The sequence below is a fragment of the Sparus aurata genome, chromosome 12, assembly GCF_900880675.1.
Source record: "Sparus aurata chromosome 12, fSpaAur1.1, whole genome shotgun sequence".
Classification (NCBI taxonomy): domain Eukaryota; kingdom Metazoa; phylum Chordata; class Actinopteri; order Spariformes; family Sparidae; genus Sparus; species Sparus aurata.
In genome coordinates, this window is record NC_044198.1 from 5,327,478 (window position 1) to 5,449,373 (window position 121,896).

At 41.6% G+C, this 121,896-nt stretch overlaps 2 protein-coding genes across 5 annotated transcripts; one reads left to right on the forward strand and one right to left on the reverse strand.

Annotated features, from left to right (window-relative positions):
* Nucleotides 1-10,886: 10,886 nt before the first annotated feature.
* LOC115593208 (cingulin-like protein 1) lies at nt 10,887-51,338 on the forward strand. Of its 3 annotated transcripts, XM_030436655.1 has the most exons (24): nt 10,887-10,954; nt 14,133-14,246; nt 16,889-17,019; nt 27,471-27,588; nt 28,277-28,467; nt 28,675-28,744; nt 37,549-38,052; nt 39,104-39,361; nt 39,902-39,943; nt 40,617-40,715; nt 42,174-42,332; nt 42,431-42,532; nt 42,780-42,838; nt 43,788-43,935; nt 44,023-44,127; nt 44,297-44,449; nt 44,567-44,734; nt 44,982-45,155; nt 46,326-46,415; nt 46,732-46,815; nt 47,426-47,544; nt 47,861-47,969; nt 48,066-48,229; nt 48,622-51,338. In XM_030436655.1, the coding sequence occupies exons 1-24, from the start codon at nt 10,925-10,927 to the stop codon at nt 48,740-48,742; spliced, it is 3,312 nt and encodes a 1,103-aa protein (XP_030292515.1). In that variant the 5' UTR covers nt 10,887-10,924; the 3' UTR covers nt 48,743-51,338. The 3 variants fall into 3 exon arrangements, with proteins under 3 accessions (XP_030292515.1, XP_030292516.1, XP_030292517.1); XM_030436656.1 differs by lacking the exon at nt 39,902-39,943; XM_030436657.1 differs by lacking the exon at nt 37,549-38,052.
* Nucleotides 51,339-54,747: 3,409 nt separating this feature from the next.
* rab27b (RAB27B, member RAS oncogene family) lies at nt 54,748-119,858 on the reverse strand. Of its 2 annotated transcripts, none has more exons than XM_030436053.1 (6): nt 119,545-119,858; nt 67,344-67,515; nt 62,696-62,784; nt 60,373-60,476; nt 60,064-60,187; nt 54,748-58,697 (listed from the first exon to the last, which is right to left on the reverse strand). In XM_030436053.1, the coding sequence occupies exons 2-6, from the start codon at nt 67,494-67,496 to the stop codon at nt 58,511-58,513; spliced, it is 657 nt and encodes a 218-aa protein (XP_030291913.1). In that variant the 5' UTR covers nt 67,497-67,515; nt 119,545-119,858; the 3' UTR covers nt 54,748-58,510. The 2 variants fall into 2 exon arrangements, with proteins under 2 accessions (XP_030291913.1, XP_030291914.1); XM_030436054.1 differs by lacking the exon at nt 119,545-119,858 and adding an exon at nt 88,738-89,504.
* Between the last annotated feature and the right edge of the window lie 2,038 nt (nt 119,859-121,896).

The following is a 121,896-nucleotide window of genomic DNA, read 5'->3' on the forward strand; positions in this document are numbered from 1 at the left end:
GCATTTTCCCTACATGGTGTCTTAAAAGCAGCAGTTCACCCATGGATATATGAAGGAAAACTGGGTACAGTTCAAAGCCAGTGAACACTTTTCATAACACAACTCATACAAAATTAAAATTCTTAGACAGAAAGTAAAGAGTTAATAATCCCAGTTTGCCATGGCTCTATAATTGACACTTTTGATAAATGATGTCATTGTTTTCTGGAAGCTTCTCTGTATGTGTGTGTGTGTGTGTGTGTGTGTGTCTTTGTGTGTGTGTGTGTTTGTTCCCATCCACCGAAACTTCCATTACCTTAGCATTTAGCTATGTCATAAAAGTAGAGTGATGATCTCAGGCTTGGCTTTAACAAACACGCATACTTTAGATGTTTGATGTCAGAAATGTGAACGGTTGTGACTTGCCCCGTCACCTCACTGATGTACTACATATACAGCCAGACGTACACATACGTCAACAAATGCACACTTCTACTTCAGTGGCATCTTGGGAACGAGGCTGATCACGTTTTTTTTTCTCTGAACACTGAAGATGCTCAAAAACCTCAAACATCCCATAAAATATGCAATATATCTATATAATGTAGCACTTTGGATACTAATACATTCAGTGTCATTCCTTTATTGTTGAGTAAAGAAATGTTAATAAAAACTTGACAGTAACCATTTTTCAGATATGTTCAATTGAATATTTAAACTAAACCGTGACCCAGAGAGAGGAGCAGTTTTCACTTCAAGGGATCACAATCATGCACAGGTCACTGACATGTTCTCACTATGACACAAAAACAAGTGTGTGTTGTCACATGAAGCGTTTTTGTACAGGGTGTTGTCTGTCTGTATGTCTGTCAGCTGTCCGGATGGCTTGAAAGGAGAGAAATATGTGCGTGTCTGTTTGCCTTCATTCTCTTCTCTCTGTTCCTGTCATGTTTGCAGAAGAGATCACAGACATACAGTAGATACCAGTACTGTGAAAACAATTAGACCTGCTCTCCGTGGAGCTCGGAAATGAATGATGATAATGATAATAATTGCATGTGAAATCTTAAAAAAATAATCAGCAGTACAATTGTTATTTTCTTGAAGAAACTGAAGTCCTAAGTTTTAAGTTTAGGTTTTAAGCATCTGTTCAAAGGTGATTTTGCTCTTATGGCAACAATGCTGAATGGTCATTAGTGATCTAAATCTTTAATTGGTAAAATAATAGCAATGTAAGTTACAGCCGCCTTATCTTAATGTAAGTGTGTTCCAGTGATGGATCCAGCGGTCGGTAGTGTCTGAAATGACATGAGGTGTATGATGGTAACAGATCATTCCTGTTTGCTACAGACCAAAAACCAGTAGGGTGTCAGTGGTCCCTGAGGATATGGCTGTTTTGACACTGTTCACTCCCTCTGCCCACTTGTAGGTCTCAGTTTGAAGGAACTAAAGCAGGAACACGATCTTGGCTCTATAAAGTGGTATAAGTATTTAGCTTGTGTTGCCCCAAAGTTTTACTGAACAAAGCCGTCTATTGTGTGCCGCATTCATTTCTATTATGATACAAATGTCAAGTCGTCTGGTATGAGGAACACCCCGAGGTGGCATCTGGCACCCATCAATCATTAACCCAATGGAATTCATGTATAGCAGTAGAAAGTTCCCATAAACCTCTAAAAAAAAAAGCATCTCTGTATGGTTCATTAGTCACTGCGCTCCATGGTACAACCCTGACATCAAGCTGCTGTTTCTGTATTCTAAAGGGACATTTGTCAAAATCAGTTTGAGATTTATTTTCTGATGATTATCAGCAGAAACGAAATGTTTAACTGAATACTTTGGTACTAATGACTGTAAACAAATACCTACTACTAATGGTTTTCTACAAATTTGTGTAGAAAATGTAATCAATATTACAATATTAGTGTAAATCTTAAGCAACACAGTTGCTTAAAGTGTTTGCGTGGAGCTTGCTTTTACACTATATGACAAAGATATAGCATTTAAAGCTTTTTATTAGCTTGGACGCTAAATTGTTAGCATGGAGCTTGCTACTGTATATATAAATCAACATAGTAAAGACTAAAGGGTTAGCAAGCTTTCTGTCGCAATATAATGAATGAAATTGTTAGTTGGAGCTCAGTATAACTCGAAACAGCAAATGGTAAAGCGTTAGCATTGAGCTTGCTGTAAATCTACAGAGGCCTAGGTAACCGTGCTTTCATTTGTTTTGAGTAAAGTATGACCTTTAGTTTTTTCATGATAACGGGTTGATTTACTCATAATTTCACGATAACAAAGCTGGTTTTCACGACATGACCACACGTGATCTCGAGATTACGGAATTCAAATAATATCTGGAAGCATGGCTTTGGTTCCCAGCTTCCATATGAAGTTCACACAACAAGTGCTACAGTTTTAGCACGTATGAATGCTGACTCGATTTGCTGAAGCGTCCTGGCGCTTAACACACTTCAAATAGTTACGGAGCTTCTAAAACCTGAGATGCAGGGTGCTAAGTTGTTAGCATGACACTCTGGGTTCAGCGCACTGATAGCGTTGGTATTTGTTCTTTCCACTTTAGAACAGCTATTTCATTTCACAGATAGGATGTTACTGCACACACTGTCTCTGGTATCACTCAACAGCCTGAACGGTATAGTGTTTACATGAAGACTTCAATCAGTCATCGCAGTAGACTCTAGCGGTACCATGAGGCCCACTGTGACTCATCAGAAAGGTCGGGTGGGTCACATGATGTGTGGACGGTTTTCTTTTCTCCGCCTGTGGATAAACTTGGTAAAGAACATCCTGAAAACATGGTCTGTCGCAGCCAGCATTGCACATGGCGATTTCATTCAGACATGTAGCAGAAGCACACACAATTCTGACTGAGTGTGCCGGAATGCTGCAAACAATGAATCACGGGTAGAAAGGTGGCAGGTATTTTAGCAATGAGGGTGTGAGCCTGGAATGGTAGGTAACACACACGCAAAACTGTTTGGAATGGTAACATCGCATACTTAAACATTTCCATTTGTGTGTGTCTGTCTGTCTGTGTGTGATGACAACGGTTGACTAACCCTCCTGTGAAGGACTTCTTGTTAACTGTGTGGTGTTTGTTGTGACCATATCATTGGGCTGTTGTGTATTTCAATTATCAGTTTTTAATACAGGCAGGGGAAGGGAGGTTGTTGGTATGTCCTTATCTAATCTGATTAACAGTTCTGGCAGAAATTCACCTTTCACTGATATTCCTCGTGCAGGGATTTCACTGCGATGCACGTGTAAAGTGTGTGGACTGCCTAGAAGTAGTAGTTCTTTGTTGAGACATATTCAGCCTTTAATGAAATCTCCCATAAAGGCATAGACATGACTTTGTTCACAATAGTTAATAACAGCATTCTCAGTTCACTGATTGACACACTATGTTAGACGAGCTCGTGTGAGTACAATAAAACCACAGTCTGTGAAGAGTATATTAATGTTGAGGCTTATCAGATTGGGTGATAAAGTAAAGACAGGTTGACGACTTGCATCATCCATTTGTTCTTCTCTCATGCTGAGAAAACACAATGTCTTACTTAATTCAAATGCCATCAGAGCTGTAAATAAGCTGGCTGTGCACGTGTCTCACAGTGTGGTCCAGAACCACAGGTTCCAGCGAGTATTTCTTAAGATTGCCAGCTTTTATTGATTGTACAGCGCATTCTCCTTTATACTTTGGGACCAATCACCAGATAAGGTAATGTTTGGAACCAACCACAAGTGGGTAGTGAGGATGACCGGTGATAGCCACTACAGTTGACCCATGTGATATCTGGCAGTGTTGGCAACAAAAGTGAAGAAATTATAACAGAAGACTACTTTAAGACAGATTGGAGGTCAAAAGTGGTCTTCATCGGTCTTAGATTCGAGGACTTTGTGGATCTACGCAGATTCTCTGTCAGCTTTGATCATTTAGTCCGCCATAATCATCGCAGGAGAAAATGTGTTCCCGGGGAAGACGATGAGTGTGAGCAAAAAATTTAAGCATGGCCCCTAATTCATTTCAAGTGAGAAATGGGTGTCGAGAGGAAGTCTCACGAGGACCCTGTTTCTGAATAAAACACAGTGTAGACAAAGTTTGTAAAAACCCTTTTAGATAAGATCTTTAATGGCCGGAAAGAACAGAAATGTTTTAAAACGCTTCATTGATATGAAGCTGAAGGGAAAAGAAATCCATAAAAGGACACAACCCTCACAAAAAGCTATTGGTAATGTACAACATGGCCTTTTCTAAATCAGAAGCAGGAGCGTGTCGACATGAAACAACTCCTGGAATGCATTGAACTTTACAGATTTATGGTACTTTATACAACACTTACAGGTCATCTGACTTTATATATTCAGACTATAAGGTCGCACATCCAAGAATACCCACGATTCACTGTCTTATCCAAGAGACCCTACAAACTCAGTTCTCTTCTGAATAGTCATGAGATTCAGAGAGGTCTCCCACAAGACCAACACAGCATAGTCTAATTGTTTGTGGGGTTGTCCCTGGTTTTAAATGAGGTGCTGTCAATACTAAATAAGTTATTACTCTTTGGAGGTTTCAATTGTCGTAACATCTGTTCCCAGATTTACAGATTTACACACAAACACAAATGTGTTTTTGTTTTCAGCTCATACTAACAAGATTGTGGTATGCATTTTTGAGTTATGGAGAACAGAAATAAGCCTTATCACCTGACTGAATGTCATCAAAGTACATTTTTGCAAACCACACCTTACGTTTCGTTAGCTTCAGTTTTCGGTTTTATAATGTGAAACTGCTGCGCTCATGCTCCGGCTAGGTTTGGCATACAAAAAAACCCCACTTTGTTAGGTTAGGAGAACATCATGTTTTGGTTCAAAATACCTGCTTTTGCCTTAATAAACAGAGCTGAGATGCCCTGTTTTCCTGTGACAAATATATATATTTTTTTAGTGCCACAAACACTGGAAATTGTCCCGAGGTTGGCTATAAATAAATTACCAGTGCGAATGTGACATGTATTTTAGAAATATCAATATGTTGAGGATCCAGTGACATGCACCAATGTGTAGGTATCAGAGGTTTGCAGAAAGGTTAACTATATAAAAAACATACAGTACTCAGAACAGTCATACATGCAGTGTGATGCAGGGGAAACTTGAACGTGTATACATTTGATTTACTTGTGTCTCATTTTGCATGGCATTTATGACGGCATCCATGTTTAGTCTTATTTTACAGCCTTTGAATTCTCCTTTCCAAAACACACACACACTTATTCCTGTTTTCGACTGCAAACGGATGCATTATCTCTCTGAACTCATCAGAAAGCTTCTCAATACATTTCTGCTCTGAAAGCCTAGTTTTTTTTGTTTTTTTTTTCCTTTCATCCCATTTCATCAGCCTTTCGAACGCTCACATTCCCCGCCTTACCATAATGTTCGGGCCAAACGGTTTAGATTTTAGGGTCATGAGTGTGTTTTGGAGCCCATTTTCTGCATCTTGTAATTTCTCCTGCTAATGGACGCCTGAGAGTCCTAATTATTCATCTCAGTCATTTGAAAACTGCCACCGAGCTACTCCTGAAATGCATCTTAGTGCATTTTTGCATTTTATAGCTCCTTGTTTTTTTTTTCCTCCAAGTTTTAATGAGTGTTGTTTTGCATTATGCAGTACCTCCAGGCTTCAATTTGGCATCTGGGAAAGTTGGCTTGACTCCAAGACTGTGGTCACCCAGTGCTTATTACTCATTAAGCCTCGTCGGAGGGCCGAGTGGGTGAAGGCTGGGTGGGTGCTGGGCGGGAGCTGCAGTGCTTGGAGAGTGGGTGTTGTTGTTGTTTTTGTCGATGTTCTAGTTGTGGAAGTAAATGAAGAGACGAGAAAGTGAAAGACTTTGAAAGTTTTCACGATTCGCACACCTTTCTACTCCACTGTCTCTTTGTCTGTCTGTCTGTCTGTCTGTCTGTCTGCATGCTCGCGTCAGGTTTCTGTAAACCATAATGCTTGAGAGGTATTGACATTTTTATTCAAGGTGCTTGTTGTTTTAGTTTCTACCTAATTCCAGAGCAGATGGATCTATTGATTTTGAAGTGTCACTGCAGTTTTGTCAGATTCATGTTTTTAAACCATGCAAGCGTTCACACCATTGGACAACTCACATGAAGGTTGACAGTACTGTTCATGGTTATTATAGCACTGTATTATTTAAATTTGGATTTTGTAATTTTTTTTTTTCTTTTTAGATCTAAACATTTAGAAAGATCTGTGTTCACCAGTCTTAATTGCAAATTGGATATTGACATGAAGGCCATTTACAATTTTGAAACTGGTAATGACGATCACATGATCTGTTGTAGAATCCCAGACTCTAGAGATCCATTGTTGTCAGACTCAAACGACATAATGGATGGGCTGTCATTGCTTTCTAAAGTGGCCCATTTGTAATATCAGAAAATGAATTGGCCTGCCACTGCTCTTGACAGAGTTTGGCTGAGTTTTGACAATTAAAGCTTCTTTTTCCAACACGGATAAACTTTATCGATTGAGGAACCTTTGCAGCGACTTTGGTCGTCTCCAGCTCCCTGTGACCTTGGTCCTCACGAGAGAAATATTTCCTACCTGCTCCTCGTTTCAAAGTTACGAAACCTATTCGCCTATTGCAGGCGCAATTCCTAAACCCGTGGCTGCGTCTTACCCTATCTCAGACCTTTGTGTCTTAAGAAAACAGAGCTGTTAACTTTACTCTAAAAATCAGCACTTGTCCCGTCACGCCTGCATCTGTGTTTACGACGTACACCAGACTGCCTGTATCCGTGACAACAGCCGTCTCACTCCACTTGTCACTGGCGAGATGGCTTCCTGTAAGATACAAAGGAAGTTGGCTTTTCCAGTGGTAACTTCTATGAGTCAGAGGAATTCATCTTGTCATTGGAGAAAAAGATATACTCTGTATACATTAATATCTGGCCTGGGAAACTGGGATATCGGTGAATGCCAAAACACAAGTATAAACAACTGTGCGCTCAGTAACGTGCTTGGCTGTTTCAGCTGTAGTCATGCAACTCTACAGCATGCGACCCATATACCTGTCTGCTCGATTGTCTGTCTTTCCACTGCACTACACATCCACCTGATCTGTCTGTGTGCTCATCTACCTGTCTCTCTTCCCGTCGGTCTGAAAAAATGACAGCTCAGACACATTCTGTCTTTTGTTGTCGGTGAGTGTCGCATAGGAGCTTATTGTAAGCAGGTTGTAAAGTCAGCCCGGCACACCTGTGTGTGCACGCGTGTGTGTGTGTGTGTGTGTGCGTGTGTGTGTGTTGGGATGTGGCTGGGCGGTGTTGAGAGCCATGTTGTGCCATCCTAAAATAACCTGCGGTAATTCCTGTATGCAGTGAAAACATGCCATTAATCAGTCGAGTGTACACGGCACATCAGGGACATGGAAATTATCAGTGAAAATTTAAAATCTTGAGAATTTCCCAGTACCTTTGGCTGGTATCTGCATTTACTGCCATTTTTTTTTCTTTTACTTTATCTTGCCACTCAAATTCCCCCTTCAGAAAGTAACTGAGGATATACGGGCATGGCGCAGAGAATCCGACACATTCCCAGTGTGAGTGCCTCTCACAGAGGCTGCAGAAACTGGCTGCTTTGTCCTGTTTTACACACATAATGATAGTGGGGTTAGATATGTGATCTCAAACTGGTTCGGCTCTGCTTCAATTAACAGGGGAGGAGCGCAGAGCGAGAAAGCAAATACAGGAGAGGTGATATGTTGCGTATTCACGGCACCATTAGGGACAGGCAAACTGGTTCTGCTTTTTCCATACAGTCGATGTGTTTATAGAAAGATAGTTCCACGCCGCTGTGCAACCTGCTGCACGGTCCAGTTTGGATTAGGGCCTAGGATTAACAAGCAGAACAAACCTACCACGTTCTTATAATGCAGTGAGGAACAGTACATGTATTGTTCATTTCTGTGAACAGTATTTTGTTTCAACAGCAATGACACATTGATATTTCAGACAGTGGTGTGGCAACAATTTTAGTTTGACCCTGTCCTGTTTCAACTAGCCATAAATACTTACAAGTACTGATGTGTTATGTCCCTCAAGTACATGTTATAATAATACATGTAGTTATTTTTTTAGAGCATGATCTCCTCCAGTGGTTCTGGCGCCTTGAGCGAAAAGTTTAAGTACCTAAACTTAACCAAGTAGTTTTGGTACCTAAACCTGACCAAGGAGTTTTGGCGCCTAACAAAAGTCTGTTGGACAACGTTAATAACAGTCCAAAAGTCATAATATGTTATAATATGTGGTGTGTTTATCAGTAAGCTTTATTCTGAAGGTCCAACCAGACATTGTGTATTATGTATTATTGCTTACTTTCCCATGTAGTCGCTGTGATAGTTTGAAGCTTAAGGCCACTGACAAGCTGCCGGATTTGACGAGCTGGTAGTGAGAATGTGTTGCTTTCGTTATGACAATGCCAACATGTGAAAAGTCCGACCCTATAATGAAGTATAGAAGACCTTGATGGTGCCAGCACAGAGCCCTGACCTCCACCCCACTGAGCACCTGTGCCAGGCCTTATCGCCCAAACTTGGCCAGCCTCACGAGTCCTCTTTTGTATGAATGGGAACTTTGGAATGGGTGACGCTTGGATTTACAGCGTCACTGAAGTCAGAGATGCAGTTAAAACGTGTTTCCGTCGTGATGAAACATTCCCGGTCAGCGAGTGAGCCTGCAGGGCGTCTCCTGCTGTCCACTCCCCGTTTAAAGCTCCTGCTGGTTCAAAGTGCACCAGCACGAGAGGTGACATACCAGAGCTGTGAGTCATGAGCAGGGTATGCTGGGTGGGAACGTTCAGTGTTCATCTCCACACATACTATATATTTGTTTGCTGAGTAATAATGACAGTGCAGGTACACACACTTATAAGTATGGATCTTTAATCGGCTCAAATGTCTCAGATGATAAGACTGTAGCATACCAAGCTCTCATGTGTTTAGACATGGGAAAACACACCTATGCATATACCCTATACATGTATAAATACATGTCTATAGAAAAGTGAACTCTTAATTGCTGGGTGGGCAATACAACATCCGCTCAGGTAGTACAGAGTGTAAAGACAGACTATGTATATGACAAAGATGATGTGTGAAAGTGATTCATCACTTCCTGCAGGTGGGGAAGCAGCATTACCTGACTGCATAATAGTATTTGTTCGGAAAAGGGAGAGTCGGCAGTGTCTCATCTGAAAAGAATGGGACGCCTCTCTGAGCTGCTGTCAAGTCCTTCATGGAGGGACAGTAACTCTCTTATCGGCATGATCAAGTAGATCTTTGATTAGATGCTATAGGAGTTTATTCAAGCTCCTCACGCATGAAGACTTAACAGTTGTATGGTAAAGGGAACTTTTATAGAGCAGCATTGTATTGCCGATTGGTTGCTTGTGTTTTTCTGAAAGTATTTACAGTCGGGACTTCGATAGGCTTCACTTTCACTCTGATCACGTGGAACTAACTATAACTAACGTTATGTATTAAAAAGAGCTGGCAGTGCTTTTCCCTAATGCTGCACTAAAAACATGTAAATCTCACATGTTTGGCTCCACGTACGGTGAGGCTCTAAGAATAGCTTAAACAGTATGATGTCTGTTCTGTCCAACACTTTCGCATTTTGGAGTGCAATGACTGCTGGAAGCTCCTGGCAGGGTTTAAATCTTGTTATATAAAATCTTTCTGTGTGTGTGTGTGTGTGTAAGTGCGTAAACGCGTGCAAGAAAAAAGGTCAACAAAAAGCTAGAGAGCGCTGCAGACATGCGAGGAGGCCTGGCCCTCCTCATACCTGCCTGCTTATCAAGGCGTGTCTGACTTGGCGTCCTGCCACAGTCATCAGGCCTCACCCAGACACACCCTGGATTGGGAATGAGGACTCATCAGACTTGGGTGGGGGGGGCGGTTGAGGACTGTGATCCAACTCAACCTCAAGGTTGGTTCACGGTTTATTATTTTTATTCTAGCACTGACTTGACTGGTCTTGCCGACTGAGGTCATGGTCCGTTGCGGTTACATTTTATGTTAGTTTGTTTATGTTGAATATTGGCGCTGTGATAGATCTTTTTGAAGCACTAATATCAAATGATTAGTTGTTGATGATTTCATAAATGTGCCGTTGTGTATCTAATCAATGTAGAGACTTTGCTGTGTCCATACTTCTATACAAATACTTATTACAAATGGTAGCCTATGAAATATATTCTGTCATAATTGTAGTTGGAGGAAATGATGCAATAAATTCACAGACAGATCACGCTCTCTATGATTTCCCGAGATGTCAGGGCTCACCACCATCTACAGTTAAGTTACAAAGGTAGCTTAAACTGTTTACTGTAAATGTATATTTCATTTCATCATTTTTTCCTTATTGAACAAATAATTAAAGCTCAAGACCTGCCAAGATTTTGAATGTAATTGAGAAACATTCTTCATCTGCATGTTTAGTTCATGTTGTTTTCTTTAATTTGGTGGTTACTTTGTTTGGTTTGGGCCAGTTAGCTATCTCTCTCTCTCTCTCTCTTTGTATGTGTGTGAGAGAGAGAGAGAGAGAGAAGGAGAGAGAGAGAGGGAGTGACATGGGAGAGTGAGTAAACTGATCAAGCACAGAAACCCTGACAAACTCTGGCCGGATATTAACTAACAACCTCACGTTCTCTCTCCCTCTCCCTCTGCTTGTCCATTCTGGTCAGTGGGGAGGTTGTAGTTAGGGTCATCTCCATGTACACAGAAGTGCAGCCCACCCACTAACACACACACACACCAAACAAACACACACACACACACCCACACACACACACACACGAACCCCCTGTGGTCTGAGCTCAGTCAGGAAATTAGTTTTGAGTCTGTCTTTCATCATGAACACTTCTCTCTCTCCAAATCCAACAGTGAGTATTTCAGGAACATTTCGCAGCTCAGAAGCTGTTTTTCTACTGAAACTGGCCGAGTTTAACGGTATTTGAACTCTTAGCTAAAGTTATCTTCAAGCAGTTCCTTTTTTTAAGTGTCAGTGTTGAAACAGTTTGCTCAACTCGGTCTATTTGAGACTTCAGTGTTGAAGAGTCAGAGCTAATTTTTGTTGTACTCAGTACTGAGAGAATTGGCTGTGCTAGCCTACAGTCTTCTTTGAAGCCATAGCCTAATGATGAGATTTAGCTAGCCTAGTTATTCTTCTACAGTCCTGGTGCTGGGATATTTTGTTAAATGTACTTGTCTGAAATGGTAAGGGAAAAATCTAGCTATAGTTGATCTTTCCAAAACTTTTGTTAGAGAGCTGGCTAAAGTCTTGGCCTTTTTGTTTAAGAGTCGCTGTTTGAACATTTAGATATGTTGGTCTAGCTATATAAAAACCTTTGACACCTATCTACAATTAGCCTTTTTGATAACAAAGTATTTTGGACGTGTGGAAGCCAAGTTGGTCTTTTTACAGCATTAGTAGCAAATTGACACCAAGTTAAATTTGGTATTCGCAAAGTCCTCTGTAGCCAACTGAGAGCGTTAGCTTAAGTTAAGCGTTTTTGCCTTAGCGTTCTAAGAAGCTAGCTGCATTTTAATTCGTGTCAGTAAAAGTGTCAGTGGCTAACTATTTGGAGAATTAGCTAGTGTTGGTCTTGGTTAACGACTCATGTATCAACACATCTCTAATTAAAAGCCTGAGACATGTAGCTGCAGTTGACCTTTTCAATACAAAAGTATAGGGCGCCAACATCAGGACATCTTGTCCAGGCTAGCCTCTGCTCCAGCTTTTGTAACTCAGTGTAATCTCTCCGGATAACGTGTTCCTGGGGTTGAGGTCATTTTCCATATTACAAGACGTATTGGCATCCACAACAACATTTTAACAAGGCTCGTTTAACAACGACTGCTTTGCGAGCACAACAAAAACTACAGCTCTCATGATTTGATTTGATTTGATTTGATTTGATTCATTTAGCAGCCTAGCAATTCAGGCACATCAGCATCATTTTGTTTAATGCACATGCATACATTTCACCGAAGCTTCCCTCTATGTCATCTTCTTACCGTGGTTACCAACATTTAGAGGATTATAAAAAATCAGTGATGCAATTAACAGCATTTATTGTGTAAAGGAATGTTTTAATTTTAATGTCATTTCAAATCTTAGACACTGGCATGTCATGTTAGGCCATGTTATTCTGACAGTACAAACCTGTCTCCTAGAAATTAAGTTTATATCAATTTGTCGCTGGGAAATGTAATTAGGAAAACAAATTAGCAGTATATGAACATGATTTAAAGTCAACGGGTTTGGACAGTAACTTGAAGTGAATTATAACATCCCACGTATACCAGGCACAATTTCACTTTATAATGAGACTGACTGAGAAGTATTGACTTTGTTGGGTCACACTCTAGTTAAATAATGTACGTTGAGACTTTTTTTATTTTCTTTCTCCCATCATCACTTAACAACTAGAAAATTCCTCCCTGCTCCCTCAAGCTCCTGTCAATGCATGTAATCTCCCTCGGAAGGGATTAAAACACAATGGACTTGTTTTGATTGCATTTAATCAGACAACACAGTCTCACTGTGTCATGAACACCCAGCCCACTCACGTTGTGAATGCATCAACTCGTATGGAGAGTAAGGGAATTAATTGCCTGCTGTCCATCTGTAGTTTTTGTATGAGCATGGATTTGCTCCTTTAAGATAAAAACATATATTGGAGCCACCTGCGTTAGCGACTTCACAGAGACGCACAATGGCTCTCTGTAGTGGGTTTCAAACAATGGTGGGTGGGAAGCCTCTACCATTGTTCGGTAGTCAGACGATTTGTAACCTTCATTGTCAATACAAGATACAAAACGTAGGTTTTGTAGTTTTTGGTTTTACTTTCTCTTTTTTTTGTGACGTCAGCGCAGTCACCGGTGTTGTCCGCTTGTCTTACAACCTCATTTTGCCGGCACTCATTCTGCTTCATGTTTAAGCAATGGCCCAGAGTGAGGTATTGTATCACTGTAAACAATGGCAAGCATGATAATTTAACATGAACGCTGTCACTCACCTTCCACAGTGACAAGGAGAAACTTTCAGGACAAAAACCCTTCTGACATGTCAGCTGTCAAACTGCACAGCCTGCTAGTTAGGACTTGTAAGGCAGGGCAGTCAGTGCTTGTCTAATGAAACAATGGCAAACAAAAACACATGTTATCTGTTGATTGTTTCCAACACATGTCAACAACTAGTCAATGCTACAGCCTGCTCAGTGGCCTTAAGGTTCTAAATGTCACACTTAACCCGACCCTCTAGTGTCAGTTGTGGATGTTATGAGCTGTGTGGCTTATTTAGCAGTAATAAACAATACTTGATCCAGTTTTGGCTCCAATACATCATGACTAGGTTCAGGAAAAGGTCGTACTTTCAGTTAAATAACTATGTTGTTGACATAACTCCTGTCTCATCATATAATACAATGTTGTTATAACTAGTGCTGAAATACTTATTTGAGTTAATTCCGCGCTTAAATGGCTAAATCCCTGCAAAAGAAAATGTAAAAGCTGCTAGCTTGTTCCAGTTTGCACCATTAGTGACCAGGTCAGTGTCAGGATAACTTGTTTTCATGACAACAGTGCACTCAGTCATACAGATAAACCTTATTCTAGCACAGCTGTGTGCCGGTATTTGTGGGGCATCCTCTTATGATTCTGTCAGGAGGGCAGGATTCAGTCCACCTCGGCTTCTCTCTCCCTTTATTCTTGTTTCTCTCCATTCCACACTAATGGAAAATATTGTTGAAGAATCGGAGGACGTTCCGCCAGTTGGGTGTTGCCTTGATTCCAGCTGACGTTGGCATCTTAGACACTCAGGCACAACAGTTTGCAGAATGTGAAAAACATTGAGCGTCCCAATTTAGAACAGAGATAGAGATACAGTTCATATTTGAAAAGATGTTTTGACTACATCAGCCGTCAACAGGATCAGAATCCCAGTGGTTGCTAGCCAAAGCTGCTGGTTTGTGAAACACAGGGCAGATTTCCCGTTCGAGGGTTACTGTGATGAAAGTTGATAACATTTGTGAAAGCAGTCTCTCTCTTCCTTCACAGTGTCCAGAGTTCCAGAGAAACAGAGAGGACTTCCCTGCTTCGCTGGACAAACTACGGCAGCTGATAGAAGCCAAAGTTCACAGCCTACAGTCGCCCGTCACCGAGGAGCACCAGGTAAATGACAGGAAATGTAGGATTAATTGAAGTGTATGTAAACCCTTCCTTGAAAAATCCAGTCACTACAGTGTATTTTAATAGAGTATAGCGTTAAATAGAGTATGATAGAAAGGGCCAGATATATATAAGTAGAATAAAAAAAAGAATAAGAAACATTCATTCTTATTTAATTGTGAATTTGACTTAAAAGTAACATTTTACAGTTGGGTGGACTTGAACAGTGTAATCCAATCAGTATTTATATCTCTGCAGATTTAACTGAAAGAGGTGAAGATGAGTGTCAGAGCAGCTTCACTGGAATCTGAAACATGACGCCTCTAGTAATAACTGTTAGATGTTTATCGCCAGCAGAGGCATCCACGTCTCTGTGTCTTTGCTGACGCTTCGTTTTTTGTTTTTTAACCTGATGTTTTCAAACCGCCGAACTTTGCTAGAGGGCACAGGGCTAATTGCTCGACATTGCTTAACTGCATTCCTAACAATCTATAGAGGGATTTGTTTGTGCGGCGCTCTCTCTATGCAGCTCACTTAATGTTTTCTCCTCCCTTGTGCCCGTGGGAATCTGTCTCTGGCTGTCTTTTCCCTTTTCCCTTCCCTCTGGTCGATCTCTCCCGAAGCCTTGTTTAGAAAAAGTTCCAGTATGTGGCATCCATTGGCAGAAAATAGAACACGATATTTAAAGTTATGTTTTCATTTGTGTATAATCGTCTGAAACTAAGAATCGTTGTGTTTTAGTTTCTTTAGAAGATTTTTTTTTCCGCTGAGTTCTCTATGTTGCTCCAACATGTTTCTACAGAAGCCCAGAACGGACAAACCAAACACTGACTCTAGAGAGGGCCTTTGTGGTTTTTAATTGCGTTTTTTAGCAGCCACTGTAGGGTAAGGTGAGACGGGCGGTTATTCACGTGGTTGCAAGTTGCCACCAAATCCCACTCGATGAATTACAAGAAATTAAACTATAGAGGTACGCTTTTAAAATAACGTGACAAATCTTATGTTTGTCTTCCGGGGAGAAAATGATTTGTAAGAATCCCTGTATCCTTCTACGTGTCTCTACCATCGCTGTCTGTAAACACAAGCATTACTCAGCCACTTGTAAGTTTCGATGTGGACAGTGAGGACTAAAGATCGCGCTTGAAAGGCAAATCAGAATTGGCTCCTCGGTGAACACGGAGCCAGTTTGTTTCTCAGACTGAGTCACATGGCCAAAGACAGACAGACAGACAGATAGACAGACAAGACAGGCAGACGCAAGGGAGGATGAGGGTGATCGTCATGTTGTGCCAGAATGACTCATTCGATCTGTTGTCTTTCAGCCCACAGCCGCTCACTGAAGGACTCTGTCACCTTGACGAGTTCAGACCCACAAACAAATTGAAATGTCCCCTACTCCAACTTTATTCACTCACGCCATGTCTTCCAGCGTCTCCTTTGGTTTCTCCCCTCGTCTGTCTGTCTGTCTCTCTTCACCTCCTCTTGTCTGTCTGTTGATCTAACTCCAATAAGTCTGTCCCCCCCCCACTCTCTCCTCCTTCAGCTGGTGATTCATCCGTCTTTACTCAACGTGCTGCTATGTCTGACAAAACGGAGACGGCAGACTTCTTGGAGCTGTGACATGAATACATTCTCACATCAGATACCCTCCAGACTAAATATTATACGATGACTTATAGATCATTTGTCTGTTTTGTTTTTTAACTGCCAGTACAAAGTTTTTTTTCCCCCGTTGCGTGTGTCATTCAGAGACAGAGCTATGACTTGAAATCCAGCCTGAGGATATGGCACCGTCTTATTTTCCAGCAATGAAAGTGGTCAGATCTCAGCAGCTTTATTAGATTGTCTCCCTGAATTTAGCCAATGTCAGTTTCTTGACTTCTTTTCTGCGTACAGCCTGTCCAGTGTGTGCTACCAGCATCTTGCCCTTCAGCTTAGTAAAGGTGATGAAATGGTAACTCAGTGTTCAGCGTACTCATAGAGTACCAGGGTCATGAACCAAATTTTGACACAATGATGGGGCTAGATAAGAAGTTAAGAAATTACTGCAGTTATTACAATTAATCCTGAGGGCAACATGAACGCGTACAGCAAATTCCATGGCAATCCATCCAATAGTTGTTGACCAAATGGCAATTCATGCCACGAGCGTTGCTTAAGCACATTTGCACTTGCCAAACGGCTAATTTAGCACATAAGCTACGTCAGAGAAACCCTGAGGCCTGTGGTCTGTGCCACTCTTTTAGAAAAAGAAATAGAACTGCATTTACACATTGTGCCTGCTCACCAACGGTAGCACACCGGATGGGACGAGTCTTGAATTTCTTGCCAAAAGTGTTTCGTGTATAATTAAAACCGGGTGGTGTGTGTGTGTAGTAAGTTTGAGGCATACACATCTGGTGCAGCTTCATTTAGCAAACACACTGACACAGTTATCAAGCAAACTTACTGTATGTTAGGGTGAGAAGCAGGTTAACAGCAGAGGCAGTTACCATGGAAGCTATTAACACAATCACGTGAAGGCCTAATCATGTCTGACTGATTAAACTTTAGCTTCTCAGTCAGCCTTTATTTTGTGCCTCCTGTATGGCCGCCCGGGGGTGTCACGGAGCCTCAATAAGTCCTCTGTCCTTTGTCGCGCTCAGGGTTTGGTGTGTGAGGAGAACACAGGGAGAGGAGGACTTTGGAGGTTTGCCGCGTTGAGCGAGGAGCTGACCTTTCACCTCCAGCAGCTGCAGAGACAGACAGAGCAGGAGCTCGGCAACATCCACACACAGTGAGTCAATGGCACGTTATGTGCTTGATACAAGGAAGCTACTGTGTACGAGAAGTAACAGAAAGCTTTAATATTCTTTCTCCGGTGCATCTCCTCCTCTGAGGACATTTTCATGGCCTTGTTAAGGGGCACTTTAGGAGGGTGGGTGTTTGCTGAGGGGCTGAGCCTGAGTGGTTGTGTTTGACCGATAGTGTCCCTGCTTTTAACTCAGCCCATAACATGGTGCCCATAACAAATAATACCATTATAAATTTAAGATAATGATAATAATACTAAAAACTCCCTGATAAAAAATTTAAAAATCTGTTAAATTCAGTCATCCTAAGAAAATGTCTCCCCGAAATGTTGTGTTTTTTAAAAGAAACTCTCAAAAGGTTCTTCATAAAATCTGACAGTCAGCATTTGGTTAATAAGAATTAGCTCATGACTCTGTGTTGATTGTCTGTATTAATATGGATTCTTAAAGCAGGAAATCCATGCAGGGTAATACACCAATTAATACCATACAAGTACAACTCCATACACAAAATTTATTTTATTCTAAATTTACTTATTTTCAAAAAATAATCTCTATATTCCTGAAAGAAATAGATTGATGTTTCACGTTGGCAAAATCCTTACGTCCTCGTTCTGAAACCGGACCCTGCTCTTTTGGAAATGAGGACCATGTTAACGTGGTGTTTGAACATGCGAGTAGGCGGCAGCTCCGTGTTGGTTTGTGGGGTTTTGTCACAGAGCTGAAACACGAATGTGGGAGTTCCACTGTATCTCATAACAGCAGCAGGTTCTGCTCGGTTGGAGGAAACAACAGGATCTTGCCTGCCTGCCGGTGTGCGTGTGTGTGTATGTGTGTGTGTGTGTGTGTCTGTGTGTAGCTAAGAAACAGTAATATATGGAACAAAACAGAAAACGAAAGTGAATTCTTCTTCATGCATTAATTGTTGTGTGTGTGTGTGTGGGTGGGTGTGTGTGTGTGTTATGTTACATGTAGCCACATGTCCATGCTCAAATCCATTTTCATCTTTATTTAGTTTTCCATTTCCTTGGTTGCATTATCAGTTGTACTGAATTGGCCATTGATCTTCAAAAGCTAAGAACGGCCATGCTCGAAATCATTTTTTTTTTCCTAGACTGTAAAAAATGTCCACACCGATGGCAACGTGTTTTCCTCTTCTTCTTCTTCAGCTTGGCAAATCGCGAACCAACTTTCAACAGCCACCTATCGTGTCAGAGTTTGTAAATGCTGCTCTTTCAATGAAAGCCATTTGCATTATTTCCCTGGTAGCAATAAGTACCCAACGTTATAGATTTCCTAATATTTGGTCAATAATGTGTCGGGCCAGTACATTGGGCATCCCTACATTCAGTTCACCACAGCAAAACGAATGGAGCAGCACAGAAAGTGGTATTTTATGTACGCTGACGAATTTAATCGGCTCTGCTTCATTATGTCAGTATTGGCGCCGATATCATTTTTATTGGATCAGATGATTGCATCTGTATGGACCGCCATCAAACCTGTGTGTGGCATCGCAGACCATCTTTTTTATTTTTCTGTCTGGACGCCATGCTGCAGTTTAAGCGTCGAAAAAGTTCAACTCTGTTTGAATTTTTATTTAGACTGTGAGAAAGTGCGAGTTCCTGGTGAATCTCAGATTTTGTAACCACTTGTGCTGTGTTGACAGTAAATGTTCAGATGGTAGTAGGTGGCTGCCGCCTCACCCTGTTCGCCCGTGCTCTCTGTAATCTTGCCACGACGAGCCGTTTGGCAGAACAACACTTCAACTGGTCTCACTTCTGTCAGACAAGACAAGCTAAAACACATCTCAGGATTCAGGGTGTGCCAGCAGACACACACCCACCCGCACGCACACATTATTCTGATGATATTCCAGGAAATCTCCTAATTTCTCGGGAACACTGGCACTCATCGCCAAGACTGATAGGCTTCTTTCACAACTCAGATCAAAGGCTTAATAAGTGGAGGTTTCAGGCTCTCTTTACACTTTCTTAATAAAAAAGTGTTACATGTCCCCATCATGTTGCCCTGCCCACTTCACCTATCCGCTTACTGGAAGAAGACGTCACCCTTTCATTTTACAGGGGTTTTCCTCGGCATTATGGGAGGCTTATGTGGTAATGTCAGCGCCAAGACAGGGTTGGGTTTTGTGCGGGAGAAAGAGGATAGAGCTCCCACTCTGGAGCAGAGATAAGGCGATTCTGTTTTTGTTTTTTTTTCCGGAGAGGTCCTTAACAAGCTGCAGGAATCAAGCTGCTTTCATGCCAAGAACTTTGGTGAACGGCTCTTTAAAACTCTGCCTGAATTCAGTTTCTTTGTCAAGGTGATAATGATGCCTTTTCAAACACAAAGTAGTCGCTTCCCTCTGCGAGCTGTGCTGCTGTTTGTCAGACGCGAGGACATAATCCCGACCAAGTAGTGAAGTGGTGAAGTCTTAATGGTCTTTGGTACCAAACTTTTGTCACGCCGAGCGAGGTAGAGTGTGGGATGAAGAGATTACGTAAGGATTACAAAAGAAGCTAACGTGTACACTACCGACTGTGAACAGTCAGTATAAATCATTTCTAAACTTTGTTTGAAAGTCTCACTCTCACTGCGAACTATTCAAATCAGGCAACTTGGTCAATGGTCCATCACTTCAAACTATTACACTGTAGGTACCCTCTAGTGTCCTTAAAGTATAAAAGTCTGCATCTTTAGGTGATCAGGGTGGTTGGGTCTGGTTACATATTGGAACTTACATACATATTTGAACCCAAACCCAGTCTGTTCCTAAACCTGAAAAAGTGGTTTTGGTACAGAACTTCACCAAGGAGAACGGTCTTCAAATCCTGTTTGTAACCAAAAGTTGACTTGTTTTTAACTTCTGGTTTGAGTAACCTAACAGAACCTATTGTACCCAAACCACGATCCTTTCCTAAACCTAATCAAGTAGTTTTGGTGGACAAACCTAACCAAACTACAACATTTCACAACATTAAGAGTCTAAAAGTCATAATATGTGAAATGTTTGCCAGCAAGCTTAATTTGAAAGCCTAACCGACGTTTTGAGCCCTGCATAGCCGAAAATGATGCAAGACTGCAACTAATGATTATTTTCATTGTCCATGTGTCAGTTAATTTCCTGATTAATCTATAAGTCTGGTCTATAAGTTGTAATTAATTGTTGAAAAGGCCAATCACTGTTTCTGAAAGCTAAAGGTGACATTCTCAAATGTCTTGTTTTGTCCACAGCCCAAAGACATTCAGTTCACTGTCATAGAGGGATTCAAGAAAATGGAACCAGAATTGAGTTGTTTCTTTTTTCTTAGTAAAATACTCAAACCTATTAATGAATTAATCTTGGAGCCCTAAACTGATGCTAGAGGGGTACCGACAGTTGACCCAAGCTGCCTTATTTGTCAAGTTGCAAGTGAGAACGAAGAAATCAAACAAAACTGTATTCACTATGTCCATTGGATACATTTTCCAATCACTAACTAAGGCACATTTTAAAAATCAAAGCTCCAGTAAGAGGTTATAAGGGAGGTATGATTTGCAGGGCTTTGCCTAGATTGACAGCTGTCTCAGCCAATCAGCCCGTGGTCTTTGCTATTTGCTCTTCCTATCTTAGCCTCACCCTTGTTTCACCCACGCTCCACTGATGTTTGTTTTCTGGCCCCAGTAAAATGTAAATCAGTCACCTTCAGATAGAATTACAGAAATTGCACAGCCTCATTTCCTCTTTCAGTCAACAAGCTCCTTGTGAGTCTTAAGACGTGTTTTCTTTCAGCTGTGTTTCATTTCTAACTGTCAATATGCAGCAATGGAACACTAAACATTTAAACTCTTCCTGTCATCATGACTGACATTCCGGTCATGCTTGTCTTCCTCCTTTCTCAGAAACCATCTTATAAATACACATTTTGTTTTTATTACTGGAAGCGTCCAGAGCAGCAGGGTGGCCCGGGTCTGAAAACCAGAGGGTCATAGTCGTTGCATGAAAAGATCCATCACTGACAAGTTTGGGTGATCTGACCTGTGCATGCAGGTGTAGGAACAGTCGCAGAATACGAAAACCCTAAAGTAAACCCAATTTGTTATATTTCAGTTTAATCATTACTGACAACAGCGCTGATAGTTTCTCTTAGCAATTTTATGGAGTATCTCAAAACAAGCCTGAAGTCCTGACCTGCTCCATTTGAAAACAACAAGACACCCTTCATTATCTGCAGCAGAGCATGATGGACTAAAAGCTCACAGACACACACACACACACACACACAAACCAACACAGACCGAGCAGCAGACATTGGTGGAGTAGATGAATTGTGAAGGATTAGATGCGTTGTTTGCTGGTATTTTCCCATAGATAGATGGAAACAGTGGGGTTATGCAAGGAGAGCTCAGCTTGTTGCCAAGACTAACAGGCAGACTGGCAACTTGGAGAGCATCCAGCTGAACTCTGTCAACTCTCATCTTTATCTTCCCCTACTTCTCCAAAGGGATAATCTGCTCATTCCCCTTCAGAGCTTCAAAATCTTCTGATATCGACCATGAAATCGATCAACAAGGTGGAAAGGCTCAGACGCCTCAGGGATTCATCCTGTTTCTTAGGGCTCAAGAGAAAGCTTCATTTCCAACAACACGGAGGCCAGGGATCACAGTGTGCAGGGAACAGAGGGCGATCATTTACACGTATCAAACTGACATGTACTGTATGCAGGGGAATCAGACTTTTTCCTGAAACAAACTGCTGCCGAGGTGCATCCGAGCAGCGCACTCTAATTCTCAACTACCGCAGGGACAGATCGGTGGAACCCAGCAGCAAACAAAGATTTGAATTAAACAAGTAAAGTCATTCGAGCATCAAAGTTAGCCCGGAAGCACTAGTTTTGATCGAAAAATACATATATGAATCTTCAACAAAGATCCTTTCTTTACGCCTCTCAACCACTTCTCATTGTCTTTGTCAGTTCACTCAGCTGTCATCACGTGACCTCAACTGGCAATAGAGAAGTTTCTTTGCTTTAACTTATTGCGATGAAGTGAATGTTGCGTACACACTGTAATTGCTATAGAATATAAACCTATAAACCTTGCCTTCACTATGTAATTTTGTCAGCCGCCTGGCACCAGTTTCCAGAATTGAAGGCTGACTGACTGGTGATCCAGTCTGGCAGCATTTCCACCTGCTTTCACGTCTCCATTAGAGACTGAACGAGTGAATAAACTCCCGCGTTTGTCCTGCGTGGCTGGCAGCTGCAACAATGACGAAAAAGAAAGCGATCCAGTTGACTTTACAACAGTTACGATGACAGTGATGCAGCTTGGAAATGTTAGGTGGGGAAAGTTGTCTGTTTCCTCTTTAGGTACGTAACTTCAGTGACATTACAGCAGGCGGTGCATGTAGCTGAGACGTCTGACACAAAGTCTGTCTGCTAATGAAGACAGTAAAATGTGACGAACGTTCCAGAAAGAAACTATTGAGAGGACCTTGAGGTTTTTTTTTTTAAATTATTTTATTGCCTTCATGTTTTCACTTTCTCTGGCTTGCTTAATTTTTAATCCGTTTTTATTGTTTCTCTTTCATTTTCTCCTCTTCGTTAAATTTCTTTGTTGTTTTTGTTTTTTCTTCTTTATTCCCTGTCTTTCACTTTCTCTTCCTTTTTTATTTATTCATTTTTGTTCGTGTCTTACTTTCTGATTTGAACACACAAAAGGGTTGTGCAATATAAGACAAAGCTAAAACATGATTTTACCTCACCACCTTCATCAGTAGCTGTCTTTCCTCCTCCTCATCCTGTCAAAACATTTTAGCATTCCTCTCATCATTTTTTTCCTCCGTTCCTCATTATCTTGTTTCAAGATGTTTGTCACCACAACAACTAACGTGTTTTTATCCTTAAATCTGCAAAAATCTAGTTTTTTTTTTTTATTATTATTGATCATTTTAGGAATCGTGCCAGCACTGAAACTTAAACCCTAACTGTAACTTCTCCTTGGGCTTTAAAAGATTATTCTTTTTGCAAATGTGAATGTTGAACACTTTAACACAAGCAATATGAAGTAGAAGAAGAGACAGTGGTGTTCATTTACATACAGGTCCATAGCATAAACCTCTGTCGGTGATTGGAACACTTTGTGGAGTGGATTCTATTCATCAAAAAATGTTTTTGTGCTATAAATAAACACACTGTATATACATCCCGTGTAACCTCGACACAGTGAAAATTGCATATGTGACAGGCAGCAAGTGGTGAGATACATGAATGTAAAAAAAAATGTAAAAAAAAATAAATAATAACACCCACACATTTCACCTGCAATTATGGAGTGAAATGTGTTTGTCACATACATTCAAGCAATTATGGAGCCCTATTCACGCTTTTCTATACGTAAGCACCTAATCAGAACACACTGACAGCTGGCAGAGAGAGTGTGTGTGTGTGTGTGTGTGTGTGTGTGTGTGTGTGTGTGATTTTCAAATTGTCAACAACACACACACACACACACACACACACATATACAGATACCCATTGGTAATTACCGTCTTTTCACACCGATGGATGATGTTCCTCATCGCTCATCACGCGCACAGTGTTTTAATGAAGCCATTTTATTGGTTAAGATCATTTTGATTGACAGGTGACAAAGTCGCTCATTTGCATGAAGCTTCAAAGTCTTGAAATCTCCTCGAGATATCTCTCAAGATGTTCATTTCTTCTAAAACGTTGAACCGAAGGATGGTAGCAGAAACATGCCGGTAGATTTCTGAGTTGATTTCCAGGGTTAAGTTGTCTTCAGGCTAGCCAGGAGTGGAAAGCAGGATACTTCAGATGTAGTCAGACGTCACCTGTGTTATGTGGGTAAGCCTCATGACACAAAATTCATGACAGCAAAAAATGATATTTTTCGGAGAATTACCCCTAAGGACGTTGGGTAAATATGCGCAGGTCTTACTCTGCTTATTTCTTATAAAACTCCTGTAAAAAACATTTATTAAGATGCTCCAGGCATCTGGACACAAGGCTTTCATTTTGAACAACAATAACAAACATAGAAGATTCATAGCGCTTTCATTACAAGGCTGAGATCAAATGATATTATACTTGTAATGGAACACTGTGCTGTGCGTATTGTGATAGTTATTTTGAATCCGACATCCTTGTAAGATTCTTTCAAACCTAGCTGGACGCCTGGGCTGAGAGATGACTCAAAACCGGATTTCAGCCAAACCATATCATGATGATATGAGTTTAGCTTTCAGATCTACACATGCATGTTGTAATTAAAGTTGTAATTAAAAACATGCTTACAACTGGCATATTCTGACATTTAGATTCTCGAAATCATCCCAATGGATTTCATGGTGGAGAAGAAGAATAGCAAGAAATCTTTCCATGTCAACGAAAACAAACAAACAAGCCAAAATATCCAAGAAATATGAAATGGAACTGCAATACTGTTCAGCGTAGAACTGTTTCACTGGTTGGTTCTCAGAGAGTACTTCAGTTTGTTCCCTGTAATGTGTTCAGTGGTGAAATACATAAATCCAGTTAGTGTTAAACCTTGAAACCCCAAAAACCAGAAGCAAACCAGGCCTTCCAAAATGTCTCAAATGAGGGAGGAACTATAAAAAAGCCTTTATGACTACTGAAATAGTAACACAACCTCATACCTAAACAACTGAATTTCGGCGTCCCCAAAAACAACATGACCGTCGCAGCGTAACACATACACACATCCTGAGCCTTTGCTGTGCACAGAAATGACTTGGTTAGGTTTAGGAAAACATCACTGTTTGGGTTCAAAGCACTACGTTACATCTGTAACTCCTGTTACTAACACAGTATCTTCACTTCTAACACAGTATCTTCACTTCCTTTCATTGTTTCAAAGCCAGCAGGCTCCAACTAGTGTTCAAAACAAGCACCCCACCCTGTTTGATAGATTTTCTATTTGGAGTGCCTGGTTTGCCTCTGGTTTTTGAAGTTCTCTTTACAGGTGAAATATTAGTTAAAACTTAGATATCATTTTGGAACCGATTTGAAACGCTGTTGAATGATATTCAGCCTGTTTATTACAGTATGATACAACTGAATTTAGAAAAGCCTTTAGCCTTTTAGAGCAGAGTATTGAAACATGTTACAATATTATGATACTGATAAGACTTGCATCAAAATATTGATTTTATATTGAAATATGTTTGGGTTTGAATGGACTTGAAACAGAAAAGACATTTAAAAGTCCTGAAAGACCTTTATTTGTATTTTATTTTTCGTCAGACATTTTCTTCGCCAGTGTTTCAAGTGTGCCGTCTGTGGGACAAAGTGAATGTAAATCAGAGATCATCATCGTCTTTTAGGTTCACTCCAGAGCACTTCTTCGAACGCGCACAGTGGAGTCTGTCGGGCTCCTTGAAAAAACCTCATTAACAGAATGTTAATATATCTCCCAGAGGGCCTTTTGTGTTTCTGTGTCGTTGTTTGTGTCGTTTCTATTAATTTGTCTTTCCTCTACATGTGGATGTCACTCGATCAGTTAGTTCATCAAAGGCTTTTCCTCAGATGAGCCTCCTCTTTTTCCTCACAAACAAAACACTTGTGTGCCTCTCATCACCGGCTGTTGTAACGCTGCGGTACAGAGGGTTAGTGCCTCCCAGTGGACACAGGGTCTCTTACACTCTGCAGCACTTCACCTGGGTCTCCATGTCTGCCTCTGTAGTATTAGTATAGTAATCATTGTGTTGCGGCTGCTACTACAATAACTACTAGTACCACTAGAACTTTCTGCACTTTATATTACTAATACACTACTGTTCAAAGAAATATTTTCTAAAACCATGTACTACTGCTGGTACAAGTATCAGGTGAACTACTTCCATGCTGCATGCAGACTAAACAGATTCTACCACAACTATTACTACTGCCGGTCTAGCTACTGCTATTTTGTACAGTTTCCACTACTACCGCCACTTCTATGCATACTAGTAGTATTACTCCTATTACTGCTAGTACTGCTGTACTATTAGTACAGATACACTAGCATACAGTGCTTTTACACTGCTGCATCTATTACAAATAGAATTAGTACTAGAGCCTGTACTACAGCTACTAATGCTGTAGTTTCAACAGTATTGCTGCTACAACTTGTGCCACTACACACTGCTACACTGACTAATACCACAAGTAATGCTACTGCAGCTATTGCCACCACCACTGCACTGATGCTGGTAGCACTTTTACAAGTAGTAGTAGTACCTCTGCTACACGTAGTACTACTCATACAAGTACTAACACCAGCACTATCATTAGCCATTAGTACTTCCATAATCATTAAAATACTTCAACATACTTTCTATATTCTGTTACTGCTGATTCTATAGAAACTACTGCCAGTATTTTGTCTGTTGGTACTACGCTTGGTACTGCTAATGTTATATTAACATAGATAATATAATTATTGTTAGTACTGCAAGTAGGACAACAGCTACTGCTACGGCTGCTGTAGAAGTGCAGGAGCTATCACTGCTACTACTACAAGTATTATTGCTATTACACTCAGACACTTGTGTACTATTGCCACTTCTCTATACCTCAATACTATACCATCATTTTCCGTGTTGAATAGTAGAATGCTAACAGCAAGCCTGGTATGACTCAGCCGTTCACGCTCACAGCAGTCACATGACTTTTTTGAATATTTTGCCGCTGGGGATTTCAAACAGGAAGCGTTAATCCCCTAGCTTCTGTAACAGCTGATCGGCTCGGTGTGTATCTATGAAAACACGACCGTGTTTGTTCAAGGAAGGAACGGTTTCATGTTAAAGAGTGTTACAGGAGCCCGCAGGTGAGTCAGGGATGTTTGATGTGGGCAGGTGACCGCTTCCTGTTTCCAGAACTGCAGAAGCCGAGACTGCAGGGAAAGGGTAGTGCATTGAGGGATAGTTCAAATCCAGAGACCACAACTAACCGTTTGTCCGTGAACAACTTCTTTAAAAAACAGGGGAAAAAACAAAAGTACCCAAGCCTATTTAGTTGTTGATGCTGTATCTAATGTGTATATACCGTATATACTAAAACATATTGAATATGTAAAACAGCAGCTCTTGAAGGGAAAAAACTCCCACTTTTGTTCCTTCATAAACACAATCCAAATATCCCTGTAGTGATTATCACACTCATGGATGACTATTGCACTATTTTTTTATTAAGTGTTGTTCATCAACATTCAATTTCTTTTCAAGCAAATATGTATAAGGATCAACTATCAGCAAGAGAAGGATGGAGAGGAAAATCACACCCTGATATATTAAAATGAGATATTGTGGCTATTACTGAAATGCAATATAGACTTTAAGCGATATTGCCCATTCTGTTGCATAGCATTCATGTGGGAGTTCAGGTGCATTTTCTAAATTAACAGTTTGTTGTGTTGTGTGTGTTGTCAGACTCTTGCATATTGAAGGCCGTCACCAGCTGCTGACCACTGAGCTTTTTGATCTGCAGGAGAAGAAGAAACAGACTGAACAAGAACTGAAGAGAAACTCCGGCCTTCAGGCGTCCACCGTAAGTGACCACAGCAGGAACATATCATGATCATGATATCATCAATGATCTCATGCATACAGGAACCACAGTGGCTTGAAAAAACAGCCACACAAAATATCATCATATTAAAAACCAATCAAATGACTGTATAGACCTTGGGCCTTGGCAAAATATGATATTTGGTGATACATATTGCAAATGATACAGATTCGCTAGAATACGATCATATTATCAATGTCAAACATATTTCTGATGGCTGAGCTACTACTACAATTGATAGTGAACCATTTTTAAACATACCATATTGTAGAGTGATTTTCGTGTCTCAATTCACAGAGAAAATGCCCACAACCCTTTATTTGGAAATTGTGCCCATTAACAAGTTAGCAACAATCATATCCTACATATATCACAATATTATAATTGACTTTAGCATTGATAAACTGATCAAAACCCATAAACTGTAAGGTGGACAAAATCATTTGAACTCAGGGTCCACTTTTTCCAGAGCTTTCAACAGCATCTCATAGTTGTAGTACGCAAATTATTCCTATAATATCAAGTGTTACATGCTTAAGCGTACTGACAGGGTCAAAGAGGACAGAACAGACAAGACAAGACACAAGAAGAGACAAAAACAGACTGCAGTACATATTTATTCACTAAGCCTATTGATAAAACCATCGTCTTTTATTTTCCTCCCCAGTTTCAACTGTGTGCTTGTCGCGAGCTGCAGTCATCTATTACCGAGCGTCAGCTCCAATCAGAGAGGCTGGTGTTCCAAGAGGAGGCACTGAGCGCGCTCCATAACCTGCTGACCCAAGACCTGCAGAGGTACCAGGCAGAGACGCAGAGGTTGACCTGTTTCACACAGAAGATACTCAAACAATCCCACAGGTACCAAACTCAGCAGAACTAAGTGTTTAAAATAACTTTGCTTTTACTGTACATTGTTTAAGTATCTGGTTGAGTTAACTTTTGTGTTTTTAGTGCTTGTTTGATTAAGATGAGTCAGTTGTTAAAGACAAAAACTGCTGTTGACTTTTCCATATAAAGCGATTGATCATTGAAACACTTCACTCACATTTCTGTCTTTTCCTTCAGGTCAGACAGAGAGGAAACGAGCAACCACAGCATGCAGGGAAAGAACGAGACCGAACAAGGAAACAACATGGTACAGTTCAACTCTAAACCCACAGCATCCATAACTCCTCCTTTATCTGTTGTCGTGCCTGGCTTTAGGTCATTTTCAGATTGTATTAAGCTTTCGTGCTCTTGGCACCGTTTCTCTGACCTTTTGGCAGGCCTAACAAACAAAACTAACAGCACACCTAACACTACCTGTCATTCTGTATGCTAAGGGTGTAGATAAAGCTCCAAACAGAAAATGCGACTGAGGGTAAAACACAGTTTGCACAAGAGGAGTTTCATAATCTAAAAGGTGGTTTGCAACAAGCAGCAGTGTCTTCTGAAAGTTTGTGAAAGAGAACTTTTGGGACAAAATTTTACAGAATCAGCTGGAAAAAGATCCACTGTTGGTCTGGAACCAAATCTAAACTGTCTTTGGTCAACAAGGTGAAGTTTAATACAGAGCAGATGAGAAATAACCAACAAAGAAACCTCTCAGTGCAGTTTTGTCGAGGTAGAACAGTGTTACTGTGTCTTTGTCTGCATTGTGTATGCGTGCGTGCATGTGTGTTTGCACACGTGTGTGTGTGCGCGCGCGTGCGTGTGTGCGTTTGTCTGGCATTGGTCCAGCTGTTGTCAGTCTTTCTCAGACAGTCGGAGTGGAGACAGAGGAAACATCTGCCTGCTCATCTGGCTCTGTCTGTCACACACACAGATGCAGACCCACACACACACACACACACACACACACATACACATACACACTCACACACACACATACACACGCACCACACACACACACACACAATACATACCACACACACACACACACCACACACACACACACACACACACACACACACACACACACACACACACACACACTTAGCATCTTTTCCCTAAAAACAAACAAAAAAAAAACAACAACCCGGTAATAGACTGACACGGTTGTGACAGGAAACGATGAGGGAAGAAACCTGGTTTGGAGTCTTATTATAACAGGAAACCTGTCAAAGTGTCACCACAGTTTAACTCATGAAGCTTAAACACAAACAGCAGACAGGCCGGCTGCCAGCATTCTGCATCTACAGCTCAGAAAGACAACATGCATCCAGCTCGTCGGTTTAAGTTTCGACATATTTGAATAGAAAAATACCAGATTTTATTTTGTAGAAATGTCAGTGAAACAGCACCAAAAATGTATTAAGTGAATGAGTTTGGGATATATTTTAATGGTAGCAGATTTAATTTCTGAATTCTTAGATGAATTTCTCAGGATTACAATAAAAATGAAGAATCAACACATCTGTAGAAACTTGTCTGATGTAATCTGGTTCCCTTCTGTCATGTGACTGTGCCTTCAAATGGTCACTTATTTGGGAGGCACATAACGTACTCTGTTAGGTTTAGGAAAAGTTTTCAGTTAAAATAACTATGTTAATTATGCAATTATCTAAGTTAATTTGTGTACATTAATATGTCAGTGGTAGTAAGCAAGGGAATGAGGGACGTGGCTCTGTTTGTCCGCCATTCTTAAAAAAATCCCTGGATCGTTAGAGGAAGTGGAAATACAAGCTACAAAATATAAAATACAATTACAATTATATAAGATATAAAATACATTACTCACACACTCTTCTGTAAGTCAAGGTTAAGATGTTGTCGCACCGGAACATGGCCACGACCATAGCTCACGTAAGGACAGCACACGCTGGCAGCAGATGACGCAACCATTGATGTCAACACAGTTATTGGTGTCTAGATATAACATTTCGCCGTCTTTACACATCAGTTCACAAGAAAATGGTGAGATTTTCAATCAATCAAAATTCATGCTTTTAATCGCCCCTTTGAACCATGCATCTGAGTGTTTTCTGACCTCACCTCGACGACATCATTTGTCAGAGCCTTCCAAAAGGTTTCAAATCACTACGCAAAAAATGAGAGAATTTCCTGATTTGAAACCGCTGTTAACAAATGACATGGTCAATGCTTAAGAGAACAGGAGGTGAACAGAGATCTTCTGTGACAAAGTCTGATATTTTGTTGACCCTGATCTCTTTCCTATCTGGCCTTTGCTATTGACGACACGGCTCATCCTTTGTAATGCTTTGCAAATTTGCTGGCCTTGACTTTAAAAAAAACAAAACAATTTTGGGTGCTGAAACAACACATGCTGCAGTTTTTTCTTGAGGAAAGTATTGTCTGCTATACCTTGACACCTTGACTGCATTTTATATACATATATATATATATATATATATATATATATATATATATATATATATATATATATATATAAATAAATACACACACACACATACATATATACATATATACATATATACATACATATATGGTAGGCGTGCAGGTAGTCTGCTCTGGCCGCAAACATATTGCTGTCGATGGTTTTCATTATGCTACATTACATCGCTTCAGTCTGTGGTCTCCAGCTACGTCCTGCTACTCTAAACAAGCCACTCTGCACTAAGAGAGGTTCATAACCTTTTTATCAGATTATTTGTGGTTAATCTGTCAGAAAATTGAGACAGGATTTGTATAATCACACATCATTTTGATTAGATATAAAACAGTTCTATTATATTTAATTAAGAGGTTTTTGTACATTCAGTGATCTGCTGAATGCGAGCTCTATATGTTTTTTTTTCTCATATGTCGATGCCATCAATTTATTTATATAACATTTCTTACTGCATGATTAACACCGTCAGAGTCCCTACAAGCACCAGTGATTAGAGGTCAAGGCCTCAATCCAGCGCTTCACCTGGGAGATTTACATTTAAGCATAGCTTGTTATAAAGACATTTTAAAAAATGCTTTTAGATCTCCCCTAAAAACATAAAGAAAAAGAAGAAATCTTGAAAAAAGCAAAGTTATTGTACCACTTTTACACCTGCTTTTACAATAACTAAACAGAAAAACTTTTTGGACTTTTATTCTAATCCCCGGATATCGATCCTGTTTAGCTCAGCTCTACTGTTTTGACTCTTAAAACCTGTCTGTGGATTTTAGAGAGGAGCAGCTGGGTTAGTTAAACTGTCCCCACCCAGCACTCTTAGTTTTAATCAAAAAACATAAAAATGTCCCTAAAACCTCTGAAAAGTGTTGTATAAAGGTAGGACACAGGTGCCACTTATTCATCAGATGAGAACATGTGAGGTGTAAAAAAGCCTCTGCAGCGCTTCATGCTCATGGGGAAAAATGTGCCTTACATAGATGACTGTGGGGTGAGAGCCTCCGATGATTTTTGTGTTCCAATATTCTCATGTAGTTCCATTGTGTAAAGATTTAAAAAGACAAAGCCTCTTCAGTGACGGACTAAAGTCATATGTAATATAATGTATAAAATGATTTGCTACAGTGTTCTACTTTGCCCTCTGCTGAAGAATCATTATTTATTCAGTAAATCTGATTTGTCGGATTGAAATGGTAGGAGATCCTCATGTTTTGGAGTGGTTGGATTGTTTCTGTTTTGTTCTCTCAGAACGGCTATCAGATTTTCTTGAAAAATTTGATCCAAAACGGTTAATTAAACAGAGAAAAGAAGTGAATCCATATGATCCAAGTGTGCTCAGTGTGATCACACCATTTTGGGTATTTTTGGCAGAAAAGTGACTTAAATTATTAATTGGTAATCATAATATTTGGCAATTAATGTTCCATCAAGTGATCTATGATTTCTTCAGCTCTACGGATAAATGATTTGTATATTTATGTGTATAGACAGTATTTGACATAGCAAGTGTTTTTTTCCTTGACTTTTTTCCACCATTGCTCTGTGCATTCCTGTCAGTCCCTCGACTGATGACATATGGTATGTGGGAACACTTACTAAGCTTTTCAATTCTCCATATTTAACATATCACTAATAGATTTTTCATATTTGATAGGCTTAACCAAATCAAATGATCCCAGTCATATCATTTTTGATATTCCCACATTAAATAAAGAGACATTTAGGATTAGTCTGGACAGATTTCAGCCTGATTTGTAACAAATAGTCCTGTTGAAGGGATAATTGCGGACTAAGCAAAGTGTGAAAACGGGCCGGCCTTAAGGCGAGCACAGCGCACCGGTTGGATGATTAATCTCTGTTATTTACAGCCATAGAGAGGGGAAGAGAGAGAGAGAGAGAGAGAGAGAGAGGAGTGGGGGGGAAACAACAACAACAACAACACAGGAACATATTGCCAAGCAGATTGCCTCAGGCCAAACTTAGCTCAAGGTTCTGCTCTCCGCGATAGACGTACGTGTCCAACATGAGACTGCTGCCACTAATTGCTTATTTATTTTATTTATTACTGTTCTATTGTTTCGCCCTCACTGCTGTGGTGACGGTCTTGCCTCGGTGCAGCGTTTCAGTGCATCTGCTGCTTTTACATCAGTGTCACCGACAACTTGGACAATGGTGTTTGAAGTGTTCGATGCTGAGGTAGAAACGATCTGAAGAAGACCGAACAACAATCTGAAGAAGTCCGACAACAACAACAAACAACCATGAACAGAGAGAACCGAGTGTAAAAACCCACCCTGACATCAACCATTGGCTTGTCAACTACTGTTCGGATGCTTTGAGTTTGGCAGTACAGTTTCGCCATCTTGGCTTTTTGGCGCCACAAGGGGCCATATTTGGACAAGAGGTTGGAGCTACTGAGGATGTTCTCATTGGACCTGACTGAGAAGTTGCGGACACGCCATGTTAGCCACAGACTAGCCATGCTGTGAAGCATACCCTGCTTTATTGTCTATTTTGCTTTTGATACTCAAAGAGAACACCCACCGCAGCCACAGTCTGTTCACCCTGCTGCCATCTGGCAAAAGATACAGAAGTGTCCACAGCACACCGTATTTCCTTAGGCTGTGAGACTCCTGAACTCATCCCCAACATTCAACTCTATACAGTAGTTTGTTTTTAGTACAAATGGACTTAAACTCAGTCTTATTTCACAACCGTTGGGTTGTAAAAAGACAAATACATGAAACTTTAACCTTTTAACACCACCGCCAAGAACCATGACAACAAGCTAGAAAACAAGAGACGCACCCACGGAAAACAGAAAAACAACTAAGAGAAGCTAGAAAAGAGACAAAAGGACAACACCAGGAGGATCTAGAAAATAAACAGCAGCTGAAATAGAACCCAAGGAAAGAAGAACTTCAAAAGAACAAAAAAAAAACACCATGGAAACTTCGAAGGCAAACAGTGAAGTTTGGAAACAGCCACGACAGGCACACAAGCTAGAAAGCAACATTTTTCTCAGTTTATCCCTTAAGACTACTTATTTTACATCATTGGAAAACACCCTTCCCCACCCAACCCTTTGGAGTTTTTGCTGTCACCATAAGATGTTGATTGTGCTAAATTTGGCCAAAAGAAGTCTGTCCTCATCGTCATCCTCTAAGCTGCTACTGGAGATGCCTACAAACACAGCAATAATGAAATGTTTGAAATTCCCTCAGCTAAAAATGGAAGAGGCAGGCTCGGTCCTGAGACTTGATTACATTTAGTGTTTCCAACTTGAAAAAGTTCTTGTAATATTTCCCATTGTTTGGTGTGCAGATGGCCAGGAGCTGAATCTATGTGTGATCTCTGAATAAACCAGCCTGTCTATCAAAGAAATCCATGTAAACTCCCACAGACATCTCCAACACCATCGAAACCAAATTAGATTTTTGTTAGTATGATATATAGGACATGGAGTCACGACAGTGTACAGTTAAAGGTGCACTCCGCAGATTTAACATCAAGTTTAATTTAACATGGACCGGAAAATGTAATGATAAGGCTGTGTTACAGACTGGAGGTGTGGAGGTTTGGATTTTGGATGGATGGATTTTGATATTATGCCGGCAGGTATGATCTAATAAAAACAATGTTGAGATGCATGGTGGGAAATGTAGGACACAGGGTTCAGGGAGCAAACCTCAGGCCTCTGCTGCTTTGATTTTGTGTGTTTTATTTTTTTATTCTTTCTCACATGGACTGATCGTTTGATAGAGCAGATTTTTATGTTAAATTGTTGAAACATATCAATTGATAATTTAAACATTTAAAAAGATTTTTAAATGAGAAGTAGCAGATGTTAGATGATACATTGGCCATCATAAGGTTTGATTTATCATGACAGTATGTGTGTTTCAAAAAATAGAAATTACAATGTTCTGCCCCAGCCACCCCTGCTGAACTTTTGTTCAGGAGAAAAACCCTGAACCAAACATCAGCGGAGCATTCATTGTTTTTCCCAGGGTGTATTGCAGTCTTATATCTGGGTCAGATGGTGTACAACTCTACGCCATATGTCTGTACTGTAGTGAGGCCACAGGGACTGGAGGACCAATGTGTGTGTGTGTGTGTGTGTGTGTGTGTGTGTGTGTGTGTGTGTGTGTGTGTGTGTGCAGGACTTTGGGGAATATGGACCTGGCTTTCCTGAATGAATCTCCGTCTGTGTAGTAACTATGTTACGTTGAACATGTCTTTCTCTCGAAAATGTAAAAACATTTCTTTTCACTTTCTCTAAATTCAGCGATTGGTTTGTTCAAACAGCTTCACAGAGTGTATCACAGTAACAAAATGTCCGAGGTTCAGTGTAGACGGATGTGTGTACTAAATGTCTGACTTCACCGAAGGGGATTGGGGTTCTCCTGCTGTCTCCCACCAAAACTGAGCTTCGGTTTCTTTAAATCATACACCCCATCTTAACCAAGTCACAGTTATCTCAACATAAAAAAGCACACTGTTGTGTCTTTAGTCTACCAATGAAGTGCTTGATCATTTAAGTCTGAGGATTTGGTATCAAGTGTCCATTTGGATTGAATTTCTGAGAAAAGTGTGTTGAAAGGTGCCATGTTCTCACTCCCAACTCATCATATATAGAAGCCTGGTCAGTGGTCTTCAGCGTCACACTTTGGTGCTCTATCTACCCCTCTAGTGTCAATCAAATTAAAACAAATCAGCCTTGTTTCTTGGTCACACAAGTCCTGTGGATGTCCGATCCAGCCATTCAAACCACCCCTCAATTCAGACTTTTCTTGCTCTTTATACTACTGCACTAAGGGCACTTCAAGATATGATGCAAAGGGGAACATACAGCATCAAACTGACAAGTGCAGGGCCACTGACCAGGCTGCTGTATTCGATGCGTTGTGAATAAAGACAGAAATTCAAGAACACACATTTCATCACAACCGTGTCACTGTCCCCTCATTCCATGACACGCGAAGAGTCCAAATTGAGTTCACAGGGCAAAAATAATAACATTAAAATCATCAGCTCAGAGCTAATCCCACCACGGCCTGTAAACATTTTAATACCGTGGTGATTAGCAGTGATCCTAAACCCCAGACACCCGCCCTCCCTCTCAGTCCTCCCAGGCCATGGCTCCACTCCCACCCCAGCCTCGGCTCACTGTCCCAAGGGGAAGTGGCCAGGCGAGTTCCTGGATTAAGGCCACTCGGTGCTTTGGACCCTCGAGCCCCAAAAGTTAAACCCCTGGACGCTCGCCACTTCATTTCTCTAAGTGGCATCGGCCTCCTTGTTATGATTGTTAATTAAAGTTGGATTTAATCAAGTGGCTTTTTGGCAAAAAAAAATGCTGCCATTTTGGGAGTGTGAGCTGAGTGGAGTTTTGAACACTGGAGTCTCTCTGTCTGCCTGTTTATACTTACAGTATCTGTCCTGTTATATCTGTGTGAGAAAGTGGGATGTTGTGTTTCAGGGGTGATTTTTCAGATGAGCGAGCAGATGTTGCACTTTCTCAAGAGGGATTTATGTCAGGATAGAAACACATGTACACGCACGCAACACACACACACACACACGCACACACACACACACACACACTGGGCTTTTCATTATGTATGCATTTCAACAATCAACATCATCTACACTGTAAAGACTGGAGAGACGAAGACAAACACACTATTAATGTGCCGCTTTGAAGAAATCATTTAAATTCAAATTAAAGTGATGGAGTGATGTCTTTAAATCTAACTGCTCATGTGAGACTTAATGAGTGTTTGTGTAAACGAGGCTTCATTGCCACTACAGCCAAACCAGTAGCTGATGATGGCTAATGTTAGCTATATATACCAAAATTTAGGTAGACATGGCGGTCACACTGAGGCAGTGTGCCGACTTGGTGACTCTTCTGTACTTGTTCTAATCACTCTGTATCCGCACCCCAAGAGATGTCCAGTATCAGGAATTACTGGATGATGGTGACTGCATTAATTCCGTATTATGGACCTAACCCTAACCTCGAAGGGCAATATCTTGCTTATACCATGGTAACTTGATATTTCATGCAATTTGCAATACCTATGTTTCCCTGGCGACACCTGGGGGTTTTGACTTACAGCTGGAGCAATCCGTACAACCCTGTAAGCTTCTTACGCAATTGAAATGTTGTTCACTACCCCAGTAAATAGGACAAACCTCGGATACGATTTTGGTGGCTGAACTAGTCTGCCCAGCTCATAGAACGCTTCGGCTTTGCTGTTAGCCAGAAAGCTAATGTTATGCTAGCAAGATTGAAAGTCAGTAACATTGCATACGGCTGACAAACAGTAAATCTTCTGTGCAGCCAGCAAGCCATATCACTGTCCCCAAATAAGTATCAAGATTTTCTGCAAAGTTTTAGTAGTAGTACCTCATCCAAACTGAGTATTCACTCAGACCACGGTCTAATAAAAAGATAGTTCCCATGCTCTACACTGTAAAGTAAATGTATAGTAAATGTCATATGACCCACCGCTAACCTGGTGCATCTGCTGCTCAGACTCCTCACTAACTGTGTTTTGGGGACATGTTATTGTGTTCACCTCTTTCAGCCTGCGCCACAGGTCACTTCCTCCCAATCATCACTTAGTTCTCACCAGACCACCAACAAAGAAGAGGCGGAGCAGGCCTGGAGAGCCGGTTCAAAGAGCCGGGATTTGAAAGGCCTGTCCTGCGGTTCAAGCCTGCGCCGAACCGGCAGCATCAAAGACCTGATCAGCAAATTCTCCGGTCCGGATCACGACTCTTCTTCCAGATCCCCTCAGAGCCCTTCTTCGGGAGCAGGAAAAGTCGCTCTTGAGTCTCCAAAGTCCAAGTCCAGTCCTTCCTCACCGAGCAGTGTTGGACAATATGAGAGTCCAGTTCCCAGTATCACTGTGACCCCGTCTGTCATAGACACCAGTCAAAACGAGGCTGGTTCAACACAGACAGACACCAAAACCAGTCAGATTACCGCAAGAATAGATTGTCCAGTAGATGGCAGCGCGGTGAAGACAAGCCAAACTCGAACCCCAGACTCCGGCAGAGACTCAGTGGCTGATTCCGGCATGGGATCGGTAAGCAAAAGGGAAAACTCCAGTTTTGATGTCCCTGCATGAAGGAAAAAGCTCTGCATCTTCTCCGCTTGAAGACGGCCTGACAGCATGGCACTGCAAGTCTTTTAAATGCATGATGATCAAAGCGCCGGTCTCAATCCGCATGATGACTCAAAAGCATGAAACCACCGCACATGCTCTTCAATCGTACTAATCAAAATGGCCTCAAAGGCGCTGACAGATTTAACTCCTCTCTTTGATTCTTTCCCTGTAAATGAGCTTCACATGTTGCCATTTCTAGCTTTGGTTTAAAAGCTATGACTAATGATTTGTGCTGCATGAGAGTGATTGGGGCAAACTGAAAACTCTCTTTGCTTGAGTTTTTGCCTGATAATAAGCTTGGTGGCCACTTCTTATTAGACAGTACATGCAAAGATGGGAAAAGGTCGTTGTTTTGAAGGCTCTGCTAAGTCTGCGTTTCAGGTGTTAAATAAGTGTATCCGTCTCTCTGCGCCACACTTCACAGCTGTCTCTCCTTCTTGCACAACATGGTTGGCTGATGTTGAATTGTTTCAAATTGTGTTAGTTGGGAAAACCAGTTGATTCTCTGCACACTTGTAATCTTTGAGCTTGAGTCATGTGATTCATGCTTGCACCATGAAATGAATTGTAAAAAATCCACTCTTCTTCCATTTACTCAGTATATTCCCAGATGTTTTCAGCTAGGTTCCCTTCATTAAGGTTGCACCAAAGGTTATTAGATTTGTAGTCGATGGGATTATTTTGGGAGCGCCTGGTCTCTAGAAGGAGAAGTTCCGCTCATTTATCCTGTTGGCAAGTTTAGATGACTCATAGTGACTCACAAAATATTTATATTTTTATATTACCCTCCATAACTTTCATTATCTCTTTTCTTTTTTGTACCGTATAATCGTCGCCTGTCTGCTGTCAATCACAACACCAGCATGTGCTCTGTAAAATCATCCTTATCCCGTTTCCACCCCTCCAGCAGATGTATTTTTATGTTTCACCCAGGTTAATTTCTCCCCCACCTTCTTCCCCTCTCCTCCAGGAGCATTCAGAGGAGGAGCCCACCACACCCCGGGTCGTGCAGACCAGCCAGAACCCGAAGTATCAGCTGCTCCTAAACAGCGAGATGAAGACCAACGGGGTGAGCGGCAGGGATGCAGATGGTCCGGGAGGCGGCGGGTTGATGGGGGAGAACGGCCCCAGGCTGGCCCGATGGGAGACCAACAGGCTTGGGACGAACAACTACCGAGGGTCCCTTGAGTCCCTGGCCTCGCGGGACTGGGACACTATGTCTGACAGGGTGAGTGAGGTGGACCATGGACTCTGTGTGTGATTCAGAGCACCCACAGAGTCTACAGAGTCTGCAGAGATTAGACATATTTTATATTAATCAGATGCTGTGTACTGCTGGATATCTGGGAGTCCAGAAACACAGAACCAGTTATTAAACAGTGCCATCTCCTGGATGCTGATACTTTTAGCAACGTCCTGAAACTAATTTATTTTGAATTGGAAACAGGTTGAACTCACCTCACTACAGCGGATGATGAAGTCTGTTTAGACTCAATATTGAACCAAAGATAGATTTCTTTTCTCACAGTTTTCTGATCTTTCAGCTTTTTTACAGATCTCAAAATTCTCAAGACCATCAGTTAGTGTTCAAGGTTAATGTTTCTCTTGACATAGTGCATCTAGTCACATAATGAAAGCAACTTAATGTGCAATAATGTAACACATACAAATCTTTATAACCTACAATGATGATAATAATAATAATGTCAATGTTGAAGTGAGAAACATCTCATGCGGCGTTTGTTTAATCTAAGTTTTTCCTCTCCAGTTATTGAACAGCGCCATCTCCTGGAAAAAACACAGATTTAAGGTTTTTTTTATTGGCTGCCTCAGTTACCTGACTGTCGCCACAAGATTCAATCATACTCAGAGTTTCTCAGCTTCTTCTGTCTTTTTACCCTATTTTAAAATCCTATAACAATGCAAGATTTGTCTAATTAAACTGGGGTTGAGAAACTCTGAATTACACAGTGCCATCAGTTTTTTTATTCTGCATCAAATCAAATCCAATCGATAGACACCTTTCAAGTCAGCTACAAATGAATACTCTCACTCACCAGCAATTTACCACATGTAATCATTTACGATCAACAGCCAATTATATCACCAACTTACATGAGTATTAATTGTGCTATTAGTGTAATTATGTTTCAAACATCAGAAATACAAATTTTCTTGTTCTTGTAATAATCAGAGACGTGAACTTTGGTCACTTGTTTGAGACTTTAGTCACATACCTAGTAATAATCATGTGAAAGAGCTTTTTGATGTTTTTTTATTCATAGATGTTAAGTTATTGAATTTGATTTAAAGAGACTTTAATATCATTTAGAAATCAAACTAAATCAGTATTAAATTGTTACCTACTCCTAATAAGTGTAGCAGTTTACAATATTGCCTTCTCTTTTGTTAATTTATATCTTACAGTGAAGTAATAGCAAAACTAGACGCTTTAAAATCACTGTTGTGTTGTTTGTTTACAGCTGGGTGTTGTTGACAGTCCTTCCAGGGTGTTCAACAGCCCATACGCCACGGCCACCTCCTTGGAGTACAACCCCATGCACCGGATGTCTGAGTTCAAGGTTTGTAATTTGGTAGAGAAACCCTTTTATTTCTACATCATATATAACTCATTTTGTTTCTTTTTCATTTTCACTTTCTTAGTTTTAGAAATAATCTTTTGTAGTATTAAAGCTGTAGTCTGTAACTATTTTTTGGTTATATTTGCTAAAATTGTCATTATGATCTGACAGTAGAATAAGATACAGGTCAGCTGTGTGCAGATCCACTGTCTGTGGCTCCACCCCGTGGCTGTCATTTGATTAGCAAGAATCCACCGCTCCCGGCTCAAAACAACCAATCAGAGCCAAGGGGAGTGTCTGAGAAGTGTCAATCACTCTCGTGCATATTCTACTGGCAGCCCCCCTCCCTCACGCAGTGCATGGTAGGCAGTGCCCCTCCCCTGCTCAGGCGCAGTGTCTGCTCTTGTCCGCTACTTCAAGCGCAAACTGTAAACAATTGCGGAGAACAGACAGCAACAACAGAGCCGAAAAATGCCCCGCCATTGCCCACGTCAAAGAGAAGAAATAAGAACACTGACAAAGAAAAGCAGCGTTAAAAGAAAGAATTGGACTGAGCCAGAGAGCAAACAAGGATAAATATTGGAGCGTTATTTCAGAGGTGGAGGGAGCTGCGGGACCTTTTCTGCTGGATAAGTAAGGAGCCCTGCTTGATAAATGTTTAATTCTATGTTTTAGCCACCAGGCTATGGTGGCTGCGGTTACAATAATGTTGGCAATAGCGCATATGGCCGTACAATGTTGCAGTCGAGCTACGTAGCTTGTTGCTGAATCTAGCTTGTTAGCTTGTATGCTAACTCCTGTGTTCAGCTTTGTGTTGATGGCTATTGGTTAGCAAAACTGTCTTTCAAGTGACCGGGCAGTTATTACGTTATAACGTTTGTGTTCAGTACGCTCTCAAGTGATTGAATTGGTTTAAATAAATAACGTTACTCATGTTTCAGAAAAGCAGTATGGCATCGCACGGGGTAATGATTACCTGGTAACTCGATGTGAGGAATATTGTTTGTGATCTGCATGAGGCACTCATCATTATATTTTAGTTGTATTGGTCAGAAAGAGAACAATCGGGGCTTATGTTGTTGTTGTTGTCATTTTGAATACGCCATCTTGGTTATCTGGTGTCCTCTGTTACCGTGGTTACAAACCTGCAGGGCAGGCTCCTCTGTGGGAGGGGCTTTGAAGGCAGGGCTGCAGCGCAGCAGAGAGGAAGAAGGAGGGACCTGGGACTTGTGCTCATTCAAATTATCTGACTAAGTCCACTTTTTTCTCAAAACTCCGGACTGCAGCTTAAACTAAAACAATAGCATGCCTGAAAAACTCCAGGACTGATGTTTTAGATGCATGCTTAGCACCAGCAAGTCTTTTGGAATCAGTGAAAAATCAAAAGAGGATTTGCATCATTTGGCAGTCTTTAGAGGCTGCCAGCACCATTCTGACCCTCCTTATCTCCATGTTCAGGGTGGACTGTCTCCTGCCACCTCAGAGATGAACCTGTACAACTTCAACAGTCGCAGCACCAGTCCAGTGGGCATTCCCACGCCCACCCTCACCATCAACCGCCCCCGATTCTCCGCCTACGACTCTCTACTGAAGAGGAGGACCGAGGTTAACAACCCTGTACGTATGAAGACAATAAAGTCACATCCACACTATATTATGATGTGTATATATACATGATGTATATGATGTATTATAAAACAATCTTGTTTCTGCAGGTGGTGCCCACCCACTACAGCATGCGCTCTGCTACTATAGGGGCCCCCAAAGGGAAAAACTACGTCGAGGAGTTAACCAAACAGCTGGATGAATTCAGGAAGGTAGGATTCACTTTGGGATTCAAACACATTTTAGTGTTTGCTGTAAGAACCTTGGAAGTGGAGCTAGTACATAACTGGCATAACATACAGAACTGTGCTGATGTCATCTTTTTTTATTAAACAACTGCAATATTAAAAGTATTTTGGCACACCGACTGTAGCAGAGCTCTTGAGACAGACTGTCCCAAGAGATTTGGGGATTTGAGTCCATGAAGTCAATATTTGATGGCATGTGTGTTCTCTCCAGCGTAACCAGTTCCTGGAGGCAGAGAGCGTGGAGATGGAGAAGGAGAGGAACCAGATCAGGTCAGACAGGATCTTGTTTTTCTTCCCTCTCCTTTTTTTCCCCCTGTTTGTTTGCTTACGTTCGTTCTATTTGCCGTCCTTCCTGCTGTTATTCCCCACTAGTCTTATCTTGTCGGAATTGTTGTTAAAGGTCCGGTGTGTAGGCTTGTGGAAACACTTATTCATAGTTGTGTTTTCATTAGTATAATCGCCTGAAACTATTCATCGGTGTGTTTGTGTAACCTTACAGTGAGCCTCGGATAGCTATAGAGGAAGTGGGTTCCCATCCACTATGTTGCACCGTACAGGTTTTCACAGCAGCCCAGAACAGTGTTTTTTGTTTTTTTTTACTGTTAGTGCCACCATAGGGGAGGGTGAGATGAGGTGTATACAGTTGGTTGCAATCTGGAACATCACAGATAGATGCCACTTAGTCCTACACACTGGTCCTATAAAGATTCACCTCGCACAAGCTGAGAGTCTTGTTTTTTTGATGACCCCCGCTGGTTGAATTTGTCACCTTACTGCAGTGACGTAAAGTGGACTGGTCGGTGCGCTGGGATGTCGCTGGTGGGTTTAGTTGTGTGTGACAGATTGGGAATCTTTTGCCCAAAGAGAGTAAAACGATTTGCAACCAACTGTATACACCTCGTCTAAGCTAAGTTACTACTTGAAGAATTTGTATGAAGTTGGTGTGACTCTGCAGATATTCTCTCGAGTTTTTCTTTCGAGGATTTATTAGCTCAACACTGAGATGGAATTGATCTCTCATTGTAATTTGAAGCTCTTTTGCGCCTGTCATCCAACCCACAGGTGACGTCACAGTGTACTGACCACACCCTCCGTTCACACTTCTATTCAACTTCGCTGGTTTTAAGTTTGACTTTGACCCCTCTCGTTCTCTGGCCTCATTCCTTTCAATGTGCACCTTGAGTTTGACACCGTCGAATGACTCTGTCTTCCCGTGCAGGTTCGAGATGCGCAGCCTACTGGTGAACAACGAGGACCTGCTGAGGACCAACACTCAGCTGACCAACGAGATGAAGAGGATGAGGGAGCAGATGATAGAGATGGAGAGAGAGATCCAAACCATGGGCGAGAAATATAGAGCGATGGAGGTGTGTGTGGCTGGATGGATGGATGGATGCATGGTACTGTAGTTGTCCATGTGTTTGCACGATTAACTGTTTCCTTGTTCTGTGCAGATCGAGGTGAAGGCGGCCCGGGACGTTATGGTGGAGGCCAACACTCAGGAGTACGCCTTCAATTTCCTCCAGCAGTCCCTTCAAAACAAGATCCAGGACGCTGAGGTAGACTCAGTCACACAGCAGCAACTCAAGTCAAGAGCTAGGATGGATGGATGAATGTGAAGATAGACTGATTTTGATTCATACTTTGGAGACTTTTAGAGGACAGTAAGACACACATGTGTAAGATACTGTATAGACCTTTGAACTGTGTGTGTTGTGTTGTGTTCAGGAGAACCTGGAGAAGCAGACGCAGCACGCTCAGACTCTATCTGAGAAGTTGTGGATGACAGAGAGACAGCTGGAGGAGCTGGAGGTGCATAAAGAGACCAGAGACAAGAAGACGTCCGAACTCAACAGCACCATCTTCAGACTGGAGACAGAGGTACAGAAACACTGTCTTTTGACTTTTGAAGAGAAACTTTTTTTAGACTTTTCCCTTGTATAAATAACATTTAAGTACCGACGTGTATGTTTACAGTAAGGTTGTGTGTGTTTCCAGCTGGCTGAGGCCCTGCAGGTTTCCACGCAGGCTACAGCCACGCTGCACCTGCAGCAGAAGCTGCGTGAGGACAGCCAGCTGAGGGTGGAGGAGCTGGAGGAGTCTCTGCTAGAGAAGGAGCAGGAGCTGCAGGGACTGCAGACCCTCGTCAACAAACTGCAGGGAGAGGTACGACCACCTGTCCAATATTTCAGTTCATCCCATCAGCCTCAGCTGGACTTGGAGTCGTAGTATACTAATATGATACATTTAAGTTATTCACACTCACATACCTGTTAACAGCTGGGTATTATGTTGTTGGATAAATGAAACTAAAACAGAAAAATCGCTGTTGATTTTAATGATAGCTAAGGACACCTTTGGTATGAATGCAGCCTTAGGATCATTGGGTTTACTTGTGTGTGTGTGTCTGCAGGTCTCTGGTAAGCTGATTACCAAGGAGCAGACGCTGGAGGAGGAGATCCAGCTGAGAGAGAGGATCCAGCTGCAGTGTAAGCAGGCGGAGAGGATGGTGGACGACCTGCAGATGGAGCTGCACACCACCAACCAGGCCAAAGACGACCTAGCTAAACAAGTCAAACAGGCTCAGGTACGACTTTAAACCATGTGATAGTCCAAGTTTCCATGGCAGTCATATGCACTTCCAAACACAAGATTATACAGCATTGTAAAATAATTACAACACAGTGAAAAAATGCACAGTCAAAGTGCTACTCTTTAAAATAAATTGTTAGAAAAGTTTAAAGAAAGTTTGAAGTTTTTAACGTTGGTATCAGATTTCAAGGATAAGACCAAAATCAACATTTGTATTTGTCCATTTCTTAGTACTTGCTTATTTCTCAACCTTATCTGTGAATCTCAGCCCATTATTTTTTTGTGAATGATTTAAAGAGTTCTTACACAGCCGGGCACTGTAGTTTTCATCAAACGCTACTCAAATAGGAAGGAGGAATGTGTGCAGTTGTTGGGGACTATCTTCAGCTGCAGATGAATACACATTACATTTTCTAATTTTTGACAGCTGAATGGTGTATGTGGAATGCAAACTAAAATACAGTGTGTGTGTGTGTGTGTGTGTGTGTTTGTTCATGCTAATGAAGGAAATGTCAGCCAGTACAACAATGTGACTCACTGATGGGTTTTTTTTTAATCTAATAATGAAAAGTGTTTTTAGCAGTGGAGTTCTAGAGGATCTTATGTGATTTGTTGACTATGAGAAAACAAAGAAAATCAGCAGACTCATCCTTCAAAAACATGAAATATCAGTCTAAATCTCAGAGTCAGTACATATTAGTATTAACCTGTATGGGATGGAGCACAGCTTCCTTTATATATTTGGAAAGATTTATCAAAAATAGCAAATATTATTCCCTGAATGTTTCATCCTTGAAGCGAACTTCAGCCGCGGATCAGACAGTATCCACAGTGTGTTTGCCTACGTGACCTAATGATTCAAACAGAGATGTCCGCTTGAATTAATCAGTCATGCAAACCATCAGAGTTCGGGGTTAATGAGGCATTAATTATGCAAATCCTGTTTAGCAATCAGCGTGCTAATTCCATAATCCCAAATATTCATCATGTCGCTATTTCTGAAGATCCTTAATCTGTCCCATTTCTAAATAACCTGAATGACAACAGACAGCGTCATCACGAGGAGTGACCTCGGATCAGAAACCGTCTGAGAAAAAGTTTGGTTTGTTCTTTGTTGTTTGTTTTTCGATGACTAATTCTTTCTGAACTCTTTTTCCTCTCTCAGGAGAAGATGATCGACCTGGAGAGCGATCTGGAGGAGCTGCATGACAGCGAGCAGAGATGGGCTGCCAAACACAAGAGAGCCATCGAACAGGTAAACACACAGGAGACAGGAAGTGAGTTAGCTCAGACTGTTCTGTCACTTACAGCTGTGGTTCTCAGTGGAAAAGTCCGGCTGGTGTGTGTGTCCAATGAGAACTCTCACAAACACAATCAGTAAAATCTGTTGATGATATCATCAAATGATATCACTGGTACGGGCAATACAATGTAAAAACTATTCCTCAGTCTTAAATATGTGATTTATTTTTTTCCCCACAACATTTTGGGAACACCTTGAAATAAACGTTCCAGTACCCGTGACATCGATGAGACTGATTTTATTTGGCTGTTTGTGTGTTTGCTGTCAGACTGAGCAGCTGCAGCTGAAGCTGATACAGGAGAAAGATCTCAACGACCTGCTGGAATCTGAAAAGGCCTCCATGGAGAGACAGGTACCGTGTGTGTGTGTGTGTTGTGCGCGTGTGTGCGTGTTCACTTATTGTTGTAGTCCACACTTCCCTCTCAATACCTCTCTCCATCTTTCTATCTCTCCATAATTCAAATGTATTTGTTTCAATTTTTAAGAGTTTTTTAAATAGAATTAAAATAGATGTTTTAGGCTTAATATCAAGAAATATCTTAGATTTGATCTTTTCATTCGTAATTTGATTATTTATGAAGTGTGACCAAGATGCTGAAGGTACTGAGCAGGACATTAAGAGTAAAAATCAACTTGTCAGTGCCCTCTGGTGGACAAACTGTGTACTAGAGGCACATGTACGCTGATATGCCAGTTGCTGATGTATGTATGTATCGGCCACCCTAGTCTGGTCCCAACAGTCATGTGGAGATACAGTACTGCCAAATTACTGTACGAACATTGACAAGAACTTAAACTGAAAGACGTGATTTAAAAAAACGTACATTTAAGTGTGTACATAATACAATAATAATATAGAAGAACAAATGGAAAATGAGCTGGCTGCTGGTGAGACATAATCCCTAGTCCTATCTTTAAATCTCTAACCTCATGTCTGTGTGTCTGTGTGTGTGTGTGTGCAGCTGCGTGAGCTGCGTCTGGAGGTGGAGGAGCTTCAAAGCTCCAAAGTTCAGGAGGACGTCATCTCCAGGACAGAGAACAGAGTCAAAGAGCTGGAGAACGCTCTGAGGACAGAGGAAAGGTCAGTCACATGACTTTATGAACACACCTCCGTCAGCTGAAACACGTTCCTGAGGCTTTCTGTCCGTTTTAGACAGAATGTAACATTCACAGCTGTAGTTCTGATCATCCGACTGTAATCCTGCATCGTCAGCACCACAATAAGCTCATGAAGAAATACCTGATCATGAGCATTAATATGAGACACTGTAACTGGACCTCAGGTGTCATAAATAGTCTTGATCAGGTAGAAATATTATTGAAGAAAAGGCACCGTGTAATGCAGCTGTTGCCTAATATGCCTAATGTGTGTGTGTGTGTGTGTGTGTTTTGTGCAGGAACAAATCTGTGCTCTCAAACAGCGTCAACAAACTGGAGAGGCGGATCAACGAGCTGACCGACCAGATGGAGGAGGAGCACAGGATAGCTAATGAGCAGAAAGACCTGGTACGTTTGAGGAGTTTTCATGTCATTGCTGTTAATATGTCCGGTCCGGTCCTGTGCGCCCCAAACTAACCCGCCGCTCTGCGATTGGTCCTCCAGATGACCCAGAGGATCCGCTCCCTGAAGCGCCAGGTGAACGAGGCGGAGGAGGAGGCGAGCAGGAAGGAGGCGCAGTACCGCAGCGCCCAGAGAGAGCTGGCCGAGGAGAGGGAGACGAGCAGCCGGCTGCAGAGGCAGCTGCTCGACCAGCACCTGCAGACAAAGTACGTGCTCTAACACACACACACACACACACACACACACACACACACACACATATAAACAAACACTTACCTCCTACAGATGTAAAATAAGCCTTGAACATTTGCCTTTTGTGGATTTTTATAGATTGTCTTTAAAGCGATGCATCTGTTGTTGACATGATGTGAAGCATCAGTACGGTTGCTATGGTTACCAGAATTGAAACTGTTGTCCAAACCTGCCTTCCAATCTGACATCTGTGTTTTTCATATCCACGGCATAAAGAAAGTTGCAAATCAGTTTCCAAATCCAATAAAGTTAGAATCTACTTTGATTCTCTCTCTCTCTGTCTCTCTCTCTCTCTGTCTCTCTCTCTCTCTGTCTCTCTGTCTCTCTCTGTCTGTCTCTCTAACAGACGTAAGGAGACTCTGAGTATTCGTCAGACTCTGGACAGCCTGAGGTTGGACCTGAGTGTCGACGACGAGGACGAGGATCAGCCGCTGCAAGAACAAACAAACAGCGTCACCAAAGTCTGAACCCCCTAACACACTAACACTGACGGTGCAGTCAGGGACACGTGTTGCTGGCCTGTTGGTCTCCTGACCAGAAGAGAAGAAGAAATCGACTTCTCTGGGGACAAAACAAAACAAAAACTACATGTCACCAAACCCAAAAGTCTATCAGGATCTTGTCCTGCACTGCTCCAAATGTTTATTTTGTCACTATTGTCTTACAGATGTTGTAATTTCCAAATAATCTCATAGAAAGTGTCCTGCTGGGAGAGCTGACCTGCTATGCACGTGACAACAAACAACAACTAAGACGTTTAATTGCAGTTAATTGAAATTAGAATTTAATTCCATGCCTGCAGTATTTTATCGTTAATAAGTATCCAATTACAAAGTTTCCCATGGAAATTACAGACATTCCATAATTATGTCCCTCTCCTGGTGACCAGCAGGAATCACAACAGTAATCCATCGACCATAAATCATCCCGAGGAGCACAGTCAGTGTGACAGACTCAGAAAGAACGATTCACCTTTCAGCGACAGAGTCAAACGGCCTCTTTAGACACGTCGAACATCGTCTTTTCTATCACATAGAATATCAAATAGAATCACGTTCTGCTCATTTGCCAAAGATAACACATGTACAGACAGCTGTAGACGTACAGCACACAGAGGGGAAAACTTAATAAGGTTTTGTTAAAGGTTAATTTTTTTTTGTTGTTGTTTGTTTTGGATCTGTTCTTGTAGTTGCTATAACAGACATCAGGAGTCTATTTGAATAAGCTTTAACCCGCCAGAAGTAAATGTTAGAGTTGAATTTTCCGTATCATGCAGTTGCACAAAAGCTTTACGGCCTTCAAGTCTGACTTCATTCAATTTTTTTCAAAAAACTCCAAGCTTTTGACATTGCATATTTTTAAGCCTCGGGCTATCCTTAGTCCTGGGCTAAGAGTTGACCCTGGGATAACTGGGGATAACCCAAGTCCAGGGCTCACCAATTAATACTGCGGTTCTGCTAGCCCTGGGTTAAACGTCTGTTGGAACATGCAGCTAATGTTTACTCTCTAAAATGTTATGTGACTACTCTGTTTACTTTAGCGCAGTTTCACACCGGCACCTTTTAACCCCGTGTTGATTTCAGGGTATAACTAGGGGGCTAACCCTGCTCTGGAGCGTGGCCAGCACGCCCGAGGCTAATGTTGGGGTTAGCCCACTTCGTCAGGATTGTGCCAGTGTGAAACGCTTTCAATCCTGGGGCTGATGGCTTCTCTAGCCTGAAAGACCACATTGAATCAGCGGTTCCCTGTAAATATGACAGACTTCTCTGGTTTGGCAGCACTTGTTTCTGGTTGGCGGAGCTTCGCCGACAGGTCTTTCATTAGGAGGGATTTTTCATGTTAAGTGCCGTTTAGTTTAACGTGTGTCTCACCTTCATCTGCAGTATTTGGACACATTCCACGCTTGTTGCTGACATATTACAGTGTAATGAAACACAAGATGGTTTAACTGTGGAGGAGGGATCTTTGGCTTGTAGCTGGTTTCGATTCACACACAGACACACAATTACAATATTATTTATGTTGAAAACTGTTCGTGTTGTTTTTATGATTTGAAGATTATTGAATTTGCTGTATTCGTAAAAAAAAAAAGCAAAAAAATTAGGTAATGACATTTTGCATGATTTTTTTTTTTAAAGGGTTTGCTGCTGTATGGATGTCACACAGTGTGTGTTTATGATTTCAGGTTTATGGGATGAGATCAGCGAGGAAGACAAAAAAACACTCCCATCAGGCAGCGCATCTATTCTTAACTGTTTTTTTGTTCACCCACAAGTGACAAAAAAAGAGCAAATGCAGATTTTTAAATGTTTCTAAGTTTACCAGCGGAGATGTTTTGCTCTCAGAAGTTAAATAAATGTCTAAATTCGGTTTGGATCAAAGATGTGGGTTAACGGAAATAAAAAAAACTTTAACAGATTACTGTATTAGAAACACAGATCTGCTATGTGGTTTTCTGTACCATCTGTTTCATGTTCTGCAGGCTCTTATTTTGGAGGGAATGACTTTTTCAAAAGACAACTCAGCATGCAGACACAAACCAAAAGGCGTGGGTAGTGTAAATGTTAGTCGATACTTTAATTTGAAAGAAAACTCACTTCCTCTACCCAGCCATGACATGATGTATGTTCCGCACATGCTCCCTGCTTGAAGGATGCCTGTCATAAACACATAGTCTGAGGCTAATGTTCCGATTCAGTTTGCATTATCTGTTATGTTTACATTTGTTGGTGTGTTTTGCTCTCCTCGGAGGCAGGAGCAGAAAATACGGATTTGCGTCACTGACAAACTTTCATATCACTGCTGTTGGGAATGTAATCGCTGCAGTTTCACTATAAAGTTTCCGGTCTATCTTTTCTCATAGGGAAAGGACGAGATGGTGGTCCACACACACATGTACAAAGAAATAGAATACACGGACTTATTTTTGTAATCACTCGTCACATTCTCCTGGTTCTGCTGTTCTGGGGTATTTATTTTTTTTTTGTTGTTTTTTCATGTTCTCTCTTTTGGTGAGAAGTTTCTTAGTACGAAAATGCTAAATAAAGTCTTGTCCACTGTGAATTGTGTCCGTCGTTGTGTGTTTTTAGTGAGTTAAAGTCTGCTTTACAATCATCAGTCATTCCAACAGCAGTTAGCATTCGGCTCTTTTGCCTTCCATTTGTTCATTTAGGATTTTTTCTCTTAAAGATAGATGAACAACTCTCACAAACAATAAATGGGCTTCAGTGTGAGAGCAAATATTTGGTACCACAAGTAAGAATTTTCGAAACTTACAACTGTCACGAGCAGATGTGTTTTAATATTTTGACTGAAATCAGGCACTTCCACATATGCTAAAAACAACAGACGTGCTAAATTCACCTTTGTGTGCCAAAGGCTCTGACTCTTTTTAAAGGGACAGTGTGTAACGATTTAAGTAATTTATTAACTCAAATCAACGCCTTTATTCATAAGTAAGTCCTTATTGGTGTACAATAACCTCTGCCAACAATCTGACTTATCCTCCTGAGCGAAGAATTACCTATCTGAATATACATAGCACAGCATGGCAATCTCTATGGAGGCCGCCATGTCTTTCCGGTTTTAAAAAAACTATGGACTCCCGAGAGGGACAGAAAGCACTACGTGGTACTATGTTTTCGCTCAGAGCCAGCTTGACTGCGGAACTGAGAGGGAACCTCTAGTTTTATAGCCTTAATAACTAACTACATCTTTACCTCATTACTTGAATCAGTAGAAATACTAGACGTTCTTGGAAAAGAGTCCATATTTTGAAAATGAGTTTCTTGTCCGTCAGGGCCACCGTAGCTTCCGGAACGTCTCCAACGTCTTCAGAACGGGAGGGGTGAGCAAAGGAGTGTTGCAATGTAGAACCTCACAGCTAGATGGCGCTAAATACTTGATATATTACACACTGTCCCTTTATTAAATAAGAAAAATAATTATTTACACCAGTATTTTTGGTAGGTTTGAGCCCACATTCAGCGGGTGCCAGACAGGCAGGGATCTGCTGCTGGGAAATTCTGATGAAGTACATTTATAACATTTAATATTTCTGAACTCTCACATGACAACACTGCTGCGATATCTAAAATCGCAAAACCAAAGCCGAAGCAGCACTCGCCCTGGAGAAAGGAAAAGCCACGCGGGGATAAAACAAACACAGAGATTTATTTGCAGCTCTGACATCAGAAACATTAAACGCATCACAGGTCATTCCATTCTCATTGTGTCAAACATGCTGACGGTGCAACAAACCCAACAAACACACACAGGCATCGATACACGCAGTGAAATCTGAAGAAACGTGTACAAACCGCAGGCATCAGAGAAAAAATTCACACACAGAGGATTTTTCCAAAAATAAAAGCTCTTAGAGGTACTCGGATTGATTCGTTGTTTTGATAGAATCGGGCACAAAAACAACATGATGACTTGTGGATCTTTTTGTCCTCCGCTTGTGAATCTATAATCAATAACGCATTAAAATATTCAGTAGCTCACAAACCTTACAGAGGATCAGACAGAAGAGTTAATAACAGGCACGACATGACTCTTCAAACGGTGTAAACTTTCAAAGTGAATTCAAAAAACTACCCAAAACCATTAAAGACCTACGAGAGAAAAACATGATTCAACACAGCGAAAACAATAAACGTCATGTGAATAAATGGCAGATACACCTGTGGCACAACTGAATACTGAGTTGAAGCAAAAAAAGGCATCAGGACGAACGCACCGTTAAAATTTAAATCAAATCAGAGGAAACAGAACGAGCAACGTAAAAAGGAAAAAAGCTTTTGGATAAAAGCTGACAAATTGGTTCAGAAGATTGTCACAATTAAAAGGCATTGGGTCGGGATGTTAAGGGAAACGGTCACGGTGAGGCGCGCTGGAAATCTGGACTCTTAAACAGGAAGAAGAACCTCCGATAGCTCGACGCCGTCGATGTTTTTAGTTTGGTTAATTTTGCCCCATTGCTTAATTTAATCCAAGCCGTGGGTTGGATTGTACGGATACGTTTTCATGTGTCTTTTGTTGTAATAAGTCTATTAAAGAATCTAAAGGAACAAAACAACTTTTTTTTTATTCTGCAAGTTGTTGCCAGATCGTCTTGGTTTTATTACAGACAACCAGTCGTTTGTTCACACAGTCACAATCGAACTGTTTCACCAAACTTTTACCAAAAATATGGAAACTTTCCTAAAAAACTGAGAAAAGTTTCACCTTTAAAATGTTGGGTTTTTTTATCATGTATGTACGAGACATTTTAAAGTTGCACTATTTAATATAAAATAATATATGGGGCGGCTCAGTGGGTAGAGCTGAGGACTAGTGACCGGAAGGTCGCTGGTTCGAGACCCTGGCTCCCCGGGACGGGACTGAGCTACATGCCGAAGTATCCTTGAGCAAGATACTGAACCCCAAATTGCTCTTGATGTGCAGTTGGCACCTTCGTGGCAGCCACTGCCATCAGTAAGGGCCCTGCGATGAGCTGGCGACTCGTCCAGGGAGTACTCTGGCCTTCGCCCATAGAGTCACTGGATTTGGCCCCAGCAACCCCCGCTCCACCTTGAAAAAGGTGGTATAAAGCAGTAACATCACCCGCGACCCGCATGGAGAAAGCGGAAGAAAACGAAACGAAACTATTTAATATTCTTATGGTAACAACAGATTGTGTAATGTGAACGCCGAGACTTATTAATGAACCTAGAGAGAATTATGCAGCACAATTCAGAGCTTTTTAGCCGCTTTCAGCTCATGGTTTTGGTTTTTTATACGGCACATTTAGTTTATGGTTCTGTCTCATCAACCCTGTTTCCAGCAGCAGCAGCAGGCGGACACAAGATAACGTCCATCATTTACAACGGCCGGGCTGGTTTTTCGCTGCTTTAAGCCAGTGTCAACATTGCATTAGGTGGCAAATTAAAAATATTGAAACTTGAGCGAAATTGGCGTGTGTCGCAGCGCTCTGGGGTTGTGTGGGACTGGCCAGATGGAGCGCAGGGTCATGCGCACAGCCGGACCTACTGAAGAAAGACACCCGCAGTCACATCGGACTCTGCTCGGATCCGTACGTGACCTCCACTGCTGGGTGGTTGTGTTCCGTAACGCTGACTGCTGGCCGAAGCTGGAGGGTAAAATGCAAACTTTCCTCCACAAACGACAGAGGAGAGGGGAAAAGAAGAGCGAACTGGAGTTCTCTGGTGAGTGCTGAGTTCATTGTGACGTTGACCTGATTTCACACAAACACACACACACACACACAGACACACACACACACACACCCTCAGCGTGTCCTATCGCTCGCTACAGCTTCCAGCGTTATGAACAGTAACGTAATCTGCCTGTTTGGGATCAATAAATGCTTGTGCGAGTAACAACTTTGTACCACTTGCTTAACTGAAACAAGGCGTGCTTTGTGAGCGAAAATGAAGAAGAGAAAAAAAAAAAAAACATGTTAAGAGGATTTGCTTCTGTAAATATTTATTTAAGACTTCAGACTGAAATAAAAAAAAGATCAAATCTGCAGTTTTGGACGATAAAGGAGTAAGCTCAGCCGAAACAGTGCAACCAAACCTACAGAGATACAGTATTTCTTTTCTGGGAACATCGTCACCATGACGCTGCTAAGTCACCCCTTATGTCTTAATAATCAGCGAATTAACAGCAACGAGTGTTTCATATGGCACTGAGATCAGCTGCTGGCAGACGGCTCCACTCGGCTTTAAAACGAACACGACGAAACAGAAACACATTTTTTTTTTTCTTAGTGTGAAGGCAGTTTGTCTCTGAGTGTGTACAGCAGAATGAGGTTTGGATTTGTTGAAAGCAGATACTTCTTTGTCGCTCCTGTTTTTTTTTTTTTTTTTTTCCTTTTTTTAATATTTGGCACAGATTAAAATAAAGGTGACGACGAGCCGAAGCCAAAGCTCTGTGACACTGGAGCTCGTTGATGGAGCCGGAGAGCACAATACTTAAAATGCAATAATCCTAATGTTACGCAGCTGTGTGTCGGGACTACTGTCAGTCCTTCCCTTTGCTCACTGAAGGACAGAATAAGGATCTAACGGCCAGCGAGTGGCAAGCAGAAAAGATCACTTCGCTTGTTTTTAGTGCACCTAAACTCGGCTCAAGATTTCTCATGAAGTAAGGCAGATCAAGGTGGTACTTGACGTAAGGAGAACTGTTGAGGTGCACTGAAAACAAAAGAAATCATCTTGGACTCTTGGACGCCGATTTCTGACTTTTCTATCAACAAGATTTTGTAAATTAACTCCTGAAAGGTATCTAACGAGTCATGTTGTTGGCAGAAAAGATGCAGCCTTTTCAAGCTGAACTCAGTCGAATTGATGTGATTTCATTACTTTTTTTTCCGCACAGGAATGGTTAAATGGTCTGCTCTGTGATGAATGAAAAAAAAACAAAAAAACAATACAGTGTTAAGCAACAAAACACAAGTTTTGATACGTACAAAGGTTGGTCCACAGTAACTTTCGCATGTTGAACCAAAAAAAAAGTCCAGTTCAGAGCAAAGAAGAGTAGCCTCAAACAACTTCTACTGTACTTCAACAGTTTATAATAGTGTATTTTTCTTCATGTTAGACACACATTTTACTGATAAATCATACTTTTTGGGTTAATTTCATAATCGAGATTAAGAGCAAAAGCAAATTAAAAAAAAACACAAGATAGTTTTCTTTTAATGGACATGCAATTGTCAAAAAACAAAAAGAACGAAAGAACGAAAGAAAGAAAGAAAGAAAGAAAGAAAGAAAGAAAATGGGAGTATGAGATATGAGGAGCATAAAAAAATATTTGACAACACAAATAATAATCTTTTTTTTTTTTTTTTTTACATTTCTTTTCATATAAATAATTGGTCACTTTATGTTCTAATAACATTGGTCATGTATGGAGCCTTAAAGCAATATTTCACTTGGTGCGGTTGTCTATAACAAACACCATGAGGGGTCAGCGTCTGAGAGCAGCTGCTCTGAAGGCTCAGTCACCAAACTTCTTTTTAATGATAATGTTGCCGATTAGATATAATTAGCTCTCCACTCACACATTTACTTCACTTTTTCCAGTGACTTACCATACATGCCATGTTAGTTCTATCTGTAAACATTTTCTGGATCACTGTTTTGTCATTTTATGCAGATGTTCGCAAGTTGCGGCGACGTTAAATCTTCTGAGCAGCTGATATTTTAGCCGACTTGTCTCAAGTCCGCTCCTCTGGTGGAATAACGCTTTAAAGGCCAAGGCAGTAGATCAATTCTGAACAATGTGTCTATACTGGTCTGGGACGCTCCAGAAATAAATGCAGCGCTAGCCTCGTTTTCCCCATTGCACATGTGCCACGCTGTACCCATGTGCGTTAATTCAGGCTACAGTTTGAATCGTGCTTCTATCAGCAGCGAGCGGCGTCTGGCATCATGGTGGAGGTGAGCTGTTCCTCACTCCACTCGAGGGTCTAAGGACAGAGGATATCGTTCACTGTACAGGTCGTAAAGCCCATTGAGGCAATGTGATTGTGATTTTGGGCGATATAAATAAAACTGATTTAATTTGATTTGATTTGAGGTCTAACGGGGAGTGATCTGTTCAGCAGCAAAATATAACTCCCCGGGCGGCTAACAGAGAGCTAGCTGAAGCATTTTTGTGTCTGTTGATTAATATTCCAAGTAGGGCGTATCCAATGTTATGAGTAGATTGTAAAAGTATCTACAGTCAATCATATGGCAGTTCTGTTCGGAGGAACAGAAATCAGCAGGGTAGGTAACGTTAGCTCGCTAGGTCTGCTCCAACTCTTAAACAAAGGCTGAAGACCACTGACCTTTCACTGAAGCACTGCGACTGCTATTATTTAGTCTTGCCTCTTTTAAACCTATTCTATTCTATTTTAGCTTACTTTCCTTTTACTTACCTTTACTTACCTTTACTTAACTGGTTTTTAATGTTTTGAATTGTGCTGTACAAATAAACTCGCCTTGCCTCATCAAAAATGCTGCTGTTTTAGCATCAGAAAGAGCGACTGTGGCATGACGACTGACATGAAAGGTCAGGTTTTTTTTACTCTATTCGATATGTTTCTATATGAAAGTTTCTGAAACTTTCTTTACTCCAAACAGCTGCTTTTGTTTATATTTAGCAAGCCACTTGTAGCCTCTGCTGACACTGCTAGCTAGCCACAAACTAGCTAAAGCAGGGCATCATTGCTTGGCGCTAATCCTTAGATTTTGTAGCGAGCTAGCTAGCACTCCACAGAGGCTGGTTTAACTCTTTCACTTTCTGTCTGTATTACATCTGCTGTCTTTAATTCATTTATACTAATATAAAATGTAATACAGGCCTCGTATTTACATTGCTTATTGTTGATTCAGGTATTATTTCATATTCTAAAATTGTCTAACAGGTGCCAACCGACCTCCAACATCAACGCTGGACCCGACTGTACAAAACACACAATATCGCGTATTTTCAGCAAAAAACAGCTCGGAACACTTAAAAATTACCGAGCGTGGCTATATGGGTACAGCACTGAGATATGTGCAGTGTGAAAACTACAGAAAAAAAAAACAATACAATATGAACACACAGTTGGCTCAGCCCGGTCCAGGAGGAAAGGTTTCAGGAGAGGACCATGACATCATTCACACACACATACACAGCCTGATGTCAAACCCTTAATGACCCAGATTTGACTGTCGCTGGATGACAGGATGCAAAATCTTTCCCCCCCGTCACAGAGTGATGAACAGATCTCACTTTAAAGAGTTCAGATTAAAAATGTATATCTCTTTTTTTTTTGTGCCTCTTTTGGATCCGTTTAAATCATTCAAACCTCTTGCGAGCGGGGCTTAATTCCCAGGCTGCATGTTTTAACCGAGGTACATTTTTGTATCTGACAGTGATGAAACATCCCCTTCTGTCTGATTTCCTCCTAAACGGCGTTCAAAGGCAGACAGGCTGAGACTGTAGTACCTTGAAAACACACTAGAGGGGGACAGGGTTTGTTTGGTGCCAAACTGGCAGACGGTTGTGAAAGAAGGAGGAGGAATAAAGGGAGGAGAGGAAAGCAAAGATGGTTAATTAGAGAGAAAGGGAGTGAGCAGGAGGAGACGAACAAACATGCAATCAAAGATGGCAGAGGAGGTAAAAGAAGAGGGGGAGCGTGGCGGGTGGAAGGTGACGGACGACGGAGGAGCTCTGACTGGTCGTTTCCTGGTCTAGCATGCACACTTCTTCTCACTGGGCAGCGCGTCGTCCAGCTTGGTGGCCCCGTTGCCATTAGCCGGCTCGGCGGGCGGTTTGTCGACGCACTGCTCCATCCGCTTCATGACCAGGTCCAGCAGCGTGATCACCGCCTTGTCCACCTCCGCTCCCGTCGCTGCGCTCGTCTCAAAGTACGGGATTCTGCAGCACACAAGAAAATAAAATATTCCTCTCAAAGCACCATAATATGACATGACAACCATGTTCTTAATAATCCCACTGTTATCAGATTGACTGGTTCATTTTTTATTAAAATCATCTTATAGAAATTGTCCATAATTTGTATCTCTACTGTCAAATTTTGAAATATTAATTTTTTTAAGCATTCATTGTCCAAGATACTGATAATAAAGATACAAACCGATCAATCTTTGACCTCCTCTGATGTGCACAGTGTAATGAATGTGGAAATAAGACTGAAGGTGTCAATGTAAATGTCACTCTGTAGATACATTTCAAATTAAATCTTTTAACTCGCAGTGTCTGAAGTTGACACTGCACCTACATCCTTGAACATTTTTAAGTTCCCAAGAAAGACAGATATCATCGCTTCCTGGAACAGGGTTCTGTTGCCAGGCAACATCAGAGACCCGTGCCTTGGCTGGCTGGAATGACACCAGCAAAGGATTTGCACCTCGTCTAACAGGAAGTCATTTGTAGATGCCAGCGCGTCACGCGACTTCTGCCTGTGATGATGCGTTCTGTCTCGCTGCGTGTCTTACAGGGAGCTCTTCACTGACGGCGTTTTGAGATGAAGCTGCTGAGGCGCCAGATGATGAGCAAGCTCTGAAAGCAGCTCCAGTCTGAGAGGTGATGACAGCCGCTGACATGCCTACCACTAGGCCTACTCGCGCTGCTGTTTGGTTCAAACTTGCTGCTGCGACGTTGTTCAGATGTGGTTTTTGATCTGCTACTTAATTAACAGGCTTCCTCCACGCGCGGCTCGCCTGCTGTCATGACAACGGAATAAGAAAAAAATCCTAAACGGGAGCGGTGGTTTTCGGTCAACTTTACAAAAAATGTGCTGCTGGAGACGAAAGTCAACAGAGAGAGAAAGAAAAAGAAAGGTGAAACACAGCACGCACATATTCTGTGGGGAGCACCCTGTAAATGATTCCATTACTTAAACAGCACATGTACATAGTCCCTTTATTTTAAGCCGAGCTCAGGGGACATCAATTAGACACCGGCTAACTGACCTGACGGACTTTAAATTACTCAGAAAGCACTCAGAGGCTACACCACATTGTGCCAGACAGGCTGTAACTACATTTTAATATTTAATTCTGATTAGAGGCCAATGCTGGGGTAACAAAGAGTCGTGAGTGAAAGTGAAAAGATCACATCCCGAAGTGAGCTCTCTGATAAACCGGTTACATCCTCCTGTGAACATATGACACTGTACGCAAAGCTAAAAATACACAGTGTTGTTCTTAATATCCAAGTGATCATTGTTCCAATTCAAACACACGCACCAAACGCAGAAAAATGGAAAAACAAAACCCACCCGTATTTATCAGCCAGCTCCTTGGCCTGCTTCTCCTGAACCTCCCGCTGGTCGGCCAGGTCCGCCTTGTTTCCCACCAACACGATGTCTGGATTCTCACAGTAGGCGTTTGCCTGTAGCTGGCCTGGAGGTGATAGCAAGGAAACAACAACAGGAAACAAATGAGGTGTGCTAGTGTACCGAAAAACATCTATCCAGGCACAGTAGAACTTCAATAAAAGAGGAAAAATTCTGCAAGCAGTTTGACTTTATTTCATGCTTCCTCCATTAGGCAGAACATTGTGGATAAAAAAAAAACAGCCAACGCACTCATCCAGTTTCGAACGTTGAGGAAGCTCTGCTGGCTGGTGAGATCAAACATCAGCAGGAACCCCATGGCGTCCCTGAAGAACGCCGTCGTCAGGCTGCGGAACCTGGAACACACAGGAAAACAACTTCTCTGTGAAATAAAAAGCACCGCGTTTCACAGTTTTGACGTCTGTCTGGGTGGTGATTCGGAAAAAGAAATTCCCCCACAAAGAGATCCAGTGTGTAGGATTTATGCGGCTTCTTGGCAGGGTCTATTGGCAGATAGGGGATATAATATTGGCAGAAATTAAATTCGATATTCTTAATTATGTATTCATTAGTGTGTAATCACATGAGCCTTTTATATCTGCGGAGGGAGCGTGTCCTCTTGTACGGAGCCTGCCATGTTACTGCTGCAGCCCAGAACAGACTAACAAAATCCCCATGTTGATGCTACAGCGTCTCGTAACAGGGTGAATGGTGCCTCTGTCTCAGCCGCTCCGCGCTCCATCACTTGTTTCTGCACTATGTAACAGGATCGCAGCGTCACATAGACGCAAGTTTAAAAACATAACATCGTTATGATGTGACGAGTTTTGTTTGTAGTCAGCGCCCACATTGCATCTGACAAACTGTTACAGACCTGGGGTTTGTAGTCACGACACTGGTGTTGCACTCTGTGGGCGGAGCCAAATTGCACAAAATGCCAATTTCTACCTAATGTTGCTTTAAAACACTTGATTATCAGGTTTCTCAGCCACTTTTTTTCTCTGATTTTTCTTTCTTTGTTTTAAGATTCCCACCAGACATGTTTTCGTAAAGTTTAAAAATGCTGTGCTTCAAATCCAAATTTGACGCTGAAGCTGTTTCTCTAAAAAAAACTACTACTACTTTTCTGAATTGTGACTATCGTAGAGAATTTGGTAGCTAGAGGAGCTGGTGGAGACCAAAACTGAGCTAAAAGACAGTGTGTAATGGACTTTCAACTGCTGTACAGAAGCTCAGCTCCGAAATAATGATAACGTTTTTTGCTAAAAAGTTCATTATATCTACTCAAAAGCTGTCTGTGCTGTTTACAGCTCGTTTCCAAGGCCAGAAAGAAAACTGTTAAAGCAGATTTAAATGTTTAAGACTTCTAAAAATAAATCTAAACACGGACTATGGGTTTATGCAAAACACTGTCAGCTTACGACCAGTGCTTTTTGCATGACCAAAGAAATTCACTCCTTCAGTCACAGAGGTTTAGCTGTAATACTTTACCTGTGATTGACTTGAGCTAAATGCACAGAGGGGTAGATGCGGTTTATATCCACAATACTTAGTGATGAGACTTGTAGGTGTGACAGCAGTAAGGAACGCAACTCTGTATAAACATTACGTATGAAGCCTCATAAGCAAATGTGTAACATGCAAACATAAAGGACAAAGCCACAGATGATGCTCACGCAGGTGGAATACTGACTCTGCGGCCCGAGTAAGTGATCGTGAAGATCAGTTCATGAAAACAGGAGCGTTTCCGTAACGGCGAGCTGAAGAAATGTTAAGTTAAATTATGTAACTAACACTGACTCATCCTGCAATGAGTCATCAGACCTTCATAAACAGATTCAATAGATCGAGGCCAGTTTCAATTACAGACACACACACACACACACACACACAATCACAGTCTCACCAAGTCAACATGTGTTCCAGTATGGCTTCCATTCAATATGTGATTTTAAAGCAAGAATGGAGAAAAGTTCCAAAATCCTGACATAAATAACATTTTTTGCACTTTTTTGGCACTTCTGTCTCAAAGTCAGTGGGTTCTTCAAATAGGTTTTTCGATGGCGGTCAAATGGTGGCTGCTAAAAAGTTGCTGAATGACACTATAGCAGCTGTCGTGGGACATTAAACGCCTTTACGGCAAACACAAGGACTCATCTACTCACCAAGCTAAACGTAACGTTAGCTTTGTTACTTCCGAGGATCACACTGGTGCCTCTCAGATCATAAAAGTTGTGTTCACCTGTGAAGATGATCTTGCTGAACAGAACGCGTGAGTATCATAAACCCGTGTTTGCCACAAAGACAATTTTCTGCAATAATCCAAACGCAAAAGCTTTATTGGTCGAAGGAGACCACGGCGATACTCACTTCTGGGTTAGCCTACAAACATACACCATCCCTGCAGCCGTCTACTGAGGAAACTATTGACATAAACCCTTAAAGAGATTTCTCCGTTCAGCTGGGCAATTGGAGGATCTGCAGCTGAGGACATTTCACCTTTGCCTGCAGAGTTTTGTAAAAGAGGACTCAGTGCAGATAAATGTGTGCGACCAGTTGTAAAACCTCAGCCCACCTCTCCTGTCCAGCTGTGTCCCAGAGCTGAAGGTGAACCTTGAAGGTTTTCCCTGCGGTCGTCCCATTGGGGCTGGATGCTGTGTACACCTGAGGAGAAGAGAAACACGCGTTAAGGCTTTTACATTGTCAGTGTGTTACAATTCCGAAATTGTAAAACCCTTCCTGAACAGCTGTGCATCATTTTAGCATCGGCTGATTTGTTACTGACACAAAACTTCCTGGCTCATATTCCATCGTCTCACTGGTACCTGGAGCACCAAACCGCCGCCGCCACCACCACCAACGCAGCCTCGTGCGATTTTCGAACACAGTCCCGTTGTCTGACTCAACGCCCTCTCTTCGGCTTTATTCGTATGTCTATCTCAGAGGGTCTGACTAACAGTGATGTGGCCTCTGTAATGATGGACTCCGGTGTGCCGCAGCTGGTTGCGTTTGCATCCCTGCAGGAAGCCTCGAGCATCTTTCACACCTCTGACTCTCCCAGATGAGTCACTCACACTTTCTCCGGCTCTCTTTTAAAACTGCGTTCACGCCGATCACGATCAGAGCGCTCAGTTTGAGCCTTAAATGTGTTTTGGTCCAATTTGACAGGTGATGACTGACGGCAAGTTAGGCGGCAAATTATGACACGCGCACATCTGACAGTGTGAGTCAACCGACGTGAGACCTGTGGTGCAGTTGGATGAGGATTGCTGGATTACAGCATTGACTTTGAAAATGCACATTTTTCCAAAACTTTCTTTGCTGAAGATGATCACACTTTTTTTTTTTTTTCCCCTGAATCTTTTTGTTTTTCAGTAGGTGAAATAAAACTTTACTGAATCAGTGCATTAGTGTTGAATGTCAATTCAAACAGCACCGCAATAATAATAAAATGCAGTATAGACACCCACACAGAAAAAGACCACTCGACGAAAGTTATATCTTATATTATCACAATTATTTTGGGATTTTTCGTGGATGCAAAAAAAAACATTTACCTTTTTCAATTTCCCTCAGCGGGATCTTAAATCTGTTGGGATTGGATGGGATTGCGTGATCGCCCGCCAACAGTACAGCATTTCGACAGAGTAATCGCTAACTGCTGCCAACTGTAGCTGCAATCATCTATTAGCTCGTTAGCTCGGAGCACGAGGGGAGTGTTAGTGTTGTTTACACTGCGAGCACAGGAGCTTTGAACCGCTGAGAGGGGAAGGATGTCAGGCCTGGGACAGGCTATGAGTAACAGATTACGGTGTTTAAAAGCAAATTAGATGCCAAAACACTATCCTGGTGAGTCACTTTCACTTATTTGTTTCTTGGTCCACTGTGGATTGCCCTGCACTAGCTGCACCCGGAAGAGATACGCTGCTGTTCAAGATGATGTTCGACTTTATGATGGACTGCACCTGAGCTGGCTCCCCGGCTGCGTCACCAGACTGAAATGAGAAATTAAATGAGAGAGCTGAGCCCGTTAGCAGCTTAAATCCAAATCAGTAACGTTTTAAGATCTACTGTAAGATCACTATGTTTAGCTCCGATAAATTAACCTGATTGGAAGTCATGTGACCCCTCTCTACAAATCGTGGTTGGGTGGCTCAGACAGTAAACCAACTGTCCACATCGAGGCTTCAGCTTCAGGCTCTGCACAGACCCTGAGGAGGAGCCTCTGACATCACTGAGCTACAGCTGTGATCACACGTGTCGGCTCCTGTTTGACTCTTGACTCTTGGAAATGGGGTGTGATCTTGACAAACACACACACACACACACACAGAGATGCGCGCACACACACACACACACAGAGGAGGTGAGGAACAATAATCAATCCTATGAGTCATCCGGAGCAGAGGGATTAAGGCAGTTTTGTCAGTACAGTATATCAGACGTGGGAAGGCAGAATAGCACCTAGGTGACCAAACGAAGCCTCAGTCAGATAACACCGATTCAGGTAACTGCATCTAGCGCTCTGATGTCTGGATCCATATATCCTAATGAGATTCCAGCAGTGGGCGTAAATGTTTTTCAGCAAACTTGCTGACAGTTAAAGGTGGCACCCACAATCGATCCTTAAAAAAAAGAAAGAAAAAAAAATATCCATCAAACCCTCTCAAAGATATAATGTGTAAGTTTTCTCTACCAAAACGACTAAAAACGACCTTTACTAGGTGTTTTGTTAACTTTTCATTGAATCTTATATGATTCCAAGATTGTTCACACTGAGACAAATCTGTCATATTGTTCACAAGGTAACGATGTGTTTCATTTGGTCGCCTGTTGCCATAACGTCCAGGAAGGAGTCAGAGATCTAGGAAGAAAGTCATCAAACCTGACGAAAAACATAACATGAATACAACTTTTAAACATAACCTGTGTTACGTCTGTTCTGTGAACGTTTGTGCCCGAGTCAGGCGGATAGATTATCATTCACAATTGCAGTTGTTTAACAATAAAGACAACAACACCCACAATCCCAGGCTGCATGTGTCTTTTGTTTAGTGTTGATTGAGACATTCACTAGTCGCAGAAATTACAGCCTGTGCATCTTAATAAATAACTTGACAATAGTTTGCAATTGAGGGTGAGATGAGAAGATCACCATTAACTGTCACAGCTCACACCGCTCCCTGATCCCTCTGGTCACCTGACCATGGGCGTTTCATTTCCTCACCCTCCAGGCATTCATGTGACCTCCATCACCACCACTACCAGTGTGTGGACTCCATCAGAAGGTTTCCTATTCTACACACAGCTTCATCACCTCCCCACATATTACTTCATCGAGATGCAGTCTACATACTTTATACCTTCTCATTCTCTGTTTCACACCCAGCAATAAATCTTAACCTTTACTCAGACAATAGGGGTCTCCCCCTGACATATATCATTTTTTTTAATATCTGTGCAAAATTAGGTGTAAATCAATGAAAGCGTCTGACTTCATGGGGAGTTAAAGTGTCAGAGGCGTAAATCCTGCCTGGTCTCATGACTCAATTCAATCACGATTTGGCGGTCAGCAATTCAAATGCACAATGCGACGATTCTCAACGTATGTCGTCCTAGATTTTTCTATATCGCTGCACATGGTAGTAAAACTCGTTATTGAGAAAGTCCTCAAACCCTCAACGGTGTTTCTCAGTCCCGTTCCCGGGGCCGCAGCCTGATAACGAGCCATTCATTCGAATCGTGTGAGTTGGAGCAGGGCTCTAAAAGATGCCAGGCAGGCTGTCCCAGGAACAGGGTTAAAAAACACTGATCTACATTATCAATATGTAGCTAGTATCAATACCAGCACCTGTGTTTGAATCACTGTGTTCCTTGTGGTTGAAGGTGTTAGCTTCAGGTGAAAATAGCTGATCTGATTAGTAATAGTTGCGAGACAGATTTACCCTCGTCCACTTCGAGCTTTCCACCAAGCTCGTTACATCCAACATGTGTTGTTGTGTGCTTCCAAACTACTCAGTGTGTTTCTTTATTACTCGCTGCTGATCTCTGCCTCCCTGAGCAATATAAAGCAACATTAGCATTAACACAGCATTGACACAAGAGAGCGACGCTGTGATGTAACTTTATACTTTGTTGTCCAGCTGAGGCCAGAAATCAACGATCAACATGGGTTGCAATCTCCCAATAAATTCTCCCAAGAAATTTCCACACCACCTAGTAACTACTGCTCTTGCCAAGATCCAACTCCAATTGCTCCAACCTAAAATTGTCTGTGAAAGCACCGCTGGTGGAGGGAAAGAACTACAGGTTTTTGGTGCCAGTTAGCTGGAAAAGCAAAGACGGAACTCTGGTCAAAATGATGATCTTAAAATAACATACTGGAATATTTTCAGTCGAAATTGTGAAACACAATATGTGCCTCAATATTTTTTTAAATTCCTCAAAAGCCCTTCATAAATTCAAGGACTGGGTGACAAAATCAGATATCATGGTATTTTTTCATCAAATACCTCAATTTCAATATTGCGCCAATACTGTAGGAATCAAAATATTGGTATTTAAATTAAAATACTGATTATTAAAATGAGAAGATTTTTAGACTAAATGAGTGAAGGCATGAACCGTAGAACAGAACATTTTACTGTAACGCAGCAAATACTAGGAAAGACAACACTTATATGGTCTATCACGATAATTTGATATTCCAAATCTAATACAATACATAGATTCATATCACAATATGATATCAATATATTGTCAGGTCCTCATATGTAATAATTTGATTTATTTGTCCATTTATTAACATTACAGCAATCGTGATGTTAGAAAACCCACTGGATGATCTCGGCCATCTATTCACAGATCATATATTTGGGGTTTATTGCTGGATGTGACCCAGGTTGGATCTCCCTGTACAAGTTAAAATAATGACTGTGACTCAGCTCAGCAGCTGCTGTGGGAGAAAAGCAGCAGAACGCCCAGACCTGACCTGACCCACCGTTTACTCTTTGATAAGTACAGACCAAAGAAAATGCCTGGGCAACTGACACTGTAACTATGGTTACCAAGCCTGCATCACCTCTGTGTGGGGTGAGTGTGTGGAAGTTGGCGTGTCAGAAAAAAAAAGCTGACGTCTAGCTGAGATGGAGCTTCGGATGGATGGGATTCAGACCTAGCAGAAGCATGCACACCCGTTTTTTTGCGACGGAATCAGAACTCACCACTCTCTTTTCCCTGAAGTCGATGCCGACTGTGGTGATGAACTTGGGGTTGAACTTGTTGTCTGTGTATCGGTACAGGAAGGTGGTCTTCCCCACGCCGGAGTCCCCCAGGGCAAGGAGCTTTATAAGGTAGTCATAATCCCCATCAGTCATAGTGATGACCGCAATAAACCTGTGGAAAATCACAGAGGGACACAAGTTAACATTCAGACACACAGGGAGAATCTCTTGGCTGAAGTTTCCATAGGCATCCTCTCTCTCTGTGTGTGTGTGTGTGTGTGTGTTTGTGTGTGTGTGTGTGTGTGGTAATAATAGCATATGACATGAATAAACCAAAAGGAAAGACTAAAAAAGAAAGAAGAGAAGGGAGGGTACACAAACATCCAATCCAAAAAAGGGCAGGTGTTGAGTCCAGAATGTCAAAACACGAAACAAAAAATAGCTCGTACCCTACAACGCTCCAACATCCACTATTTAATGCACCAAAGTATCAAAGTTGAGCGTAACACTGCTCCTCACTAGACTTTCGTGTTGTTATGCTACCCACTGTTGAGTTATTGGACCATGGTCAGAGGGTCGTCCTGACCAGAACATGACTTTCTGGGAAAATGTGTGTGGGAGCATTTATATAGCAGTGCATCACAGACAGTGAAAGAGCATGTGACTATATAGTGAACTGCGGAAAAAAAGGACAGCATGTTGTAAAACTTTTTTTTTGAATCCCAAATGACTGGTATTGTTTTTTTTTCAGGAGAAATTCAAACTGTTGTTAAAAAATAGATAAATGAATAAATATAATATGTAAAGATTGTGACACCCATAACTTTATGAAAATGTGGCCTTGAGTTGTAGACAGAGCAACATCGTCACAGTCTATCACACCACCAAGGCACAAACAGTTATTAAATAAGTCAAAGATGCTGGGCCTTGAACAAAAGATCTTTCAGCAAGATCAGAGAAGGCGAATTAGCAGCAGTGTGCTCTTATTTTGGTAACCCAAGTCCTCCTGAGCACTAGTTACTGTATCTCTAAAGGAAAGGAATGCAGTTTTCATGGGAAATTCTTGAATCCTGTGGTCAACCATCTAATGATTTGTAGTCTGGGGTCTGTTTGCCTCCTGGCTAAAAGCGGTGTATTTAGAGAGGGGATCATAAGACTCTTAATTCACTCAGCTGAGGGGAAGCACGTACAGTGTAACACTGTGCTTTATTACAGCGAGGACAGTGATTAAACCGAGAGCTCTGATCTCCTCACAATATCCTCCTTCTCTGTACCTGGCGGTGAGAATCGGAGTGAAGCCAGACTGAAGCAAAGATGACAGTATATCTAAGGAGCACTCACTGCTCATCATATCGTAATTAGGTTTCTGTAAACTACAGCTTTTTCCTGTCATCTTCAATAGAAAGGGCAGCTGTGGAACGTTACATTAATTTTTTATTCACTTTTTACTTCATTTTCTTTCTCCTACATACAACCAGAAACAATTCCATGTTTTGAAAAATCATTAATCAAGTTTTCAGTGGCCTTTAACAAACACCGTTTCCCATGAGCCCTACCATCACAAGTTCAACTTCGGCAGGTTTGCCTTAGGACAAGTTGAGTAATTGACTACAGCAAGACAGAGATAACATCAAGAGAGAGGACTGAGACCAGACCGTGTGGACATTTTATCAGCAGGTATCACAGCTTAAAAGTTGGGAGGATGACATTAAAATAAAGCATTTTCATGGAAGAACCCAAGTTTCAAGGATGCTGGTGCCCTAGTAAATCTTCAGGGGAGCTGTAGTTTTTTTTTTTTGTATGCTATAAAACTGTTGTTTGATTTTGTTTAACTTCTAACAGGAGGTGCTTGCACAGATGCTCCTTCCAAGTCCGTCCAAAATGTTGAATAAGAAATAAGAGCTGCGGTGCTGGCATCCTAGTCATAAGCATGTTACACTAACATACTGAACTTGAATTGTAAAAATAAATGCATGGATGGAGGCATGGTAAGTGTTGCAACAGCTCAATTTTTGTTTCATCTGACCACAGAACTTTCCTCCAGAAGGTCTTATCTTTGTCCATGTGATCAGCAGCAAACTTTAGACGAGCCTTAAGGTGTCGCTTCTGGAGCAAGGGCTTCCTTCTTGCATGGTAGCCTCTCAGTCCATGGTGATGCAAAACACGCTTGACTGTGGACACTGACACCTGTGTTCCAGCAGCTTCCAATTCATTGCAGACCTGCTTTTTGGTGGTTCTCGGTTGACTCTTGATCATCCTGACCAATTTTCTCTCAGCAGCAGGTGATAGCTTGCGTTTTCTTCCTGATCGTGGGAGTGACATAACTGTGCCATGCACTTTATACTTACGAACAATTGTCTGCACAGTTGCTCTTGGTACCTTAAGCTGCTTTGAAATGGCTCTAAGTGACTTTCCTGACTTGTTCAAGTCAATGATTGTTTTTTTCAGATCTCTGCTGAGTTCCTTTGACTTTCCCATTTTCGCGTTTGTAACCGAGCCTAATGACTGCATCACATGAGCCCTATTTAAATGGGCTCAGAGAAGTCAACAGGTGTCGTCAATCATAATCACTCACATGAAGTTAAGGGCCATGCCATGAAGCTAATTTGATTTGATTGTAACTTTTCTAAATCACCAAAATTGATGATGTATGTTGGTGTATGTATACTTTTGACCCAGCAGATTTGGTCACATTTTCAGTAGACCCATAATAAATTCATGAAAGAACCAAACTTCATGAATGTTTTTTGTGACAAACAAGTATGTGCTCCAATCACTCTATCACAAAAAAAATAAGAGTTGTAGAAATTAGAAATGCTACATCGTGTTGGTGTTTTTTAACATACAATTCAGGTGGGAATGGAAGCTAAAACCAAAAAAATGGGAGTGACTTATAGCTTATATAAGTCTTATATAAAAAAAGCACATGCCAGTGAACAAAGTTTGTCCGCTTTGCGTCTTATTGGAACGTTATAACTGCACACTAACACAAGGCGAACCTTTCATATCAATAATTCCTTTAAATGTATTGCCACACAATGATAACACAACTTTGGAAACTACAGCAAACATCTTCTTTATGTTTATGATACACTAATAACCTGTGAAAACTGTGGTTTTCTGTGTAAGAAAAACACATCTGAAACAGCATGACTGGCTTTAGAAATGGTCCAGAGTAATGCTCAGTAAAACAACAGTCTTTTAATAAGACCTATAAAAGAGTCTTTATAACTCAGTCGTGTTTCTTTTATTTATGGGGACACTTTGGTACCACATGACAGAAAACTGATATTTGTTATTTTTTCTCTCTTCTCTCGCTCTCACACGTCTACCATCCATCAGTCCCGGCATTGATGAAGCCCTCTGGGCGTACGAGGCTGGGGGTGAGACAAGGGAGAGGAGCTTATTGATCTGTCGTCATTGGTGTAAAACCAGGAATGTATGTAATGGGTCAGTCGGTCATGATTCCCTGAGGCCAAAACAGTTACCGGCAGCTCAGTCAGCTGACAACAGAGAACAGCACAACTCACAGTCACCATGACAACGAACATAATAGCACAAAATACGATAAAGCAGGCATTTATTTTAAAAGGTGCATGCATTTCTTGGTAGTGTTATAAATGGAAAATTGTTTTAAAATGACAAAGTTTGAGTGTGAATGAGTATGAATTGAAAATAAATAAATAAAACAGGGTTTATATATTACTAATGTCATTATTATTGACAGAAAAAAAAGTATTCAATCAACATTGCCCACGTCAAGTCCATTCACCAATTCCTTCATATATGAAGTACCTAAGTGATCATTTGCAGTCATCATACTGCACACACTCCAGAATTATAGCGATCAGTTCACTAAAATCAGGGACACATTCATGTAGTATCGAACCTGCTCTGGCTATACCCCTGAACAAACATGGAAAACTGGCTATAACCGACGAAGTGGAGCAAAACATTTTGAATAATATTAGATCCAGTGCTAATGGTTATATATACTGCCCGGTGAAAAAGACAGTAAACTAATATTTCGTCTGACTGCCATTTGCTTTGATTACAGCATAAGCTTAAGCAAAGTCACAACATTTATATACGTCCAGAGTAGCAGACATTTTTTGCCAAGATCTTGATGATGGGAGAGTCAGGCCACAATGTCATGTCTTCTCCAGCACATCCCAAAGATTCTCGATAGGGTTCAGGTCTGGACCCTATGGTGGCTAATCCATGTGTGAAAATCGTGTCTCATGCTCCCTGGACCCCTCTTTCACAGTTTGAGCCTGATAAATCCTGGCATTGTCATCTTCGAATATGCCCGTGCCATCAGGGAAGACAAAATTCCATTGATGGAAAAACCTGGTCATTCACTATATTCAGGTAGTCAGCTGACCTCATTTTTGGAGCAGATAACATTGCTGAACCGAGACCTGACCAACTGAATCAACCCCAGATCATAGCACTGCCCCCACAGGCTTGCACTGTAGGCACTAGGCATGATGGATGCATCACTTCATCCACCTCTCGTCTTACCCTGATGCACCCATCACTCTGGTAAATCTGGACTCATCAGAACACATGACCGTTTTCCAATCGCTCCAGAGTCCAATCTTTATGCTCCCTAGCAAACTGAAGCCTTCCTTCAGATTAGTCTCACTGATAAATGTTTTTTTAAGGCTACACAGCTGTTCGGTCTCAATCCCTTGAGTTCTCTTCACATCGTGCCTGTATAATAATGTCTTACTTTCACAATTAGAAATCGATTTCACCAAACATTTAGGTGATCTCCGATCACAATCATTCAAGATTTTTTCCAACCACATTTCTTCCTCGAAGCTGATGGCTCACCACAATCCTACCAGGTTTTAATAATGCTTTGGACAGTTGGACCCAATTTTAGTAGTTTCACCAAGTTGTTTTTTTTGGGGTTTTTTTTTGTTTTTTTGCTTGATGCACACCAATAATTTGACCCTTTTGAAACAGTGTAACATCTTTTCCATGACCACAGGATATATCTTCAGACATGGTTGTTAAAGAAATGAGAAGATACTCACTGCATCAGTCAGGGTTAAATAACTTGTTTCTGGCTGAAATATACTAATCATTGCAATAATTATCCAATGGAAGGCTCTGAGCAATTTGCTTAGTTAAATCCAGGTGGTGACTTTTGTTTTTGGTCAGGCAGTGTATATACGTTTGGAGGGCTTGATGTATGAAGTGGCTAACTGAGATGTCTTCTGTCACTGACTGACTTTTTTATCTTTAAAAAAATTTGGTTTTACTGTTTGTTATTTACAATTCTAAAACAAATTTGTGCGAATGAACACTAAGCGAATTCCCACCTCATGTTATGGATGCAATATTCAGCCTATCCTCATCAATCATAAGGGTCTACTGTAAAAGCAGCTTCTTGCAAACCATATTTACCTTTCTTGATAGGTGGTGACCTCTAGTGTCCATAGTAATCATTACGGCAGTAAAGGAGGGAGTCAGGTAAAGTAGTATAAAGGGCGAGGAAGTACCTAAACCTGACTAAGTTGTTCAACTGAGCTCAAAACATGAGCTTATGATGAAGGTCACTGTTACGCTGCAATGGTTATGTATTTTGGGGAACAATGATATATGTCAATTTGGCAGTCACTGGCAATAAATCTATTCAGTCATTTAGTTATGAGGATGTGTTGCTGAATTTGATTGCCAGAAGGTTTTTCAGTTCTTTCCAGCTAGCTAACACTAGCTAATACTGGAATCGATCTAGTGACATATCTTCACTTACTACAACCACTTGTGTCAATGTACTACAAATACATCCAATAGGCCATATCCTCTTAGAGGAATATTTGTATGAATATAAATATCTACTGATTTAAGTTGTTTATGTATTAGGTACACTTAGCCAAAACAAATGCAATCTAATACAACAGCCCAGCAATGAATCCTTCTGTCGTAATGTGATAACATATTTATTATTTATTATTATTACGGCAGCTGCGGTTTGTGTGCGTTTGTGTTTCTTTTATTCAGCTCCCTCATTGATACAAATGTTTAGGATATATTCCATTGCTGTTCCATTAGACTGCATTATATCTGGCTAGGTGTACTTAATAAAATGGCAACCGGGTGCATACCTAATAAACCATCTCACTGTGTTGTGGGGGAAAGGTTTTCCCTGTTGTCTACTAAACCTTGTATCTCAATAACAAGCAAGAACGAAACCATAAAACACATAGAGACATTAAAAATGTATGAGCCATCAACCACAATAGGAGAGAGGGAGAAACAAATAAAACGAGAGGACAGAGGAGAGGACGGAGTCTGTAACAATCCAGTCCTGTTTCAGGGAGAGAAGAGGCAGCTTGAGAGTTGTACAAGGACACATCATCAGTGTCACTATCAGAATGTCAATCAGGAAGTTGTGTTTTGCTCTTCCCCCTCTGCTACCCTTCACATCTGTGAGATAAAAACATGTCACTGCCTTCAGTGAGACTGTCACAGTCTGTGGCTTCATTAACTAATAAGAGGCAGACCTTTGCTGTTCATTTCTCTTCTCTATTGTTCATAAAACATGACACATTACTACTGTGCCTCAAGATCTCAAGGTAGCACATGCAATTTAGTATTTGCACTTGTGGTTCTGTAACTTTTAGGTAAAGAATAAGTATGTTTATTATATCACAGATAGAGAGAATTAAACTAAAAGTATGTGAAACAGGATGTTCCTCCATATCTACATCTTTATGATGTCACTCACTGTCCTCGGAGATTCAGAACAAGTGACACGTCAAATTAAACTTCCTGTTCTGGTAAAACTGCTCATCTCAGCTCTCACGTGTTTCTCACGTGCAAGTACAAGCATGAGGACTGAGTTGCTATAGCCGTCTTGAAAATGTCCTCTTAAGAAAACAATGACATTAGTCATTTGATAAAATGCTACAACATGTCTGACTTTGACACTCAAAGCTGCTCTTCGAGTCAACCAATAGTCAACATTTGTTTTGTTGGACCATAACAACCATCTTTCTCTTACCTCATCAAATTAGTTTTGGTTTTTGGACCAAACTTTAAAGAGTTGGTCTATCATCACCATCATCATCACCGAGACCCTTCCTCCTATAAAGGAGGAGGTTGCCGTTTGTGTTCGGGTTAAAATTCCATTTTAACCATTGAGTCATGTCAAATTCAGGTCAATATTACTCTTTTTTTAACAATTAGCTTGAAACAGTAATTGGTCACGTTGAAAAGCAATGATCCACAACATACAATTTTGCATGCTAATGTTTGCTTCCTAGCATTTAACACAAAGAGCTGAGGCTGATGGGTATATTCTAGTCTGAACACTTGGAAAAAACAAGAGGCAGGCAGAGTGACACAGAGAGAGAACATTGTTAGACTACAACTTCAACCTACACTGTGGAAAATGGCTAGTTACCTTAATGGTAACCTGGTCGCAGCCACATCGTTCTCCAGTGCTGACACAGCCGAGCAAAAACTAGTTGCGTTAAGACATAACACCGTTTATGAAAGGCTACTTAGTCTTCTCTCGTACAGAAATATAATTGCATTTTCTTTGATCTTGTGAACCGTTTTGTCACTCTCCATTACAGGGTTTCAGGAACATAATGGATGCACAACATGGCCTGATAATGTAGAACACAGCCATATTGTGTGCTTTGTAATGCACTGCGCTTTTACAAATCAACAGGTTAAATCCTGCACTGAACGACTGCATAAATCATTTCACACTAGAGAAATCTACACCCCCATAGAGAAGCATAAATCCTCCTGTCAGACCCTGAGTGTAATTTCCACCGCTCATTGCCGCGCTGCTCTAAACACACACAGATTTATTACACACCGAGCGTTCAATCTGAACTGAGAAAGAAGAAGTGCACATTGCGTGGAGTCCAACAGCATGTCGGTAGCAATGATGCACAAATACGACTCCATTATGAGATGAGAATCCGAGCGTGCAGACCTCAGCAAGCTGGCTCCAATGCATAGCTGCTCAGATGATGCGAAAGACTAAATGTCCACTAACGTTTGTAATTTGATTTTGTCATGGCAGAGGTCCTGAGGATTGGTCCTAAACACCTTTTCAAAACCAATACAACCATTTCTTGGCCACCTCACTCCGAACATAAACCCCGCCTACGTGTTATCTCTGACTGAGGCTTGGTCCAACAGTCACGCTGAATATCTCCAAAATTAATTAATTTATATCATTCAGTGACACAGAGAGAGCCTTGCATGCTTTCATATCTTTGCACTGTGGTATTTGATTACTCATTTCCAAAGGGGAGCTCCCAGGATTTTACAGATGAAGGTCAGTTTGCTCATCGTGAGTAACAGCACTGACCAGAACAAACTGTTTTTCACGTATCACACACATTTTGGCATTGAATTGGAGTATTTCATCAAACTTTGTCTCTGTGAGACTGTCCTTATGAACCGATGTCGCCGCGGTAGTGCTGGAACACTACTGGAACACGATGATTGATGTTGATGCAGGAACATCTTCACAACTGGACAATCACGTTTTTGAAATGTAATGGCTTAAGAAAGCGGGCAAAAGATTGGAACAAAACGAACACAGGAGAATTGATCGTTTCTGACTCAGATTTGACGTAGCGGAAGGGTCTATTCTAACCCAAACCGTATTTTCCTAAACCTAACAGAGTATTTCTGGTGCCTAAAGGTTACCAACTGCTATAGTAAACTGGAAAAAAATAGTATAATAAGTACAAGACCCAGTCAGTATCAGTCATCAGTCCAGACTTTGAATATTGTTCCTCAGTTGCAATGATGGTCCTCTAGCAACATTAACTGAATCCAGGAGCAACACAGTGATATGAGATGAGACACTCTTGGGCAAAGCATTACTTTGAGTTAAACACTTTCATCACAAAGGCAATGCTAACATGCTGATGCTAACCGAGTATAATGCTCACCATGTTAATCAATTCCGCGAGTGAATAAATACAAGTACAATACTACTACGGTACTAAACTAGACTAATGGATGTAATCGAATACCTGCAAAACATTCCCAAAGTACTGGATGAATTAACTTGTTGGTGGCCTTAGAGTCAGGAGATCACCAAAGTTACATCGTTTAACAATTTGCTGCGCCAAATGTCTTGTCGATCCATGCTACAGGAACGAAGGGGAGAACCAACCGATCAACCATCTTTACTATCATGTAGCCACGCTGTTGAGGGTGATCAAGTTTTTAATGCACTGCATTCTCAGCTCTGGAACAGCCCTCCATCTAGCATCAGGTCTTCGAACACAGGCCTTTTAGATCTCATCATCACTTTCCTGACTTTGCCAATTTCTGTATTTATCCGTTTTATTTCTATCACTGCGAACTGACATCTTTACTATACAATCTTTTTAATCTGTGTTAGTATTGCTTGTCCTGTCAGTAATCTGACAGTGCCTCTTGCATAAAACGTACTTAAAAAGAAGCTACTATTATAATTATTAGGAATTAAAAATAGTTGGGCTTGATGAGAGGTTCTCACCTCTTAATAATTCAGGCTGGGAAAAAGAGCAGAGGCGGGACGGAGGAGCAATAAGGCCTGTTCATTCTGTGAAACTGTTTTTAACATACAGTCATTTTGTATTATTCTAGGGGGAGAAAGAGAGAAACGACAGTCTGTACCCTACTAGCCCTTGTTCCCCATTATTGAAAAGTTAAGGCTTTTATATGATGAAAGAAGAGGGTGTTGTATCTTTGGGGTTCATTAGATCTTTATACATAATGCAAATTTGATCCTTTAATTAAATCAATAAATAATTCATGGCAGTTTAATACATTTCCACCCAAATCTAAGTAAGATTTCCAAATTTGATTAATTATGATGGGACCAGATGGCTCTAAGCAACAACAACAACAAAAAAAAAACCAATTTCTGGTAGAGTTTACAGCTGCACAACATGTTAGTTTTCACATCTCAAATGACAGGAGACAAACATGTTTGAAGGGATGCCATCAAAATGCCACCAGTTAAAGGTTTTCACATAATCAGTAATCTGTCTCTTAGCTGAGTTCTTGAATCTAAAATACACTACTCTGGACAGAGAAACATCCCAGAAACTCAGGATGGATGGAAGATTTCCATTCCACTACTGAAAGCAGCAGGGAAGTGAGAGCAGCTTGGCCTTTGCTGTGTTAATTATTGATCGACAGCTACAGGATTCATCCGTCTCTTCCCAATGAAAATTCTCACTGCGGTTGTAAGGGAAGTAAAATAGTTTACCACTCAAATCACAAGGGCTGTGCATCATGTCTTTAAGTGTAATAACACTTATGACAGAGAAAACTATTTCAAAGGATTATATGAGGCATAATGACTAAAAGTGGGCATCTGAATGCAACTTCAGTCCTCATGGAGTTGTTTACATTTAAAGAGTTTTCATTGGAAAAAGTTTCTTAAACCTGTGACTGTAGCTGCGACATAACTATGTAAACCTAAGCATTTTTCAAGTTCTGAACAAGTTAAATTTGACGTTCGTGCTAAGCACACAGTATTGTACAGTTTACGTGAGCACTGTGGACAACTTTGAGCAAACACTCCATCAGGAATACAGCGCAAGACGGGCTAAAAAGAAAAGCTCTTGAAAAACACCCTCGCAATGTGACGCACTTCGATGCAAGGAAGAGACGTGAGTGAAAGTACAGAGACACCTGCGCTTCCTCACTCTAAGCTCCTGGCGGTGCATTTAAGGGATTAGATCCCCTCCACGATGGCGGAGGGGGTAGATTTCCAGGTCACAGGAGGAGAGAGGACGGAAGGGAGCATAATTTAGCATAATGAAAGGCGCCCACTGCCTTCTTCTGCGGCTGCTTCACGCCCACTCTGAGGTCTGTCTGTTGCCTGAGTGAAAAAGTTTCATGTGAAGCAGCAGCAGTGGGAAGCAACTCAGATATGGAGAGCAAATCACGAGGAGGGAAAGCTTCCATCAATGAGACAAAATGAGAAAACAGTAATAAGTACATGCATTAATCATTTTCCTATAAGTTCTCTGTGCAATTTGAAGCCCACACGGGAGTGGTGGATTCCACCGCTTACGCTTAGAAATACTGGAAAAAGAAATGTTTGCTATCTGCGAATACAAGGAATGTCCGTTGTTGAAAAAAACGAGGTTTAAAATAATGAAAATCTGAAAATTTGCAAGGAACAGTGTCCACATAACATCAGTAGAAAAGCACTGGCAGTGCACTTGGGGAGTGCAGCTTTGAAGCGCTTGTGTGGTGAGAGAAAAATACGCTGCATGTTGGCTTTGATTGACATGAGCTAATGCTATGGTAACAGAGGGTTGAGTGCACGGCTGACAACAAGCTCACAACAAGGTGAAACAAACACTCACCAGGACAATGGACAATCTGCTTTCCACTCTCTTTTAGGATAGTCTCTGTCCGATAAAGCTCAGGACAGACAGATAACCCCAAAACGAGCTTACGCTTCATTTGGTTACCAGGGTGACACATGCCAAGTGTTTGAACAAAAATCTTGCCTGAATAAAAAAGTATAAAATAGGGGGGGGGGGGGGGGAATGGCATAAATAAGAAACTATCTAAACAAAGAATGAGACAAGATTGCAAATTTCACCCATCTACTGCGCATATATAATATTGGTGAAGCGAGATGTCTGCACAGAGCCCAGAGGATACTAAAGGTGACACCAACCCAAGCAACACACTGTTCACCCTGCTGTGTGGTGTGTATTCTTTAGAGAAGTACAACAGAAATGTCATCATACAACTTTGTGTTGCATAATGACAACTTACCTAACCTAGAATCTTGAAGCCAGCTGTCAGTGCTCAACGGATGCACAAGGATATATTACCTTCAGTAACATTAGAGCATTATCCATATTTATTTCTCAAAGATCCTCCAAAACTGTCGTTTCCCAATAGTCTGTTATATATAAAGGTCAGCAGACGATTGTCACAGAAATTTGTTTGGCAGCTGTGGCCTCTGAATCATCTTAAACAGATCAGTTTTTTTCGGCTCTTCTGCAGACTCTGCCGAGGGCCTTTGTTGTTAAACCAATCTATTCTCCAGAGACAACGATCAATAACCGCTAACATGGATGAAGATTGACCCTTGATTATCCAATTTGTCCAGAGGTCCTCCGGGTTTGCCCCTCAGATTGGCCAAAACCCATTTAGCATTTCAGACCCACTTAGCAAAAACAGTGATGCACATCTGAGACGACAACGCAGAGCGATCAATGGAGTGAATCTACGCAGCAGCTGGTTGGCCCGCAGTGTACAGCTGCTCTCCACAACAATTGCAATTACTACCATTACCTCCTTCTATTCTTATAGCTACATGACAGTTAAGCTTTATCAACACCACACTGCATTCTGTCCAGTGTGTTACACCGGTTTTAAGCCTGCCCACAATCACAAGTCGACCGTCTTCTGGAGCCGGATCTGACAAAATACGACACTCTCGACTCAGGTGGATTTATTTATTTATCCATCTGTGAGACTCACCAGGGCTTCCTCTATCCTTCCCTAATCCCACAGCATGAGCTGGGCTAACATCTTTACAGACAGCACACACAGCTGGATCTGAAAGGTCAGCATGGATATAGGAATACTGGGTGGCAGAGGAGGAGGGATGAGGCTATCAAGGCAAAGGAACGGGCCAGTGCTGCAGGTCCAGAGATAGCACAAATGGTGCCAGGATTGGTAGCTTGAATCAGAAGTGGATGTGGATATTTTTTAAAAATAACGGCAGGTTATATTTGAATCATTTATTAACTCACACACCAATCAGCCATCAAGTGAGGAGTGTTAAATTACTTGCCTGTCTTTCAATCCGACCAACACCTGGGTCCAAGCCAAAACCAGCATCCTGATTGATTTTTGGTCTCCAGGAGATGAAACCTAATGACGTGATCAAATGATCCCTCGAATCCATTTGGCTAGGCTTCAAGCTATGCACTTGTGGTGAAACCACAGCGGTTCGGAACAATATGCATCCTTCCTGAGGAACCACTGGCAGTTATGGGAGTGATTTAGATACGACAACCACGTAGAGAAGCCACTGTTCCTTCCAAGACAGCTATGGCCTCCTAAAGAGGTTAGTGTGGATGCTGCTAAAGCATCAGTTATATCAGAACTGAAGAGCAGATTTCATTTAATGAAGAGCAAAGAATGCAGCTGAAGGCTTTTTGCAATGGAAAAAGATGTTTTCGGTCTTCTCTCGACTGACTTTGGCAAGATTTTTATTTACCAGTTGGCTCTGCTGTGGTACGCTCTTCTACTGTTGATCCGATCGGTTAAAGCTGGCCTGTGAAAGATGGTGATAGACAAATGGTTCGTCCTATCACCTGCCAAGTATATCTTAAAAGTGCCTGCCTTTTCCCAAAGGGATTTCCATGGAAGACTTCCAAGATGGTTCAACTTGGACAGTGGTAGTGTCTGATGATTGGTCCGTCTTTTCATCCACCCAACACTTGAGTCCAAAGCATCCATTCCCAAACTGTCCAGATTGATTTGGTTTCTTGTGACTTTTCTTCGTCTCCAGAGAATCAATCCTAATGATTTAAAGAACCCCTGACCTTTCATCTAGCACCATCACCAGTCCAAGACTGCAGCCATGCTAGCAACAAACTGTACATAGGCACAGCAGTGGTTTGAGCTAAATGCCAAACAAAAAAGTGTCTTACTCGTGTTTTATTTTTTAAAAAATCTCATCTCTAAACAGCTACACACACTGTCCGGCGACTGAACAGATTGTGTTTATAGCACTGCAGTAAAAACCTGTGACATTTCCATCCAAACCAATATGTTCTGTGTTCTCTGCCTGTGTTGCTTTAACACAGAAGTGACCCATCTCGTAACATATTCCAGTTCAGCAAACAGTCTTCACAGTGTGGTACTTACACTACAGGACGTGATGGTGTCCAAATTCCAAATGCAAAGCTCTTCTGTCCCAATAGATATTAAAACCCTTTTAAATGGAGGTCCTTAATTCTTCTAAATCCAGCCTCATGAAGTCTGATCAAAAAGTCAAAGCAGACCAGCTAACACTAACACACTGCTGATGTGTTGAGACACCACTGAGCATTGTGCTGTGACCTGAAGGTCTCATGATTCCAATAACTGCTTTTTAGTTTAACCCACTTACATTTTAAAGCTGTACACAACACATTGCTGAAAAACAACCAGGCAAGTGTGGGATAGCTGGAATGCAGAGATTCAGGTGGAGAGCTTCTTCCCCCAATTGATTCTACTAGTCTTCAGCATACATAAGGGGGCACTATCGGTGCTATACCATGAACAATTACCAGAGAGAGAGAGAGAGAGAGAGAGAGAGAGAGAGAGACACCAATTGTAAGAACCGTCATTGAGCATTTTATAGTTTTACAGCAAGAACATTTGCAGTAGCCTAATCACCAGAGACTCCAGCTCTCTTTCTTCTTTCCCCTCTTCTCTCTGTACTGTGGTTCAATCTAGAAAAATGCATTTCAGACAATATAACAAGACATAAACACCTGAAAACGGCGGTCAGCTCTGCAGATTGCTGCTGCAGCAGGTTGATAAGCAGGAGCGAAGATAAATAAATGTTTTTAATCTCAAACGTTTAAAAGTAATCTCTGAGCTCTCCTCCCGTCGGTAAACGGTCCCGTATCAGAGAAGAATCTGAAGTGACTCCAGGCGTCCATTCTCCAAAGTGCCTGGCTCTAATCCAGACCCTTTAGTGCTCTTGCCCTCCACCTCGCCCGGCCTCTCACATCCTCCAAGTCGTGGAGTAATAAGTACCTTTAAAATGCACTGCAGTGGAACTATAAAGTAAAAGAAAATTTAAATAGTCCCAAAAAAAAAGCACCTCAAAATTCTCATTCTAAACACTTTCCATCACTGGTTATCCTATATATTGACATTACAATTTTCATTTTACTGCATGAAAATGTCTATCGGTTCAAAATATTGGTTATCAATTGGTTGTCTCCTTGATTTCCAATTCTGGACATCAGCCTAGAAAAAAAACATCAGTTGATCCCCGATTCTGACTACTAAATCTGAGCTGACACGAACAGCTGACCAGAGAGAGCCAACCACTCCGGTGTGCTTGATGTAGCTCATCTGCACTTGGTGAATCTGGGTATTTTGCCAATCTGGGAGTGGATCCAAAATTGGCAAAAGAATTGGCCTTCAGAACCTAATCCTAGGCATAACTAATCACATTTTAGCCGTGTTAATGATAGCACAGGTGTAATTAATGACCTCAGTGACAGTATATCCGGTAGCACTAATGACAGCAGATGGAATCACACGTGTTATTGCTAACATATATCACAGCAGAGAGGTGTAACTTATAACAACAAGTTATAATAGTGAGCCAATATGGACAATGCAAGGGGTCTGAACTGACACAGCGTAACAGAACATAGTCCACATTAACACCTTTAGTTACACTTGACAAATGTGACAAAATATTTAAATGTCTTCAGTGAGAAACATTCAACATCAGTTCTACTTTGCTCAGCTCCTTTATGCCAATCTCCGCTCTTCTCAGTTCTGCACTATGCAGCACATTTCTACCCTGTTTGACTCTAATTAGACTTGTGTCTCCTGTATTCTCCTAAGCTCGTCTCTGTTTTTCCTTGAATCTACTTTGTTTCATTGCCTATTGAGATGAAGGACATGTGATCAGTCAGCTGACTGAGATCGTGGTCGCCTCAGGACAGTGAAACACTCAGCACCATGAGCGGCTGCAGGGCCCGCCCTGGTCTCTGGTGTATCCTGCTTCTTGAAGCTAAAATATTTGCCAATTTGGTTTTCATTAAAGTGGATATTCGTACACTATTTATGGGACTAGGTGCTCTTTCACTTTCTCATTTCATTACATTTTCTTTATTTGTTGTCATGTGTTAAAACTGTTTTTTGTCTGGTTTTGTTATACAAGTTATCAACTGAGGTCTTTACATAAAGAAAAAGCATTCAGTGTTCAAAACCTAATAATCACTGCAATTCTGGTTTGCTGCTTCTCAATCTAATTGCGTCTTTCCTTGTGTGACCTTTTCTGAACCCAAATTAGGTCCCAAGGTTCTCTAGATCCCTGCTGTCAGAGTCTCCGTGTCAACTTTTAAGTTATGTCTTTTACGTTCTAGAGCTTATGGTGCTCCGTGAGGGTTGTTACATGGAAACTCATTATATAATTCAAAGCAATAAATTCTGCTGGTTTTGATGGAGCATAATTTTCCACATGAGGTCCCACATCGACTCCATGACCAGAGAAACTGATCTAATTTCTCCAGAGGAGCAATACTTCTTCATTTTATTAACAGTTTCTATTTTAAGTTTTTCTATTTTTTCTGTAAAAACTGCAAACAGATTAATTCTGTTAAAAAAAAGTAAGAAATACAGAAAAAAAAACAGAGTATTTCCTTTAGAAACTCTGGCCTTTAATTTTCTTTGTCAAAAGCCTTTTATTTGACAAAGCACGACACTACAAAGCTATATGATATTTACATTGAGTGGAATACTCAAATCCAAGACTGTGGATCGAAAAACTAAAGCAAAGCTGAGTGTTCAGCATGAAATCTGTCAGGGTTTATAAGGATAAAACTAATACTCTGTTTTAACAGTCACACTCTTTACTCCCAATTACTGCCTGATGACCCCTTTTCTGACACCTCTCAAAGTAACTGGTTCATCAAATCACCAATTTGGCCCTGAGGGCAAGTCTTACAACCCTGGTAGCTTCAGAAGTGCATGACTGAGTGTGTGTGTGTGTGTGTGTGTGTGTGTGTGTGTGTGTGTGTGTGTGTGTGTGTGTGTGTGTGTGTGTGTTAGTGTGCGTGCGTGCGAAAGAGAAGTAGTAAGTAAAAGATGCATAAAACTAGGTTTATATGTGTTTGTTTTTTGTGTCTTCAACCAAAGTAGAAAATATAACTCATAATATATATTTAATTTGTATTTGATTCATTTCACAGTCCGGCTGAAATAAATAAATCTTCTCGATCACAATGTTAGTAACTCAGGTACTGAGATGAACAGTTTCCCACTTGATGATGATGCATTTTGAGATTATAGTTTCTGAAGGGGATTTATTAGTAGGGCTGAATACTTTACTGAAATAATTGTGAAATTGCAGCAACTTGGCGATGTGCTTTATCTAAACTGCAGCAGCTGCAATTTCTTGATACAATGTGTCACAACATTCATTTTAAAATAAGTATTATAGTGCTGCACAGACTCAACAGGCTGCAAATCATATTCTCCCGATTTAAGGGAACATGGTTGTCATAAATCATAATTTTTAGACTTTTTCCTGTTAAAATGGAATGAGAGAATTACAGTTCCGATGATTGGATCATAACTCATATCACAATGTGTCAAACTAATCAATAATGGATGGGAAAAAACAATGTTAAAATCCAAAAGTAAATCCCTTAATTTGACCTTCACACACGTGAATGGATCAGTGATGAAATGTTGGTTAACAACCAGAAGTTGGTGAAAGTTATAGTTGGATAAGAAACCTGGATGTCTGGCGCTGAGGTCTTAAAGATCTACTTTAACATTAGCATCCGAACGTACATCAAGTGCAGCAGCTGGGATGTATGTTAAAGGGTCTGAACCTAACCTAACTTCCAGTGAATCCAGTTATTAAAACTGGACATTTTCCATGGTAACAGGATGCTCATCCTCATTCCCTGAGCAATTGGCATGACGTGTCATCATAAATGAAGACCCAGGTGTTTAACTTTCTAATCCTTCTAAAGCCTTGAAGGTGACGCTAGTGCGTCAGTTATTAGGATACTTTGTTACTAATGCTAGTTCTGCAGAGTGGAAGGATCCCCCTTAATTGCTTCCCCAGTGGCCTGTCCAGGAAACTTAAGTTGTGTAAGATTTGTTTGTGTAACGGGTCCATGAACTGGGTTAGTCAAGTTTGTCCGTCATAGACCAAACATTGGTGAGGAAGATGCAAGGAAGGCAGCGCTGGTTGGTGTAGATTTAGCCTCAGTTTAGGAAACAGAGAATTCCAGGCTTCCCCCGTGCTGGGGCGGGTACTGGACACTTCAAGTAGAGCTGACTTGTACACATTCAAGCATTCAGTAGTGACTGTATTTCACAAGAAGCTATTCGGTTGCTAATCTAAGACTCTACTCTACATTACTGATGTTATATGCTTCCATAAAATAGAATCAGTGACGCCGACTGTCCTGCTCCATGGTCTCATTTTACTACGCTGTACTTACTACCCACAGGAAATGGTTCACACACCACATCATCCACAACATCAGTGGAAACCCAATGTTGGGCAATCAGAACCACAAACAGGCATGGTCACAGGCGCAATACTGACGATACGGAGAATGATGTCTTATTAACTGAATTGACTTATTGAAGGCGGAAACAGCGAAGACTGAAATCTGCTCTGAATACTGCATCCTTTTATTCTCGTCCTAGTCCAGCCCCCTGCTACATTTTGAAGCTCATTTGATGCTTCCTTCTTTTCTTATCTTTTGCATGTTTTTATATATATCTTTTATATACAAAGGCGATGAAAGTAAGCAATTACACAATGCCTTTATCATGCGCAAACACACACACACACACCTCTCTGTCCTTCTCTTTGACTATACAGAAGGCAGTTTTACAAGTCCAACATGTCACATGCCTGACTCGTTAAACACAGCCACAGAGAGGAGGGAGTGTGTGTCTGTGTGCTTGCGTTTGTGTGTGTGTGTGTGTGTGTGTGTGTGTGTGTGTGTGTGTGTGTGTGTGTGTGTGTAAAGCTCCGACCTAAAACCTTTATTTATCAAGGAAGTACGTTTATTGCTACTGAGAGGATTACCAAACCCATGATCTTTAAAGAAAATCATGTTTCTTTGTCTATTCGTGCTTCAATGTTTGAGCAAGATGATGCCTACATGGCTCATTCCCACAGGGGGTTTCACATACCATAAACAAACACACTCTTATTATTTTTATTCTCAAAATGGCCCGCTGTATTTTCACCCATTGCATGCACACCAAGTCAAATATTTACCTCAGAAAGTCCTCCGTTATAAATCATTAAAGAGGAAATGCTTCTGATACGCAATCAGGAGGGCGAGACATTTACCACCACACAGACAGAAATATTTTCACATCAACACTTTCAGTCGCATCCCGTGAACCCCGCAGCTAATTACAGTTTCTAACATCATGACGTAATTTAAGCGACAATACCCCCCGACTGCAGTCAAACCAGTTTAAAGATAAAGACGTTCAAACAAAGGAAGTGGGTTTTGTTTTTCCTTCTACGCAACACGAGAGGCTCCTAACCGAGTATTTGCCCAGCTTCATTGAAAATTAAAGCGGTTGCCACGGGTGATAATCAAATTCACCAAACGTCAGAGAAACCTGACCTACCCTGACCTTTTCAATGTATTAAATTTATACATTAACCACAGCTCGACGAGGCAATCTCGAAAGTCATCGAGCGAGTTTAAAAGGCAAGTGGATGTGTTATATAATACGTCTGGCGAAATTAGCTTTCGGAAAGTTGAGTGAAAGGACTGAATAAAAAAATATATCAAATTAGTTTCCCAAAGGATGTGGCTGATGTAATTCTGCATTTTTCTTATTGTCAACAAATCCAATGAAAAGATCGAAGCCGACCATCCTTTTGTCTCTCGGTACTCTCACTCCCGAGCCCGTCAAGTAGAACTGAAAATGGAAATCACTTACAACATCTCTCACACATTTAGTCTGGCCTTTAAATAAAGACTTGGTATTTTCCTAAAACAGCTGGGCATTGTAGTTTTCAGCAAATGTCACTCAAACAGCAGTACATAGTTCATTTGATGGGGACTAGTTTCATTGGTGGATTAATACACATTTGGTGCTCTAGTGAGTGTTGATGAAAAAAGGACAGTGTTTATAGAATTGACTTAAAATGAAGGACCAGGCGGAGTCCGTCGGCAAAGAGGCAGGCTTTGGCACTACGACAATACACTTTAGCAGAATACCTTCATTCTTTGAGTCTGTCCCTGAGATGTGTGGCTGCTGTCCAATTAAAATCACTGCATTTTGATGCCTTTTGGTGTAAAATTGGATAGCAAATCCCTCAGCGGTTCAGCATTACTCCCAGGAAGTGTTTGGTCCTAGAAACTTGGAGACACCGATAGTGACTACTCGCAAAGCTAGTTCGTGAACTTTAGTTAGTTGTCTAGTTTGTCAGGCTAACTGCTGACATGCTATCCAGGCAGGAAAATGCTCAAGCTAGTACGTCAATATAGCTCCCTGAGCTACCTAGCTTAATGACTGTCACTTAACAGGGTAGCTAGCTCTGTAACTGTGGCTCACGGAGCGCTACAGCAACTTCCGACACGATTTTCAAGAGATACACCGTTGACTCCTCTCCTCTCAGCCCTGCAAGTTCTTTTAGATGCTGGTTGGAGCAGGCCTACAACATATCTCGAATGTGGGTTTCCAAACCGGCAGGAATAAATCCGGTTTTGCTGTACCATCGGTTAGTCCTTTTATAGAACAACCACATTTATGCTTATCAATCATTTGCTGTCAAAGAAACCAAATCATTTTCAACAACGGAAGTTTCCTGAAACTTTCGGTTTGAAATGCATTTGTGTTGAGTTTCTTCTTTTGTCTCTTTCACTATAGAGCTGATGTTTGAAGTGCTGGACTTTTCAAGCGAAATAAGCCTCTTTCTTTTTTCTTATAATGTGCTTCGTGATAAGAGGACCCCATGTGCTGTCACCATTTTTGTAAGCAAAAGACTAAAGCTATTCTTTCTTTTATTCCAACAAAGCCTGACAAAATATAAATTTTTCTTCCTACATATAAATTAATTAGTTTGCTGATGTGACTTTAAACTTAATGGATACTTTGGTCAGACCAATCCTCATTTCAGACGATGAACATTTCAAAACATTATAAATGCCAGACGTGTATAAAAGTCAAACTGCTTTGAGTCGACTGAATTAATTCCTGAATTAATTCCTTAGTAAAAGTTTGAGCATAAAAACAACACGAGGATCCTGCTCTCCTCCCTCAGAACATCACCACTATCATGAGACTGAGCATGAGAGAAAATTCATGACCTGCTTACATCCCCGCTGCTCGGCTGCTCGGAGCCCTGATAACACAAAGATGATGCAGCTGAGCGCAACACCGCACCAACAGTTATCAACTTGTAGAAAAAGGGTGTGATCACATTCCACAGCAAGAGATTCAACAATCTCATATCCCTTAAAAATAAGAACAATTTTTTCTCTGTGTTTGCACCCCACATCTATCAACTGTCCCCGTCTCTCCCAGTTCAGCCTGCAGCATGTCACACGTCTGCGAAAGTCAGCAAACAGCTCTGAAAAGATCTTGACAATCTACTCAAACCAACATCCTGCTGAGCGTGTGAGCGCCTTACCTCTCAGTGGCTCCTCAGCTGATTCAACTGTGTGAGATCCTGAGGGAGATACGAGCCGTCCAGAGCAGCTGACCAGCAGCCCCGCATCTACACCCACCGGCTGACTGACTGGCGGACTGACGGAGTGACTGGGTGGGAGGCTGGATGACTGGGAGACGGACTAACATTCAGCTGGAGGCAGCCGAAACTGAAAAAGCCACTCCCCACACCGACCAGCTGACTCGCTGCCTGGCTGCAGGGATGGATGGATGACTAGTTTAACGGCTGCCTTGGCGCGTAACTTGCTGCCTGAACACCAGCCTGAACAAAAGACTGAAAGACTGACCGACTGAAGAACTGTTAAATATAACAAACAAACGGACTGACTCACTTGGATGCTGAGCCAATGGATGGCTGATGAAATCACCAAATGACGAACTTGACAACCAACTAAATCGTAAGACCTGACCAACTTACAAATTACACAGGTCCACCGACTGACCAACTAACCAATTGACTAATAAAGTAATCGACTTAGTGATTAAGAGAATAACTGACAAACCAAAAAAAAACACTGACTGAAACACTTTCAGACCCACAAACCAACTGACTATCAAATTAAGTTATAAACACACATTTCCTGGCCAAATATGTGGAATTAGTCGACTGGCTGCCTCACTAGCTGAATGGTGGTCTGACTGGTTCACTGACTGACTGGCTAGTTATCGACTGAGGTCCAGATGTAGAAAAAGGTTTGCCTTTGTCTGTTGTTACTTCTTCCTACTCTTCTACTTTCTGCTTCTCTCTGTCTCTCTCTTTCTGCCTCTCTGTGTAATGTGAGGGTGGAGCTGAGCTACAGCAAGCTAGCTCCTGACACACACACACACACACACACACACACACACACACACACACACACACACACATACACACAGGCAAATAGCCTTATCAGTTAGTAAATGCGTAGCAGGGCAGCCTCAGGTCATGCTAGTTGAGGAAACGGTATGTGCGTGTGTGTGTGTGTGTGTGTGTGTGTGTAGAAAGCAGTAGTAAAACAGGAAGTAGGGAAAAAAAGATTATAGATGACAGCTTGAGGTAATTCTATTAATGGCAGAAATGCATTCTATATTTTATCTTTAATCCAAAACCCAAACAAATCTAAGGCTACCTACGACCTGTCGCAAAATTGACAGCGACTATACTCTGCACGAGAGAACGATGAGAAACAGGGGCCTTCTAGATGACTGAGCCGTTTTATCTACTGATAAAATCAGCGACAGAAACTAAAGAAAATAGAGTTCTGGCTCCACCCACTGGTTTTTACCACAGCCAATGATCATAATTGTGCTTCCACAGCAGTTCTGCCCAGTGACAATCTGGATTATTTGTTCCACACAGAAACAACACTTCTGTCAGTCTGCTCTGAGTGACATCGCAGCAGCTGTGTGTCTCTACTGGCCGGCAGCCATCACAGCCTCATCATTAGAAACGTCATTTATCCAATGTGACGATAACACGAGGAGACGCCGGCTTAGAAAGTGGGATAAAAGGACCCGGCTTCTTCGAAAATCAGTCGCAGTCACGCCTGTAGTTTGGTTCAATTTGGTTTGGACCAAGGAAACCATTTTTATGCATTGTTGCTTTTTTTTTTGCTCAACAGTTAAGTTTCTGAAGTAAAAACCTCATTCATATTCTGAGTGTCATAAATACCCACTATAAACTTACCACAAGCTATGAAATGGTGGAACAATGGTATATGCTCCTGTAGAAGCCATTCATTCGTAGGACATCAGCCTTGCTTTGAGATGTCAGTGTCATGTGACTACACTACCCACAATGCTAAAGTTTAATAGAGAGTTTTTGGATTGGTGGAGGTCGCTGTTACCATGAAAAAGAGTTTACCATACCAGTGAAAGCCATGTTGGTCAGTGAGTTACTGCCATCACAATCGTATCATTTACATTTTGTTCATCACAGTGTAACCAGGACCTCTTTCTGACACACTGCATGTTTTTAGAAATGAGAAAAAGCGTCCAAAGGCCATATTCTGTTATTTGTTAGATTAAATCATTGAAATCGGTAAGACAGTTGATTTTTGAGTCTCATACAGTTGGGAATCCCAAAGCATCAGTATTTGAATAGTGAGAAATGAGACTCAAAAATTAGCTATCTTACAAAAACGAGCTTTGAATCATTATTTACAGTCTTTTTTTTTTCAGTCTTGTCATGGTCACGATTCATCACATGGCTGGCTTGGTTTCAGGCTTAAAACTATCTATATTAGGACTCTCTGAAATAAAATAGCTCTTTGAGCAAGCATGCTTACTAGCAGTCAATTGGCTAGCTCTGTCGCGAACCTGAGTTAGTTAATTCCACAGTTTATCCAGAAGACAAACTGTACCATCAACTTCTGTGTCATGACTGTCTACAGTTGTGGAGCATTTATTCCCACAGAGTAGGTTAAGCTAGAGGGTTTACTTAAAGTAGACCATGTAACACAGCTTAGCACAGCTAGCTTCCTCCATTATGGACTCTCCACATCCTTTTCAGTTCATATGATCAGCAAATGGATTGTGTAAAGTGCACAGAATAGCAGCCTTTGAAATCCATCCATCCATCCATCCATCCATCCATCCATCCATCCATCCATCCATCCATCCATCCCTCAGTCCCTCCAGCCTTCCATCCACCCATTCATCCATCAATCCATCCATCCATCCAGCCTTCCATTCCTCTATCAATCCCTGCATCCATCCTTCCATCCATCCATCCATCCAACCATCCATCCATCTGTCCCCCCAGCCATTCATCCATCCATCCATCCATCCATCCATCCATCTATCCATCCATCCATCCATCCCTCCAGCCTTCCATCCACCCATTCATCCATCAATCCATCCATCCAGCCTTCCATTCCTCTATCCATCCCTGCATCCATCCTTCCATCCATCCATCCATCCATCCATCCATCCATCTATCCATCCATCCATCCATCCATCCCTCAGTCCCTCCAGCCTTCCATCCACCCATTCATCCATCAATCCATCCATCCAGCCTTCCATTCCTCTATCCATCCCTGCATCCATCCTTCCATCCATCTATCCATCCAACATGTCAAGGCCTACTAACAAAAAACCAGATTTTGTGTCCATGTGTCCTCTCTCCAGTGATACAACTGGGGAACAGTTGTAAAACAGATTGTTTTTGTCCCAAAAGCAGATCTAGACAACCACTGCTTATGAAAAACATCCAAAAAATTGTTATGAAAAATATGTTGTTTTATATTAAAATGTATGGGTTTTCTCTCTCACATACAGTGAATTTTATTTGTTCCCTCTCAGACACCGCTGACCGAAACAGAATCCCGAACTCGTGTGACTGGAGAGATATATTTGCACAAGCTTGAATAAATAAGGAGAAAATATCTCCTGCCCTCTCTCAGCTGGTTCAGAGTCTACATGTGTCCAGGCGGTGAAGCATCATGCAGCTCATGTTGGTGACCTTTAGGCCACGGTAAAGGCCACCTCAACACAACGCAGACAGTTACCATGACAAAACAAGATCTATCACCGGCTCTGCATGGAAACACTGACAGTGAGAGAGGATATCCTGTTGCATCAGAATTTAGTCATCCCTCTTCTTTTATTTTCTTCAGGATAATACCGAGCCTGTCCTGGATCTCAGGAACAGAGAATTTCTCCCATTACCCGTGATCTTACATCCACTTTACACTGCTTACGTATTATTTTTCTTTATTTAATCAAATGGCTTTTATACTGTCCGGTGGTGGCTGTTGATTATTTACCTGGGTTGGGCAACAGGCACTGAGAGCTTCTTTTTACACACTACTACGCTTTGACGTCAACTATGGAATTGAATAAGAAATGCAAACACGCTCTTACAGCTCAGGTCTGCTTCTTGATTAATTTACTCAACTTACTTTTGCTGACGAGGCAGATTCTTTTCTGAGGCTGTGAGACTACTTAAGTCATCCTCCACACCCAACCTGTACAAATAAAATGTATTTAAATCATATAAAGGGACTACAAATAAAATGTTGTTGTAAACCCTGTGTTGTATGATGACCAAAAAAGGGAATATTGGATCTTAAAGGAGACATATAATGCTAATTTTCAGGTTCATAATTTTCAATTTGGGTTACTAATAGATTTATACACTTGAATGCTCACAAACTCATCACTTTTCTCATACTGTCCAGTGGAGCAACAGTGTAATCAACTTGCAGAACAATAGATTTGAAAGCAGAGGGTTTGTTGGGTAAAAATCATAATTTTCTAAAACACCACTCGCTGTTCAGTCCGTCACTGAAGGAATATTGTTTGGACCAACATGGGTTCATCAGCAGGAAAGTGACATCACTACATGTCCCGGATAGTAGTTCAGCCTTTCATCCTGTTCCGCGCGATTAGTTGAATAGGGAAAAAAATAGAGACATTATAAATGCATGTGTCTGTTTTTTTTAAGCACAGACAGCTGCACCAAACTCTGCTCTGACAGCAGCAGACATGCTTGGAAACAATTACAATCCCTCAACCCAAACTGGCTAAATGTGAAAAGGGCAACGGGGTCCGAACTAATCTGCAGACTATGACATGCTCCCGGTCAGGGACAGCAATTCCCACAATTCCCACTGAACCAGAGAGTAGCACTTGTGAATTGTGCCTATATAACAGATGGGTCTCTCCGGTGCCGAACAAAAATGCCAAACTGACAAGAAGATGGAAATGAGTTCACAGTGAGTACTAACGCTCAAAACAAAGACACACATACAGCAGGCATCACTTTAACAGGGTCCTCAGGTCACACACAAGTAATTGCTGCTATCAATTTTGACAACAGAATGTCAGCTGAGTGTCTTTCTGTGTGTCTCCGTCTCTGTGTGTGTGTGCGTGTAAACATCTTCCATAACTGCCTGATGCAGGACAGACACAAATCACTGGTGTCCATTATTAAATACTGTAACCTGCGGTCCAGACATGTCCTCTGGTCCTTGTCTTCCTGAATTTACAACACCTAACACTTTTCTGTTGGACGTACTGCAGCAAAATACAAGTATTTCTCAAATTTACTGGAATGTCAGGGTTCCTTCCACAGAAATTTGTTTTTGCCGAATTTCCGCGTAAGAAAATATCAGCTGTGATAAAACTACAGCTGTTGTGCATTTACCGCTGGTCATTTTAATGTGCACCAGTTGACTGGAACGCCCCATTTCGAGGCTACAAGGTCAATTTATTGCAATTTATTGTCAAAGTGAAAATAGTCCTTGAGTCTTGCTACATATCATTTGAAAAATGTGTTGATGATGAATTAAGGAGTCTGACAGCCTGGGGAATGAAGCTGCTCTGTAGTCTGCCGGGACAGCAGCAGATACTTCTGTATCTGTTGTCAGGTGGCAGCAGAGTGAACACACTGAGGCTGGGATGGGTGTTTAGTGTCTTTTAGTATCCTCTGGGCTGTGTGCAATACATAACTCGGTGTTTTCCATTAGTTACTTAGACTGTAGCAGCCTGTACAGTGTAATTTGTCCTGCCACAGTTAAATATGAACTAAAACTGTTTATCACTTTATTTTTCACTCATAACAGCATCAAAGCATCTTTAACATTGTTTTGTGCTGCTGCTTCAGCAAAGTATCTTTCAGTCCCAGTCATTCAGGTTTGTAAGTATCACTTAGCAAATAACAAACTCCCCCGACTACAATAAAATGCATCTTCTCATTAGGGGTGGTGAAAAAAATCGATTATTGATTAATCGCGATTATAATATTGACGATTATGATTCGATTATTAAATTTCCAAAAATCGATTAAAAATATATATATATTTTTTAAAATAGTAATATAAACTGGAGTCCTCCTCTTACTGGCTTCCGCTACATGGTCCACAGTCTGGAGCCAATATATGTTATTCCATCCCGGAGCTTTTTCACACTTAAATCGATTCCAAATCTTTACAAGGAGACAAACCTTCTGTGCAAGTGTCCCTCAACTCTGCTCACAGGGTAGCAATAACCTGCGATGCCTGGACTTCCAGAGCTACAGTCTCATACGTGACCGTTACAGCTCATTATGTCAGCAGTTAATGGAAGCTAATGTCCTACGTACTTCAGACGAAAGCTATGGATGATAGCCACACAAGCGCAAATATGTGTGAGTTTCTCAAAGCAATGGCAGACGAGTGGGGAATAGAGAAACACGCCCTGGTTCTCGTCACCAACAATGCTTCTAACATGAGTCCGGCTGCTGAGCTTGGCAGCTTTCTTTTAACAGTGAGACACTACATTTAAAACAAATTAAAAGATAAGAATTTTGATATTACAGTTACACTATACAATATTGAAGGTTCTGTGAGGTGTTACTCAAAAGATAAGTAAAACAATTCAGCAGCTGACTGATGTTAAATGGAAGATCAATAATCGTTAATAATTGAAAATCTAATCGATAATTGTTAATAATCGAAAATCGATTTGTAATCGAATCGAGACTTCAATAATCGGAATCGAATCGAATTGGGAAATTGGGCCGATTAACCACCCCTACTTCTCATGCCGTTTCTACAGTTACAGTCTCGCTTAGCCTTACCACCTCCACAGCACTATGTGAGTGCTAGTTACAACTCAGCGCTGCACCTGTGAAAAATATGACGTGTTAACATCTGAAAGGATGCAATGAAGTCAGTTTCAATGGGGAAAGCATCCTGTTTTTTCCCTGGGTTACTCAAGCTAGTTAGCTGTTAGCAGCCAGAGGGCAGCCTACGGTGTGTTTGGCTAAGGGAGCAAATAGCTACAGAGTTAATAGCTTACAGCTATTCATCCATCAGCATAACGTTAACAGTAAATAAACATACTAAAGACTTCATTCTGAAGTGGGGTTTGAAGTTAAAAGTACTCTGAATGCTCATACTTTTAACTAGCGACTATAGATGATGTTAAAATAAAGAAAGATCATTTTGATTTTGGGATAGTTTTGGTGATGATAATGAAAATGTTAGCCTGGGACATTGTAAAAAAAACATCATGACTCAAGAACTTGAAGCTATGGAAAAAATGTCCTCTTACAAAATCATTCAATGCAATATCATCAATATTTCCATCCTTAACGCATACCAAGATTTAAGTTGCAGAATCTACTTTTATTCTTACTGTAATTCAAAGCTTAACTTTAAGCATGCAGATTAACATTAGCCTATCGGTGGAAGATGTTGACAGAAACAGCTGCAGACTCGACCCGGGTGCCTCGGTGATAGAAAAAAAGAAGAATCTATGGTTTAATTTACAGTAAAGCAGTCGAGGATAACACAGTAAAGCTCAGAGTCCTTTGTAGTAAAGATGACATTACAAACAAGAAACAGAAACCGATTTTTAAAATGCGACAATGTCTTCTGGATTCAACTGAACTCATCTGCTGTACCACCAGTAAGCTCTGTCTGAGCTGAGCTGAGCCGGAGATGGAAAAACAATCGCCAGTCATGCATTTTCCATTACAGCCTTGCTCAAAACATTGAAGGAATGTCCTCTGCTATTTAAAACTGTTTACCAAGGGACAGACACTCAGCAGAACACAACGACTGAGAGGGGAGAAGTCGGCGGCTTGTAAGTGAAAGGTCAGCAGTTCAAATCCCGACACGGGGACGAAGCCTCTCCTCACCAACAGAAGAAAAAGGATGGGTGATACATTTTTCATTGTCTAACGTTAACCCTTTAACATTACCGAAATGTGTCTTTTCATAAATGCATACAACCACTTAAGAGCAACACACACCAGGTAACCTCCTCAACTTTTTCCACATCTGACTGAGATAGAACGCATTAATATTTTATGATATCCTGAGACGATGGGTGTTTTTTCATGGATGGTCAGTTAGTCAGCAACTATGGCAGACTGACGGAACGACATTTTTTGACCAATACTTTGATTTATGAGTTAATTTCTGTACAACTAACAATATTCTCAGAGACTGGCACAACTCGTCGTTAGAAAACATTTCGACGATACAAGAGCTTAAATTTGGATTTCAACAAAATAGAAAGAAAATGTAGACTGTTATCTTGTATGTGAAATGTGTAATGTATAAAAAGAAATCAGAAAGAAATTCACGTTCATGTTACAAAAGCTTGGTTACATCACCTCTGAAATGAGACATCCAGCATGAGACCAACAGGCTCGGTCTCAGCACAAAAGCGCCTCGCAACATGAGAACAGGTATTAGTTGTTTAGACTCACCGTGGCAAAATGTGACTGAGCGAGCGCTCACATTGTTGTTTCCTGTCAGCACAATAAAGACCATTGTGGCTCGACTGCTGATCGTCTAGTCACAATGTCATGCTCTTCACAGGCCGCAGTGATTTCAACTAGTCAGCAGAGACTGCTCCCGCTCATACGACGACCGTGTCCTCATTCAGATTAACACTGATTCTCCAGTCAACAGCAAATCGATTAACAGGGACGGATAAAATAATTTGTATTCGCCAGTTAATACCCAAAGAAACTAAGACCACATTAAACAAATAAAAGAGACATTTCCTTTGTATACTGTGATATGAGCCCCTTTGAGAAGGTGAAAAACTGGTGGAAGTCAGTCCATTTTACAAGGCTCGCCTACAACAAAAAACTTCAGCCATGTGTCACTTTGGAGGGAAATTTCTGAACAACTGTCGTAAGAAATTTGGTACACAAATGTTTATTCCCCAGACGATGAACTGTAATAACTTTAATGGCCCTCTAACTATTCATCTAGAGCCATCATCTGTGAAAATGTCAACTGTCCAATAACATGACCAAGAACCAGCCTTAGCTGTTCCTGTGTTTATTACCATTTAGTCCATCTTAGTATGCTATCACATTAAGCTAAAATGGTGAAGACAGTAAACCAGCTGACACAGACTTTTAGTCTTCAGTCACAATCCCGTCAACAGTTTTACAGACGTCTCTTGTATGATGGTGGTTTAGAGGGAGAATGCTTATTCGACTGCAGGAGAATCTTTTGTTGCAATACTGCGAGTGGCCCCAAGGCAACATTGAACGCAGAGCTTTGTCGCCTGGCCGTATCCAGTTCTAGGTGATACATTTGTGCTTCAGCCACGCTAGCAGCATGATTGCAGGGATGACAATGACAACTATTGCAATGGAATGGATTGGCAACAGAATTGGTGAACACGTGGTTCTCAGAGGATGAATCTCTTCTTTATTCCATCCTGCCATCATTCCAATAAGTCAAGTGTAACGTTTCACTTTTAAGGAGGTAATTGTGTTGTATTCCAATGACTGCAGAAAGAGTTTAACAGTCCCAGGTCTACTTGTTAGTGTTTTGGTTTTTTGTTTTTTATCAAAAATAGTTCTCTACGTCTTTTGAGGCCCAACAGGACAGTTGGTTTGAAGACTGTTTGGAAAATGACCCATTGCAAAAATGTTCCAGAGTATTACTAGAAATTCCATAAAGCTGCGTTCCTCTCAGACCACATTAGGTTGCAACATGAAGAAGGGCTGGGCTCATAGATATCGGAAATGTCTTGACAGTTACCATGTGATCCGGTGCATTCCTCATCAATATGAGGTATATTTAAAATGGAGATGTGATCCAGGGGGTCCCTGAGGACTCAAAGATAACCACTTACCAAGCCGGTCTTCTCTACACTTGTTGCTTGACTATTGATTCACCTCGAAACGGGTGCACCTTCATCTAAAACAACGCAGTTTGAAGGGTGCCATGGCACACCTCTCTCTTCACCACTCTGCTCACCAGAACCTATTAATGTGTATGATTAGATGATTTTAAAATGCACTTTTTCTGTCTTTTCTATAATTTTCCCCTGATATTATGTATGTATGCATGTACATATATGTAGTTGTAGTATGTTTATATGTGTGACAGGTGAATCTTTGATGAGGTGAAAAAACACATCCCATGCTACTGCCTTTTGCAGCAACCAAATGACCAATGGCAGTGACTTTCAGCCCCAGTCTGACACCACTTCTGTTGAGGTTTTGGTCCCAGCATTCCCAGCAATTTCATGCTATTTCTGCTCATCGGGTAAATGTCAACACAGTTCATTTTTAGAAATCTGGACAAATGATCGTCACTGTCATTGTCAGTTTTCTTGGAAAGGCAGTGTCCTTCATCTGCATGAATTCATCCACACAAAGGTCTACATGCGACCTTTTACACTGGAAGGAAATACAGAGGGGAAAACACAGAAGGTAAGGAAGGAGAGGAGGAGGCTGACGACAAGACTGTAGTTTAAAAATGCATGAGACTCCAGCCTCCAGCAGATTGCCTGTATATAGTGTGTGTGTGTGTGTGTGTGTGTGCATGAGTGCGTGCGTGCGTGCATGTGTGTGTGTGTGTGTGTGTGTGTGTGTGTGATGAGAACTGTGGTGTGAGTATTTACCAGTCAGCATGTAGAACCGATAAAGAAGGCAGTTTGGGATGAGTTAAATAAAAGTGACACAGTGCTTGAGGACTGTGAGTCGTCTTGTATCATGTGCTGCTCCGTGTGTGTGTGTGTGTGTGTGTGTGTGTGTGTGTGTGTGTGTGAGACTTCATTGTTTCTCACATTTCACTCACCCCCCGCCGATTAAGTCTATGTATGTGAGAGAGGGAGAGACGCCACTGTTTGGCTTTTAATGAAGTCACGTCAGCTGAAGCTCAGCTCAATAGTCACGAGTCCCCAAAATGAGGAGGATGAGGAGGAGGAGGAGGAGGAGGAGGAGGAGGAGGAAACAACGCAGCCAAAGAGGGGAAGACAGATCGGTTAGAGGAGGAGACCAAGGAGCGATGGGGGAAGTTCGAAGGAATGAAAGACCACAGAGCAAGAGGGGCTGGGAAGAAGAGACGAAAGGGCAGGAGGAACTGAATAAAAAGAAAAGTGAAGGGGAGGAAAACAACTAGGAGAATAAAGAGATGAGGTGAGGGGATACAGGGGAGGACAGAAAAAAGTGAAGGAGACGACAGAAGAGAATGATGCAGAAGATCTGGCAGAAGGGGAAAAAGGGGAAAAGAAGCTAGATGTGTGTGTTCGGCTCAGCCTCTGACTGATGTCAGAACTCACCAGACACACCAGTCACTACTTCCAGTCTCTTTTTCCTCATGAACAGTATAAAGCAGGGCAAGAAATACAACAGACACTTTATTGAACAGGTTGACATTTCAGGAAATATCATTTTTGACGAGATAGACGAGAAAATGTATACCACCCTCATGTCTTTCCATTAAATATAAAACCATACAGTTACCGTAGCACTAGGACTGAATTAGTGGGAAACAACTAGCCTAGTTCTGTCCTAAGGTAACAAAATCCATCAGTACCAGTACCAGTGTTGGAACTCACTGTGGCCGACTCCAAAAAGAGATGCTCATTTTTTTGTTTTTTTTCCAGCAGCTTTTGTATTTCAACCGCCAGCATTTTTTAATAATGTGAAATATAATAAAGCAAGATTTACAATACTCAATATAGTAAATATATTTACAGCAGCTCAAACACACATCTGTATGCTCATCTTCTCTAAAATGAATCTGGTTAATTGGGCTGATTTAGTAGCTACCCTTGATTGAGAGGCAAGGTAATCGAGTGACTCATTATAATGATTTGTGATGAGTCACACTGATGGTGCGTTGCTGTCTTTAGGCAGCAGTTAGCCATTGAACCATTGACCAACAAAAAGCTAATCTAACATCAACAGCCCTGTTTTTTTCCTGCGGTTTAAAGGGTGCATCACTCAGATAGTAAAATGTGCTTGTATATGTTGGTTCACAACGCGGGTACACTCTTATTTAATTACATGAGAGTCTGCTACCTGCAATCTAAACGTTTTCATACATGCAGTAATGACACCGCAACACATACTGGGGCACATTTAATCAATAAAACTAAAAGCTGTAGTTATAAACTTGACAGGACAGAGGAAACGCTCCAGAGGGAGCAGAATTAAAGTTCTAGCCTCTGAAGGATCTCAGGATTTATCAGGAGGACGGCAGCTACTTGCAAAACGATTCTACTGTATGTGGACTGCATGTGTGACCTTTCTATGTGCACGGGAACACAGAACATTAATTAACAGGAAATACCAACCGATCCTGTCGGACAGTTTTATTGATCAATATTCTAAATAATCGACGTAGTTTATCCGTTGTTCACTGAGCGCAAATGTGCTCATTGAGGGAGAGATACACATATTGTTTCTGCTGATAGACGATCACTGCAGGTAATGAACTTAATATTTTCCTCATTAGATTTAGCAGCGCTACAGTTTCTGAATGAGCAGGACCATTTAATAACATGAGGAGATTAATTCAATCATTTGCAGCAACAAATCACAACATTAAGGTAATGCAATGGGAACAGTTATTAACTACTGTATCTACCTTTGTGCGTCTCAAAAGACGTAAAAGTGATTTCTCCATTTGGATGTAATAGCAATAATCGAATACACTTGGAATATCTTCACACTTTCTGCACATTCGTGAAGGTATAAAATCAAATGTTTCTTCACCGGCTTCCAAACTCGAATGTATTAAAACACTGTCCTTCCATGCTCTGGAGAAAGAGGTAAATAGCAACCATAGAGTGGATGTATAGCTGGAAGCTGCAGTGACTCCCAGTGGACTCAGCTCTTAACAACCTCAGCCATAAATACTGAATTCCTCCCCCAGACCATTCAGAGAGAGAAATGAGTCTGACTGTATCTCTGAGGCAGCAGCCTGTGGATCAACTCAGCTAAAGGCTAAAGACCTTCTTGGCTTTAATGAATTGAAGGAAGGAAAGTAAAAGACAGTAAGAGACAAAAAAAAGGGCCATAAGCTGCGTAAAGAAAGAGACAATTAAAAAGGGATGAAGGGGAAGAAAAAGAGGGAAGAGGGTAGAAGGAAGAGGAGGAGATGTAAAAGCAGGACAAAATCAAATGTTTATGTACCACTATCTCAAATTACAGCACAATTTATCGGTGGATTCCAATATTTCCGCCTTTTGATCAGTCAAATTCAAGCAGCTATAATTCTTGCAAGCCCTCGTCAAACATATCATATGTCAGTGAATGGTGAGTTGAGTGATTTCACTTTCTTAAATGTCACTATAATGGACATTGTGGAAACCATCTGATATACCACAAGAAAAAAGCAAAGATTTGGGATGATTTACAAGACAATGTAGTTAATATAATTATCTCACCTGAGTCTGTTGTGTGTTTGTTGGTTGGTTTGTCATTAGGATTACACAAAAACTACTGCGCCTCAGCCCAGGATAGACCCCATTAACTTTTGGATCTGTATAAAAGGACGGACCCAGGAATACTTTCTGACTGTCGCCAACACTGTGCGACAGGTACTTTTTGTTCAATTCATGGATCTTGATGAAATAATATCAGGCGTATTGAGTTGGCTGGTATCAATGAGCGAGCACAAAAGTGGACTGTTGAGCCTTGATGGAGCTATGCGCTACTTAGTCGTACGTCTTGTCCAGTCATCCTGCAACCTTAATCATGCAGCATCTTTAAATGGTCCCAACAATTAGCATTTAAATGAAAGGTCATAACTGGGTGTAATGAATTTTTCCTATCCGTGTGTGTACAAACACAGTATATATATTTCACAGTTGAAATAGTTACTTAGGCTATTGCTTTTGGAATGTACAACGGTCCAACAGAAAGGTCCACCAAAGTGCCTCAGAGTTTCTATTATGTTTCTCGGTGCCTCAAATAACGCTATGCTGCAAAGGAGGCTGCACCAGCAGGGGAGGAGATTTACTCTAAAAAAAATGAATGGAGGGAGCTGCTCTGGAAGAGTTGTTTGCCACCAAGCCAGGAGTTGGAAACTAGGTGGAGTCCCTGAACCAAACAATGATACACTCGCACGTCCCACGCCGCCGCACAAACCTACGCTAATGGCCACAAGGCCTGATTTAATCACAGCGAGGATGCATGTCATTGTAAGTCCACTCAGGTCCGGCCAATTAGCCATCAAGCTAGGACTTTGAATTCCGATCAGCCTGCTGCTCAGTTGATCAGAAGTAATTTGATTCATTCATAACACGGAAAATGACCGTCCGCGGAGCTTTCAATCGAACTGTTTGGATAATCTTTCTCACTTGATGTGGTGTCTTTCTGGTTGAAACGGAACACTGGGGGCCTCAGACATTGATTGGACGGTGACGTCTGTGATGATTTAGTTAGATAAAGTTGGATTCCCGTTCCTGAGCCAGCCCTCGCAAAAAGCTATCAGACTGCGGTTCGGAAAATGCCAAGAATCGGATTTTGGGCTGCACCCTCGTCACAGCAATTAAAACCATGAAACATTCACTAGGACACAACATGGAGAAGCTGCGAGCCAACAGTCTTCTTCATCTTCTGAGCGAGCACAGTGGGAGGGATGGCAGTAGCATCGTGACCACTAACTCTTTGCACTTGGAAAACAACTCCACACCTCTCCTCCTCCTCCTCCTCCTCCTCCTCCTCCTCGTTTTCTCTCCTTTCTTCACCTTCTCTCTCCTTCCTCTCCTTCTGCCTCCGTCACCAAGCAACTAGCCTTTCCTCCGTCTCTCTGCTTCTTTCCTCGTACTTCTCTCTCTCTCTCTCTCTCTCATCTTTGTCACTCCCCTTTTTCTCCCGCATTAAACCTCCCTCCTCCCTGGCTGTGCATCAGCTTTTTGTTTCAGCATATGCAGACACCAGCAAAAGCAAGAAAACACTGCGCTTACACCTTATTGTTTTCTGAGTCATCAACGCTTCTGGTCTCAAGTGTTTGCGTCTCGTGTTGAGATTTCAATATGTCTGGAAGACACCAGCATTTTCACCACTTCCAATCTCTTCAGACGTGACATGGGCTCTATTCCCCCCTTAAAAAAGAAAGCCTGTCCCTGAAAAACACACACACTTATAACTCATTTGCATTATCAAATACATTTTGTAGTAGACTTAATGCGTCCGGATTGAGTTTCCTATCAGCATGCAAAGAACATACATGTGAACTGTTCTCTGCCTACATCAGCTCATCCTCATCGAAAAAACAGCCATAGAGGTGAAGTGGGGTCACATCCGGTTTTACAATGAACCATGTTGACATTTCTTGTGACATGGCGACCTCTAGTGGCTGTAGTAATTATCATGGCAGTAAAGGAGGAAGTAAGAGTTCCGTTCCGTTCCGTTTTCTTTCCGCTTATCCGTGAGGGTCGCGGGATGTTGCCGCTTTTTTCCTGGGGCCACATCCAGTTTACTGGATGGGCGAAGGCCACCCTGGATGAGTCGCCAGCTCATCGCAGGACCCTTAATGATGGCAGTGGCTGCCACACAAGGTACCAACTGCACATCAGGAGCAACTTTGGGGTTCAGTGTCTTGCTCAAGGATACCTCGACATGTAGCTCAGTCCCGCCCCAGGGGAGCCGGGATTCGAACCAGCGATCTTCCGATCACTAGTCCACCAGCTCTACTGAGCTACAGCCGCCCCAGGAGGTAAGAGTAAGCAGTATAAAGAGTTGGGGAACGGATGGTCAGGTCAATAGGTTCATATCCATTTAGTGTTGTTCTGCTTCTGGTTCCAGTATCGGAAACACTGCCGTTAAGCAGAGCTAACCGGGAAGTAGCAGGGTCCCGTTTCTAAATTACGTGGTAGACGAGGCAGACGGAGCTAGCCTCTGGATGACCCTGCCAGTAAAACGTGTTCAGTAATGCAAGGCTGTAATCTCGAGGGGTGGCGCGAGTGTTGCCACTTTCAGCACCAGCAACCTCATAAATTACTTCAAGACGCATCCCGAGAAAGAGCACGATGAAACTGCTCTCCCCAAACGTTATGAGACAGTGAGGGAACACGTTTCACGTAGTCTGAAAGACGTGCAGGCAACCAGCTTCACTACTGACAACGCCATCAATATCTGCCCTTCAAAGTGCAGTGCTGCAAGAAAACAAGTTCCCTGGGTAAGTTTTAAGGGAATTATTTATTGCTGGATTTATTTTAAGTTGCTGTTGCACTACCGTTTTAAACTGTAATACTGAAAAAGAGGTTGCACATTGACTGCTTTTAAAGGAATTGTTATTTAGTCCTTTTTAAGGTGAAGCAACTCACCTCTGCCACACAACAAGAAACCTGTAACTGCAAGGGTGAGGTTGGGAAAGATGTGACATTGGTTCAAATTTAAAAAGTCGACACTGACATATGGCATATTTCTTCTGTATTCAGCTGAAATCACCATCATTCAGTAACCTTCACCGTGTAGCCTACACTTAACCACAAGCAGGAAGTGAGCCCCAGAATTTAGTCTCAAAGCCCTGAATTGATTGACAAAAAACGTTGCCGGGGAAGTGGAGACGAAATCAAGACAGTGTTTAGCCTCTGTGTCTACCAAAGGAAATCAGTACACAGGACATTCTCTTTAATAATCAGTTTCTGCACAGACGGAAACTCAAACGCCGTCACTAACTCAATTGCTCCATTTATTTATTTCTATTGACATTAGCCTCATATTTGCATTCGACTGGCGAGCAAGCATTAGCAAAACTGATCAAAGGAGAGTCCAGGTACTGTTGAGTTGACTCTTCCTACGACATCCACGAACACGGAGGTCCTATCATCACCATCATCACCAACATCGTCACTGTCATCACCTTCATGGCCATCATCATTATCATTCTCAGTGTCATCATCGTCAACAACTTTCAGTCTATGTTATGTAGACTGTAGGCTTCCACTTAGTCGGATCAAGCTAGCCAGCCACCTCCACTCACAACAGTCCCAAAACACTGCAGCAGGCCCCCATCACACCAGACTGTGGTGACTCAAGGTAGCTGATGGAGCCAGCTCATCTACATTACTATTATTCTGTAAATAGCCTTTTTTTATACTACAGTTTGCTACACTTTACCGGTGTGTCTCTTTTTAAGATGTCTGGTTGCATGAGACTGTTGTGGGCAACAAACATATTCCACAGTGGACATTTTGACACACTACAGTAGATAAAGAAGAGATGTAATGAATTAAATTAGCAATGGCTGAATTCTCTTCAGCTGCTTCAGTTTCAGGGTCGTGCTCCCGGTCATCCTGGCTCGCTGTCACACAGTCGGGGGTTTAGGATTTGGCTTAATGTGACCGGGTGTGTTAAGCGGTTGTGTTTGTTCCTCCAGACTCTTTGACTTTCCGCTTGCTTCAACAGTGCTTCAACATCAAACATATTCACACATTCCTCTCATCCCAATCTTTTCACCTTATCTCCGTCCCCGCTCCCCTCTTTTTCTTTGAATCTCACTCATCCCAGCCTCTTGTCTCCTGCTGCGTCTCTCTTTCTACCCCTCTCTCGCTAAACTCTCTTTGGGTTTGCCCGTAGCAGTTTCCCTTGAAGCCGCCCCGACAATGAGCCGCGCAGAGGCTTCTGACGCACATCAAGCGAACTCCTCGCAGCAAAACAGAGGGAAACGAGGGATCAACACAAGTAGCATGAAAAGATGGCAGGAAGAGAAGTCTGACAGGGTTGTGCTCTAATAAAAAGACTGAAATACTTTTGAGTCGGGTTCATGTTTGAACCCCCTTTTCTTTAATTCTGATTAAATTACAGGGTTAGTATATTAACAAAAAATCTCTGAAGCTGTTGGGTTGTTGAACTATTTAACTCATCATCCATCTTTACAGATTGGCTGGGTAATAAAAAGTCAACTGTCTTCTCATTCAGAGTTAATTTTGAGGGATAGAATTCTGTGATTAAGAGCACTCCTTATTTCATTGGAAAGTAGGCCACATCCAAACTGCCTGGCAGTGCTGACTGAGTTCAGTTGTGTGACAGATACTGTAGAAATACAGCACAATATGACAAATATAGGCCAAATCATATTCACAACTAAATGGAAGCAGCAAACCATGTTCCGCATTTGACAACATTTTAAAAGGAATACTGGCTGATGCATCATCATCTGAATATTAACATTCTAAAGGACTCGTACATGTTTTCTCGATCACATACACGCATATAGAGGGAGATCCAATATTTCTCACACACACACACACACACACACACACACAAACATGTGGCATTTCTGTGAATACAGTACATCCAGTGCTTGTGGTGACATTCATTATTAATAAGATGCAATTAGTTTCAAATCTGCTGCTTACTTTTACAGCACAGACATAACCAGACAAATAAATACGTCCAAGAAACATCCAAGTATTAATAAAATGTTGTCAGTGTGAGAGTAGTGTGGACAAGTTTGGTCAACATAGTGGTCTACAAGGGGACGAATAAGATGCTTAAAGCTCCTAAAGCAGAAAGGGTTTTCTAAAAGTGATTTTTTTTTTTTTTGCCTAGCCAACCAGTACAAGACCTGAAGAAGAGCAGGAAAGAAAAGCAAATCCTCAATTGTTACATTTGGTATTTTAATTTGACATAAGTTATGAATGTATTGAAATTGTCACTGATCTATCCTTTGTCAATAAGGTAGTTCACTAACAAACTCATCTTTTAAGCATCAGTGGTCACATCTACTTGTAAGAGGAGGACTGGTTGCTCTGGCGTGTAGGGAACTGAACCTTCAACCTTCAATGTTAACATCTTCTGGTGAGTCCTGTGTTGAGTCCTGTGTGTTCAAATCAAACTACACGTCATGAAATTCGAAACATATCGCTCTCTTAATGCATCTAAGTTTGAGATGTTGACTGAAGACAAAGTTCAGTTACAAATGCAATTCTTGGATAGTGGTCCCAACGACTCCGAAACTCAGAGCTCACGCGCGACCTTAACCACTCTGTAAGGACACTCCCACACAGAGTTTAAAAGCCTGCAACTCCCCTCCAGTTACTCGGAACTGAAGGAGCCTCTTGAATGAGAGGTGAGACGTCTTCAAGAAACTGAAACAAGTCCAGTTGCCTACGATAACAGCACTTAGAATTACCACGACCTGGATGACTGAGAACCCTCATCAACAATTCTTGGATAAGTGACATTTTACATTCTCTGCCAGTTTTCTTCAGCCGGGCTCATTAAGCTCTGTGGCAAAAGAAATACGAATCCCTTTCTGAAGAACTGTCCCTCAGAAATGCTAAAACAAACACATTGTCCTCCCTCGGCGTAGCAACGAGAAGATGGTTGCACATCACAAAATGTCTATGCCGTTTAATAAGTGGATCGCTCTGCCCTCGCCCAACTCCTGCCTGTCGGAGTGGAGAACGCGGCAGGTAAATCGAAAGAGATGTATTGCGCGGAAAAATCGAAATGTCAAGGTTTCCCCCCACAGCCAGAGGACGTTACAATTGTTGCACCAATATTCTGCTTCCACATGCCCACATCCCACATCTATTTAAAAGAAATCTGTCAAAGCCAGCAACAGAAAAGGGAAGGAGAGAAATTGTTTTCATCCTGCGAACACAGGGAGACAAAGCCCACGTGTCGAAGATGGAGTCGTACAGGTAGAAATGAAGACAGAACAGGGGGAAAAGGGGGAAGAGGGGGGATCATTTATCCTGCGACTTTCTGGCAGAAAGTAAAAGACGACACATGAACGACGGAAAGAAGCAACGAGGGAGAATGAACCAAAGCTTGGAAGGAAGAGACAAACAAGTACAGCTTGTGTTTAGTCCCCTGGTGCATACTTGGCAGTGACATATAGAGCTCATTACTGCAGTTTATTAATTCATGGTCACTTTAGCTAAAAAAAAAAAAAAAATGATTTCAGCTCTCTGGTTCCCTGCTTGATCAGATGGTTTCATCTTCTCTGTCAAGACTTTAATCACATTGTTGGTTACAAGGATCAACAACTTGTTACACACAAACAGAAGAAGGACCCGTGTGATTGGAGTTTATTACCACTCACTAACTTGCATTCCTTCATTAGCTGTATCAAAAGATTATACTGAAGCCTGGGACACCATATCTTTGGATTAGAGCTGATGGTTGTTTTCATTATCGATTCATCTGCCGATTTATTCATTGATTAATCACGAAGTCTATGAAACATCACAAAGAAGGACACAATTCCCTCGAGCACAATGTGATGTCAACATTTGTTGTCTTGTATTGTCCAACCAACTGTCCAGAACTCAAAGATTTCCATGTGAAGGTGTGTATTTAACACTAAATCATTTATCAAAATAGTTAAAGGTTCCTTTTTTGCCATTTGATGACTCGATTAATCAACTAATCTCTGCATTCATATGATATAAACAACCACAGAAAGAAAGCACGAGATTGCCATCTAAAACTGGAGGCTATGTGACAAATTGACCAGGATCCTGTCTTTCATTAATACAGAACAACCTAGTCAGAAACATGACCATATCAGCACTGTTCATATCCATTGTGAAATGAAAAGACAACAGAGGTTTTTTTATTTTGCCTACTGATGTAGTAAGGAGGCAAAAGAAACATAACTGCTGATATGTACGTGCATGTTTGTAACTCAATGACGCTAAACCTAATCTATCATTTTAACCCAAACCAAGATGTTTTCCTAAACCTGACTGAGATATGTTGTTTTAAGAGTAACTCCAAATCAAGTCTCGGAATGACTATTACCTCGGTCAGTGATTAACTAAGAAGGCCAACTTCACGGTTTCCATCGTCCCGTTATTACAATGTTTTTTTACAGAAAAAAATTAGTTGGGAGTCCAACACATGTATATCCCTCCCGTCATCATGTCAGTGGAAAATAATTTCTTCTCAGAACAACTTGAGTTGTATCAAAGGTGTAGGAAGCAATTCTGGAGAAAGACAGCTGATTGTTAAATCTCCTGGTCGTCAAATATCAACAATTAAGCTTGGCGTTCAGCGGTCCCTGTGAACTGTTCTTAAGCTCAATACAATTACACAAGAATTTCTCTAATTGGTCCGGGCCATTAGAAAACTTCACCTTCTCCTCCTGCACCAATTTCTTTTTTTAACAGAAACCCTGGGCAACGTTTGCAGATTTCTGTGCACTATTTGAACACAGTTGTTTTACCGGCAAAACCATTTCTGAGTGGTTCCCTGATCAGTCTGGACTGAGACAAGGTTACAAGCAAGCAGGCGGGTTTTGTCTGTCTACCACAATTGCATTTCAGTCTGTTCATTATAAAGTTCTTGTCAGTAAGGAAGAGAGCAGATATTCAATCCCTCTAGTGTAAAATATGTCTGACTTGAACTTGAGTAACTGACAGTAAAGCCCCTGAGAATGACATTTTAAAATCCACATGGCTCAAGTGTTAAAAAAAGCAGTCAACACACGACAATGAAACAAGCAAACAAAGTGTTACTTATTTGTTTGACAAACCCTCAATTTGCTCGCAATGAGACAGTTTCATGTTGTTCGGTTGATACGGGTTCCCGTTGCCGGATTTGACATTTGGAGACCAGAGCATAAGGATGGGGAAACAGCACCTATCCATCGTACAGACCCTCGGAGGACAGTGTGCCTCTGCGGTTTATAAATCAACATAAGCCTCCATCATTAAAACGGCACTACACAGCGAGAAGTTCCCTGTCATGAGAAGAAGTCAGAAGTAATCGGGGTATTTATGAGTGAGGATAAAAGTGGCAGCCGAGGGGAGAGAATGTACTGCCGAGCCGATTTACTGTCCAGAAGAACAGTCTTTATTATTGATCCCACGGTCCTACCCGGATTTCTGTTCTCATTCTGACAGGCAGTCCATTTCTCAGTCGTGGGCTCTGACTCGTAAAAAACAAACTTTCAGGAATGCATTTTTCATCAAATAGTCTGAGAAATGGATCCAGACTGATAAATACATTTGGCGTGGCCGTTGAAGAGATGATTGTTTGAATCTGGTGTGTTTGAGCCGGGAAAGATCTGAAACATGCAGGGTAGGGGGCTCTGAAGGGACCAGGATTGAAATAACACTGGACTACAATTAATCAATTCATTTTGAAAATAATCTGCAGAATAACTGATGATTAAACTATCATAATTTGTTGCAGCCCTCAGTCAAAGCAGCATTGAGTGCTGTTTGAAGACAAGATGTGAACTCTGCTGAGTCAGTCACAATGCCACTGGCTTTCCAGACAGAAAACTAAAAAAAGTTCTAATTTCATTCACATGAGAATGACCTCAGGACTAATTCTCTGACCGTTGCATTCATTTACCAAGAAAATGCTTGACTTTGTCACTCGGGTTGAAAGATTTGTAAATGGCCGTGTTTTTGCATTAGTTCACGCGGCTCCAAATGAATTTGTTTCTGACGGCATCAGTGGCTTAATATTGCAATTGCGCTTGCCTCCGAGTTAACACGGAAGAGGGTAAAAGTCATTGGGCCTCATTCATGAACCGTTCTTACGAACAAATGTGTTCTTAAGTCCCACTTACGAAGATTTTACGAAGATTGTGGCATTCATGAATTTTTTCTTATCTAGGATTTTTTCTTAGGCAAGAACAAATCCTACGAACACTCAGGAGTACTCTTACGCATATTTAAGTGCCGAAATGTTGGCATGGTTGTGTTTTCTTCTCTTGTGTAGTACAATAAAATGCAATATTACAGTGATAATTCTGTCATATTTATTCATTTATTTCATATTTTTGGTAATTTACAAAGAATTTAAATTCTAAAATAAATTAAATGTGCCAATGATTTAAGATAAATCAAGTAAATTGGAAACATGCCATCAATTAGTAACCCCCCCCACCCTATTTATACGTGGCATTTCTCCATCCAAGGACCGCAAAACAATGGCATATATATTGATCCTGCGGCTTTCATCAATGTAAGAACACAGCTGCGAACAATTCTGAGGCTTACGAACGAGTTGGTGAATCTGACGTAGGGTTTTCTTAAGGAACCTCTTAAGAACAACTTAAGAAAGAATCTAAGAAGATTCTTAAGAAAGATATTGGTGAATGAGGCCCATTGTGAGCACTCTCTTTCTGCTACAATGAGCTATGTATTTGAGCTCACCATATAAATGCGATTTAGATTTGCTGGATTCTATCTCAACGGCTGAATACCTGTCCGCCTGCGAGGCTGTTATTCCGTGTCTACGCTGCTGTCAGTCGTTTTCACATGAAGTCTTTTACATCCCCTCGCTCCCTCAGTCCCTCCTCTGTTTATCGGGCTGTAAATTATACATACTGACTGGCTCGACTGAGCGACACACTCGAGATCAAATCGTTAACCTGAATGTGTCACAGCGTCTCCATCCTCACACCAAAAGACACTGTAAACACTACAGAGAGCTTAGAATGACACACAGCGCTGGACTGGTTCCAAATATGGCTGCAACTCATTTGGATTATCAGTTTGTTTTGTCAGCATTTATCAATGAATGTACGCATCATTACCACACACAGTCTATTCAATGGTTGGAACATGTTTCACATAATTCCAGATAATACAAGTGCACAGCTCAAGTAAATATGGAACAAAGGTCTAGCCGTTTCAATGCAGAAATGTTACATCCTTAAACTCAAAAAATGCAGTTGATTATTTTTCCAGCAATCAATTCAGTGACCAATCGTTTTAGCTTGTTTTAAAAAGCAGCGTTGACATTTTTTTTTTGGCCACTTGGGGGCAGCAGACACGAGCTAAAAGCACAAACTTGTTGGCAAACAGCTCAGGACGTACAGAGCAACAACAGCCTCCAGTTGGTGTCCGCCTGATGTCGAACATTCACTCTCCTTTTGGTCACCACCAACTACTGAGACAAATATGCAGGTAACGCACACCGGGTTCATCGGAGCTCTTTCAACTGAAAACAGAAACAACGCTGATGAGAGCGACGAGAGGGAACCGAAACGGACAACGCTGCAGCCAAAAAAAACAAAAACAGTGAGCTGAAAGACAGTATGACGCGCCACAGAGCGGAGGGGAACTACAGGGCTGCAGAATTCTCAGTGGGTTCATCACTACAAACGAGCTCCATCACATACGTGCGCTCATTTGATCCATTATTAATAAGATGGAAGAATATTGATCGTAGCTGATTTAGCATGAGTTGAAGTGCCAACTGTAATGTGTTGCTCTTGAGGATGAGGTTGTAGACTGGCAGCCAGTGTGGTAAGCGCGCACGATCCAGCTCAACTAACACCACTCTTACTACTTACTACTTGTAGCTGTATAGTACCTAAGATTATAATTACAGTTTGAGCAAATGAGCGTACAACGTATTTAATTCACACAATATTTTTTTTTTTTTTAAAAGCCTGATTGTGGTGGCTGTGTAGATTCAGGTGCAGAAGCAGGTGACAGCCAGAGGAACACAGTCAACAAACATGTTCACAGTGAAGCAAAACGATGGAAAACGCTCCGCTCCGACAGGTCGCTGAGTTTGTACTGACATGCATTTATTCAAAGCATCTCTGGTTTTGTAATTTAGCTCATTAGCTCTGTGAGGGAAAAAAAAAAAGAAAAAAAGAAGAGGGGTTGGCTCCAATCTGCTACAGAGCTTGAAATCAACCAGATTATAGCCGCCAAGGAAGGTTCGCATCGCTAAAACTTCACTTTGCTGACAGTTTATCGGGAAAGCCCGCTTGAGGTGGAAATCTTATTTATGCACTAATCACCTTGGGCTGGGTGGATCCTGCTGGTCCTGGTCAATACACCGCGGGTGGGCGGCAGGAGGAGGAGACGGAGGCAGTGACAGGAGACAGAGGAAGACAGAGAGCGAGAAGAAAAGGGCACGGTGGTTAGGGAGAGCCGTCCCAGAGTTAAAAGGTCAAAGAGAATCATCGCAGCAAAACATCAGAACTGTATTCTCACGGGCTCTGACTCTCGCTGGATGAACTGGATTTTCAAACATTACCATGGAAACTGCCCATATGCCTCATAAAAACTAAATGACAATGGCATGAGAGGTCTACAGGCCCGAACACGTACAAATAGTTTGTCTGCGACGCCACATTATTGTAATCTCAGTCTGACTGCTATCGTTCAGCAGGCCTGTGGAGGAGGACGGGGTGGCAGACAGAGAGATGTCCGGGACTAACGCCGTCCAGGTTTGAAACGGTCCGTGTTTCTGATGACATTATTATAGGATATTCTGTCTCGTGTCCAATAATAGTAATTGAGAGAGAATGTCGGTGTGAATCTCTGTATCCAGGTCTGTGTGGGATTTAGACCGACTCTTTAACCTACTAACATTCTGACAAAAACACCTTTAGAGCGAGCAGAATGTCACTGAAATTGATGCAAAAGGATGTTTACACACCGCGATCCGCTGCTGCACGCGCTCATGAAGGGTTCAGAGTCGTCTATCAAACTACGTGCGGCTTTACCATTACACACAGCACCAACTATCAGTGATTTTGGTGAAACAGGGTCATATTTTATGGGGGAAAAAAAAATGTTTTTGCTGCTTTCCCACTGATGGCCTTGAATAGCATGCATGTGACTTTGAACACAACCATAACCCTGGTTCATGGATAGTTCTCTTGGCATGCCGTTACCGTTCTGAGCCTGCACGTTCACTTCATGATGCGCGCTCTCGAGACAAAACACCGTTCAGAGTTTAATTTGTCGTTTGAAGCACGCAACGTCTGACAAAGTGTTTTCATGTCTCTAACGAGAAAAGCCAAAACTCTGCAGCGGGGGGCGACCAGCTCTCGTAACATCATACAAAAGCAGTAAAGATGACAGCCGACGGAGTCCTCAGTGACACGTCCCACGCCCTTCACAGCCTTTTCCGAGGCGATGCTGCAGGGGCAGAGGCTCAGAGCTTCCTGTGCACTGAAGTGCCACTTTAGAATATGATCCTCTCCACGGCTACTGCACAACTCAACGGCAATAAAGATGGTACCTCCACGCTCAGTGAGCTGGGCCAACATATAGCACTCTATACTTAGTACTCCCATTGGTCAACTTCTTAACTTAACTGTCTTTGATTAACCTCTTTCGCACAACATTTTACTACATGTCATTTGTCGTCTTATTATATACATTTGACATTTTTATATGTACTGTATAGTCTCTCTATGTTAGAGTCATGCGCATTATTGCCTGCATTAATGGGCAACATTTTGAATCTTGAGTTTTGAATCAACTGAAACTGGCCTTTTTTTTTTTTTAATTGCGTGTCTCTGCAGGTGACTCTCACTCTCTTCAAAGCGACAACAAAGCACCGCGGGGCAGTTTGGAGAGCTGAGACTCCGGGAGGAAACGTCTGGATTTTTGCCAGTACCTATTAACACGTATCGATCCCCATCTCCATGCTGTGGACATCAATTATTCCCCCTCTAATTTTTTTCACCGCAGTTCATCGTTTCATCGTATCTTTTGATTAACTTACTGGCGACACGGCGGCACTCGTGGCAGGCTGTCGTAGCTTATGTTATGAGTCTTATCATAAGGCATTGTTTGGAACATCAATAACCAGGTTACCCATGTACGCTTTGTATGCAGCCGTGTGAGCAAATGAAAAATGCAAATTGGGCAGCAGCCAGTAGGTTCAATTAATATGATGGGAAGTGTCAGCGCCCAGCGTGTCTCCCTGCAGGGTCTGCCTGTAGGATCCTCCGAGCCTCAGCTGTGTTGAGCAGAGCATTTCCTAACAATATAAAGCGCAAACATTCGCGTGAAAGAGTCAAATCTAAAGACTTCCCCCGACAACCTGTGACAAAAAGTCACGAGGGCGCGTCGCTCGCCTTTGAAAGAGACAAAACGTTTGCGCGGCGTGCATCCCCTGCAGCCGCCGCTTCCTTGTTTCTACTGATTAATTCGTCTTTTTATGAAATCCCGACAAATGAATAGCGGATTCGGAGAAAGCTGGGGCCTTCGGTGTATAATAATAATAATAATAATAATAATAGTACTGGCAGTGATAACAAACCCACGAGCCACATGTAATCTGTAATTTCCATTACGAGTCCATCAGCGAGGAATCGACTTGGATTGATGCTGGAGACGTGAAACAATAAAGCTGCCAGCATCGCGGGGGACGTCGAGTGCATTACCAAACCAATAAAGGCCGCTTCCACTAATTACCTCTGCTCCTTCCGTCTTTGTTTACAAACTGATTTATGAGTCAACAAATACCCGAGTCTGCCTATGGGACGGAGAGAGACACTCATTACTGTCACGGTGGCAGAGGAGCTGCTCGTGTGTGTGTGTGTGTGTGTGTGTGTGTGTGTGTGTGTGTGTGAGTGTGTGTGTGTGTGACTGAAATATTATCTCTCATTCATGGGAACACCAGGTGAGACGGCATAAGGTGGATTTAAAAACAATACAGTCCATTTGTGATATTTGCTTTGTAAGAGACGCTGAAAAATCCAATACAGATGTGAAGATTTCTGTCACCAAATATAGATGACAGAGATACTGACGATGCGCTCTGAACAGACTAGGGGTGGTTAATCGGCCCAATTTCCCAATTCGATTCGATTCCGATTATAAAAGTCTCGATTCGATTACAAATCGATTTTCGATTATTAACGATTATCGATTCGATTTTCAATTATTAACAAATTGATCTTCCATTTAACATCAGTCAGCTGCTGAATTATTTTACTTCTCTTTTGAGTAATACGTCCCAGCACCTTCAATATTGTATAGTGTAACTGTAATATCCAAGTTATTATTTTTTAATTTGTTTTAAATGTAGTCTTCAGCAGCCGGACTCATGTTAGAAGCATTGTCGGTGACGAGAACCAGGGCGTGTTTCTCTATTCCCCACTCGTCTGCCATTGCTTTGAGAAACTCACACATATTTGCGCTTGTGTGGCTATCATCCATAACTTTCGTCTGAAGTACGTAGGACATTAGCTTCCATCAACTGCTGACATAATGAGCTGTAAAGCTTTGTCTCCTTGTAAAGATTTGGAATCAATTTAAGTGTGAAAAAAGCTCCGGGATGGAATAACATATCTTGGCTCCAGACTGTGGACCATGTAGCGGAAGCCAGTAAGAGGAGGACTCCAGCTTGTATTACTACTCAAAAAAAAAGCCTCGATTTTTTAAATCGATCTTTGGAAATGTAATAATCGATTCATAATCGCCAATATTATAATCGCGATTAATCGATAATCGATTTTTTTCACCACCCCTAGAACAGACACGATAAACTATGTTTTCTTTCCATACATCAATCCCTACTGCGCCGCTTCGTTTCCAGATTAGCACTATTTAACAAAAGAACATCACACCGCTTCCTCTCCGTCAATACGATTCAGACTTTCCTTGAGTATCAGAGGAGTCCAGGTGACCGATGTGTGGACACTCAGAACAAGAACTGGGAGTAGCCAAAGCAGCGGGACGTCAACTCTCTGACAGTTTAGTTGATAATGTTCATCGTTTTTCAATGCATCAGTCCTGCTGTGTGACTGATGTTCCACAGGTGTGGTTTCTACCTCATCGTACAGGACTGAATCATGACGCCGTGCTGACTTGACTTAGACAGGAAGTGACGGACTGAAGTTAGGGACCGGCTTATAAGAGCGCGCCAGTAGGCAGGAGTCACCATGGTTACAACCACAAAGTGGCAGAAAGACTGCTGAACGGCGATATCGTCAATATTCATCAAGTGCTGAAATCTCAACGTTCAGCCTGAATGACGAGACGTCATAAAAGTTAACGAGCTGAGTTAATGTGTCTCAGGTGACGCTGCACATCCTGCGATGTGACTAATGTGCAAGTGCACATTGCAAAGTCAGTGCTGAAAAGATCGTTCTCTATTCTGCTTGTCAGTATACTGCTTTTCTACTCTGTCGCTAGTATCGCAAACACGTCCAAATACATGTGGTACTGATAGCAACGCTAAAAAAAACACACTGCCCGCTGATCGTTGCGTTCTGGCCACCGGAGCTGAGTGCAGCCATTCTAAACAATGTTCACGGTCCCACAAGGTGTACCACCGCAAGTTCAGGAGGTTCCCAGAAGCGTCTCTCCGCTGGGCTCTGTGGGGAATACGCACCCAGTCTATTTTTGACAGAAGCAGACAGAAGCTGCCTCAAGACAGAGCAGGAAGGCAGGAAATAAAAACAGCCGCTGCCTACTCACCAACGGTAGACGCAGCACAACAACCGAGGGAAAATGACCAAACACAGTCTGAGGAAGTCAACGTATCAGGCAGGCATGACGCTCCGCATTTAAAAAACGCTCCCGATGGGGTGTGAAGCTGCGCGTAGGACAGAACAAGACTGCGTCACACACACACACACACACAAGGTACGTGGAGACACGTCCAATGGGATCAAGGGGTGTCAGCCCTCGTCTTAACCACACAGAATATTTCCTTTAAGTGAAACGTGTCTGACAAAGACGATTTCCTATTACATGTGTGAAAGGACAACTCCACGCAATGTTTGCATCCGTTTCTCGGGACTTTCTCTGAGTTCTTGCGTGGTCTTGTGATTCTCGCATGATCTCATCAATCCATCAGTCCACCTGCTGCACGAGGTAACATTACTTTAATTGCTTTTTTTTTTTTTATTTGTAAAATTCGTCAACTGCACAATCTTTTGATGAAAATAAAATTGTGTCCCTCAATTCTCACCATAGATACTGCCACTGTATAGAGGTCAAGTCAGACCATAAATGTTAATCAGCTTCAATAAGACTTTTGTTTAGCGCGACATTCAAATACAAATCATCTTTTATCATTTGATGAATTCAGGAACATGTTTAAAATATGATGTTATTTTGTTGGCAGCTATGTAGGGTATGAAGAGTAAAAACTGAAGTACAGAAAAACAATTCAATACAAAAAAAAGTTGTTACAGATAAAAATGCAGACTTTTGAAACTTTTATTCTTTTCAGATGAGTCTGGCTTCCAGAGACTTGGATCACACCGAACGTCTTTTTTACGTTTTAAAACGAGTCCCAATCTCCTGCCGGCTGTTCAGGAGAACGCTGCAACGCTGTTTCACTGTGAAGCTCCAGAAATGTTTCGTAGACTCCAAAACTTCACCCAACTTTCCATCAGCATGGGGTCGAGCAGACTCAGAATTTCTCATTCTGGGTGAACTGATCCTTTAACGTGCAGCTATAACATCCTCCCGCCTTTTTATTTCATATTCTACGCCAGGTTGTAGAACCTGACTGCGGGGATTTGCTCTCACTCCACCACAGGAGCATTACTGAGGTCCAACACTGGTGCTGAGTGATCACGGATGTCTGGGGTTGAGGTCGGGGTCGGGGCTCTGTGCAGAACTGTCCACAACAACACATGTCTTTACGGAGCGATGTGCACGGTTGCACTGACATGTGGAAACAAATCTGGGTGAAACACAAACAGCTGACACAAAGCTGGATACACACCGACGCCTGACACATCATCATTAGGGTTTGAACCGAAGGACCCCACAGAGGCCAACGGAACAGCTCCACTTTGCAGGTATGACAGATTGTTGTGTAAAACCTGATGGATTTCATGCACTTCCACCAGGTGAAGTATTGTGCAACCCACACACAAGTGCATGCACACCTACACACACACACCCACACACACACCCACACACACACACACAGTATACCAACTCTAGAGAGCAAAAAGCATGACAGATCAGGTTCACACACACACGCACACACACGTGCATGCACACCGACACACCTACACACACGCACAGTATAGCAACTCTAGAGAGCAAAAAGCATGATAGATCAGGTTCACACACACACACACCGTGCGCAGTCATTTGCCTAAACATCAGGGAGGTGCAGCAGCAGTTGCTCTGCGTGTGCAGCGGCTGATGTGATAGAGGAGTGTGTGCTGGGAGGCTGCAGACACTTTGCTCCTCGGCAGATCCTCCAGCAGCCCTGCGCCGGGCTATGACTCATACCGCCAGCCTTCCCTCTGATGCTGGAGACGACACGGAAACGCACCAGTAAACAACAAGCAAACAACCGTGTGCAGCAGGCACGAGCCGAGCCGAGCCCGGAGCATGTCCCGGGAACATTTCATGTCTTTTCTCTCTCTTTTGCACTTACCTTTCTTTGACGTTACAGAAACAAACTCAGATCCTCCTCTCAGGTGTCTGCTGCTGCTGCTGCTGCTGCTGCCTTGCCAGTTCGTCTCCTCCTCCTCCTCCGAGACGTCGCATCTCTCCCACGGTCCTGATGGAGAGGAGAATCCGCGCAGAGATGCACCAAACCTGCCCGGAGCTTCGGTGTGACGGCCCGGCGGAGTGTTTGGGAGAGGGTGCAGGCGGAGGGGCGAAGGAGTGAAGCTCCGAGAGCGCAACGAGTCTGATGGATGTCGCTCGGCTTCCTCGAGGGGTGGAGGGTTGACGCTCCTGCCGCTTTCAGGGACTCCTCGGAAAGTAGGTTTTGTCAGCTGTTAGCAAACAGGTGCTACCATGTGCCTGTGTTGATTAAACGCTGTTAGCGAAAGTTGCTTTGTTTTTGTTTGTTTTAATAATGTTATGCTCAGTGTTAAAGCTTTCCCTGCCACACATGTAGGGAACTATCCTTTAAGGCTACACTGTACAAAATTTAGTCATTTATTTTCATTAGCACTTATATATTTGCCCGCCACAGTAGGCCACGTCTAGAGAACACTGTAGCCTAGCTAGTTTCCTGAGCTAGCTACACTAATTTTGACATCTTAGTCAAGGTAAACTAATAGTTTGACGTTTTTAGAAATATAAGCTTATTACTTTTTTTCTCACTTAGACGAGAAGACCGACACTGTGCTGCCAAAGCCACAAGCAGGAGAAGATTAGCTCAAAAACATGAAGAGTAGAGGCAGGGAAAGAACAAAATTAGCTCGCCCAGGCCGATGGAAGACTAGACACCAGGAGGCTATTTCAAAATTAACCTTAACATGAACCATTTAGTGTATTTGCTGGAAAAAAATAGCCCACAAAAATATGTATATTTTTTTCCAGATTACTTAACAAATGTTACCTCTTGTCAATATATTTAAAAAATTGTTGAGTTTAGATTTTTGTTTGTTTTTTGTAAAGAGAATGTTTAAAATTGTGTAACTGCCAATGCTGTATATATATATATGTTTTAATTATCTATGTACAGTTTGTTGTGTTTTATCATTTAAATGAATTTGATTTCATTAAGGCCAAATCTGTATCAGTCTAATAATTTGAAATACTAGTATTAGGTATTATTCCTTCTTTGGTTAGTATAATTAAGGCTACAGTCCTACCACTACTGTTGCTTAAAGAATAACAAACTGCAGCTTGCAACAGAAAAAGAACAAAACAAATTTTTTTTTAAAAGTTACATTTGCATATGAACCAACTGTGACATGTAACTTTCTAGGTCTGTGGAAAGTTAAACTAAATTGTTGGTTGATTTGGCCTATTTAAAATTACCACGCACCAAAATTAGAGGAAACAACACGTACAAAACGTAAAGCTGATATTTCTTTTATCACGTGAAGGCAGCACCGTGTGTGTGTATTGAGGCTACGCATTTGGCATTTAACCTGAAATGATGTGAGCCTGCAGGGTCCTAGTGCCCACAGTTTGCTTTTTCATTCACTTTGGCCTAAATGTTCAACAGGTGGAAACAAACAATTCATGTGCTGATATTTTACATGACTAAATAAAAAGAAAACAATAGAAATTAAAATAAAGTTAAAGTGTTATTGGATGCTGGGGCAGAAAAAAAGGAAACAACTTTTTTCTCAAATCCACAGGGAAGCTGTGCTGATTTTTGCAGTCAATTACAAAGTGAATGTCATTTTAACAGGACATCTGATTGTGTTATTAAAACATAATCCTGAGCTTTTGGTAAATATTGTTGTCATAAAATATGAAATTATTCACCGAACAGAGGTTTAAGTGCGATTCAGCCTGAATCTCCATATGGCATATTAGCTAATATAGGCTATATGGAATATGGAGTAACAGATGTAGAGTAAATAAACAAGACCTGCAAAGAAAGAGCTAAAGAAAAACATAATTTCCCTGTACAACCAAAACATTTGTGTATAAACTAACTGAACCTTTTATACATTTTGGTAAAGTAGCTCTAAGTGTATAAAGAATATGACTGGAGATATTCTGTGTTCCATGTTTACCAGGAGTGAAAAGACCAAAACAAACTATGAATAGATCCTACTCATATTGTCTGTGCACCAAAAGTTTGATATATCTTATTCCTTTCTAAATCCAGTATGTTGAAACTTTCCTTTTTTTTTTTTTTTACAACTTAAGTTCTCTTTAGGTTAAATTTTCAATTTCATGTTGTGACAATGTTGTGCTCATGGTCTGATTTGGTTTTTAGCACAAAAGCCATTCAGATAGGGATAGGAAAAGATCACGTTTGGCTTACCTGGGTCTGTCGCCACAATCATGACCATGTCCTGACATCTCATTA

Bases quoted from the DNA above. Each gene is read 5' to 3' on its own strand.
- LOC115593208 (XM_030436655.1), top strand. From the start codon at position 10,925: ATGAACACTTCTCTCTCTCCAAATCCAACA. The intron at 14,247-16,888 runs GTAAATGACAGG...TGTCGCGCTCAG, and splicing joins CCGTCACCGAGGAGCACCAG to GGTTTGGTGTGTGAGGAGAA. The intron at 42,333-42,430 runs GTACGTATGAAG...TTGTTTCTGCAG, and splicing joins GGACCGAGGTTAACAACCCT to GTGGTGCCCACCCACTACAG.
- rab27b (XM_030436053.1), bottom strand. From the start codon at position 67,496: ATGACTGATGGGGATTATGACTACCTTATAAAGCTCCTTGCCCTGGGG. The intron at 62,785-67,343 runs GTGAGTTCTGAT...TCTTCTCCTCAG, and splicing joins ACTTCAGGGAAAAGAGAGTG to GTGTACACAGCATCCAGCCC. The intron at 60,477-62,695 runs GTGGGCTGAGGT...TGTGTGTTCCAG, and splicing joins GACACAGCTGGACAGGAGAG to GTTCCGCAGCCTGACGACGG.